Source organism: Aulonocara stuartgranti (assembly GCF_965226115.1).
Source record: "Aulonocara stuartgranti genome assembly, chromosome: 10".
Lineage (NCBI taxonomy): Eukaryota > Metazoa > Chordata > Actinopteri > Cichliformes > Cichlidae > Aulonocara > Aulonocara stuartgranti.
This window is the reverse complement of record NC_138946.1, coordinates 13,592,796-13,736,974: the sequence shown is the minus strand read 5'-3', so window position 1 is coordinate 13,736,974 and position 144,179 is coordinate 13,592,796. Positions and strand designations below refer to the sequence as shown.

Genomic DNA, 144,179 nt, shown 5'->3' with positions numbered 1-144,179 from the left:
GGGAGGAGTAGGTAAGTGAAGTGGAGAGAGTCAACTGAAGGATGGCGGGTGATTTGGGAGGGGTGGGAGAAAGAGGGGCAGACATTGCCAGCGACATTCAAAAGATAAAGAAAAACCTCCCACCATGAATAAATGATAAATAATTATTGAAAAATCCTAACTATAGTAACTACAGGGTGGGCCATTTATATGGATACACCGTAATAAAATGGGAATGGTTGGTGACATTAAAGTCCTGTTTGTGGCACATTAGTATATGTGAGAGGGCAAACTCCTCAAGATGGGTGGTGACCATGGTGGCCATTTAGAAGTCGGCCATCTTGGATACAACTTTTGTTTTTTCAATAGGAAGAGGGCCATGTGACACATCAAACTTATTTGTAATGTCACAAGAAAAACAATGGTGTGCTTGGTTTCGACGTAACTTTATTCTTTCATGAGTTATTTACAAGTTTCTGCCCACTTATAAACTGTGTTCAATGTGCTGCCCATTGTGTTGGGCTGTCAATGCAACCCTCTTCTCCCACTCTTCACACATTGATAGCAACATCGCAAGAGAAATGCCAGAACAGGCATCCAGTATCCATAGTTTCAGGTGCTGCACATCTCGTATCTTCACACCATAGACAATTGGCTTCAGATGACCCCAAAGATAAAAGTCTAAGGGGGTCAGATTGGGAGACCTTGGGGGCCGTTCAACTGACCCACGACGACCAATCCACTTTCCAGGAAACTGTTCATCTACACTGTAAAAACGATAACTAGTAATTGTTGATTTGATTAAAGTTTTCAAATTAAACTGACTTAGAAATAAAACTTTCCATTTACAACCTGAAAAAGCATGTCTGCCCAACAAATTTCTTCCATTGTTGTCCTAACTAAGATTTTCTAGAGAGCATAACAAAGATTATCATCTTTTGAGTAGATTTTTCGAGTCAAGTTGGGAACCAGTGGGAAACCCCGTAGATGACTGGCACACGTGGTCTGTGCCAAGTTTGAACTAGACCAAACGAGCCTGAGCAGACCTGAGCTGTGTGATAGATAGTGGTTTGTCAATGTGTTCTGGACTGAAAACCTGCTAAGAAAATTTGAAGACACGTGTCCAAAGTTGGATGGAAATTAAAATTTTTCGACCATTACAGATTTTACCTGGTCTGAAGTTGGAGTGTATTTTTTGAACAGGACAAGCTGACTATTTGCCCTAGCAGGTAAGCTAACGAGATCTATTATTAGGATTTTCTACAAGCGCCTAGGCTGCATCCTCCTCAGGACCCAGGAGGGTGGAATGAGTAAAACACTGAAAAAAAGCCAAACAATAACATATTTAAGTTATCTAAGTGACTTATATATCATGCTTAAGCTAGCGAAGGACCGCGTGGGGGGTTTGAAAATGATATACCAGCTAGCTACCATAGCCGGTGGTAACAGACATCTCCGAAAACATAGAAGCATGTTTGCAAATATGTGTTGTCTTAATAAACTGAGCAGATATTTGAAATTTACACAGCTACATTCTCGCCTGAAAATATCTTAAAAGTTTACTTTGTGACCCAGAAAGGGTAATGAGAGTAATATTAAAACTAAGTGGCTTCCGCCATTGTTGGAGACTAGAATCAGCTGGACTGCGCTATGAATTCTGGCATAGGGTGGGCCACGAAGGATACACCTGACCCATCCTTCAAAGCTGTGGAAAGTATGGTATTGTTTTGAGAGCCTTTTTGTTGGTGGAGTATTGATTTTATGTACAATTCCACGGGTAGACGCGATCTGTACGGTCCGACTTCGCACATGCGCAGTAAGGATCAGGGAGTCCGATCCGTAACTCATTTTTTTTTCTGTTATATTGAAATGTTTCATTATTGCAAACATTTTCTCTCAGGCGGAGAGAGGTTGTAGAGTGTCAGCCTATGGTGTCCAGTGTGTGTGTCCAGGAGAGATGACCTGCGCTGTTTTACTCTGAGGAGGTAAGACTGTCCTAATTTATTTATAATTTAATTATAAAGAAGAACCAAGTTGGCAGAACTTGTAAATCTTAGTTAAGTCAACAACAGTTGCAAAAGTTGAGAAAACTCAAAAATCTCTTGCATCATGTTGCCTTGAAAGTTTACACTTTCTCAACTTTTTCTTTTTTACAGTGTAGGAATGCTCGGACCTGGCACCCATAATGTGGTGGTGCACCATCTTGCTGGAAAAACTCAGGGAACATGCCAGCTTCAGTGCATAAAGAGGGAAACACATCATCATGTCGCAATTTCAAATATCCAGTGCCCTTGAGGTTTCCATTGATGAAGAATGGACCCACTATCGTTGTACCCCATATACCACACCAAACCATCACTTTTGTTGTTCCAACAGTCTTGGAGGGATCCATCCAATGTGGGTTAGTGCCAGACCAATAGCGGTGGTTTTGTTTGTTAACTTCACCATTCACATAAAAGTTTGCCTCATCACTGAACAAAATCTTCTGCGTGAACTGAGGGTCCTGTTCCAATTTTTGTTTTGCCCATTCTGCAAATTCTGTGCGCCGATCTGGGTCATCCTCGTTGAGATGCTGCAGTAGCTGGAGTTTGTAAGGGTGCCATTTGTGAGTAGCTAATATCCGCTGAAGGGATATTCGACTAATGCCACTCTCCAGTGACATGCGGCGAGTGCTACGCTGTGGGTTCTTGCCGAAAGAAGCTAGGACAGCCACTGATGTTTCTTCATTAGTGACAGTTTTCTTGCGTCCACATTTTGGCAAATCCAACACTGAACCAGTTTCACAAAACTTAGCAAGCAGTTTACTAACTGCAGCATGGGAGATGGGTGGTCTCGTAGGGTGTCTTACATTGAAATCTGCTGCAATGACCCAGTTACTGCATTCACCACATATCAACACAATTTCGATCCGCTCCTCACGTGTTAACCTCTTCGACATGTCAATAGCTGTGAACAAAGAGAAACTTGCAAATAATAAAGTTACGTCGAAACCAAGCACACCATTGTTTTTCTTGTGACATTACCAATAAGTTTGATGTGTCACATGGCCCTCTTCCTATTGAAAAAACAAAAGTTGTATCCAAGATGGCCGACTTCTAAATGGCCACCATGGTCACCACCAATCTTGAGGAGTTTGCCCCCTCACATATACTAATGTGCCACAAACAGGACTTTAATGTCACCAACCATTCCCATTTTATTACGGTGTATCCATATAAATGGCCCACCCTGTATAGTAAAAATGCTTAAGTGCTTAATTCTTGGATTTGGGTAGTAATTATTAACTTACTATCATTACCATGGTAATACTGAGCTACCACCTTATTTTCACAACAGACATTTTTACCACTCATGTTAGAAAAGCACAAAAAGGTATTGTCACTAGCATGTTTTGCCTTCAGTACTATTAGGACATATTTTGGCAACAGAAAATTGCTCAGTGGGACAATATTAAATGTTCGAAATTAAAAATCAACTAAATTTTGATGTACAGGGCATGTTTTTAATAATTAGCATACTAGATTCATGCATATGGCTGCCCGGTGCCTGAAACATAACATGAATTGTTCACTGTATGATGTTTGTTGGCATCCCAGGTCATATCATCTTTCAGGAGTTTTAAGTACAACATTGTTTAATTATCCTGCAGTCCAGTTAGATTATTTTCAGTTAGTAGCCGTGAAAAATGTGTCACACCATGCAGCGTATTAAGCGGTTTCTGATCCGCCTGCAGTTTGAAACTCTCAGTGTTTAAACCTTAACAAACACATCAATATGTGGACTGTTCACAGCCCCTTGTACACTTCTATCTCCTGTAGCACACCTGCAAATAACTGTCATCATCGTATCACGTGCCATGACATCTATTCAGCTCAATCTGTCCTCTAAAGTACTCCCTGTTCCTGCTCTAAGGAGACGATAATATTGGCCTCTGAGTTGACAGTGAAAACTGTTGGCTGCAGTGGTGAAAAAAATCTATGAATATAATCTCTAAGACAATGCAGCACAGTTAATCTTTCAACTGTGGCTGTCGGATCTGCATCAGATCTCAGGCTCTCTTTCTCTTTGTATGTCTGTTGGCTCATCCATGCACCCAGCCATTCTGGTACTCTGATAGTGTATAGGAATTTCTTTTACTTATGTATTAATCATATTATTTTATTGTATAATGCCTTGGTGCCACTGGATTTTAACAAGTCTCACACTCATACATTAAGACAAATGGTGGGGGTCTAGTAAGGAAGTTGGGGAGGAAGCAGACAACTCCACAGGAAGAATCTTTTGTCTCTTCGAGGACTCTGGGAGGTAGCAAGGGAGTTTGAACCTTAAGGCGTGAAACAGCTGTGTACTGCCTTTTGTTCCTGGAGAAGGTATTTAACTGAGGGCCATGTTAGGCTCAGTGAGACTCTGCTGACCGTCTGCCCCGTGGTCATGTAGGCTCTCCTTCTTGGTTTTCTGTTCTTTGTCTGTTTTGATTAAAGAATATTAGCTACCGCTCATCGCTCGTCTGCAGGCTTTATTTAAATGGAAAACTTCCACAACAATAGTCATGTTTAAATGCAGGGACCCATGAACGTGCATAGTTTGTCTTGCGGCTCATTTCCACATCAACATCAATACTGTTCACCTACACAGTAACAGCTGTGGTTTCCAAGAGCATTACAGGTATACCAGGTGCAGCTTCCCATGGATGCTGAATGCCACTAAATGAGAAAAATGTAATTCATTTATTTGTTTCTCTCTCTGTGTATGTGTCTGTGTTTGTATTTTATGTGTCATTTATGTTTTGTCTTTCCAGTTTTTTCAAGAGCATCACAAAAAAAATGGAAAATCTTATTTTATTACATATTATTTTAGTAAAGTTGGGAGATTGGGATGCAGCCAATGTCTTCAAAGAGTTTAAAACATTTTACTTACCAGTGCTGGAGAAACACCATAAGCCTAAAAATATTTTCTTTTTTTTCTCTCTCTTTTTAAATCTTTTCATTATTTTGCTGTGAGCCCAGCTGGAAAGAAGCACAAAATGAAAACTGTTTCCCAAACATGGTTACAGCTTTTTAGGTTTTATGTGTGTTTTTTTTTTTTTTTTCAAATTAACTTCCTTTGGTTGATATCTTAAGAAGCAACTGCCAGAAGAAGAAACAGATCTGCAAAGTCCATTCTTGGATTTCTAGATGAAACAGATGTTTTTACAAGCTTTTTTTCAAACACTTAAACAGACCCCTGCCTCACCATTTTTCAAGCCACTGAATAATTAATGCCTCTAGAATACCTTCTTGGGTTCTCTGCATTTTAAATGTGAGACATTTGTATTTATACAGTTGTTTTATTACAGTACGTACATGTACTGTAATACATGTATATGTAATATGTGATGTTACGGGGCGATCATGGCTCAAAGAGTTGGCAGTTCGTCTTGTAACCGGAAGGTTGCCGGTTCGAGCCCTGGCTCGGACAGTCTCGGCCGTTGTGTCCTTGGGCAAGACACTTCACTTGCTACCTACTAGAGATGGCCAGAGGGGCCGATTGCGCGATATGGAAGCTTTGCTTCTGTCAGTCTGCCCCAGGACAGCTGTGGCTACAACTGTAGCTTGCCTCCACCAGTGTATGACTGTGATAGTGAATGAATAGTGGAATTATAAAGCGCTTTGAGGGCCTCTATATAAATGCAATCCATTATTATTAATATGTGATATTACATATACAGTATGTGCTATCTTAAGGAGAGGGTAAAAAAGTGAATCCCTCATCTCACTTCTAGCGTAAATTAATATTCAGCTACAGTTGCATGCGGTAAGCATTACATGCTGACAAAAGTACAGAGAAATAGTATAGGGAAAGACAAGTTTTGTGAATAACTCTTGCATTTGGGCTTTTTGAATAATTCAGAAAATTGCAATGCTAAAAAGATTGACATGTGACCAATTAATCATCTCAGTGGACAAGCTGAGAATGACATTTGGGCTTTACAGATCTCCAAAGGACAAGTGGAAGGTCTTGGAAGCTGCTTTTGTTTTGCAGATACCATAAGCACAACCTGGACCTGCTACTTCATGTAACCATCAAAAACTTATTTCACATTATATCACATTTGTTTCTAAAAATAACTGTCCAAAAGCCTTTGATAACATACTGAAGTTTGAAAATGTTCTGGATTGGAGAAACCCTGAAAGATTAAAGCAAACACACACATACACAATTGCAATGCAAAATGGCACAAATTCGTTGACTCTGAAGATAAACTCATCTGTGTTTCTTTTACATGTCGCTCTTCTCCATTTGGCGTTTTCAAGGGGAACCAATTATGGTGTGCTAGCTGAATCTATTACATTACGCAGCTTTCAATATCAATGAAATATCAGGGCCTAGAGGAGAATGGATCGGACACTTTTAAATATCTATTCTGTTCTGCTGGTTCAGGTAATCTCAGGATAAAATGTAATAAAGAATAATTCAATCTCAATTTATTCTCTCTGTGAAATTCAATTCTCCAGTAATACTGGATGAACACAGTCACGTCCATATAAGAAAATTAAAAACTATGTAAGGTCTTGAGTTATTACAGTACCTTATGTGTCCTGACCATGAAGGCACTAATTTAAAAAGGAAGTAATCTTGGCTAAAAATAATTCATGAACTTTCTTATGCTAGGGCAGCTTAAAATGGCAAATGAGTGATTATTTCACTGCATGAAGGACCTTTGACAGAGCTATTACACAATCACACCTCATTCTAAATACGAGCATGATGGGCTGGAAAAAAAGACGAGATTTGAACCACATTAGTAATATTCTTACAAGAATTTGTGAGACATGAACTGTGTTACAGAGACTGACCACTATGTAGCAAATGTGTAGCACAGGACTGCTACGTTGCCGTTTTTGAGTGTTCTCAATATATATTTTGGACCTTTAGTTGTATTGGGAAAGTGGATCAAGTGGCAGAGAGACCCCCCCTCTGATCTTTCTTCCTCAAGTACTGAAATCACAATGTCCTTAAGCAGAACACAATCAAGGGAAATGGTTTTAAATTCTTTCTAGTGTCTCATGTTGTTAACTTTTCACCTTTTTCAGCTTGATATCTGCATTTCAGAGAAAAGAAATGTGTTCTCAGTCAAACCTAGCTAATAAATAACTGGATAAACTACAACAGTTCTCAGACAGCAGTGTTGACTGTGCACTCTGATACCACTGGGAGTCCAGGATTTATTTTACACTAAGCAGCATAAACATAGACATTATTTTGTATTCCCTTCATCTGTGTGTCTCACCCAAGGGTCTAAGCATTGATTTTAGCAGATCACTTTCTCTGGAAGAGAAATTGAGGATTTATTTAGAAAGACAAATAAACAGTGGATACAACCCCGCAAACATAGTGCAACAATGACTGATATTTTGAAATACTCGAAGGAATTTTAAAAAGTTTAAAGAATATTATAGTAATTTTTCTTGAAGCTTATTAAGATTCAGTCGAGTCAAAGAACTGAGCGAATTGTGATCCTGGAGGTGTAAACAATCATAACTAATGGTGGAAGAAAAGCAGTAGTAGATATGGTAGCTCCATAAGAGAAAAAAAATGCTTATTCATGCTGGAACGCCTGCATATCTGATGTGACTTTGAACAATCTGTGCAGACGGTGTTTATTTTTGGGACAGCCCAAAAGGACATTATAATCCAGGTCACAACACCATCGCACTTTCACTCTGTTTTCTAGCTCTGAGTCACAGCTAACCTGACTAATCAAAAGAGACATGAAAGTGTTGCTCCTTTTGAACCAGAATCATTAGCAGTAGCAGCCTCAGGGACTAAGTGCCATTGCTAACAGCGCCCTCTCTAATCACAAGGAAGGTAGCTGGAATAAACGCAAATCAACAGAAGTCTGACAGTGACATGAAATTTAACACTCGAGTTTCAATTCAAAGCCATTTGTGGTCTTCAGCTAGAAAAAATCTCAGACTCATATTTGACAAGGCATGCATCATTGGAAAATGCAGTAATTTATTTTTACATAGGCTGTGGTGACCACCACTTAAGGGTTGATTATACCTTCCATGTTCGTGAGTCTTCTTTAGGGTCAGAGTGACGTAATCACTCAGATTTTGGGTGTGTGGGTCTGTGTGGATATCCGTGTGCCTGCCTGTTTTGTGTGACCACACAATTTACATTAGAATACGCCAAATACTCGTGCATCTTAGGTGGTGGACTTCAAAGAAGTACAACAGTAATGACTTTTTGACCATCCTGTCCTCAGCTATCCATGTCCACAACAGAGTATAATGTGGGCTAGTGTAATTTTGAATGATCCATCTTTATTTAAAGGGTCATGTACAAGAATTAATTACACAACATATCATTCAAGGTTCAAGGTTCTTTATTTGTCACATGCATAGTTATACAAGTATAACACACAGTGAAATGTAGCCTGACACGCTCCTCGACATGTGCAAAAATGGGGGGGGGGCTGTAGAGGAAGAACATATATATATATATATATATATATATATATATATATATATGGTATATACATTGGGTGAATGTGCAGTAGTAGCAGCAAGCAGGTGAATTCTGTACATTAATAAGAATAGACATCTGACTATTTTACAGGATAGACAATATAAACATATTTAAAATTAAAGGAATTTGAAATGTACATTGTTCCTTGGTTTAGTGTCTGGAAGAGAGTCCTGTCTCAGTCAATTATAGATGATGTGAGCGGGCGGGTGTGTGTGTTTAGGGCATGGATGGCTTGGGGATAGAAGCTCCTCTTGAGTCTCTCTGTCCTTGCCCGGAAGATGCGGAACCTTCTACCAGATTGCAGAAGTTGGAACAGTTTGTTGCCAGGATGGGACGGGTCCTTCAGTATCTGCGCTGCTCTAGTCCGGCATCTCCTGGTGTAGGTGTCCTGAAGCGGGGGGAGAGCAATCCTCTCTTTCTATTAGATAAAAGCTTGGCCTTTTGGGGACTTTTACTCAAAAAAAATAGACCAAAGGTGCTACCAAAACTTCTGCATTGTGTCACGACTTGTTTCTAGAAGACTTTGATATCATTAAAACCAACAAAGAAAAAAAACATCTTCATCGTAAATGATCTGTGATCATCATTCAGCAGCTGAATGAAATGTGAAGCTGCCATATTTGTTGACCTTGCAAAATCTGTTTAATATTTTACTTTAATAACTCCAAAAACATTATTTTCTAAATAGCAAATCTATTTTCTCACTTTTTTTTATTTTGTCCAGATTTGGTATTTTTCACCTAATGTTAAAAAATTTGGAAAATTTATTAGACCTGTTTGATACTAAAAAACTACATACAACATTTAATATCAATTTCAGCTTAAAAGAAAACATTTCTCAAAAGAGGTCTATAAAATCTAATGATAAACAGCCATCGTGATTGTGATCCTGAACGTAATTGCTCAGATGTTTGTTTATATTAGTTGTGTTTTATTGTTTATAATTTTATGTGAAAAATCTTGATCATTTTATTGAAAATGTAATAAGAAAACATGTAAAATACTAGTGACTCATTTTATGAAACTATATGTAATATACTGTAATATATATCACATATACTTTACATGTAACTTTACATAGAAACTATTTTTTATTATAATCTAATTTCTTACAAGGCGTTTGTATAATTTGCTATTTCTCTTCCATTCCCCTTGTTATTGGTCTTTGAGATGGAAATTATTTTCTGACATTATGTTGACACACCACCTTCACTGGGTCAGATGAGTTTTTGTAATTATGTAAATCACCTCAGCTCGGACTGGGAGTTCAAGACGGTCAGAGAGTTTGAGACAAGGATCCTGAGGACTACTGTGGTTGAAGGTTATGTCAAAGTCTTTCTTTTTTTTTTTTTTGAGTATGCAACTTAGTACAGGTGTAAGAATTTAGCATAAAAATCACATATGGTTTTGTTCTGCTGTAAACAATTTGGTGGAGCCAAATGCTGTGCAAAACATTTTTTAATTAATAAAGAAGACCACTCACTCTAGAATTTGACAGGTCTTTTTAACCTTTTTACAGATTACTGTCATCTTACATTCTAAAAAAATGTGTCCACAAGGACTTTGTCAGGTAAGAGACACTACTAATATGTACAGCAAGAGAAGTAATGATAATATCTTATACAGGCAGATAAATTACTAAAGAAGACTCACAAGAAACTTGCTTGTTAAGACAGGTCAGTCAGACTGAGGTATATAGCAACTTTCAGTAGGCTCACTTTGTGAAACATTCTCCTTGCCTCTTACAAAACCACTAAAGGTGTCAGGCCCAGTATTTGGATATTTTTTTCTTATTTTTTGAAACATCTGCCAGACTGCTTGGGTACTGGCAGCTGCTGCTGATAACAGACAACAACCACCTGGTACGTTATAAGCAAGAAAGTCTACGTCTGAAGTTTATGACAGAACATCTGCAGTTATGATCAGCAGAGACTCGGTATATTGGTTACATCCACAATGTATACTACACACACAAGAGTAATTGATGATTGATGGATTTTTAAAGAGAAGAAAATGATTACAGAAACTTTTACGGCTTTTTGATTGCCTCATCAAGGTAATGAGAACAGTGCTTGACATTTCATCACGTCGCCTTCAAGTGGTCAAGTAAAATCACAGTTCTGTAGTGGCATTTACAGTTATGGTGGCTGTGAGTGCATAGCCTGTAACCTTCTCACTTCCAGCTTATCTTCCTCACTGTAGTTCTGAAGGATTTAAGGGTTAAAAGCGACATCCATCTTTTACCCAGGTCTGAATGCAGGAATGCAGGTCTACTGCATCTGACATTTGGTATTACCTGCCTTCTTCGATTTTTGCTTAGGTCTTCAGTTATTATAGTACCTTTTAAGTCAAATGTCCCACACCATAAAGATGACTGAAAATAATGAAACTTTTACATAATCCTGTCCATTTTCTGTAACAGTGGTGGTTATTGTAAAAATAATTGTAAAACTCATCAATTTGATTGAGTTGTGAACAAATTAAGTGAAATTCAATAAACAGTGGTTCTGGTTTACCTCATTATTTTAAACCTTAGTACAAAGAACAGTGTTTTGGGACTTACCTACATTTTCATAAACCACCAATAATGCTGCAAGCGTCACTGAAGGAAAGACGCTGTCTTAATGTTACATAATATATAGAAGTAAGTTTAAAATGATAAACCGTTAAGAGAAGTTTACATTTTACACTGTTATCAATATGTAGTCAAAGTGTCAAATGTAATTTTGTAGCACTTGTGGTGGTTAAATTTGATTAAGCCGAATGATTACAGGAGGTTTTGTATCTATCTAATTTAGAATTAAAGACCTTTGCACATTACACCCACGCGGTATATTTGTACTAATGTGCATTTATCCAGATAAAATAAGGCTTTTAGTGATATACTTTATCATTAACCATTACAGGATATGAGTCAGTGTTACAGCCCTAGCAGGTCTAGATTGTTTTGTTGTGTAGGCATTTAAAATATGCAGTTGATTCTACTCAGCGATCAGCGCTTTCAATAGAAAAGCTTAAGAGAGAAGTTGATCAATCAAAATGGCAAGTTTGGTCTTGTGAATGTCAGTGAGTGGTTGTGTTTTCCTGTGTGTAAAGGAGTTTGTTTTTGAATTACAGTACTGTGTTTTGAGCCAACCCTCATTTCTTTATATTTTGCTAGGAAAAAGGTGCAGTGATTTATTGAAATGCAAAAACTTATATGGAAATACAGTGTATAAGGTAAAAGCAGAAGTTAAAAACAGAGTTTGTTCAATTCTGACAAATTTGCTTGATTTATTTTTTGTAGTCTTTGGGAATATTTTCTTAGCTTTTTTAAGGACATTCAAAGCTCTTTTTTTGGATTCTGGCTGCCGTTTGTGACATTCTCTGTCAGGATGATCCCACAATGCTTTAATAATGCTGAGGTCGGGGGAGTTGTGTTCTTCTATTCAGGTGTACAAAGATCCCAAACACATTAGGAGTGTGCTTGGGTCATTGTTATGAAGCCGACACCTATCAGATGCTTTCCAGATGATATGGTAATAGTGAATCAAAATCCTAATGTACTTTTCTGCATTCATGATTTTCCCAATTTTGACCAGACCTCCAACACCACAGGTTGAAATGGAAACTAAACCATGACAGAGCTCCACATTGTTTTACAGATGGCTTTAGATGCTGACTATTAATAATTTTGAGTAAAATGCAACTGAAATATATGTATATAGATTAGTTCAGTTCTTGTGTAATTTGGCATCCCTCAGTCTTTTCAGATAGTTTCCCTTCCCACTTCTTGACAGCCACCCATCCTTGGAGATGTTTTCCAGTGAGACTTTGGTTAACAGTGAATGGAATAGCGGGATTTTTTTATTTTTTTTTATTTGCATATTTCTATTCAGCTGCTATAGATTTTTTTTTTTTTTTTGAAAGCCTGCCATTTCGTCTTTGTCCTCCACTTGTCCAGATTTTTTTTAAGAACACGTTTCACACAATGGGAAGATATACATATTTTAGGTAATAGCTCTTCAGCAAACATCTCTGTTGTGGAAAAATACTTTTTTTATTCCTATCAAGCAGTGATATCTTTGGCATTGGCATTTGACAGCAAAATACTCAAGGTACTTTTTTTCCCCACTGGTTCACATATTCACTGGTTCATTCCTTGAGTTAGTTGCCTTTTTAAGTGTGGATGCATCACAGGTCAGTTCAACAAATAAACAAATTATTCTTCTGAAAATGATCAGGTACAAGAACTGCACTGAAAAGAGTGAAAAAGCAGCCAGTGCTCAAATATCACTTTAAAAATGCCAAACGTCTTGCTCTTTGGAAACAAAATCTAAAGAAATGAAACTGCATGTCACACTGCTGCACGGCAAGCTGTGGTGTTCATGGACAGGGGTAGGTTGGCACGCAGTTCAGCCAGCAGAGTCACGTGAATAGCTCTACCTACTGTGACCTATGTGACCCACAACCCTCCATCGAGACTCTGTGTATGAGTGATGTGTTGCATGAGGGTGTAGGGGAAAGAGTGGGCCGGGATATGCAGAGGTGACCACCAGAAGGCGAGAGCCAGGAAACATCTTGCTCTGTAGGCACCCTCATTTCCCACATGCTGACACAGGGTGATGTAGTGTTCGCAATGACAATGTCCCAGAGCACCACCAAGTCGTGGACAGTGCCAACCTTCCCCACTACAGGCATCTATGGGCAGCAAAATGTCAACCATGTCACAGTTTTGTGGAGAAGCTGGCTACAGTGAGTCTTCGAGGCTGATGTTCCCCCATCTTCCAAATCCCACTGCAAATAAAAAACACAGCTTCTATGGAGGTCTCATTATTGGCATAATGTGATATTTTGAGACCTCTGGGTCTCTACATCAGTCCCCTGAGTGAAACTATGTAAAGTGCCTGTGTGCAGGCTAGAATTAGTTAACGTTATTCTCGGCCACCGCCTCAGAAATTATGCAATATGTGGTGATGCATTATTTACATGTGTAGATGTGCTCCAATTAAAGTCAGTTTCAAGAATGAGTTTAGGACTATGATAGAAGGGCTGCATGCTAATGAGAAAACCCAACATTCTGGATGCCCCTAAGTTTTACTAGAAAGAGACAGCGTAACCTAACACAAAACGGGCAGATAGAGAACTAACACAATGTACCATAAGGTCCATGCATTTAAATTGTTGCCAAAATTTAACAAAGAGACATCAATTTGGGACATCATTTTGAGAATGGCAAAGATATAAAAGAACTTGCCTTTCATCTGCAAATTACAGTGTTATTCTACAGTATAAATGCTTGTCAGGCCAGGAGAAGTAAAACAAGCCTCGCTGGCCATTTGACTGGCAGCTGGAATAAAGGCGCACACAAAATCTGAGACAGTCCAAGTGACCGTGACAAATGCAGAATCTGTAAAACAAGAAGAGCGGAGGTTTTTACAGTTGGTGTTTGAGTGGGGACGGTGAAAACACATTTGTGTTTCTGCCAGCAGAGACTTGAGTTCTCACACAGCCAGATGGCTGGTACTGGTGCTGTCTTCATTCTCCTATCTGGGGCAGCTAAAATAGATAATTACACACCTTGGTGCCAGTAACTGGCTGCTACACATCAACTGAAGTGGGTGAGTGTGACTGCTACCCATCAGTAGCACACTAAATGAGATATCTAGTTTATTACATTTAGCAACAATTAGTAAAGTGTTTTCAAGGTATGTTAGAAATTGCATCTGTACACTTTCATTGAGCCTTTGCATTGATCTGGCCAGTCTGCAGCTTTTAAAGATGTTTACTCCCAAAGACATATACACAGTTAATGTGTTGATAATGGTGGTGAAGAGCAATGTCTAACATATTAGTGGTAAATCTCCAATAGGTTTTCAGTTGGGTTTGAGATCTGAGCTGTTGTGACTTATGGATGTGGCCATTAATATACTGGAAGAGCTGACTTCCATAAGGAGCCATTCAATAAAACCGATAACTTAGAATAACTTTGCATTGATTTACAGAGACATGGTCCCAAAGCATAACATAGTTACAAAATCACCAGTCTAGCGATAAAGGTTTCAGTTTTTTCCCCTGTCTCCAGTCTGTACATTGTGTACAAATAATCTGAAATAACCTTAAATACTTAAAGATAATTATAGGGTGAAAATCTACAATAAGAACCAAGTACACAAACTAACACATTATTTCTCAACATGAAGAAAAAAAAACCTCCCTATATTACATTCAACAGAAAACTATAAATGCAATGGGTTGGAGCTGACTGAGCTGTAAACAGTGTGCAGTGTCAAAGCACTGCAGGTACACTGTTCAAATGGAAACAAAATGTCTATGAGATGAAACTTCAGGACATATATGTTATTTTTCTTCCTATAACAAAAGAGCTATTTCCCATTTTAAGCATGTTTGCTTGTGCTGGAAGAGTGCTGTTGGAAGTTTGGGTATACAGTGTAGGCTGCACTGCTAAATCAATCTGCAGGTCAGAAAGGTGTCTCTCGAAGCCTCCCTACTGTCTGCCTGGAAGACAATTGAGCCTCATAAATACCCTCCTACAAGTCCACCATCTCTGTTATGAATTTATGGTAAGGTTTCTTTTTAGGCCCAGAGTCCATCGGGCTAAAATGAGCTGTGGGTCAGGAGGTGCTGCATGTATTTTCCCAGTGGGAAAGGACACAGAACGTAATAAATGGCTTGTTAACCACAGGAGAAACCACATGGAAAGGAAAAGCCTGAGACTTAACAACAAAAATGGTGCAAAGGTCAGGAGGTCTGCAGCTACATTTCTCCTGTGGATAGCTAATAAATGAATAGCTAAGGAGAAATAGGTCAAGGGACATAAAAAACTCACATAGTCCTTTTGCATTCTGGCTAGCCTGGCCAATGCAAAATCATAAGGGAAGAAATGTTTTGATTTTCTAAATAGATAAATGAAATTCTTACTAATCTGCAGAAAACCCATTTCGACCAGCCAGTTTAAAAGCTGTGATTTTTAACCCCAGTTCATTTCAGTAATATCGAAGTGTGCCAGTTACCTTGAGAGGAAAAAGACATGTAATTCTTTAGTCCAATAACAGAACAGGTTAAGGTTTAGTTTCCCAGCCTCTCAGTTACAGAGCATTTGATAAATAACCAGTCGACCTGCTGCTCTGTCTCAGTTATGAGTGTGTCTCAGAGGTGAAGTCACCAGAGGAAGACAAAAGGCTGCCAGATAACTGTCATCAACACATCTGTCTTACCAGGTGTGACTCTTAATGCCATTTTATTTTGAGCCTAAGAGGGAAATAACACGGCTAATTGATAAGGTCTTTGGGTTCAAGCTGTTCTCATATCTTGATGGGCTTTTGCATTTAACCCTTTGGAGAAGGGGCAAGCCCTGCAAGCATGCTATTAATTAAAGCCTGTGTCTGTGACTTTAAAGATGATACATTACAGCAAGTGGAGTTACACTTTGATTAATAAGCTTCCAGATACACAAACTGACAATCGTTAATCATCATTATTTTACGGCATCTCAATTGGAGTTTAATATAACACTCCACTAGGAGCTTAGCCATTAGTCACAGTATTTGTAGATAAAATAAAATATGATGTAAAATTTAATTTCAGTTGTTTATCGTGCTTTGGGCATGTTCTCATTTGACAAAACAATTCTATTTTCATGTCCACATGAAGTTTTTATTGCAGAGCTAAAACCATTAGAGAAAAATACATGTGAAAATGGCTACATGATGAGTTTTTCTCAATGCAATATGTGTTCTTTTTTTTTTTTAATAATAACCTGCTTAGCTGAGTGGTTTATTATTGTGACAACTTGTTCATTAAATTTATTTAGTTAAAAAAAATCAGCTCTTGATTGATGGTTATCCAGTTGTTCCCATTATAGGTGACAGGTGTTCGCATTCAACAATTTTAACTCCCTGAAGGCAAAATCTGTTTTGTGCATGAATGAATAGAGAGACATGCCGCAGACCTGCTCCCCTTTTCCAAAAGTTATCGGTGACATTTTTAATTCATGTACCTTCGTTGCTTCTCCCTGAGGACAACTCTTTTTCTCTCTTTTATTGATATTTATGGTGTGATGCTGTCTGGGTGCGGGGACTGTGACAGCTCACTCTCCAAAGCAGCACTTGGATTGTTTGCTGCTGTGCGCAAAGCAATAACGTATTTGTCACCAAATGCCAAATGCAATACACTGCACTGTTCATCTTTTTGCGTTCCATTTTCTGTACAACAAAGTAAAAACATGTCCTACTTTCCCATGGCAGGTAAGAGATTATGTGGGGAAATCTAAAATATTTGGTAAAACTACAAGCCATTGCCCACAGGAACAAGTGGCTTAGTGTTTCATTCATGAATGTAAATGAAAACATATTAAACTTTTATCGTTACATGAGATTCAGAGAAATCTAGGACAATGCACCTACCGCAACACAGATATGGAAACAAACTGCTGTAACTAAAAAGATACATTAAAGAATAAGGTTGAGGATAGAATGCTAGCACTTAAGCTTTAGAAAGAAAACTGGACAGTGTATCGCTCTATTTTATGTCTGAAATTCTGTGATTATCTGAACTTCCATGTATTTAGTTATATAGATAACGTACTTACTGTGGAATTTGTGAATATTTTAAAAATGCCTTATTTTAGACTGAATGCAGCAAGTCATTTACTTACCAGTCAGTCAGTTAAGCTAGCAGCTGTATTGTGTGAATAGGCTTTGACTGCATGCATAATACTGAGTTCTTCTAGAATAAAAGTTACACTCTCACATGCATAAACACCAAAGTATACCCCGACACATTTAAATCTGAACAAACCCGGGTCCACCTAGCTAGCTAGGAGTAGCAGTAGCATTATAATCAGCAAATCACCATCGAGCTCATCTATTTACCAGGCTTCCATGGTAAACTATCTTAGCCATGTAAAATTGTGGATGGAAATAAACTTAGTTAACCTGAACAATTAAAAATGTATGTTATTTGGAGAACCCTCTTACATCGGTAAAATGGTGCATTCAGTTTTTTAGCTTCTCATTGTCACTCAGTTGCAAGGAACCTTGGTGTGATCAAGCTCCTTAATGTTGCTGTTGTGAGCTGCTACCATATAAATAAAACCAAACTGAGCTGAATTTACTTGATTTTAACTGTGCTTTTAGAACTTGATAAACAGATGATATAGACAAGCTTTTTTTCAGTTAAGTCTTTAAGTTGCTTCAATGTTGGCCTTGATCAATCTTGATCAGTGCCTGTAGGTTGTACAAATTAGAATAAAGAATCAATGAGATCACATCACACATGTACTGGTCTCCCTGCACTGGCTTCCAGTCCATTTCAGGATCCAGTTTAAAAATTGTATTACTTGGTCTTTATAGACTCGATAATTTGGTGCCACCTTAATTGAACCTGTACTGTGAGGTAGTCGGACTTGAACGTCAAGGAAGGTGGTAGGGAAGCAGACTATGCAGACATTTCGGATTTCCAGAGGTGAGCAATTTATTTACAGTGAACTCAGTTTAATGTGTAACTTAACAAAACTTCCCACCCAAAGTAACTCAATTAACAAAACTCAACTGTACATGAATCTGGTAACACAGCTTACCTCTCCTCTCTTAGCTGAATCTGGCTTTAAACAGGGCCATCAATTTCCCTTCAATTAGCCCAGGAAGTACCACTCACTTGAACTGAGGGATCTAAAACTCTACACAGATGATTAAAAAAAGACACAATCCTCACACTTCTAATTAGCACATTTACACAACTAAATGGCTGTATTAACGAAAAGAAAAAGATCCAACAAATCCCTTTAGACCTTGAAACAAACAAATGGAAGCGTTTTTATGGAAAAAGAAACCCCTACACTTGGTTCGACCTGCTGATGTCATGCGTGACATCATCAGAACTTAAAATGAGGAAATGCTAGGCGGGCATTTCCCCACACCTGACCCACATGAAGACTGAAAAGAAAGAACAAAGTAAGTATGAACAAATTACTTAATCTGTGATATAATAAAATATAAAGAAACATGTAACTGAGTGTTTGCCTTAATTTACAGACTGTTTGATTTGCCGGCATCAGAACGCTTACACAAACAAACCCGGGATAGTGAGTGCAGCAATGTGACCTGACAAATAGCAAATCATAGTCTCAGTCTCTTTGAGACTGAAGAAGTCACTTGGATGAGTGACGAAACGTTTCTCCCACTCAAAACGCTACGTCCAGATAAACAGAATCAACCTTTTGGGATTTACTTATCTGGATGACTGAGGATGCATCAAGGCAAAATATACTAAAATATACTAAAATGTTTTCAGGCTTGTGCATTTTGGTTCACTTTAGGAAAAGTCATAACATTTCAGGCAAAATGAATTAAATTTAGGTTATTTTTGTCAAATCTGTAAACAGGGCAAATTTGACCTGTTTATTTTTGTAAGGGTTAAACCACTGTTAAAAATGTACTTGTTGCTTGATTTCAGTAGGGTATTCTGACTTTTGTCGTGCAAACAGTCTTCTTTATTTCTACTATTGGTTATCAGATGATGATTTATTAAGCTTTATTGCATATTTTAGTGTACTTATTGGAGTTTTAGTGATTGTTAATTATATGTATATTTGACATAATTTTCAAAGCACTTTGGTCATCTGAGGTTGTTTCAGATGCTTTATTAAAATAAACTTTCACTTGAGTTTTCCTTGATTTTTCATAGACTACCAATTACGTTGGTAATTAAAACATCAAACAAAACAAAAACACAAAACTGTGAAAATAAGGACCATTAAGTAATAAACCACAGTTATTTAAAAAGGTAGATTTTATTGAAACCATTTGCTCTGGCATCTAAGAAAGGATTGTCATCTATCCAATACATATCTAAAAGCTCGGAAATTGTACATTGAATAATGCTAAGTCTTTTTTATAAATGGCTGTGTTACATGGGGCTATTACTGTTTGGCATAGTGCATTGGTGTCCTACGGTAGTTGGCAGAAACATTGGGAAAGATAGCTTGAAATGGAATCAGAACCATGAAAATAATATAATTTCAACAACCCAGGCATCTGGATTGGGGAGATCATGGGGTTAAGCCTTGTTATAATATTTCTCCCACAACACTGAAGCCTTGTCAACAGAAATGTCTGTTCCATTCATTCATATCTCTTTAGGGTACAGACCTAATCACTGAATACATTAAATGTGATTGGCTGAATTTGTGTAGATAAATCTAACTTCTTGTAGATCTCATTCCTGACTAAGCCAATTTAAACGGATGGATGAAAATGAGAGCTCAGCCATGCTATCGTAATAGTTTGCACTGTTATGTCCGATTTGTCACTCAGTGGTAGCAAGAAAGCATCACATGTCGGAGGTGCCTGGGGTTGGTTTGCCATTAAAAAGCTTCATTTTTATCAGCATTACACTGAGGGCAGTGAAACCACTGAATGGAATAAACCTAATTGGTATTTCCAAGGGTTTAATGGTGTGGCACTGTAGCTGTCCAGTCTTGTCTATTTTTAAATGAAAACACATTGTTCATTGTTAATACCGAAACAGCCTAGGAATGGTGAATGTCAAAAAAAGCAGGTTTTATTTTGTACTTGTAAACTTAACCAAGCCAAATGTGGTTAATGTGTGGAAAATGCCTCTTTGCTAATGCTTCAGTGTTATGTGGTAATAAGGGTTGGGAATTGATAAGATTTCGATTTCATGATCAATATCACTAATCGAATCAATTCCTTATCAATTCTCTTGTCAATTCTTATTGGGTTTTCATTGAGTTCTCATTGGCTCTACTTTTAGAGTCACCACCATCACTAGGCAGCATATTAAAGACATGACAAAGACAATGTATTACCAATATTGCACAGAACAATTTTTTTAAAATCAGTGTAGAAACAGAGGATTCAGTCTGACTGCTCACCAAAACTTTTGTTGCTCATTAAAGTTCAGGGTTTTAGCTGCTGGGCTGGGCTCGGTATGCACTCAGCTAACATCACAATGGGTTTTTGGCTAGCTTAGCATTAGCATGCAGATACTTGCAAATACCTGAAGTTGTGTTAGCAGCAAAATCCCATTCTTTCTGTCCCGAATGCAGTTTGCACTTTACCATTGCGGCTTCCTCCTGATGTACAATAAAAATAAAAGTAATGTTAATATCCACGCTGTAGACTAGTCAGCTATGTTCCTCTTTCAGGACAGCTGATTAGCAAGTAGAACCTATAAGCAGAATTGATAGGCAAGCAGACTAACAATCCAGAAGAATGAAACTATTGGGAACTAGTTTTTCTAGAGAACAGCACAGATTACAGAAACACGTTACACCCAACACTGCTTATATACTTACAACAGTTTTACTCAATGACATGCAAATCAGTTTATAACTTTTATGTAATGTATAATGTGTTTTTGTTTTTATCTTTGGTTGATATCATCTCTCCATTAAAATAAAATTACCATAAAAATTAGACTGTTTATGTCTGTGTGAGTAAACTTACAAATTCAGCAGGGAATCAAATTATTATTCTCTCCACTCTATAGTTAAGTCCATAAATATTTGGACAATGACAACTTTTTTCAAATTTTGGTTCTGTACATTACCACAATGAATTTTATTTGAAACAACTCAGATGCAGTTGAAGTGGAGACGTTCAGCTTTAATTCAGTGGATTAAACAAAAAGATTGCATAAAATTGTGAGGAACTAAAGCATTTTTAACACAATCTCTTCATTTCGGGGGTCAAAAGTAATTAGACAAATTAAGTAACTGAAACTAAAATGGTCTTTTCTAATACTTGATTGAAAACCATTTTCTGGAAATGACAACCTGAAGTCTTGAACTCATGGATATCACCAGATGCTGGGTTTCCTCTTTTTTAATGCTCTTCCAGGCCTTCACTGCAGCGGCTTTCAGTTGCTCTTTGTTTGTGGGCATTTCTGTCCGAAGTGTAGTCTTCAATAAGTAAAATGCGTGCTCAGCTGGGTCAGGATCAGTGACTGACTTGGCCATTCAGGAATATTACACTTTTTTGCTGTATGTGTTGGGTCATTGTCCATTTGTATTTGGGCGACCGTGGCTCAGGGGGTTGGGAATCGCATCTGTAACTGGAAGGTCGCCGGTTCGATCCCTGGGCTCTCTGTCCTGGTTGTTGTGTCCCTGGGCAAGACACTTCACCCTACTTGCCTACTTTCATGAGTAGGCAAGTAGGGTTGGCCAGAGGGGCCGATGGCGCGATATGGCATCCTTGCTTCTGTCAGTCTGCCCCAGGGCAGCTGTGGCTACAACTGTAGCTTGCCTCCACCAGTGTGTGAATGTGAGAGTGAATGAATAGTGGTATTGTAAAGCGCTTTGGGTGCCTTGAAAAGCGCTATATAAATGCAATCCATTATTATTATGAAATGCGCCCAATCAATTTGACTGCATTTAACTGCATTTGAGCAGATAGTATGTCTCTGAACACCCCAGAATTAATTCGGCTGCTTCTGTCCATCATCATTTTACATGTTTTTAGCAAAGTCCAATCTAGCTTTTTTTTATTCTGGAGGCTTATGAGTGACTTACACATCATTGCAGCAATTTCTCAGATGTTTTTTTCCTGTTTTTTCATCACTTAAGGCTGGCTTTTTTCAACTGCACGGAGAACTCGTTTGACTGCATGTTGTCTGTTCACAGCAAAATCTTCTAAATACAAGCACCACACCTTAAATCAATTCCAGGCCTTTTGTTTGCTTAAACCATGATGGCATAATGAAAGAATTGCCACACCTGCTCATGAAAGCATTAAGTCAATTGTTCAATTACTTTAGTCCCTTTAAAAAGAGGGCGGAACATGTTAAGGAGCTGAAACCTTTAAACACTTCATCCAATTCGAATGTGGATACCCTCAAATGAAGGCTGAGCATCTACACATTATGTCTATTTCTATTATATAACTATAACTGAAATATGTTTCAGTAAACAGGTAAAAAAAAAAACCTAACTGTAGCTCTCCCAAAGTTTTCCAGCAATTTGGGATTGGCTTACAATTCAGAAACTACTTAAACGGGCTCAAGTATCAGGTCATTTTAAAATCATTGACTCAGTACTTTTAGTAACTAAAAAAAGAGAAGTGGAAGCTGAAATTTCTGTTACATGGCTGACTGGCACAAAGGGCTGTCAGCAGGGCTGGACTGGGACAAAAAATCGGCCCGGGCATTTTGACTAGAGACCGGCCCACCAAAAATGTGACGTCATTCAGGGGTAAAACCGCAAAGGATTCTGGGAACTTGTGGCAAGAGGTACTAGCGCATGCAGGCTTTCAATTGAACTGAGTTACACAGCGATAAAAAGAGACACAAAAATGGCAAGAAGCTGTTGTATTATTAACTGCAATAGCCGGTGTTGTGCCAAAAAGTGATTGTCTGCCAAAAACTGATTTCCGGTATTTGCCAAAAACTGATTGCTCGTATTTAAATTGCTATAAGTAACTTGTTGGGCTATAATATGTGAAACATATGTCAAATGCATCCCTCATGGATGACATAAAGTCATCTCTCCATCTCAATCTCCATCTCCTGCTCTTTTATTTCTCTCTCTTGCTCCATCTCTCTCTGCTGCTCTTCTGTCTCCTCTGTCACAGACTTCTCCACCTTTGATGATAAATCAGCCTGGTGCAACATGTAAGGATTGGCACAATTTGTTAAGATTTTGAGGAGTTTGAGAAACTAACCTTAAGCATAAAATAAAATTTACTATCAGTAACTTCATAGCACCCACCCAGCAGTATATAAACTCCGTCATGCTAGCTAGAACGCAGTACCAGTTATTCTAAGCGACTGTAAAAAGTAAAACAAACTACAACTAAACTTGGTTTATATCTGACACAGATAGACAGCAGGTCATAACTTCTTACCTGAAGTTCAGTTCCTCTGCCACTATGACCGGCGGCCGCTTCCACAGATTTAGCAACATCAGCAAGTGGTGGAGGCCAGCAGGTGGATAAGGGAAAGGGGAGGCAAGAGGAGGAGAGACCCGAGGCGGCCGCCGGTCATAGTGGCAGTTTAGTTGTAGTTTGTCTCATAATATGTTTCACATATTATAACCCAACAAGTTACTTATAGCAATTTAAATACGAGCAATCAGTTTTTGGCCAATACCAGAAATCAGTTTTTGGCAGACAATCACTTTTTGGCACAACACCGGCTATTGCAGTTAATAATACAACAGCTTCTTGCCATTTTTTGTGTTTCTTTTTATCGCTGTGTAACTGAGTTCAATTGAAAGCCTGCATGCGCTAGTACCTCTTGCCACAAGTTCTCAGAATCCTTTGCGGTTTTACCCCTGAATGACGTCAGATTTTTGGTGGGCTGGTCTCTAGTCAAAATGCCCGGGCCGATTTTTTGTCCCAGTCCAGCCCTGCCTCTTTCTGCTCATTATAAAGCCTTTCACCATAATGGAGAGAAAAAAAGAACTTCTGCTGTGATTACAATTTGTAAGGATTTGAGTTGACATTAATTTTGTATTTCTTACCACTATACAACAGGTTAAAGAACTAATGAGCTCTCCGCATGAAAAAGTAACACATTTGTCTGCTTGAAGCTGTCTGCTCTGAGCTGCTGACCCTGATTTGATGCTTGGGGAGTTGAGTGTATCTTATTCTCAACAGCACTCACCTTGCCAACCTAACAACGACCCCTTACGCTCTCCACAGAGCCACACTAAGCTTTCAGGTTTCATACACGGTAATAACTGGGCTGCCATGTTGGCAGGCTCCAGTGTTCTCCATCCTTAAAATCACTGGTGGCCTTCTTGGCAGCAGTTAACAGGTCTGCACAAAGAGAACAGACTGTTTCCAGATTTCTCTTGTCAGGCTCTCTCTATTTTCTGTGTGGTGGCTATTCATCATTATTAGCTAGAATTCAATTTGATGTTGCTCTCACTGTTCCCATTATTGACAACATAGCCTATTTCAGACTTTGCAGCAACTATTTTGGATTATTTACAGCTAGGAGCTGTAGAAGGGTGCCAAATGGATCAGCTGCACTGATTTTTGTAAAGTGGAACATCCTCAATGATCATAAAGTCTTGAACTGAAATTTAAATTCAGCGATTTAAAAAAAAAGAAAAACAACTTTAATAATTAAGTGGTTGAACTGTTGTATATGGAATAGACGTTGGTAAGAGTTACCACAGCTCTTACGTGCTCTGTGAGAATCACAGCAGTATGAAAGCAACCTAACACGCTCAAAATCTATCAAATCTGGTGTCAGTGTATATGATCAGACCCTTTTTGAATGACGTGTAATCACAAAGTTTCACAAATCTGCCAGTAATAATATGATGACCATATTTGGTTTAAAATGATCCTATGTGTTCCTGATAGGTTTCCTCAGTTGTGGCTTTCACTGGAGATTATATTCTTAGATCTGTTGATAGCTATGTGGAAATTTCTTTCTGACCACTTGCACTTTGCATCTTCTGCATAAAGGCACAAAAAGTGTCATAAAAGCAAACCCCACAATTGGATTTTGTTGTGACAGAGAATGAAGTGAGTTAGTATCGTTTGTGCCCAAAAAAAAAGTCCTGTAACTTTATAATACCGTGTGAACCCACTGGTACTCACCATAGTTCAGCTCGTTCTTCCTCAGTTTCTTCAGGGTGCTGAAGTGGAACATAAGAAGTCACGGTTCTGGTTGCATTCATGCTGCACCTTCCTTGAAGATTGCCACTGCAGACTGTTCTGAAAACTCCTGTCTGGTTTCTGGTCCATAACTGGAAAAAATGTATGACTTAGGAATCCTCACCATGAAAGTTGGAGATAGTAGGCAAACATAATGAATCATAATTATGGAGCATTTGAGGAGTACTCTAAAGGTAGCTGTCATGCTAACAGTGTTCCACAAGGACATGGCCTTGAAGGCAAAACAAACCGAAAATCTTATGGTTTTTACCCCTCAACAGTAAAAGGCTGATGGGGTATTCTTGTCACCCTTTCAGATGGGTGGCATGTACACCCAAGTTTGCAAATGCGATAACTCTATAACCAGGTGAAGCAGGATTTTCAACTTCATCCCATAGCTGCAACTTCTAAAAATCTCATATGAATTTGTGGCTCAACCTCAAGGTCAAGGTTAATATGTAAAGTTTATTGAAAATCTTGTGACTGCAAAACCCAAGATGTAAATCACCTAGGATGTTGATATTGATACCATAGGTGCATCTAATAAGAATTTCAGACAAGTTTGAATCGCAGTAACCTCGACCTCAAGGTCAAGGTCGCATATTACTAACTCGAGAAAGGAGCAATGTGGGATTTTCAAATTCATCCCACAAGTACAGATACTAAGATACTAAATTCATCTAAATAATTGAAAAATAAACCGAGACCTGCAATTTTGAGCCTTTTTTGTGTCTTTAAGCTAACTTGCTTGTTAAGCTTAAGCTTGTTTCTCAACATTTTGCATTATGTGTATGTATTGTTTAGTTATATGATTGATAGGCAATATTTTTAGATTATAGTAACAAATAATAAAGGTTATATTTATAAAATATTGAGGTAAAATTAAAAACGTGGATTATCTATTATACATACATAATTCATTGAGCAACATATGACATTGCTTAGCTGTGTCATCCTGTATTTGTTTTCCAAACATGCCATGCATAGAACAATTAATTTCACTGCTTGTATTAATAAGCATCCTATATTAATACAACAGGGGGCTACATAAATAGTCACAGCATTGTAGCGTGGCTAACGGGGTCTGATCGCAGTGTGTAAAACCAACACAAAATTGATCACACAATAAAGCACATACACAATGATTATTATACCCATGTAGCTGTGTGCGTGAACAGACCTTGCTGTGTTAAAAGATGGTGATTTTGCACTAGCTTGATGAAGCATGTTTAAGACTCTATTCCCACAGGGCACTTTAATTAACATATTAAATATTACAAGATGGTGCAATATTAATGTCTCAGACATGGCGCCATCCCATTTTCTTTTCCTAGTGTATACAAAAACACTACATAACATGCATTTATGTTTGCTTACATGTTTGTGTTTATGTGCATAAAATATGCTTTCATGCGTTTGTGTATGTGGAATGCGTTTGAGGATTAATTTCATAGTTCGTACTAATGAAGTGTTGGAAGCATGTCTCTTCAGTTGCAGCCAACTGCCAAAAGCACCGCAGAAAAGACGAATGATTTTTGTTTGCTTTGGGGTTGCTGTTGTTTTTTCCATTTTGTTTTGGCACTTAAAATTTGGCATCCTGACTTGGGATTGAAAAATAGATGCTTCTGGAACTGATTCTGTGGAATAACAATACAGTCTACTATCCAAGACCTTCAAACGGCACTGATGACACATTTTTCTGATTGAGTTGTCATGAGTTGACTGGATTTATTGCTCTTGTATCAGCAGCAAAGATGCACAAGCTGTTGACAGCAGAAGCAGCCAAATATGAGTCAATATATCTAAATATATATCAGCTCAACAGAGACAAAAATAGATTCTGGTTTGGAATGTAACTGGAAAAAGATGACAGCATACTTTCACAGGGGCTCTTTTTCAGTTTTCCCAATACACTGATGTAATTATTTATTGGCTTACATTTTCTAAACTTCCTAAATTCTAGAGAGACTTTAAAGTGAAAATAAAATTCTGATGGTCCTTATTATTCACAAAGTGTTATGAAATTCTTTATTCACCCTTAGGCTTGTACTGTTTACAAACAGCTTTCCACTTGTGCCTCACAGAACTACGCATGAACTTGTGCTCAATTCAAAAGTGTTGATACGTGAAATGAAATCAGATAATTTTATTTAACTACTGTAATTAATCCATGTAATTTAGTTTAAAAAGGAAATTTAATCCATTAAATCTAGCAGTGCTATTTTGCATTATTTTATTTACATTTACCATGCAAAAAAAAAATCCGATGCCATGCCACCCACTGATGGATGCAACAGGAAAAATTCAACAGGATTTTTAATTGTTAACACAAGTAAGTATAGCAACTTAGAATTCTACTTCAAGTTTTAGAAAATCAATCTTCTGTTGTCTTTCTAGTTTTGAGTCCAGCTTGCTCAGACTTCAACACAGCTGAGGCTTTCCTGGATTCCACAGACATAATCACTGGGAAGTTTTGAGTGGGACAGGTTGACACACTGGGGAGGGGTATGTGACAGAGGAGGACAAACAGCTTATGTAAGACAAAAAAAATTCTCATGTATAATGAGCAGCAGGTGCATCACCTAAAGCCTAGGTAGCCAGGTAAACACACACCCACACACACAATACAGGGAGAAAAGACGCAGTAGGTTGGAGGGAGATGGGGAGATGGTGGGGTTGCACCTGAGGGGTGTACTATGAATCAATATGAATGGCTTAGTGAGCTATGTCAACCTTAAAGTGAGAGTTTTCTGTGTCATGAAAGTGGATCTCTTTTTATCTGGCTTAATCACCGTGGTAACTTGTGCTGAACACATAATCTGTTTGGAAGCAGGTTATGCTCCAGGTTTTTAAATTTTAAAACCAGCTGGAAACACTTTGTATTCACTGACTCTTTTATTTATAGCACATTTTAAGTATGATATAGATATACAGGGAGTGCAGAATTATTAGGCAAATGAGTATTTTGTCCACTTCATCCTCTTCATGCATGTTGTCTTACTCCAAGCTGTATAGGCTCGAAAGCCTACTACCAATTAAGCATATTAGGTGATGTGCATCTCTGTAATGAGAAGGGGTGTGGTCTAATGACATCAACACCCTATATCAGGTGTGCATAATTATTAGGCAACATCCTTTCCTTTGGCAAAATGGGTCACAAGAAGGACTTGACAGGCTCAGAAAAGTCAAAAATAGTCAGATATCTTGCAGAGGGATGCAGCAGTCTCAAAATTGCAGAGCTTCTGAAGCGTGATCATCGAACAATCAAGCGTTTCATTCAAAATAGTCAACAGGGTCGCAAGAAGCGTGTGGAAAAACCAAGGCGCAAAATAACTGCCCATGAACTGAGTAAAGTCAAGCGTGCAGCTGTCAAGATGCCACTTGCCACCAGTTTGGCCATATTTCAGAGCTGCAACATCACTGGAGTGCCCAAAAGCACAAGGTGTGCAATACTCAGAGACATGGCCAAGGTAAGAAAGGCTGAAAGACGACCACCACTGAACAAGACACACAAGCTGAAACGTCAAGACTGGGCCAAGAAATATCTCAAGACTGGTTTTTCTAAGGTTTTATGGACTGATGAAATGAGAGTGAGTCTTGATGGGCCAGATGGATGGGCCCGTGGCTGGATTGGTAAAGGGCCGAGAGCTCCAGTCCGGCTCAGACGCCAGCAAGGTGGAGGTGGAATACTGGTTTGGGCTGGTATCATCAAAGATGAGCTTGTGGGGCCTTTTCGGGTTGAGGATGGAGTCAAGCTCAACTCCCAGTCCTACTGCCAGTTTCTGGAAGACACCTTCTTCAAGCAGTGGTACAGGAAGAAGTCTGCATCCTTCAAGAAAAACATGATTTTCATGCAGGACAATGCTCCATCACACGCGTCCAAGTACTCCACAGCGTGGCTGGCAAGAAAGGGTATAAAAGAAGAAAAACTAATGACATGGCCTCCTTGTTCACCTGATCTGAACCCCATTGAGAACCTGTGGTCCATCATCAAATGTGAGATTTACAAGGAGGGAAAACAGTACACCTCTCTGAACAGTGTCTGGGAGGCTGTGGTTGCTGCTGCACGCAATGTTGATGGTGAACAGATCAAAACACTGACAGAATCCATGGATGGCAGGCTTTTGAGTGTCCTTGCAAAGAAAAGTGGCTATATTGGTCGCTGATTTGTTTTTGTTTTGCTTTTGAATGTCAGAAACGTATATTTGTGAATGTGGAGATGTTATATTGGTTTCACTGGTAAAGATAAATAATTGAAATGGGTATATATTTGTTTTTTGTTAAGTTGCCTAATAATTATGCACAGTAATAGTCACCTGCACACACAGATATCCCCCTAAAATAGCTAAAACTAAAAACTACTCCCAAAAACATTCAGCTTTGATATTAATGAGTTTTTTGGGTTCATTGAGAACATGGTTGTTGTTCAATAATAAAATTATTCCTCAAAAATACAACTTACCTAATAATTCTGCACTCCCTATATAATATAAAATAGGGTGATAGATTCTGTGCTAGAGATGCATGTTTTTTGAGTTGTCAAAGTGTGCCTTGCTAAAACCTTTGAATGAAATGCACACTGTGTGTTGTATTGACAAGGATGTGCAAATGATGTATTATGCATGCAAATTGTGTATTAATTTTGTGATGCAGAAAACGCATAAATGCTATTATACTTGATCATAATCATAAGTCTGTTATTTTACTGGAGTTACAGGTACTACAACACAGAACTCACCCCAAGTGTACCTGTTCATGTTCCTGTCAGTCAAAGCTATGCCCCCAGCTTCTCTGTAAGGCAATGGGACAGTAACCTTTAATGTTTAAATGTATCCAGTTTCAGAAAGTGCAACTTGAAATAACTTGAATTAAAATGTTAGTTTTACCACTCACTGCACTAAATCACTAGATTAGTTTTCTGCAACATTAATCTCTTGTCTTGTTTGCAAAAGTGTTGCATTTTACTGTTTTATCTTCATACATTTTTAATCACCATTTTATCATCATCATCTGTTAATGTCTATGACTTGGAGGCGGCACTAATTTTGTGGAGCGTACACACAAAGCCGACTTCACAGAGAAAGTTGAAAACCACTGTTTTTTGACTGGGACTACAGGATTTGCCGAGCTAGCTAAGCAAAGAAAGCTTAGTTGTGTTGAACTTCCTTTATAGAATACAACTCTGAAGGTGAGGGGGAACCACAACACAACCTCAGTGAAATGCTTTTATATCACTTGCATTTTGGATTTATTTATTTTTATTTTTTTTTTATCTTAAGCTCTAAACTGGAGCTAAGCTGCAGTTTAATTCTCACATTAAGCCACAGAAGAATGGAAAGAAAGTCAATCAGGAATTGCACCAGAGAAAAAGTTATGTGTCAAGTGCTGCGGGACACAATTTTTAAAAATCCATGTAGAAATATGGCGAGTGGAGCTCTGAGCTCATCTTACCTCAAGTGATGCTCAGTGCTCATCATGCTTGACTGTCATTTGCTGACTGTCAGAATGAGCAGGAACTCATGATAGCAGTTTTTGAACAGCACTCAAAATGCACAACCATGCAGTAAGTTTAAAAATTGCATCATTATGTTTTTATGCCTCACAAATGATCAATTCATGCAAGAGCTCACTAAGTGATAAAAATCAAACTCACCTATGCAACCGAGAGGTCAGTACTGGGTTGCTAAATAATAATAATGGATACTTTATTGATCCCCATGGGGAAATTACTTGTTTTTCTCTGCATTTGACCCATTCACTCAGTGAAGCAGTGGGCAGCCCACTAAGCAGGCGCCCGGGGAGCAGTGTGTAGGGATGGTACCTTGCTCAGGGGTACCTCAGGGTAGCCGTTAAGTGGATTCGAACCGCCGACCTTCCGATCATGGGGCGACCACTTTACCTATTGAGCTATCATGAATGCTGCAGCTATGACTTAGAAATGAGGAACTTCCACCCACAATGATGTGCGCTTGACCTTTTGCTTTTTCTGTCACTCCATGCTGTGACTGCAAAAGGCCTATTGAGTTCAGTGTTTGAAAGGGGATGCACAGTGCGAACTGAATGGTTATATTCACATTCAGTGTATGAAAATGAATGTGAATGCTTAAAAACTGCTTTCTTTGTAATTGACAGCAGGGGGTAACTCTTGTGGTTGCAAAAAAGATTGCACAGTAGTTTATTAGAAGCAATCCTATTTCTCACTTGTTCAGTGCCAGATTGTCAACATTTTAGTTTTTTTGTGGACTTAGCACACTTACATGTTTAAGATCCTCAAATAAATGTTTATATTAAGATAAAATGACCAAAACAAATATGTGGTTTTCAAATTCATCAATTAAAAGGAAAATGCTACCCAAACCTTTCTGGCCCTATATAAAAAAAATCACTTTCCTTCCTTGTTAAGCAATGAATTAACTGCAATTAACCACATTTGTTGAAAAGCTGTGTTCAAGCTCATTAACCACACACATATCTGATCACTGTTAAACCTACTGAATCAAGAAATCGCTTAAATGAAACCTGTCTAACTAAGTGAAGTATTCTAAAGGTTAACACATAACGCCATGATCTAAAGAAACTGAGGAATAGCTGAGTCATTGACATCTATCAGTCTGGAATGGATTACAAAGCTAGAAAGCTACAAAGAAACTACGTTATAGAGTCAATCAGGTAATGGACTGCAAGTATCAGAGGTGTGGACTCGAGTCACATGACTTGGACTCGAGTCAGACTCGAGTCATTAATTTTATGACTTTAGACTTGACTTGAAAAAATGTTCTAAGACTTGTGACTTGACTTGGACTTTTACACCAATGACTTGGGACTTGAATTGGACTTGAACCGGTTTACTTGAAAAGACTTGATATTTTACCCCAAATATAAAATTTAACACGCATATTATATGGAGATTGAAAATGTGACGTCATTCACGGGTAGAACCGCAAAGGATTCTGGGAACTCGTGGCAAGCGGTACTAGCGCACGCAGGCTTTCAATTAAAATCAGTCACACAGCGATAAAAAGAAACACAAAAATGTCAAGAAGCTGTTGTATTATTAACTGCAATAGCCGGTCGCATGACAGCCACGGAAAGCCGACGGGTAAAGAGATCGGTTGTTATCGGATTACGTCGTTGAAGAGAAATTGTTCGAGCCATGTTTCCGAAGTAACAAAGAGGCGACTGGATTGCAGCCATTCAAAGACCAATTATAACGTCCCAGAACCCTCCAGCTCACAGGTTAGTCTGCTCCAAGCATTTACACAAAGGTCAGTCTGCTGTTGTAGTTAATGCGTCATTTTTCTTAACATAATTGGTGATATAGGTTACAAGCAAGTCTGGCGCTGAACAGAAATTGTCGCGCTATGCTCCTTTGTTTATTGTGCATAAATAGTAAATTGTCCTGACACAATATTGTGTTTCGCTTCTGTTATTATGGTACATTGACAAAAACACATACTTTTATTCACAGGATAAAACAGGTTTTTTGTATCACTAATTGCCCAGTACGATTACAGCATACAATATTATTGTCACTGCTACATTTCTGTGATGGGTACCAGAAATTATTTCTACTACTAATTAATTACCGTTGAGCTCAAAGGTTATATTAATAAACGGTTAACGAATGTGTATTTATGAAGACAATTTGTGAGACTGGTAAACTTATGATACGTACGATGGTCTTTCGTTCTACACGGTGCATTTCAAGGTCCTGCACCCATCCGTCGGTAAACTGTACCTGGGCTTGTTGCAGTGACCGGAAGTTACTAAACTTCATGAGTGTATGCACTCACTCCAAGAACCGTATAATTATAAATATGCATATAAATATGCTAGGATGAGATAGCTGACTTCATCTAACTAGCAAATGTTTTCCAGGCTACGTTGGTGATACAGTTTTTTTTAATGTGTATGATATTTTTGTCATGCGATTTTAAAGCTGGTCCTACAACCGCATCCAAGAATAACATGCAGCGTATCTCAGAACTGTCGGTGAAAATTATTCTTGGAGCTAAGTTTAATTGAGCTGCATTTTAAAGAGGTGCAATTTCACAATTTGTGTATATTTTCTAAGTTCACTATTTTGTATGTGTTGAGAAAAACACAGATTTTAAAATTACATGGTCTAATATTTACATTTAGCATATAACTGCAACATTATTTTTTCGTTTTATTTTAAAGACTCGAAAGGACTTGAAATTCAAAGTTTCAGACTTGTGACTTGACTCGGACTTTTACACCAGTGACTTGAGACTCGACTCTGACTTGCCTGACATTACTTGAGACTTGACTTGAGACTTGAGGATAAAGACTTGAGACTTACTTGAGACTTGCAAAACAATGACTTGGTCCCACCTCTGGCAAGTATCACAGAAAGGTGTACAGATAAACCAAAAGAACTTGAGGGTTTTAAACTCACTGCTGTAGCCCCCTGTCCTGAGGAACCAGATGACCAAAAATACTATAATTTTTTAAAGTTTATTTTACTGTTCACTAGTTATTAAATCATTTGATACTATGTTTCACTGGAATAAAGGACAATTGCAGCTAACTTTGTACCACTAGTAAAGTTTAGATGAGGCAATGTCTTTTATCCATCCATCACACTTAGCTCACTCTTCATTACAATAGACTCATACAGCATCTGCATCACTGCAGACATTGATTGACTATCTGTCAATCTCATGTTGCCTCTTCAGGCTGCGCCCAACTGGGCTCCATGGGCTAAGACCTGGCTGCCAGGCACTCTCTCTTGAGTCCCTTCCCCAAAGCCTAGCTAATTCAATGTTTTTATATCATTTCTTTCATTTATGCGTTATCCCTCTCATCTATTACTACCAAATGTATACCACTAAGACACATAGCACTGACATGTAACAATTACAAAAACAGTTCTAAAAGCACCAACTTAAAATTTACTGATTTTAACAGATCAATGCTGACATCTAACTTCCTGTGCATTGATTTGAATAATTTAGTGATAAACACTTTTAATGGTTCTCATAAATGTACGCTGGGTTGTTGCAAATGAGGAAATGTCATTTCCATTACCAAATCCCAACCCCAGTCCATTAGCCTGCAGTTGCTCAGATTGATGTGTAAATTATAGGGTGAAGTGCTCAAGTGTTAAACATATCTGCAGCATTGGTGCTGTGTGAATGAAAACATGATTTATTCTTTTATGCTACTGAGCACTCATAACTGAAACAGTAGTTGAGTCAAAATGTAGTTCGAGTGGACTTGCAGGGGCGTGAACATCATCAGGCTAGTTACACCCTTTATGCATCAAATATCTACTGCAACTTATAAAAAGAACTGTCCCCCATCTTCTTGGAGTCACTAGGTGGGGGACAGTTGGGTGTGCCATCTGGTGATTGTGTTGTCCTGCTTGGGGACTTTAGACTTTAGCACTGAAAGACTGAACTGCTGCTTAGCAGACGAAGTTCTCTTTTCAGATGAAAAGAAAATTGCCTCTTTTTGGGAACTCATGGTCCTAGTCTGTGGTGATTTAAGGTGAGTATATTTTAGAGCACTTCTATCTGCTGACAACCTTTACGGAAATGCCTACTTTTTCCCCCACCAGGAATTAGCACCTACCCATGGTCCTAAAAGTACTATGAAATGGTTTGCTGACCATGTAATTACTGTGCTTAATTGGCCAGCTAATTCACCTCACATATAACCCACAGAGACTGTATGGAGTACTGTCAAGAGGAATTTTTATATTTAAAAAAAATAATCACCCAATGGAAAAACACAGACGACCTGTATTTGGGTTTCACTCTCTTCAGCAGCTTCAGCCTGCTTACTCCATGCCATCCTACATTGATACAACTGATGCAATTCATGGTAAAAGAACTCCAACCAAGTACTGAGTGTGTAAATGAACATGCTTTTCAGAAGTTGGACATTGCTGTATTGAAAATACTTGACTGATCTTAGAAAATATTCTAATAGCCTACCGTAAGAAGGTAGGAAAATCTCAGAAATATTATTCTTATTTTGTTACTTATTCAAATGACTTCCTTAGTCTTCCTCTTGGATGAGAAATTAAACGTTCCTCCCACCCATTCTGTTCATCCAGATGAACAGAATCAACTTTCTGGGATGAGCTATAAGACACAGTCATCTAAATTAATGTGGAAAAAACAAAACAAACAAAAGAAATCTTTGATATATTTCACTTATTTACAATGAACATAGATTATTTAAAGTTTAACCTTTTGAATTTAATTGTGAAAAATTTTCCCAATTTTCTATTTTTTTTAAGACACACTTGTAAATTGTAGCTAGAGAACAGCATGCTATGTTGTCGTTGTTTCAGTCGATTTACACGGTCAGCATTAACTTAACAGCTCTAAAATGTTATGTGTTATAGTTACTGTTACCAGTTGACATTCCGTGAGTTTGCGTTGTGACTTTCCTGGAATGACAAGACCTCAAAAAATCTTTGGCTTACTTCAGTTAACAGAGATATAGCATTATATGTCTATTTACTAATCTTGTCAGTGTGATTGCAGAACCATGGCACAGCTGAAGCTAGATCAGCCTTTTGTGCACAAAGACTTGTACCATTGTTTGCTCCACAATGCTTGGCAGTGTGCATCATTCAGCTGTGTTGCTGAGAAAATCATCCCGGCTAGTGGCAACAATGGCGATACACACGGCTGATCTGATTGCCGCACAGGAGCGCTCGCTTTCATCTGTAATGCTGGAAAACAGATCATGTAGCTGCAGCTCTTATCTTAAAGATGGATGCTGACAGCCAACACAGGCTTTGTGTGCTTATTCCTGCTTTCTCCCCTAATCTCTATTTTCTATTATGCACCTCTTGCTCATTGCTGCTGTTCTCTTCCTCATTACGTTTCTCTTCCACCTGTCTCTACACCTGCTTCATGTGTTAGCATGCCTTCTCTACCTGTAAAGTGCCTTTTCCTATCAGTAACAGCTAGTATTTAGTTATTTTGTTTCCTTATTTCCTCTTGTCCTTTCTGTCTTTATTCCTTCCCTCTATGCAGACATCCAGACTACTCATTTTTTCCATCCTCTAACCTCTCCCACTCTTTCCGCTCATTGCCTCGACCTCATCCTGCTCCCTTTCTCACCTTTCATCCTAATTCAATACCTTTCCCTCTCTCAACACTGTTTATCACCTCTCCCTTACACTTCTATTCACACCCCATCAACCCATTTCTTATTTTATCTGTCTCTTTATCGCAGACTTTGTCCAGCTCAAAGAGTCACATGCAGACCCCATTCCCTGATCTTGAGAAGATAGCTGATCCCACTGATGCTATTTTAGGACCTGTCATGCATATTCTCCACCCTCTTCCTTTCCATGGAGAACTGGCAGCCACAAAGAGAGACATGAAACATGCATTCTTCCCTCCCAGCCAGACATTTTCCTTCTGACTGTGACTTTGAAATCAGTATAATTAACTGTATTGTCCGGGGGATGAGCTAGTCTGGCAGAAATAGCAGATTTGTCTCCATATGCCTTTTGGAAATAGATTATTTAATTGTCTTGAAGTTTTGTCAGAGGACCTGAAGTAGGTAGAAGAGAAGTTTTTCGAGTTTTTTTAATGATTTTTTTAACATTGCATATCTACATCCTTCACTGAGTACATAAAGGTCACCATAATTCTCATTTCCTATAACTGATTAGTCTCTGATCAAACCCCAGTCGGCACTCTAAGAACTAAATCATCACTATAATAGACATCGGCTGCATGAAAGTCCCCATAGTGCAATTGGTTACTTTATAAAGATTGGGAATATTACTGAGGACAGAGACCTTTACATGATGAAGCACACAAATTGCTTCTATATGATAACTGAAAACACCATCCAATTTTTCAGTTCCATTTCATTTATATGGTACCAAATCACAACAGCAGTTGCCTCACGATGCTTTATATTATAAGGTAAAGACCCTACAATAATGATAATAATGTAAAATATAAACATAGTTGTGCTAAAACACTGTGCTAAAACATTGTTGTGCTAAACATTGTATGCGTGTGTGTGTATGTGTGTTGTTACTCACCTGTCATTTAAAGTCCTGACTTGCCCAACAGCAAGCATTGTCAGGTTTCTTGCTGATCACTGGCATGCTTGTTCAGCTCCTTCAGATGTCCTCATTAGCCTCATAGCACATGTTGTGTAGTGGGATGTGTACCTGGGTTATGGGTTTTTTGTTTTCTTTACAGCATTTTTGCTTGTCATAGTCATAAGAGCACAGGTGAGAGCATTAAATATGACTGTATTCTAGTTGAATCTGAAGAACTTTAGGTATGGTATGCAGTGAGCCCACTGTCATGGTTTTCCTGGTATACATGAAGGAACAAAACCATCAAGAACCATTTGCTTTCACCAGTAATTTTTCTACTTTGACATATCAAAATGTCAGGTGTAAAAACAGCTCAATTAACAGGGCAGCTGTGGTTCAGGTGGTAAAACAAACCATCTACCAGTCGCAAAGTAATTGAATTTATCCCTGGTTCCTACAAACCATGTGTCGAAGTATCATAGTGAACCCTGACTTGCCATCGGAGTGTGTGTGTGTGTTAGCTAAAAGTGCTAAGGTATCAATATAACCATATGTGTGTGATTGGATGACTAGGACTATAGGCGCTCAAACTGAATAAAATGTGCTACATAATTACCAGTCCATTCGTATTGGTGGTTAAGCTGATAATTTTTTCTTGACAACACCAGGATAAGTGATGTAATTTATCAAAATCATAAAAAAATCATCCTTTTGGGCTATATATAAATCTTTTCTGCAGCTTCTGGACAAAAACAACTTTATATACTACTCAGTAAATAGTGTTTAACAAATGGAGTGGAGTTAATTGAAATTTTCTCGGGACTATGGTACGATACTATATGTAGATTTGTGCTGTTTGGTGTCAAGTAGAAAAAAGAATGCAATGCACACAAGTAATGGATTTTTTTTTTTCAATCCATTGTGGGTCTTTAGAAATAGTGCATATTAATATTAATTTTACTCTTTGCCATTTGCCTCCAAATTAAATTATAGAGTAACTCCAGAGAGAAGTAGTTCCACGAGTTATTTTAGTTATCACACTGTAGAAAAAACAGTGTTACAGAACTCCAGACTGGGTTGTTATCAGCCTTTATTAATCCCATATACATGACCAGAGGCATCTTTCCATATCTTGTAGAGGAATCATTGAGCATCATTATCGTCTGTTGTAATCAGGGGTTAAAGTGGGCTGGAACATTTCAAAGACATTCTGTCACCTTCAGTTAATGACCAATTAAATCTGATAGGCAGGTTAATGCATATTACTACGGAATGAGTTAATTTTTCATGTGCTGCAGTCTAGCCTTGCTTCAGTGACAGTATGGAGATTCTTGTTCGGTAATATGAAAATACTGGATACTGGATCTATATGCGAAGTGTTGCTCAATTATGTCTTTGTGAGAAGTCCTGCAAAACTAACTAGACTATACAAATGTTCTGTTATTTAAAGGTTATATCAAGATGTTGTAATGTTAATATTAGCAGTATGACTGCAGGTTAAATTGATTAGTTCACAGTACTTTGGTGAAGTTTATAGTTATGATGGGCTGGTCGAGAGCAGCTGTGGTGTTCATGGTCAGTGTTAGTTTACATCAAGGGTAGCCAAAATCAGAATATATCAAAGGTGATGAGTGCAAATAAATTCACTCATTAAATTCTACCTTTTATACTAGTTTTAGTATAAAAGCCACAAAAGCTTGTGAAGCATCTGCTTATATTCATATTCTGTATAGTTTTTCATATTTATATCCTGTTCATATCCTGTACATAGCTTGTACTCACTACAGCCTGTACATACTTATAGTTATAGAATATTCACAACATACTTCATACCGTGTACATTATAACATACCATAATAGACCCATTTCTGTAATATACTCACATATCTATATTATTGCTAATATATATTGTAATATATCTATATCACTAAAGCACTTCTGGATGGATGCAAACTGCATTTCGTTGCCCTGTACCTGTGCATGTGCAATGACAATAAAGTTGAATTCTATTCTATTCTATTCTATTCTATTCTATATCTTGTTGAATTCAGCTAGCTAAACCCACAAAGAACAGTGACTAGCAGCCTGGGTCAAATGATCACAGCCTGTACACAAAGTAAAGCCTACCGGAGCTCACAAAGCAAGATATTATGTGACTTTCTAATCACTTTTTCCCACATTGCACCAGTGCACCAGATTTTATGATACCCCAAGCTGCTAAATCCCACTTTAACTCCTGGTTATAATGAGTGAGAAAGCAAGACAAATTATATGAGTGACAATATCAGGTGGTAAATACTACAGGAAGCTGGCAAATGGAGGTTTGTTCTGATGCCTAAATCTCACTAAATAGACTTCTCTTTAGCTTAGAGTGACAAAAAGTGAAAAGGAAAAAACAAATGAAGCAGGAATAACAAATGTTGCATGCAAAATTCTCACCTTGAACTCGTGTGCCACTGTCAGTAGTTCAACTATCACTAGGTAGAAAGAAAGCGTCACCTGCTAGGCCTCCTTGGCTGATAACATTCATAGCTCGTTTTCAGAGCTAGCATCCAAACGCCCTGCAAAAATGTACAGCAAATCGGGGTGATGCTAAAAAATACTTTTAGTGTGATGCCACTGAAATGCACATAAGGAGCTGCTGGCCACTCAAGTGCTCATCCATGAAGCTTTAATATCAAATGAATACTGAAGATTTGAATATATCACTGCTGCTTTTAATAATGCCACAGAAACTTACGAGAACCCAAACAAGTGAAAAGTGCTGAAAACGTTGAACTCTGTAAGATTTTGAGAATAAATGAAACTCATAGAACACTGTACAGAATGTCTGGTTTATTGGTTGTACTCATACATTTTTAAAATTACTATATGCTTCGTATCTAAAGACTCTCAGATGAACTGTACTGTCTCTAAAGGCAGACATAAGTAACGCCTTGAATACAGAGCAACTCTCACCAGCAGTGATTGTTTGACAATTCAATCTGATGAACTCTGAAAAGTAAATCTATAATTTATATAATAAAGACTTTCATAATGCCACGGTTACTAAAGCAGGATTTAACCTTTCAGGAGAATTTGTGGTGAAGTTTTATTCCATGAGCTATGTGCTCCTGATGAGAGTTGCTTTGTTTTGCCAGAGCTCAGTCAAACTGCAGTTTAGTTTTTATTTGATAATGTTATACACCGGTGGAGGAACAACAGACACTATCAACACAGTTGTGCTTATCTTTTTTCTTTTTTTCTTTTTTTTCTGTCAAATATCAGTTTTTAACATAATCTTTTTCACAAGAACAGACTAAGTCAAATCTGTTATAAGTTTTGTATACCAACATGCTCACAATGCTTCTGAACCATTTTTTCTTTTTTTTATTTTCATTTGTTGTTTTTCTCTGTGTGTGTGTGTGTGTGTGTGTGTGTGTGTGTGTGTGTGTGTGTGTGTGTGTGTGTGTGTGTCAGATCAACATACATCAAAACCGACGCCCCTTTTTGTTTCGTACAGTATCTGCCGGGTCTGCCATGTTGTATTAGAATATTATGATATTCTTTGCGATTAGCAGGCTTATAAAGGCAGGAGGAAAATAAAAAGACCTGCAGTCATGTACACAGGCTTCACTTCACACAGGCAAGAAAATCACAAACCATAATAGGTGCAATCCAAAATGATCTCAGTCAACAAACATATAATCAATTCATTCTCCCATCCTTTACATACGTCTGTCTGAAAACAAGATTGCAGTCATTCTTTATCAAAAAATTCACATTTCTACTGAACTGAAAATCACCTCTTGTGCTTCGAAGATGAAAACTGACCAGACAAATCTACAAAAACAACAAATGCTTGAATAATGACAGACACCTTATTTGTGACTGTGATCTACGTGTAAGTTAATTAACTTTCTTTCATTTAAAATACTGTGTTTCTGTATTACATTATATTTTTTTGTAAATTGTGCAACAACGTCTTTAGTCTACTCTAGAAGGCCACCAGGTGTCTTGGTATATGTCTCCCTCTTTGTCCGTTCAGCAACATTTCGAATCACAGCTTGTGAAAATCTGTGCTTGAAAATGCTCTTAGGTTTTCATGACAGTTGACCTTGTTGTTGAATCATCTCTAAGTAAGAAAAAAACGATGTTTTTAAACTGATGGGTAGAGTCAAGCAAACAGAATCCATAAAGTCACTTCAGCATAGCTGAATATGGACAGCAAAACCCAAACTATTGCACATATTAAAATATATTAAACATATTAAAAAATTACAAACGATATGCTAAAAACTAAAAGCTGGACCCTCACATTACACATAAACTATGTTTGCTCTTGTGTTTTAGTTTGATGATAATTGTACCAGCAATTAAAAACACACAATTTATGGGTTAAATGTGAATCAGTCTTAAGTATGCTACCTACTCTAAAAAATTTAAATCAGCCAGAGACAAAACTGTTTTTCTGTCTATATGTATGCATGTACGTTTGGTTCACACCAAGCAAACATATAGAAAGATTTATACATAAATTCTCTCACCTATGTACGCTGTGAACTGGCTTTGTACTCAGCTAATCTTGGACTGCCTTTCATTGATTAGCCAGACTATGACAAGAAGTTGTGATCTTCAGCTTTATCTTCTGGGTGTTTACGTCCACATGAAAAGAACAGTATCAGAAATTTAAGGTACGATCATAAACCTTCTAATCTCACCCCATACAACTCAAATGCTACAATACCTGATTTAAATTTGACATTTTTCCACCTTTAAGGTCATTTCCTTAGTTCCAGTACTGGTTTTAGATCACTCCTTTGACTCTCCTATCTGACCACTTGCAATGTATCCTGCTGTGAGTTCACAATGTGCCAACATCAAATCAATGTCATTAATCAAACACACAGTGTTGACGTCTTAGGTATGCTCTGTCACGGTTCTGGGTCCGTTGGACCCAGTATTTTGAGTTTATTATGTTTTGGTTCACTTTTGCATCATGGATTATTCTTTGTTTCTCTGGTACTTTGTGTTTCAGTTATCTTGGTGTTTTGGATTGTTTCTCATTCTCTTGTTGTGATGTTTATTATTATTATTATTATTATTATTATTATCATTATTAGAGTTTCATGTTTCTATTATCCATGTTTTAGGAATGGTGGTTTCATGTATAGTTCAGTTCCATGTTTCATTTTCTGTCTCTGTGTTGAGTCCATGTCTTTGAGTTGTGATTCATGTTTCCTGTTTTATTGTGAAAGACTTTGTCTTATGTTAGTGTGTGCAGCTTTGTTCCCCATGTCTCGTTAGCCCTGATCTCTCCCAGCTGTGTCTCCCTTCTGTGGCCCATTTCCTCATTACTACCCTGTGTATTTAAGCCCTGTGTTTTCCCATGCCCAGTGTCGCGTCGTACCCTCAGATTATGCCTGTGTGTTTTTGGTTTCGGTGTTCAGTCCTCACTTCATGTTTTGTTTTCTGGCCAGCAATAAAGCTGAGGTTTTTGAGTTGCATTCCGTTTTCCGAGTCCTGCATTTGGATCCTCCTCTCTGCCTGCCCGCACACAGAGCCCTGACATGCTCAGAACTATGCTCACCATTTTTTAACATTGATTGGGTTTTGTACTTTGTCCACTGGGGTTAGACGGCATTGAGTTTTAACAAGTTCCGCAGTGCTGCCAAAACGATGATCTATAAGCTCAGCCAAATTTAAATAGGGGATGGTTTGAGAATGGCAAGGTTGTGCTAAGGAGTTGTGGGATCGTATGTTTGAATGTATAATTTTTAATCTGTGTCACCCTTTTTGTCAGGCTTTTAATCCATTAGACATAGCGGCTTGATAGGTTTTATCCTAAAATTTACCCGAAAAGAAGCCACACTATCAACTCAAGTCCCAGTAGTTACCAGATGGTCACTGCCCCAGGTCCCAGTCACACAGTCACACGTTTCTAGGCCGTGTGAGTGGGACCTGAGACTACCATGACCCAAGACCTACTGGAGCAGTTTCTTGTGATCTTCGGACTGTATATTCTTGGGGATAAAATCCTCAGTTTTGCTTGGGACAAATGATAAGTCAAGAACATAAAATTCTTTGATGAAAAGCTTTTTGTTGTTGTTGTGTGGGTTTAGAACTACTGTCCTGCTGCATTTTCCTGCATCTGCTAAAGGGGATTTATACACTGTTCTTCTGAAATGGAAAAATGGATGTAAACACCCTCAAAGTACTTTTATAGTCACTGTTTCATTTCAAATCAAGCTCAGAGCCAAAACAGCAAAAACATATGACTATTCTAACACTCCATTGTATTCTGGTTGAAAATCAGCATCATAGTCATCAGTGATTGTGACACAGATGAGTGTGCTAGAGAAGTCCATTTATGACACTGTTGTTTGGAAAAAAAAAACAATATAAATATGAGATCTGTTATAGATATATCTTATATTTCCCTAATCCCTGATAGCCCAACGCTAAATGACAAAACAATAAAAACAATAATGGCTGTATTACATTATTGTCAGTCTACTGCACATTAAGAACAGAGTAGCAGCAATGCCTCATGGATTTGCATGTTATATACAGAGAGCATAATACATTTTTCTGGTTAGGTATGATTTATGGTGTTTATTTACATATGATATGTAGCCTGGATTAACATATTTCAACTTCAACGAAAAAGATCAATGACTTCAAAATGAAAATGTAATATTCCAGTAATGTAGAAAAATAAATTATATTACTTGTATTGACATGAGGAGAATGATTAGTTTATATCTAGCACCTATTGCAACCACTTACTCTATACTATAATGAGCTTTAGCAGACATATGGTTATGACTATCCCTGGCACTCTTACTGCCACTTAACTTCTCTCACAGGAAATACATTATATGGGCAGAATAAGTGCTCGACGGTGTATTAAATTAAAGGGCATTTGATAGAAAAATAAGTGTAATAAAACATTTTAAATCATCCTTCTTTTTAACATATCAGGGATTGTTTTAAATTAACTGATCTTTGACAAGTATACATTATGCATATTTTACTCTTAGTTGTGTGTGCTTTTTTTCTTGCTTTGCAAAAAGCTGTGATTGTTTATAGATCGCACTCCTCTGCACTTTTATAACCCTCAATGATAAATACAAGTCCAGCCAAGTTTGTGTAATATAATTATTTTCATTTTCACCTCTGTTTTAATATATATATATATATATATATATATATATATATATATATATATATATATATATATATATATATATATATATATATTTTTTTTTTTTTTTAATCAAAAGGTCAATCTGAAATTTCAACAATATAAAGAAACTCATTTAGATGTATAGCTTCCTAATGCTAACATCTTTTATCACAGCTACCCAACTATTCAGAAAAACTGTGATTTTATTGAATGCCTTGACCAACACATGTACCAATTTATCAGCTACTTCCTCATGAAGGAAAATACCTTCATGACAAAAATGGAATAATTCTGTCTCATAATCAGAAGCCTTCTCATCGATGTGAATCCCTATCCCACCACTTTTAATACATATCTACAAAAACAGTGATATATATATAGTTATCAACTCTTCTTTTACATTTGCAGTTAGTATTGTAATAATAATGAACTAACCTGGCAATGAAAAAGTAAACGGCAGCTTTAAGTGACCAATAACAATATGAAATCTAAAGACAAATGCCTTATAATTGCACCATCAGTGAACGTTTCTGTGCTTTTGCCATTGGCAGTAACTTTTTATTCAGCAAGGACTTTGAAGGAATAACAATCATCTTCCAGGGGATATTAACTCATGCTTTTAAATTGTGTTGCTTTAATATAGCAGTTGACTGTCTACACTGCAATAGATCCCGCAGACCCTGACAGAGCCAAGTAGTAGGTAAATGAATACATGAATAATGACTAATTTTGACTGAATAGAAGAGCAGCTTGTCTTTGTCAGTAACCCAAGAGCTTCATTAGTAATTGTAAACAAGAGTTACATCTATCAGCTCTATCAACAGACTCTATCATCAATAACTATTGATTAGCTTGTCAACAGTCAGTATAGAAGGCATCTGTCTGTGTTCACTGGGTAAGCAAATACAGCAGTCCCCTTTTATCCTTTCCATATTTATTGTGCCATATTAAGCGTAGTTTAAATGACACTGTGCTTGATTGCTCTGTGTGTCAGTATGTGAATAAAAGTTTGACTGCTTTGTTCATTTTGGAATGTAATTATGCTGCAGTGAATATGATTTTCAGTACATGGGGAAAATGTGTATGTGTGTGCTATATTTTTATTGAACTTCACTGAATCTCTGGTACCTTCACTCTTCTGCTTCCCCTTCACACAGTAATGTGGGTATTGCTCTACATCTAACCAACATTGTGAAGATCTATGCAAAAGTTACTTGCTGATAAAACTGTGCTTACACCAGCTCGGAAGTCTCCAGAAGTTGTTTAAAAGTAATTAACCCAGCTTTTCATGCCATCCTGTCATGAGACATTTTTGCGTGCATTTATAGTGAGAGCACTGTTTGAACAGTATGAAGTGTTTTTGGGTCCCAATGTGGACTTATGTGTGACCTCTAGGCCACCCGGGTGCAAACAGACACAAAACACGCACACTCACATAAACACACACATCTAAGGAGCTTGGAAAGAAAACCTTTGACCTCTCATCCAAGAAGCTTCTTCAGTTTGACACTTCTCGCTTTTCTTTCAACCTCCTTAGATTACCATGACCTGGATGACTGAGAACCTTCACAGACATAAACACATACAATCACATACTAGACCAGTGCTTATCTGCTTTGACTAAAACCGTGGCTCTTGCGATGGTTTTTCAGTGAATGATGACCGATTACAGCATGTGCAGTCCAGCAGCCATCAATAGCCCCAAGTGTAGCCATCAGCAAGCCTTCTGGTGGTTGATCATTTCATGGACATTGTCTTTATCCACTTGTATTGGTCCTCTGGGATAAATTATTCAAAGTTCTGAAGGCATTCAGTAAGTTACAGCACACCTACAGTACATACAGTAGGCCTAATCTACATGAACACACATACAAAGCCTACTACCATACATACGTCAATAATAGAACAGTCTCTTTTTTCTTTATCATTCCTTCTAGCTTCTGTTTAGACTCTCAGCGCACTGGCATAAAAGTAAGGTTTCTTTCAGAAACTTGATTTAAATAAGTTTAGTGTTCTCTCCCCTTTGTTGCAAAATTTATGATCAAAAAACGCTTGAACTGATTCTTGGCCTCATGTGTTTGCTCCTTCAGCTGTGTTTCCTGCCTCAGAGACGATATTTTCTCAGCAGGTCAGCCTGCCACATGTACTTCCTCTCAGGGAACCTCTCTGGGATCTTAATCTTGCGGAAGTCTTGAATGCACTTTTCCAACTCCTCCTCAACTGTGAGCTTCTCTTTTGTGGGCCTTTTCTTGCAGCTGCTGGTATCACGGGAGCTGGCTGTAAGAGTGCGCAGCAAGTCACTCTTGCGTCGTTGTTCAGACTGCTGGACCATGGTGACAGGGCCCTTTTTCAGCGGCCTGTCCAGGGTTTGGACATTGGCACGGGGATGCGACTGGCGACTTACTGGGCCACAGATGACTGTTCCCTGGGGAGAGCTGGCCTCTGACTGGCTCTCAGAGCTAGAGGTGGAGAGCTCATTAAAGGAGGTGCCGCTCTCACCCTCGCCGTCACCTTTGTGGTTCTTGCAGCAGCAGTCACATGGAGGGGACGACCAACGTGATGGACCACCTGGAGAGAGAGGGAAGCAGAGCGGGAGCCAATATTAGATGCTACTTTTTCCACCTTTTCTTTTCTTTTAAGACCAATCATTGTGAAGAGAAAAATGAGACAGTGGCACAAAGAGTGGCACAAATTACAGAGACAGGAGAAGAAAGGAAAAGTAACAAGCGCTACAGACAGACAAAGACGAAAAGTCAGCTAATGCCAAATGGCAATCACATTAGGACAGAGTGACATGACATCGGGGACAGCTGGCTGGCCTCCAGTCATAGAAGTGAGTTGGCTGACTATGTGACAAGCTTGTATTGTTCAGAGAACTACCCTCATAGATTCACACTGTCATATGAAACAAGTGGAGGAGCTAAAGCCTTTTGAAAACAGACAATGAAGGTCCAGATTTATACGTTGTAGCCTACATGTATTCATACTAAAACAGTAGGAAGAAGAGCCAGGACAATAAACAATCATCTACACTGCAAATATGTGTGTAACCGAGGAAGAAAAAAAACAATGTGAGCAATGGTCAGTTTTAAGACAAACAAATAGCAGATTGCACAAGTTTGATTCCCCTGAAATGTGTAGTCTTATTTGCCATCATACTGTATTAATCTCTTTAACAATGAAACCAAAGGACAATGCACAGTTGTGGTTAGTTTAAACAGTGAAAACCACAATTAAACCAAATTTATGTAGCACATTGGAATCAATGTGAGCCAATCTACATCAATAAAGTGCAACTTGTATGTAGACACATTGTATTCTGGTTATATTCCTATATAAAAAGGAGATTTTACAACACCAGTTTAGCTCAGCGGGTTAGCAGGTGCCCATCTGCTGTGTGGCCAGAGACCAGCAGCCTGGGTTTGAGTCTGACCTGTGGCTCTTTACTGCACGTCTTCTTTACTGTCACTATCCAATAGTGACCAAAAATAATATTAACCTCCTAAGACCCAAACTCTTCCATGGCATGCGTTTTTAATTTCTCTTTGATATTTAGGCTGATTGGAACCTGATGAATGTAAAAATAAAGTTATACCAGATTTTTTTTTTCCTAATTTTTGTTTCTAAGAAAAATGAGAGCCACATATGAGGATATTCATTTAAAATTTCAATAGAACAGTTGCAGTATAATTTTCTCGTAAGTGGATATCAGGCCCTTGTAGAGCAAGATTTAGTATTTTGGTCTAAATAACCCAAAATGTAATGTCCACTAATGTGGACGCCAGGTCCTAGGAGGTTAAAAAAATAGGTTCTAAGAATCTATAAAGAAAATTCTACTTTAAGTCAAAGTTTTGGCCTGACCCTGAATGCAAGCAGTGATTTTGAAGGTGAATTTCTGTGTGTATATAGATGGCAGCAGACAACAGATTTTTGGTGATTTATGATACTTGTTTGTTCCATTATCTCCAGCGGACTGCATGTAATGGCAAACTGCAGACAGTTATCAGACTGACACCATTTTATTGCCATTTTATAATTGTCTTGATGCACATAGACACTTTGAAGCCAGGAACTGACAGTGAGTACTCTCAGACCTGGTCCTTATCTTTGAAGTAACCATGTCAACCCTGACTGACAACCAACAAGCCATGTCTCATTTCCATCATGAGACATGATGTTATTGTACTCGGTCATAATAATTTTTGTTGTGGTTTGGTCTACATCCACTTTTTTCCCTTGTGTGACTGTAGCATGAAAGACCCCATATTTAGTATTTCCTCTTTCGCCTTTTTGTGCATTTGAAAGCTCCACAAAGTGACAGGGCCAAAACGTGTAACTTCTCACTTTCTGTCATTGTTTCTGTTGTACAAAGACAAATCTTCATGCACTTCATGAACTAAAATCCAAGTTGACTTTTATTATTATTATTAGTTGTCGTCGTACTAGTAGTAGTAATAGTAGTAATAGTAGTAATAGTCACCCCACATTTTCCAACTGTTGGAAAATTGTTAGTTAGCGACGCTAGCCACTTTGTATATGGCTAACATTACCTTTAGCTTTGATGGATTCCTGTGAAGAATGCTGCAAAGCTAAGGAGCTATCAGAAACTGTAGAAACTTTAAGATAATTTAACAATGAATATTGACTGGATGTGGGTTATTGTATTTTCCTGCTTTGTTTTGATTTACTCTAATTTAAGCTGATGTTGTTTGAAACACGTATTAAGAAAATTGTGGAGTTTATTAGTGTTAATGGGGTTAAGCGAGCGGTCTCACATAATTGATCGACTCCAGAATGGAAGCAGTTGCTCAATCTAACCTCTGCGAGAGCGTACAATAACCTGAAACACTCAGGAACCAGCGCAGTGCCACACCTCTCCCTGCAGGAAGCAGCCATTTATTTTTCATGCTAACCTCCTGAATAATTGAACGGGTATCTGTTGCTGATGGACTTCTCTCTGTTTAGCGAAGCGAGAGATCAAAACCCCCGAGGCTAACACACACATGCCCCCACCTCCCTTTCTGATTTTGAGCCCCACCCCTCACCTCCCCTCAGCTCCACACACAAGCTCTGACAGGACTCAGCTTTCCACGCATCTTCTGCTCATCACATTCAATAATACCATTGTTTCTTTTCATGCTGCTGAGCATTTCACTTCAAACAAGATTGTAGAAGACTATAAATAACTCTGCTTAAAATAAATGCCCCCCTGCTTTTAATTCCCTTTATACTCAGCAGCATGCTTGGCTCGTTTCTAGACAGCAGAATGGAAAACAATTGATCCATCCAAGATTTGTTCCTTCTATTGTTCCTCATAAATAGTCACAACTCATCATAACTACATTTTTATGAGTATAGTTAGAATAGAAATTTATAGTAGAAGTTATATTTTGCTGTGTATGTTGTAAACAGCTTTGACACTGAATCCAAAGCGCACACCCACTGCTGCCTGCTGTATATTAAACAAAATTCACCTTTCAAAGTCCTTGACAGAAATGGAACACAACACTCTACCAGCAGTGAATCTCTTTAATTACCACTGGCATTTAGAGATTTAAACTTCCATGCACACATTCACAGAAAAGATAGAACATGTGATATTTCATTTCAACTTGCAGTTTTACAGGTATAAACACAATTAGAATGAGATCAGAAGAAATAAAAAAGATGCACTCCTGGCTGCAACGTAGAGGATTTAACCCCATGATAGCCATCTCGTCCCAGCTTTTTTACTGGACACATGAGTTAATTTATGTCACTCTGAGTGAAAGGCTCCCCCCAATCAATGAGATGCAGGCTTGTAATTGGTGACATGAAAAATGGTCTTATACCCTGGAGAATTGTCGAATCTGCTAGTAGCCAATCTGCCTGTCCACATAAATTTAACACAATGGGTACCACTGTTACAACAAATCAGTAAAACAGCGTGTCGTGTGTGTGTTTGTGTGTGTCCCTGTGGCTTTGCGTCTGTGCATTTGATATATGACATTCTGTTTAATCTTTGGCATTTGGTAATTATATCCAGGTCTATTTAGCTTTTTATCCTGTAAGTCTTGACATTGACATGCTGCTTTAATTCACAGGTACTGTGAGTAGCTATTAGCCTCGCGAACATTAAAGACTACAAGGAGGAATCTGATTTGTCACTTTGACTAGCTGAATTTCCTGTCAAAGCTTTTACTTCAGAGAGAAATTGGTTGACCAAAAAAGCTAATTGAAGACACTGCTTATAAGAGCTTACAAGAACAATCCAAACCCTGGTCATCAAAATTAAGGAAATAAATTCACGGTATGTCTCTTATCGTCACGTGAGCACTGTAATTACATGTAATTACATTACTTTCTCCTTTTTTGCACTTGCTCCTAGCCATTGATTTGTATTACATATGTAAACTACATCTTTGCATCACACTATAAAAACTTGCCAGTGTAACTGATCCAAGCCCATTGTCACAACCCTGTGAGGTCAGACTTCATTCATATAGAACTGGGTTAATATTTCTGTTCATTCTCTGTTAATACCACCATCATTTATGTTTTGGGTTTTTTTTCCAATGAGTATTGCACTGATTTCCATGTTTTCTCTGATCTGCAAATAAGAGCAATCTCATTTACCTTAAGTGTGATATCTCAGATGCCCTCAGTCCAATTTTGCATCACCATAGATGCATTTTGACAGTGTGTTTTACAGCTTCAAAATTTACACTGATGGAAGCGTTATAATTAAAGGTCAAGGTTTTAGTGTTTGAAAGGCTAGAGCTGCTACACAAACTGATTTTAATTATACTGGGTAGGAGTGATTCATCTTGTTGCTGAGTGTCCCAAAGGATGCTTGCATCCATCACTCAGGTTAAAATTTGTAATTAAAAGTTTGCTTGTTGTTTTTTGCCTGAGGTTATCTGAACCGTAAGATAAATATCCCTGCATCATCTACCTAATGAGCAATGACCATGTAGAGTGAGTCTTTAAGCCAATGGTGTGACCTATTGTAATGTGATGACACCTGTGCTGTATAACGGGTGACCTTGCATGAGTTGTATTCAACTCTAACCTAATTTCATCATACAAAACGGCCAGGTACAATTATTGTCACCTTAGATGAGTTAAGTTAGTGAGACGTTCTCTCCATGGTTACATGAAACTCTTCTAAATGAGCCTCGCTGTCAAAACCTAACCAGAGATTCATGTATTCCCACCTATCCCAGCTGTTACAGGACAGACCAGTCTATTTCAGGGTCAGCTGACCCAACATTCATATCTTTAGATTGTGAGAGGAAACTAGACAAAAGTTGTCAAGTCCACACAGAAAGGCCAGCTGGTGGATTTGTGCTATAGACCTGGAGGTGACAGTGCTACCCACATACCACCAAAGGAGAGAAGAACAGAAAACATCTTCCATTCAGTTTTTTTTCAATCCACATGAAAATAAAAGCAGAAAATTATACTTTTAACTTTGTTGAGGAAATAATAAAATAGGTTAGGCCTATAAATTAGACTCACTAACAGGACAGAAAGAAAACTACTGACTTTATTTGTACCAAAATAATACAAATTATCATGTGCATTTTCAACACTTCTCTCACCATAAAATATTTGAAGTCGTTTCAGAGTCGTGGTGCTGGGCACATCTTAAGGCTGATTTATAAAATCCACTCTTTACACTCAATTAATTCATGTAGCTGTGGTTTTCACAGAAGATAGACACAGAAATAGAATATGCAGTACAATGTGTAGTATTAGAGTCCAGCTGCACAGTTAGATCAAAAAACAAAAAAAATTTAATTAAATTAAAAACAGGTCAGAGAGGTGGCCATGTTACCCAGTATAAACTCATATCCTGGGTTGAGTTCGTGAATTAGAAGTGCCTCGAGAAAAGGGCCTTGATCGCCAAACAGCTCCAGTGACAGACAGTAAAACTGTTGTGTTATTGAGCCTCTTCTGATTGTGTTAAACTAATAAATCGAAAGCGGAGAAATTTCTGTTATTTCCTCAAAGGTACCTTGGGTTAAAAAGAAATTTGTTTTCAGTAACGCCGACTCAGATATAAGTCACAAAATATTATCTTTAAACCATGCACTCCTTCAGTCAGTTGAAGCATGTGTAATCCATGAGACAAGTAAATATGTATGTAAATGCTATCTATATTATCCTGTGCAGTATACGTATGGCATTGTGTGAACTAATGTAAGCCTCATGCATACATTGCTTCAGGGCTGAGTGCATGATGGTGTGTGCTTCTGTTAGTGCAGATAGAATTCCGTACTTTGTGTGTTAATGCTAATAAGTAACATGCAATATATGATATACTGACTGTGTGTGTGTGTGTGTGTGTGTGTGTGTGTGTGTGTGTGTGTGTGTGTGTGTGTGTGTGTGTGTGTGTGTGTATCTGAGGGAGAGAGGTATACATCAACAGTTCGCATGCCCACCTTTGGTCATCCCTCAGTGTGTAAGCGATATTGGCCTTGGAACTAATATCTGTACACTGTTGGGCAGAAAAGGGGATTCTGGTGTCAGGGCGGGCTCCCATTCAAGTCATCAGAGGTGTCAGGCTGTCAGCTATGCCTCTGGCCAGAGTCACTCAGAACACACACTGCTTCGGGTGTGTGTCTGCAGGAGACGTATTCTATGTGAAGCAGATGATTTATGTGATCTCGTGTTGTTTCTTTTCCGGGCAGGTGGGCAGGAGGTCGGACCAAAGTCTAATGACTGTCACATGGTATTACATGCACACACAAACACACAGTGCTTCCTGACAGGTGCCTGATGTATTAATCTCAGCAGGGCCCTCCACAACTTGTGTTAGCCCTGGCCAGTAAAAAGACTGAGCTTGTCACAGCACACACAGCACATATAAAATGAAATTAATGTTCTTATTACTAATCCATACATTATCTATAATTTATTTCCAACAGCTATTATTTAAAAAGGCTTGCTCATTTTCTTTGTCAAGCAGAATTACAACGTGTTTTCTAATGTGGTTTTGTCGAAGGGTCCAGTAATTATGTTTTAACAGTTAGGGTGGTCATGCAAGCATACAGTACTGTGCAACAATCTTTTTTAATTCATATTTGGCTTTTTAACCATTATTGCTTGAAAAAAAAATTCTTTAAGTCGTCTTCAGGATTAGTTCTCCAGGCTTCTTAAAGGACATTCAAAGCGCTTCTTTGAATGTTGGCTGCCCTTTTTTTCTGTTTTAAGTCAAGATGACCTCATACTGCTTCAATAATGTTGAAATCTGGGGCTTTGTAGAGTAAAGTCTATGACTGATAGTATTCCAATGTGTGTTTTTCTACCCAGGTATGCTTTAACTGCAAAGGCAGTCTGTTCAGGATCATTGTCATGCTGAGAAATGAAGCTGGTGCCAATCAAATGCTCTACAGATAGTATTGCATGGTGGATCAAAATCTGACAGTACTTTTCTGTGTTAATAATTCCATCAATTTTGACAAGATCCCCAATATCACTGGCTGAAATACAGCTACAAACCACAACATCTCTCAGTTTCTCTGTCAGGTCTTTCCTGGATTATCACTAAAAAAAAAAAAAAGAAAGAAAAAAAAATTCTGAAAATGGTACAAAGTACAAGGACTAAACTAAAGATGTAGTCGATTTCCCAAGAAGCGCATTGGAAGCCCTTTATAAAGCCTGGAAAACTACTTCTGAAAACCACTTTAAAAAATTACAAAAAACTCTGGCTCCTTGGAAGCAAAATATGAGGAAATAAGGGGTGACTCAAGACTTTGGCACACTACTGCAGTATAAGCTGAGATATTCTAAAATAGAACATTACCATATATGCCTAATCATTTTTCATGTAATTTGTCTTTACTGAGAAAATCTTAGTTGGCATTTTGCACACCGCACTCAGTGACAGGTGGTGCTTCATCACCCTGATGAAGAGAATAGCAGTCCAAAAACACATAAACATACTTTAAAATGTCTCTAACAGCCCATGCAGCAGCATTCAGTGCCATTGTTTCCAAATATGCGTGACATGTTCAAACAGCCTCGGATATTTACCCAAATATGCTGGTTTGAGAAAATTTGAAAAATACAAATCTGCTCTTCTTAAACAGAGCTCCAAGCACACAAGGCAGAGGCTGCTGGAGTATTTGGTGGTCATAAAAACATGAAAGGACTTTTTAATGACTCTTGAATGAGCAGATAGAGACATGCTGCACATTCATTTTGGAGCCTTTGGAGCCAAAAAGCCTTCTCTTTTAATTTGTTTTCTTGTTGTATTTCCATTTTTCTCTGCACTTCCTTCCCTTCTCTCCTTCTCTTGCCATGCCTCCCTCCTTTACTCTCTCTCCTAAAGCCTGTATCGATGGGTTGGCGCATCAGTGGAAGTGTATGGACGATTGCCCTCTGATTGATTTCTGTCATATAGCCTCTCAGCACTGGGAGGCTGTTCACTGGAGATAAATGATGTTGGCACAACAAAAGCAAATAAACCTCTTCTATCTATCACTCCCTCACTCTGTCAGTTTTTTCTGCCTCCCACCTCCCCTCTGCTGTCTGCATCACTCTGTTTCTGTGTCATGCTCCCTACCTGGGTCTCTCTCTCTCTCTCTCTCTGTCCTCCCTTTGCTTTATTAGTTCCCCCGCCTTCTTCTATCAGTCTTTCTGTCTCAGAATAAGGCTTCTTCTATTTCCATAAGTTGTTTCTAGTATTTTGTTTATTCTCTCTAATTATAGTGCTTCGCACCACATCTTGGCATATCAGCTGCCCCTTGACAAAAGGTTTTCTGTCAGATACCTGTATGGTTCCTCAAGTTTTCTAATGGAGCGCTTCAGTGAAGTGTTACAGCCAAGTTACTTAACAAACAACAAACAAATGATTAAATCTTTGTGGAATTATAACAGCAGAAAATACATGAGCAGCTCAAAATGAAAACTCACTCATTCGAGTTGAAACACATTAATCACAGTCATTTTGACTGAGATTGTAATTTTACACGTTATGTCTTTAAGGGGTATTTTAACAAGGAACTGCCCCAACAAGTTCTTTTGGTGTACCCACCTCCACTCCTCCTCTTACATCTCTTCTAATTCTGTTTGGTTAAAGTTTTCAGAAATGCCTGAATGCTTCTAGTTGAATTCTCTTGAGAAATGGGAGTCAGAATGCATCATGCTCACACCCATTAATCTTTTGTGATGGATGTTCCTCTGTATGAAAGTTGAGCGCTGGTACAAAATGGAAGCGACGTCAAAGACTGACAGTGACGGCTTGCGAGTCGCTTGGAACGGCCCTGTGCTCTAATCGTCTCTGAGATCATTTTAATTTTGCAAACTAAACTTTTTTTTACTTTAACTGAGACCAAAATATAGTCAGCCGAGGCAGTTTTTGGTGAAGAACATTATGCCAAATAGCAAGTAGGAGTAATGCAATAATGAACTGTGTAATATAGCACTGTAATGTGCTATATTACACACACTCATTGTGTATGTGTGTTTTTTTTAATATGATGCATGGATTCAGCCTGTAATTCGATCACAAACTCAGCCGTTTACTTTCACTCAGTGTCAGATAATTTCCTCACAAGAGCACTCAAATAAGCTGAAATAATCCCACAAAGTTGATTCAGTTCATCTGGATGCAGCGTTTTCCATGAGAGAAATGTTCCATCACTCATCCAAGTCACTTATTCAGTCTCAGCTGACTGCCAGTTTCCCCAGACTGCATATCGACTGCATAACGAAACTAGCACCACTGCCTAACAATGAGTCACAAGATCAGTTTCGTGATTATTAATATGCAAATTATTATGACTACTGATAAGTGGCCATGAGTGCTATTCACAGAGAGTCGGGGAAGTGCTCTAATGGCAGCATGGTACAATGGTGAATCGCTTCCTCAGTTCAAATAAGTTGTTCCCTTCTTCCATGCATGATCTCCGTGACTCCCGTCCAGGTTGTGCAGGTTCTCATCAGTGAAAAAGTGGCTACTGGCGTGTAAGTAGACTGTGGGTCTCTAGCTGGACAAGGTGGCTCTTATATGTTGTACCACCCATTAGCATTGTTTGTTTTCCCAGGTGTATAATTTACAGCAATCCTCTTGGCATTTAACTGCATACGCTATATTGCTCTGTTTGTGCCAGGGATCTTGATCCTTGGTGTTGATCCATTTTTGACATATTGTGTTTTGGGATTTTGAGGCCACCAAGATGTTGTTTTTTGTAAATATGTGTCTCATTCCTTTCCTATGAAAAACACTCGGTACATGAACCAAATACACTGAGCCAAATAAATTATTGATCATGCATCAAGACAACACACCATAAGAGGGGGGGAAGCTCACAGCTGAAGATAATTACGTGTCGGCATCCTAACTTAAAGGCAAAGAAATCTTAAACTGCTGTAAGTGCTTTAAAACTTGCACAACTTAGTGACAATAACTGGTGAAGTGTCACCTTCAATCCATGCTGATACTTTGTGTTTGCGTGTTTTGATTTCTCACTATTTACATGTCTTTTCAGAATTGTAAAATAAATGCAACCTATAAGTTAAATGTACCATTCAGAATAAAAATGTTAAATACCAAATGTTTACTTATGAGTAGTATGCAGACACTTGTATTAGATGTTTTCTTTTCTAAAGCTCTACTGGGAAAGTTTGGCTTAACGCAAGCTTCACCAGGCATGCTGAGTTTTAAAATAAATGCCTTTTCCTTTCAGCTAGCCCTCGAGTTCATGTTTCTCTACAATTGAATTGGTTGGAATTTCAGTCTGTCATGGTCACTGATTTTGGTCTCAGGGTTTTCACTTTAGGTTTTTTGCACTGATCAATGTTAAATGTTTTCTGTTTGGTGTCTCTGTTATTCTAATGTTGTAAGTATTTGAATTACTATTTTGATTTCGTTATCATTAAAGTATCTTGAGCTAAAGTTGTATTTATGTATTTGTGTTCGTGGAGATTGAATTCCTGTTAAGAAGATTTGCTTTTCTTGTGTTAGTTTTTATCCTTGGCTCTTTCATTCAGCTTCAGTTCCCACTTTGTGTTTGCTATTTGTGTTTCGTTCTGGCTGCATCTCTTCACTTGGCTTAAGTACTCTGGTCTCCGTTTCCTCTGCATTTACGTTTTGATTTAGCTATTATGGATCACTTTTTGTTGCACCTCCAGCATCCTGTATTTGGGGTCTTAACTAAACACTAAATGCAAATATATGAGACTGTGCATAACCGTGCGGTATTCATGCAAGACAGTTTATTTTGGCACAAAGTTTCAAGACTGCAATTCGGACTGCAGGCTTAGGATGCTGCATATCGTTCTCTCTTTTTTTTTTCTTTTTTTTTTGTTCGTGCCATTGGTCCACCCGATGAAAACGGATCATATATTTTAGTGCACAATGTCACAAGGATAAGTTACAAGTGTCTGTATCAGAAGGCTTACACTGCCACGCTCCCAAGAACATCAGCAATCAGGAGACAAGTGGTTTGAACTGCTGATAATTTATTATATAGTTTAAAACTGAATTACTAATGTTTCTCAACCCAGTATTACTGCAATCCCTGGGAAAGTAGAGATTATATAACTGAGGCGATCCAAGCAAAAACAAAGCTAAGAGAAAGTAAGAGTTTGCTCTTCCTTTGAGCATCAAACTGATCTGAGGCACCATAGAGAATCAATCAGAAAAGAGGGAAAATGAGACTCTGGCTGCACTCTTTGCGATTTTCTGGGGATGTGAGTCTATTTTCTGGTTCAGAGTTGGTATCACTGTTATATAGTGTATGTTATTTTAGCTCAAAAGCTCAGACAAATGCGTTTTTGGATCCACAAGTCAGTCGGCTTTTCATCGTTAGTAGAGAAGCTTCTGGTGCTCTCATGGCTTCCCAAGAAAGTTCAGTCCCTTAGAAACTAAGTAAGTAATTGTTTTCCCAATCACCTTTAGGTGACAAACATAATCCCTGGCTAAAATATTTACAATACTGATTTTTTACAGTGTTTATTTTTTTTCGCTGGGTAATTGCTGTCAACGTGTTTTACTATTACATCTAACTTAATTTATAAGTTTTACAAGAAGCACATATTTAAATGAAGAGTTTCTGTCTGGTTAGATGTTTTAAAAATATGTGCACAAGATTTTTTTTTTCTTGGCTCCATGCGGAGGTCAATAGAACAACAATTACAGTTGGCAGTGATTCAGCATCTTGCTCAAGGACAGTTCAGCGTGATAGATGCTGGTCAAGTCAGGAGTCCGGACCTGCAGCAGCCTGCTTTACATCTCTGTCTGGCTATTAGCTGTGGGAAGAAGCTTGGTTGGTCAGATATTGATTAAACTCTTCCTGGCCCCAGGAATGAGCTCTTGGTAAAGATGTCAGCTGTCAAATGAAAATTCAGCATATTCTGAATTAAAGAGGCATTTTTCCTTAACTGTGCTGTTTGTTCAAAGAATATTTGCAAGGTTAGCACAGTAGATAATTGGAATGAAGCGTTTCTCCTCCATCCCCGTCTTTCTCATAATGCAGCATTATTAGTCCCTTGCAAAGCAGTGTGAGCTGATGCATTTGACTATCCTCTTAAACAGGCCTCTTCTTTAATGCCAGCATTTTCTCACCCCTTCATTTTAAGACTCTGTCTCTTTGTGAGTGCGTTTCTGCACTCGTGTTTGTTTTGTGTGTCTGCTGGGTGGAAACGCTCATCTTACCGAGCAGGTGTTACATTTGGCTTCTGAGAGTGACACTACATGCTGACAGGAGTTTCCATTTCTTGCAGCACCCCTGAAGGGTTTTTGTGTCCCTCATTCTTCCCGCTTATTTCCTCACTCTCTTTCTCTTAGAGTGTCTGTAAATTCCATATTATAAAATGCAGTGTGTCTATTGTTAGACTGCAGTCATCGAAAAGTACATATATAACACAAAGCCAGAGCATTCTACAGATGAGAAAAAAAACTTACAGGATTCATTCTTCTAGATTACAAAAGGTATTTCTGCAAATTGATTAAACTTCTTGTTGTACTTACTTTTTCTCCTTTCAGTTTCATCTCAAATGTAGAAAAATTGGAGTATTTGCAGAATGAAGGAGAATGAGAAATTGAAATCTGACATAAACTAGTGGTGCCCTGTACTAACATGCTCTAGAACTAATTGTAGCAATGGGCACTTGAGTAATTTGAAATACTTCAGAGTAGCTGTGCTGACGCAGGCACAGTGAAACTTTCCTCTTGAAGACCAGTCCTACTGATTACTAATCAAGCCTCCTCCTCCTCCTCCTCCTCTCCAAATGTTCAAAAAGGTTCAATTTGAGAGATTTCTTTTTTTAAACAGACACCAGCCTATGCTAGCATTCATTAATAACCGCCACATCCAGACTGCCCTCTTAAACTTTCATCATGATGCAAACTAATGATCCCTCTCTGAGACTCTGTGTCTCCCAGCTCATGCTGAATGCCAGGCCATCAGTGCTCATACACTTACTGTTTATATTTACAACTTTAATTAGCCTGCCTACATTAATAAATATGAAAAAGGGCAAACTCAAAGCACAGACTGTAAGTCAGTAGCTTCTACTAATTCTACGTTACATTCTACCTTGCCTTCCAATTATGGCTACATACAGCACACATATCAAAGTAATGTACGTAGTGTTAGCCACTCAGACTTTCGCTGACATAACAGGCTTTTGCATGCATGTCACAAGTAAAAAAAAAAAAACAATTAAAACTTTAAAGTACTGACAGAGCTGAATAACATTGTCCAGTAACAACACAGTTGTCTGCTGGGAAACCTAATCTCCTAATCCATTTTTTTCTGGTTCTGATCTGATACCAATACCCTGGCTGTAGGTATCTGTGGATATGGAGTGCAGTACCAGCCTTAATTAATAATCTTTGTTTCTCACTCTGAGGAAGATATTCACTAGGCTGGACTTAAAGGCGTTAGTATCTTTGTAGCACAAAATGGAATAAGTAAATAAATCCAACAATATAAATTCACTGCATTTTTTGGTATTCGCTAATGAAATAAGTAATGAAAGCATACCCAGGATAAACATGGTGAAAAAAATTAATGTGTCGGTGTCATTCATCCGATTTATTTCTACTGATCTTATTTTGGATCAAGGTGAGATTCATTAAGCAGCAAACTGCTGTCATTTACACAGTAGTTTCACCTTTTTTTCCCTCACACACAGGTGTGCAGCTAATAGGATACAGCTGAAGTGAGATATTTAATCACACTGACAACAGTGTGCTTTCTTAGCATAAGCATAATAAAAGCCTACAAATGAGCATCAAACTGAAAGAACGCTCTTCTAGCTTTTATATCAGGACAGCCCAAACACTATGAGAAATGAAGAGACAGAAAGCATTGTTGTTCTATGTTAGTTCACTTTGATCACAGTTTGTAGTGAAGTAAAAACATTTGCCAACATATAAGTAGAATCTTTCTGAAATAGCCTTCCACCAAACTACTGTCCCTCTGCTGCTTGCTTCTTCTATTGTATGTTAGCTCTGCTGCTTGTTGCTGGTAGGATATAGTAAACTCAAACAACATAATGTTGAACTGAATGGATCAGGTGATAAACTGTCACTGATATCCAATCCTACTTTTTAGGTCAGTATCAGATCAATACCCCATTCAAATCACAGATCACTGCATTCCTAGTACTGACATATTATTTGACACATAACATCCACCGAAACATTGATGCCGATCAGTGGATCCACCCATAGCACCAGCTCGTGGCAGCTGGCACCTTGAATGAATCAGTGTTTTTAAAATATGTATTGCATTTCTCATACATAATGAATTATTTTGGTTACTTATGTGCAGATACAGTTAAAGGAGTAAATAAATACACAATTATTATTAAATACTTTTGACCCATTTGCTGATTTTCCACAAATCTAGCCTTCATTCATGTACTGCCATGCTTTTAAAAATAACAACTTAAAACACAACATTGACACAAAGGGTAAAAATGTCTCTCGGAGTTAGAAAATGACTTATAAGACAAAAAACGGTGGCAGTAATGACTGCAGCAGTTTATGCAAATCAGGATCTTATTTATATGATTTGAAAAAAGCTAAGCTAATTCCCAGTGACTGCAAACATCCACATGAATGTGTAAATAAAGTCACAGGTGACTAATGGGAGCCTATGAAAAAATAGAGTGGTTTTTAATCTGAATCCATCCAAGCAGAGCAGCATGAAGCAGCGGAAAATGTTGCAAGCATGCAGTAGGCATTAAGAGGAAATGCAGCACATGCAGATGATGACACATGGCATTAACAATAAGTCAAACTAATCATCTGAGAGGAAGGTAAAGTACAAATGTTTGACAGACAAAGGGGTGCAAAACAATGATGCAGACAATGCAAAAGTCATCATTATCTGGTCCTTGATATCCTTGGGAAAAGATGATTTTTCTACAGCTAAAAAGTCACAGAATTAGCAAATGTTGGATGTTTATTAAATATTTAGATAAAGTACACTGCTGGCAATTGTTTACTCTGAATACACAGCTACAGGCAAACGTTTGTGGCAATAAGTGTACACGGGATAGTGCAGCCAGTGAACCAAAATGCCGTGGCACAGTGCAGATCTGTGCAGATGATATCTGTACCAACAAACTAGCTGTAATCTGCAAACAATTGTTTTGGCATTATCGCCTCCCAGGAGGAGACCCGCAGTCCACTATATCTGTCCCTCTGTCATACACAGTCTCATTATCAATCTACGACACAGACAAGGCTTTTAAAATGTAATTGCTTATAGATTGCTCAATGTTTCTGTTGTAATACTGACATTATCTCGACTCTGGCATTGTTTCAGTTGCATCTGGATGACTGCAAACTCGAGGTTAAATGGCACTTTGTTTAATTTTAACTCCTCTATTAGCAACATCATTTGCACAGGTGGACATTCATTTTTCATCTTTCTAAAGATGACTATTATTTTTCCATCATTACCAACATCAACTATTTCATTTTCTCTTCTTTTCCTTTTCTCACATAAGTCATCAGTCTTGTTCAGCTATCATCCACTTTCTTCATCCATCTTCAATCAGTTTCCTCCTTTGTCTCGCAAATCTGTCATCTAACCCCTCTCATGCCTTTCTGCCAACAAAATTAAATGTCTGTGCATACTTCGTCCTCTGTTTTTTTTCGAAGATTTTTTTAAAAGCTGAAAATCATAAAAAGTTTAGCAAGAATCATGGCTTCCATTTCTGACATTTCTCTTTATGTTTTCATCAACAAGACTGCTCAGGAGGCTAAAGACAGTGCGCAGCAGTAACATCCCAGGAGACTGGCTCTTTTTGAGCAGCAATAATAATAAAAAGTATTGTAAATTAAACTACCATCTTGGGTTTTTTTTTTATTTTTAAGTCATGAAAGTCATGAAGGTTCCCAGCAGTTAAACTGGTGAATTGTGTTTTTTATTTCTCCAAACCCAGTTCCAAAAATGCTGTATGATTCTCTGTAAATGTAAATAAAAAAGAATTAAATGATCATTAAATGTATTTTATATCATAATAGAACATAAAAACAATATACAATGTTTTAACAAATAAAAGTCATTTAGAGCTTGATGGCACCAACATATTTCAAAATAGTTAAGACAGGGCCATGATTACCACAGTGTAGCACCCCCTCTTTTAAACAGTAGTCTGTATATGTCTGGGAACTGAGGTGACCAGCTGCTGGACTTATGGAAAAGAAATGTTGTACCGTTCTTGTCTGATATAGGAATCTATAGAGTTCAAGATCTGGACTGCAGGCAGTCGTCATCTGGACAGGAGCAGATGTTGCTCTAAATCCTCTATACACTTTTCAGCATTGATGTGCAACCTGTCAATTCCATACACTAACACATCCCAATCAGATTTGCGCTGGGCATTAACAACAAGCTGGATAGACCCTGTCCTCTTTAGTCCAGAGGAACTAGTGTCCATGTTTTCCAAAAATAATTTCACATTGCAATTTCCGTCTGACAACAGAACAGTTTTTCACTTCAGTCCTTTCTGAAAGAGCTTTGGCCCAGAGAAGCTTTGGCATCCAATATTGACTTTTGACCTTGATCCTGGTGCACAGAGATTTCTCCAGATTTGATGATGTTCTGTACTGTAGATGATAACATATTCAAACTCAAACTGAGGAAGATTATTCTGAAACAATTTCACAATATATAGATGTTTTTGGGGGTTTTTTACTGATTAGTGAACCTTTGCCCAGCTTGACTTCTGAAAAACTCTGCCTCTCTAAGAAGCTCTTTTTGTATCCAATCATGTTACTGACCTGTTGCCAATTAACATACATAGTTGTAAAATGAGTTTAGCAGTTCACATGACTGGCACTAATTTCCCCTGTGCGGTCTGCAGACGGGCATTTGAAGTCTTTGGGCAATGAATGTGTTGCATGTGTGAACAGTAGATGAATGAAACAAATACGCGAAATGATGGACGGTCAAATCTGAAATAGATTTTTTCAAAATCAGTTCAGAAAATGAATCGCAGCAACACCTCTGCCCCATCTCTGAATTACAAATAATTCAAAGATCAGACAAGAGTTTAAAACAAACATGAGCAATTCTGGATTCAGACAGAATCAATGTAGATGTCTGTGGCGGACGGTTGGAGTGATGAAAGGGCTGACTCAAAAGTAGAAACATCAAAAGATTTAAGAAAGACTGTTGGCTCTGAAAGGTATACAGACTGATCAATATAGCCGTGGTGTTTAATCCTCTCGCATCCTGGCAGGGTTCTCTGTATTTGGCCTCTTTATCTCTCATTCCATCATCATCTCTTTTTACTCGATCTGTTTTACTCTTTCTAAGCGGGTTGCCACATGCCGCACGATTGTCTTTCTTTACTGGGAGGAAAAGCTGAGATAGGAAACAGATGCGATGAGCTCTGGAGAGATTTGGTATGAGGCCAGCCAGGATCATTTTCAACTGAGGCATTTAGGCAGGGTGTTAGCACTACATCACTTCATATTGTGAATATCTCTCTTTTGTGCTTTCGCTCCTTGCAGGTGGCTGTGAGACGGCAAGCTTTCGAGAGTTTACCATCTTATCCCCACGAACTCTCTGAAAACAAAACACTACTCGAGAATTGCTTTTCCCCCTTTACACACCACTTCAAGCATCCATTTCACATTAAGAGCCTCCGTCTGGAGCACCATCTGTAAACGGCTCATCGCTGTTGTCCCATTTCACCTGGAGTATTCCCGGCAGGGATGATTTAAAGAAAACAGCACAGGATAGGGTGTGCAAGAAAACGAGTGTTTGGTGGACCAAAAGGAATTTTTCCCTCATGGGGACATGACAGTCTTTAGCGTAACCTACTGTAAATCTCAGCATGTTGATGTTATCACTGCACGTAGCTTTTATCTTATCATTCTGTTTCCTTCTTGCTTCTCTGTCAGTCATTCATTATGTTGAGAATGTGCTGGCATTTTATCAAAGCAGGAGGCATCAGTGTTCCCTGTGTGAGGCCACTCTTTAAAAAAAAAAAAAGTAAACACAGTTTCTACTGTAGCACCACTCATAAAGAGAAATTAGAGAAAAATGGAAGTGGAACAGCCTGGGCAAGCAAAAACCAGTTCACAAAAGTGGCTGTAACCAGTTTATGCACGTATTGGCTTGTCTGAAAGAGCACTTTTTATCCGCTTGTGCAAATGTGTGTAAACAAATGGGTATACATCATTATTTGAAATATTTAGGTGTACAGGCCAGATCTGATGATGTTATTATCAGTAGGATAGTGACAAAGCTGGACTGCTGTTTACCAACCATGCCAGTTCAAAGGCTGTACAGCCTTCAAGGCAACAGCTTTGAAATAGAGTTGGAACTGGAGCATTTTTTGGAGAACCGAAAGCCCTGGACAGCTTCCCAGGGGCCTCATTAGGGACTATGTATGATGGGTAGTTGGAGTAAGTAGGGCACAGCTACCGAAAGCACAGACAGCACAAAATCACACATGTATGTTTCTCTTTTTACCCACACACATTCATACAAGTACGTTCAGGCACACAGCAGGTGCCGGGAGAGAGCCTGACAGAGCACAGAAGTAATTGGCAGTAAAATGATATGTCAGGTCTTCTGTGTGCAGAAAGTGTCAGGCAAATCGCAGAAACAAATTTAGACAGATGAAAAGATAAACAAACTGTGTGATTGACACTTCTTGACAGAAAGATGAGCGAACTGAAGTGAGTGTTTGCAGTCCTCTGATTTTTTTTCTCAGTTTAGTTTAATAATTTCAAGTGCTTAGTTTTTTGTTTCCTTCATGAGTTTGTATTATGTGTATACATTTAAGTGTCTTTGAGTGTGTGGTGGATCATTAGCTGCAACAGCTTTGGCTTATTGTGACTTTTAGAGCATCTCCAGAGTTGATCTCATGTTAAGTGTCATTAAGCCACTCGTCTTTTCACACAGCTGGGGTGAGCCTGAATGTGTATATCTCAATGTGTGACTGAGAGTGAGCATGTTTGTGAGCTGCAGTGTGTGTGTAAGTGTGTGTGTGTGTGGGTGGGTGGGTGTGTGTGGGTGTGTGAATATAGTGGAAGCAGGCTGTGTTCCGTCATCCTACATTTAGCTCTTCTACAGCTCACTGGCAGAGCTCCATATGGTGTCTTTCAGTTTCTACCTCATACACCCATCACATTGTGTGATTTATGCTTTTTTAATAGGTAGCCCACCATACATACACACAAACGGGACCCAAAGCAGTCACACTTCGCAGTCACGCACGTCTCTCTGAAAGTAGACATTTAGTCAAAACTGCTGAATGAGGCATGTACGTGATTTTCAATACATGAGCAAGCCTTTTATTTTCAGTAAACCACATAGAATATGATATGGTAGAGAAAGAGATACTGAACAATTACAATACATTTATTATGATGATGTTGCAGATTTTTAAGTTAATGGTAAAAAGCAAGTTCATTTATAACATGAATTTTAGAACTTTATCAGTTTTAGTCTAATTGATCTGTCTGCCTGTGCTCGACATGCAGCTGGGACTGCTCAGCACATGCAGCTGAGACACCAGCAGCACAGAGGTTTTTTACGCCTTTGAGCTACTCAGTCATCTGGCATCCATTTAGAGCTGCAGCATAACAACAGACACAGAGGCATTGTTTATGCAAATGCATTCTAATGCATATATACTGGGTGCCACCAGTTATTTCTGACACACAGTAGCGCTTGTTTGCCATCGAATCCTTGGTTAACTCCACCTGTTCAATACCATAAATTGTCTAGTAACAAGTCCAGATGGCCAAATTGCATTCCTTTCCTCCAAACCACAAGTAAAAGCATTTACAGTATATCATACTAGCTCTCACATTTTGGCAGAGGTAGCGTACTCTTAGGAAGCTCGGCATTTAAAGCAACGCTTTCTGTGCTGAAAAAAAAAATGTAAGTTTTAACATATAACATAGTCATTATAGATATTTTAGCTTTCAGACTGTGGCTACCATTTTTGACAGGTGCTTATTGAATTATCTCATTTCGTCGTGTCCTTTTCTTCTAAATGCCTTTTGATTGGTTTAGGCAGGGAAATTAAAGCTATTGTTTCAACACATTCAAACTCCCAGCCTGTAACATGGGGATACTTATTCGGGTCATTTTGACACACAAGACACACTATTGGCCTAATTTTTTATACTACAGCATAGTGCTCCAAAATAACATCTTTGTAGGTGAGGAAGTACAAAAAAATCAAATAAAAAATGTCCACAAAGGAAGCAACAGAGATGTCAGTCACAAGGATCACAGGAGTGTCACCTGAAGAGATGGGAGTTTGTGAACCATGTAGGGTTTTTAAGTTTAATTTCCAGTCACTGTTTAAGCACTGAAACTAAACAATGAACCATGATGACAATAACAAGAAAAACACAGAAAAAAATTTCTCTATCTATCTCAAATTTTGAAGACTGGTTTAAACTTTGAAAAGAAAAAAGTAAAGAGTGTCTAAAAACATAGAATCAAGGAGTCCTGATCAAGCGGCTACACATGACAAATTAACTGTTTATTCATGGCAGTTCACCCAACTTCTAATATTTGCACATTAAATGTGTGGTTCATGGTGCAGATGTCAAAGTTGTGTTGGCGATACTTCCACATCTAGCTGGTGCTACTAAAGGAGAGTTTGTCACAAACAGAGAAATGTTATTTCAAGTGGCTGGTAATATCAAACGCAGCTAATATCAGCAGACAAAAACTTTGTTTCTGTGACATTGTATCTCAGTAGCGATGTAGTTAGCGTACAGTTCATGTGTTTCCCAGAGACAGTTAGAAAAAAAAAGAACGTTAGGCTAATGTGTGACACTCTCAGAGACGGAGAATGATGAAAGAAAGAGAGGAAATGAGAGAAGGATGGGGAATTATTTTTAAAGTTAAGGACTGCTCAGCGAGTGGAAATTTAAAACTTAAATGCCTCAATTTATTTCAGAAATTTGGAAAGGATCAGAAAGGATCCAAAATATAAGGCAAGTTAGTGCAGGTTAGTAGTAGTTACTGGTTAGTTCGTAGTACTGTTGTGAAGTTTACAGTGTTGCAAAAAAGTCTTGTGCACAGCAGCCGGTGGTGTTCATAGGTTTCAAAGTTAGGTTGCACTAAGGGCAGCAGTTTAATCATTTAAAATGATGATGCTGATTAGATTCACTTACAAGTTTGACCTTTTATGACAGCTTTATTTTGTCTTGGGCTTGGAAATCAGCCATAATAGGCTATCAAAACATCTGTTCATACGTTGGCACTTAGCTGGCTAAAGCAGCAGCACAGGTCAGCTGATCTGCAGACTGTACTTAAAGAAAAATCTGCTAGAATTCACAATACAAATTATTGTGACTCATTTCCAATTGATTCTTCTCCCCACGCTGCACTTGTTAGGGTTTCCCAACCTGCCGAATCCCACTTTAACCTCTGATAATAGGCTCTATTTCACTTATCATTTAACACCCTTTGTACTCATGCTGTGCTGTCTTAGTCTGTTATTGTTGCTTTTTCGTTGACCTTTTCTTCTACCCACAGTCAAAGTAACTTTGTAAAACCTTTTTTCATTTCTACCTGCTTGTTCTATCAGTCTTGCTTTTCAGTCCAGACTTACGTGTTAATGTTACAACGTCATATGGCTCTTCAGGTTTTATTCACTGGATTATTGGCAGTAAATGGGCCAAAGAATTATGACGAAATAATTCTGAACAGTCATATGATGATTATAAATGATGTTGCCTGTTTTGGTGGCTTTCATGTAAACCACAATGGCAAAAGCACATCAGAAAACAGAGACCTGGGGCAATGTGGCAGCTGGAAGAAAGTGGTCAGATTAAAAAAAGAGAAAAGGGTTTGGTCATAAATATCTAAACCAATAGATGTCCTTTTAATTCCTCCTTGAAGGATCAAACACATGTTTAATACGCAACCAATCCCAGCCTGAAGTAAAGCCAGTACATGCAGTGGCATTTCAAAATTACGCTTCAACCATTATCCCCTACTGAGTTGGACTCTCTTTTCTTACGATTATTACACATTTAACCATCGCATTAACTACAAGGCTGTTTCACACCATAAGTTAATGCACACTCTGCTTCTTCTGTTTGTGTAATTTCCTACAAACTGAGAGTAGCACACAAAAAATACACTCCACGACAGACACTGGATGGTTTCAAGATTAAAAAACTCACCAGGATAATTTTCCAAATGGACGTACCTACAGAGTTTCGGAGGCTAACACCAAAAGCGTATCAACAATTGCAGCATGGGTCTTAATTGTAAGAAGCAAGTCCTGGTGGATTTCGTTTTTGTTTTTTTTCCTTTTTTGCATTTGTGCTTGAAGAATTTCGTGTGTCAGATCCCTTAGGCAATACTTCTGACTCAGCAAGACACAGGGAACAACATCTTTCTGTGCTCACTCTTATGTCTCTTTCCCAGCTATGCTCTGGTGACCATATGTCACTTTTCATGTACAATTGGATTTTAAGGACTCTTACACAGCTCTCCTCCTGTCCCGCCACTCTCCATCCATCCAGCTGTCCTCCTGAGATACACCACATGCCTAATCTCCTAATTGGTAGGTAGTATTGGCCATTGCCTGAGCAATGACAGGGTGGAATCGATAAGGAGCACAATGCTAAACGACTTGTCCTGCTGTTTCTCTCGTTCTCTATTTCTCACTCTCTGCCCGTTTTGCTGTTATCCTCTCTGTTTAAATTCACAGTATCCAAGGCAACAGCCATTCAATCTCAACGCTGCGGCGAAATAAACACTCCTTTAATTTGTCTTTATTACTGCCCCATTGTTCTTTTCTTCATCTCTTTCCCCATATTTCGCACGTACTTGAAATGGAATAGTGAGCAGGGTTTGCAAAATGTCTTTCCATGCTCCATCAGCTTAGAGGTAATCAATTGAAACCTGGTTCTCAATCAATGCCACTAATTCCCTCACACCACCACCCCCTCCTCCAAGTCCCCGCCGCTCTCAAATGATGCATTATTCACTGAATGACATAGTGTGGCCTGTTTGATGAACAGTCCTTTAATGGACTTTGATGACCGATGTAAATGGATGGAGCATCGTGCTCGAGAAGAGATTGGATGAGAGAAAGGGGTCATACGGTACACTATTTAGCAAAACAAGGATACATCTATTAATATTTTTTTTGACACCAGAGGTGGAGAGAGGCAAAGTTACAGACAAAAGAAAGACAACTGTGACTGTGTTGGTAGAAGAGTTGCTTATCAGTTCTACTCCTACCCTATCCTTCTTTTTACTGTGTAATAAGCAAATTAACACCATAATTGGTATCAACAACTTGACTCTCATCATCTAACAGTCTAACAGACAGAATCTAACAGACTCCTCGGGCAGCACCATACTATGGATACACATTTATGTCTTTGCAACACGGCACTTTTCATGCACCATTTGAATAAAGGGACCTCTATTCCAAGCTGTGTGAATACAATGCACTTCTTGGACCACTGTAATGTCTGAGCTTCTCAAATATGTGCATGCATACAGAGCGGAAAATGAATAAATTCCCCTGGGTGAAACATGTAGGTTTGAAAATCTTATTTGAAGCCAGCAGTGAACGGTCCCACCAGATTATTTTCCTAAGCGGAGCCTGAAAATGGTAACAATCAGTGATTTCTAGCGCAGGGCAGAACTTCATAAAGCTCTGTCATGGTTGACCAAATACCAGTAAACAAAGAAAAAAACAGATGATGGATGTTCTCTCTCACGGCACAAAATGAAAAACCCGCACAAGTTCATGTAAAGAAAAAGAGGATAATAAAGAAAGCGAAATTCGGTTTATAAAATGTTTTTATCTTATGATCAGCATCTGTTGGGGTAATCTGTCTATGACAGACCAAATCGCCTTCCATAACTTGTAATGTCTAACCCATGATTTTTTTTTGTTCTGTTTGCTGTTTCTTTTGATTCAATCCATACTTGATTGCTGGCCAGAGTCTTTCTGTGTGGATGTCTTGACCATCACAGAACAGAGGTGGTGGCCTACAACACTAATATTTAGCCAACACTAACCCGTCCTTGAGATCCCATTCCCCACTCACACCTTAACCCTGGTGACGGTAATGACTCAAACGAATGCAGGTTAATGACTCATGGGGGAAACAAGGTTCTACATTGATCCTACACAGCCTACAGACATGCTGTAGCTGTTTGCTATCACCAGGCAGCAGTGCCACAAATAACCAGTCTGTGGGCAACTCTTGCTCGTGCTGTTGTTGTTTCTTGCCAGCAATTGAAATAGCTAATGAAAAGTGTCGTCTGTGCTTCTCATTCTATATTTTTGTTTTATCTTTCATTAAAATTTTCTTTTTCAAAATTCTCTAGTTTTTGGTGAACTTATTACACACAGCATTATCCATTCCAAGCTACTCACTGTTGTTTTTTAGAGCACTGCACTCAAGCACATTTGCATAGGTTAAAAATCCATCAGCTTAAGCTCTGCAAAGTGAAATACCTACGCAAATCGACACGTAAGTCATAAATTTACCATAACATGGTCACAGAGCAGGCCAAAAACCATAGGGACTATTTCCAAAGTGAAAACCCCACAAAGGGTTAAATACCTGAGAATCCTGAATTGTTTTTAGAACTGAAGAAGCTTTCTCGATCAGAGATGAAATGTCTTCAAAAACTAAAAAACAAAAACAAACGCAAGTCTAATTGGTTGAACTGAAGTACCCAAAAACCTTTGTCTTTGGATTTTCATGCAACTCAAAACTGATGGTAAGTGTGCATATTAGCATTAATTATGGCCTGCCTCTCTTTGATCTGTGGTCAGTCCTGTGATGGACTGGCAACGTCACTTCTGTCAACTGGGATAGGCTCCAGTTTCAAAATATATAGATGAATAGATGTCATAAATAATATGAAATGTGACATGGACAAGCTGGAACTTCTGAGCTGTGAAATAAAAACACAAATTTTGTCTTTGTGTGTGTGTGTTATAAAAACAAACATCCAGAGGTGAAATGGTTCCCCACTTTAAAATCAGCATCCCGAATAGCGTCATCTTGCTAGAACATATAAGCTAAAATGACTGTACTTACCCATTAGGAGTAGTTTCCTTTTCTTGCTTCCCAAATTACAATAGCATGTCTAAAATCTCTGTGAGCTAAGAATAGCAGCTTTTTATTTCAAACAGGCTGCTAAAATTCCTCCTTGTGTGCAGCCTCTAATTAGGACATTTTCTGAGCCTAATAATCTGTGAATATTCCTGAAAAGCTCTTACTGTTATCTAGACCAATTAAAATATGAAATACAAAACAACCTTGAAAGACCCCTTAGGTAGTCTCGTCTTGTGCTCGTCAGGCTTTCTGTCAAAAGCTAAAAGAAGAGGATATTTACATCTTGGAAACATTCATTATACGAACACTGAGCCAGTACTTCTGTGGTAAAGATTGTGGATGATGGGTTAATCACTTCAGCTGGATCAGCTCAGAATCACCCTGTAGCAGTTGTAACCTACAACAGCCCTTTCTCCCTTTTCAAAGCAATGCCACTTTTAAACAGCGGCATGTGGGGGGATTTTGTAGCAGAAGCACTTCAGATATTTTTCAGTCTGACAGTGTCACGTTCGGTCATTAAAGCTTGTTTTAATTGAGCTCTAATCACCTTGTCAAAGCTTATAAATGTTGTGTTGTTATGAGTGTATTGTCACAACCTTTTTTTCTGCATTTTATGGCCAGCAAAAATAGATGGTGTCAAATAGGTGCTACATTAAACTTTAAGAGTTAAAGTCATATTTGATCCACTTGTCCCACTCCATAGAGTGGATGCAAATAAAAAATATGCTTTACTTTTGGATTTGTGGACTGCTTTCAATGCTCTATCTCTAATAACATCTGTAGGTTGTTTCCAGAGAGCCCTAATCTAGACCAGGCATTATAGAAAGGGATTTGAGTGTTACAATGTAGAATAGGTAAACAGGCCGAGACTGCCGACTACACACAATCAGGCCTTCCGGGCTGATGGATGAAATGGCTTACAGAGGACACAAGCTCTGTGACATTGATGGACAGTCTGATATTGCCTCCCTAATCTTTCCTCCACTCACACACACTCACATACACATTTCTCTGTGTCCCTCTCATTTGTCTTCCTAACTTTTTCTTTTTGCTTTTCTCACTTCTGCCCTGACTCATACTTTTTGGCTCGGGCTCTCTCCCGTTTCTCTTTTCTTCCTTTATTATCTCTCACTTGCCCATTCCTTGTCTCATCATGCCCTTATGGGCTCTCATCTTATCTTATTCCATTGTTTTCTGACTGCTCTGCACCTCGATCGCTTGCTCTACCCCTTTATTTGGCTCTGTTCCTGCTGCTGCCTCTGTCCTTGTGTGCACACACCGACATGCAGATTCCTGTAATCATTCCACGACATCAAACAGCCACTACTTTGCATGAAGGACACGGCTGAAAGACATCTGCCAGCAAACTACAACTCCCCAAAATATTGACACAAGCACATACTACATGCGTCGATTAAAAAGTGTATAAAAACAACATAAATATATTTTATAATAGAGTGAATAATTTAGTAGCATATGACGTGGATCTATCCATCTATCCATCCATCCATCCATCCATCCATCCTTCCTTCCTTCCTTCCTTCCTTTCCCGGGCCACCTCCTCCAGCTCATCTGAAGGGGATAATGAGGCATTCCTAGGCCAGCTGAGAGACATAATGTCCTGGGTCTTCCCCAGGGGTTCCTCCCAGTAGGACATGCCTGGAACACCTCACCTCGGGAGGCATCCAGGAAAGATGCCCAAATCACCTCCACTTCTTTAGCGGTGTGGAGGAGTAGCAGCCCCTCCCAGATGACCGCATGCATAAGGAAGAGTCCACTGTCTCTCCAAACACTTCCATTCTAAATCTCATTCTTTCTGTCACACAGCTCGTGGTTATAGGTGAGGATTGGAATGTAGATTGTCCAGTACATCGACAGCTTTGCATTTACACTCGTCTCTCTTCACCACAACAGATCAGTACAGCATCAATCACCTGTTTCTCACATCACTGGAAACTAAGATCCCGAGATGCTTAAGCTCCTCCACTTGAGGTTTCAAAATCATGAAGGAAAAAAAAAGCCAGTAACTGTGAATAATCCATGAGCCGATCATAACTGAAGTGGGTTGTATTGGTAGTGATCCTTATAGCTCTACATCAGTGGGGCACTTCACAAAATCAATTCGCCACTTCTTCAACTCATCATTCTCAGGAAATTTAAATGAGACTGTGCACTTCTGCGAACTCTGTCATCCCTGCTGTAGTTACTAACTGGATGCTATTAAAGATATAGATGTAGTAAGTTTTGGAGGCAGCAGGAGAACCGCTGACACTAATTGGCTCCAGTATTTCTTACATCATTGTGATAAGAAAGCTCAGTCACAGTGTGACATAGTGCTGTGAGTCATACATGTCCAAAATATCCAAGAATTTCCAAGTTCTCCAAAACATAATAACTACACTAATAAGTTTATTATCATTTAGTAATTTAAGCTAAGCTTTGTGAGTCAGTAAGATTAGACAAAAATACCATCCAACATTTAAAGAAATCTGCTAGAAATCTGAAGCAGAGGAAGCAAAGCATCCATTAAATACAATTTTGGCTCCAGGTGAGATCTGTTGACCTCAACGCTGAGTGCAGCCTCCAGATGCTCTTCTGTTTTAGTAATAACTTAATGTGTCCACTGACCGCATCTAATATTACAGAGGTTTAACTTGGGTTCACTTATTGTTTTCCGTGTTTTTCCTGACGTGTTGTGTGTACTTACTGGCACTCCTCATGACAAGAAGGAATAACTTCTATCTTTCAATAAAATACAACACTGCATTATGTCTTGGGATAAATAAATACACAGGAAGGCCTAATCACTTTCACAGTTCCACACTGTGCCATTTTCCCGTCATTACAAATACATCTAATTAAACCACAGCCTGAGGTATTCCTTTGCCACATTTCTAAAGGGAATTACCTCTTCTTCGTGTTGATATTTTTGTGTTTTGCTTTTGTTTTTCATTTTACCTGTGACCTCATTTGCTCTCTGGCCTGGTTGTGCAGAAAATGGGAGTTTTCACACTGCATGGTTTGGAGAAGTGGAAAATAGCGCGGCACTCTCATCCAACCTGACTACAGCCCAGTGTTTGATTAAAGCAATCAATCGAGAGCAATAGTTAGAGAGAGAGAGAAAGGAGAGGGGCCCATGTGTAGATTGCGGGTCAGACAAAGCAGAACAGACAAGGACTCTGAAGCACACTCTACTTCACTCTTGTACTCATCTGGAGAACGTGTAGGACGAATATCAAAAAGAACACTGAATTGTCCTGGAGGGGAGATAAAAGAACAACAAGAACACACAAATCCCTATTGGACCACAGTTTCTTTCCCTGACTTATGTTGTGGTTTGTTGGTGAGTGTGGGTGGTTTTGGTTTGACGTTAGCTTGCTCCAGTGCTCTCTGTTGACAAATCTTTAGTTCTCAGTAGTGCATTATTGCCCCCCTCCAATAACAGCTCAAAAGTGAAACCCAGGTCAGGTAAATTGTTTGTGACTTGAAAGCACATCCAGTATCAGTGGGCTATGATTGTGAGATGTAATCATCTAAAGAGTGTGTGTCTTTTTTTTTTAAAGGGCGACTAGAATTAATGAATAACTGATGTGCAGTTTAGAATGCTTGCAGAGTACAGATTTCATAAGTCATATCCTTCCTCACATCACAGCAACAACTGTTGCCAAAGTCCAGTTAATAGGACTGCATATTAATGTGGATATTACACAACACTTTCATCAAAGGCTCTCATTGGGTATCAGCAAAGCCAGACGAAAATAAATCAAGTAACTTGTTGGAAATGAACTGATCTGACCAAATGACTTTGTCGAAACATAATGATGTAACCCGAGTTTTGGAGGTGAGATATGTTGCACATGTCTGGTGGAAATACTCTGTCTGGGAGCAGCCCCAGAATCAGAATGACTGAATAATGATCTCAGAGACAGAGAGATTGATCCAGTCTTCCATCACTGTAATGAGAGACTATAAGACATCCCAAACACTCTTTTCGGGCTCCCTTAAGAACTGGCAGCAGACATTGAACAATTTTCTTTTGCTGACAGAGATTTTTAAGGCCCCAGCAGAGGCTTTGACGAAGGTCCCTTCACATTAAACAACAAGCCACAACATTATTTCTCCAAATCCTTTGAGAAAGGTACATACAGTTACTGATGAGGCAAGGGATTGGGCTTTCAAATCCAACATCTGGATCAACGGGGGACATAGATTTCCCAGGGTGACCACATATAAACATATAGATGTTGGATTGCTAAAGAACACTGAGGCAAATTTGGAACACAAGTATGGATGATGACAGCACGGAGATGATTTAAAAGAAGTCACTGCATCCTTTTTGTTATGCTTTTTGTGGGGGGGGCTTGTTTTCTTTTTTCTTATTCAATATGTTCACCAAAAACTTAACTTAGTGGTACGACAAGTTACTTTTTGATAATAACTGTTTAAAACAGCAGAAATAATTTTCCATATAGTACTGTAAAAAAAAGTCTTGAGCCATCCCCAAGGAGCTTGACTTCTTGGAATTTTTTACACTGGTCTCGAGCAATAGTTTTCCGAGTTTTTGTGTTGGACATTGGCAGCTTTGACACTCATTTTTAAGTGAAGTCCTACCATTTTCAGAGCATTTTTTTTTTGTTTAGCCGCTTGACATTTGATCTTTGAATCATTCAAGGGCTAAACAATAGTACCTAATTAAAGGGATCAATTGGTGTTGTGTCTTCACATACGTATACCTATTTTTACGAACTTTGCCATCTTTCACAAAAACATGTCATTTTGCTACCATTATTTCTTTAGCTTGCCATATTTCAGCATGGACGGCAATCTCTGAGGAAACGGTACAAGTAAAGGATAAAAGAAGCAGTAGTAGGTGTAAAACCTACAGCAGGTGAAAAGAATCTGAAAGTAGTTTTCTTGAGAAAAAGGAAAAGGTCTAGCAAGATCTGACACAGCATCTGAGAGATACATCTGATCAGTTGATCCAACTACTATTCACTGAAGCGTCATCGAAAATGGAAAAGAAAAAAGGGAGAAAAGGCTGATGTAAGCCAAATTAAATAAAAAAAATCAGTGGAAACAGGTCTTATGGAGCGATGAATCCAAATTGTGGTTCAAATCATAAAACAAGGTAAAGTCTCTATCGTGGTTTGGAGCTTACATATAAAATGAACAAAAACAAAATGTTGCATCGAGCCCTCTAAATTTCACCATAAAATATTCTTTCTGCATGAAAATTATTTTTATATGTTTTATAGCTTTCATTTCCACCCATCAACTGTGGTTCATGAATTATCATTTCAGTTAAATTACTCAAAAAAATCTGTTTGGGATGCGGGGTTGGCATTTTGCGAGCAAAAGGCATAATCCATGTAGCATTATGCTGGGTTTGTTTGATATGCAAATTGCTGTGAAGTTCAAGGGATCAATCTGGCATCAAAGACATGTCCAGCATGCTCATTTTAGAGACAGACGAAGCTGCATGAGACATCGCTCTACTTTCTTTCCCCTTCACAATCACTACCTTTCAGTAGATGATCTCCACTGGCCTCTGTCTCTCTCACATGTTATGTCATGTTCACTGTTGTCGTGTCTGCTGTCATCACATTCACCTAAGTAACTTTTGAACTATGCTAGATGTTCTGGGTATTTGCATGAATGCTTTTGCTATGATGGGAGTTGCACCAATCAACAAAAAGTACAGCAAACGATCAATTTACACACAAAATAGATGTGAAAAGCCCAAACAACTATTGTAATGAAAGCAAACACTACACTAAGCATCACCGACATTTCAAGTATGGTGTAAATATATGAAATATACTTTTTTCAAATTGCAGGCAAATGTCCACTTCGGCTCAAGGACAAACTGATTAGACTCCGATGCTCAAAGATCAAATGTAACTGCGATGTCACAAAACATGCCTTTGGCTGTAACTCAAGAATTCACACTAATTATGATGAAATTCCACACACACATCTAACTCAGTAAAATGATGAAGTGATGACATTTCATATTCAAAAGGGAAAAGGTCAAGTCTGGATATGAATACAAGCTGCCACATTTTCAATTTCACACAGCTGTGATGCGATGATTCTAAATGTTGTATGAGCAGATTTCTCACTGTTTCACATCCTGCTTGTGGTAAAATAAAATGTTGTATATTGTGGCAAGTTTAGACCTAGGTTCATGCAATGTTCATGTCAAGGATCATCACTGGCTCCACTGATGCAAAGACCTCACCGAAGCTTTTGCTGTGTGGTAGTTTCTAAAGGCACGTCGAGTCATAAGCATGACCAACAGCACGTTCTTTATTATCCTCTCTGTTACAGGCTTGTGCACCATGAATTACTTGCTCAGGGTCATGCTGTGAACACCAGTTTATACTGTAAAGTCTTGTAACGTCTCCCCACCCATAGTGTTTGAAAAAATTTGTTCCCTGCAAATTTATCCTTTTTCCCAAAAGGTAATTCGCTCCTAAGGGTTGTCATTTTGACACAAAGGAGGCAATTTAGTTGCAGATGGTGCTTAAGGTGTTTACAGTACAGCACTTCCAGGGAGGGCTCTGAGAGTGGTACAAGGTGACTACTTTAGCTGGGATTGTGGCCAAATTTATATCAGGCACAACTTTTGTTTTTTTATAGCCAGTCACAGAACTTCAGATGGAGCCTCCCTCTTCTCTCCTTATTTTAACCTTCATCGTTCCCTCTACTCAATTTCTTCATTTATCTTCCATACTGTCCCATTTCTACTCCTCTCCATCACTCTAGTAAGCCTATGCATCACCTACACCTGATTCCCGAGTACTGCAATAGATTATTTATTCAGAGAGAACTCTATAAATCATGTCATCCTGACCAGCATGTGATGCCTACTGAAGGGGAGAGAGAAATGAGTGCATGTGAGAGAATTTGCTCCCTCAAGAATATTGTGACACAAGCGCTGTTAGCTTTCTTTCAGAGAAAACCCTGAATGCTGAAAAGAAGAAGGCCAAACATGCAAGTTGTGCTGTCTGTACTGAATACTGATGAAACTTTAAAGAGGACGTACAGTGTTTTAATGCAGAGCTGTATTTAAATGTTTATAACATATATATTTTAGATATGCAAACAAAATGTGCATGATTACGATGATAAAGCAGATGCTGTAAAAGGTTGGAGATGAGGCCAGAGTAATAGAAAAGGAGGAATTTTGATATTGATAAAAGATGCAAGTATATAAAAACAAGTTGCAACATCACACAGAACACAACATGTTAAGGTTTCTCACATTGGCTACATTGTTACATGCATGTTTTTTTAAATTTATTTTAATTTAAAACCTTCTAATTGAAGATTTAAGGCTGACTTTTTACGCAGTAAAATTACACAAAAGCGATTAATCACTAGGTATTGGATTCATTTCCCTCGTATCTTTTTGACACTTGAATTTAGCTCGAAACTAATCAGGTTAAATCATTCACACAGTCTTTCTTCTGAAACCGATGTAAACGAGAACGTGAGTGAGTGTACATGTGGTTGACAGTAAAGACTAATAACTTATCACCCAGCTGAACTGATCTATAGGTGGTAATTTGGCAAAAACATGGGAAACATGAAAAAAAGAAAAACACTGTGCTTGCTATTCTGAGTATAAACAATGCAGAAATATGTTAAATGGCAATAAAACTTTTGTTAGCTTTTTATACCATTCACACCAAATGCAGTTTCAAAGACAAACTCTTAAGCAACAAAATATAACTTTTCTCAAAAAGGGCTGTGACAATTTGAAAATATTTACATCTCCCGGTGAGTGCTTCTTTAAACTTTTGGAACAAGCACACTAAAGATGTCAAACACTGAGCCAGGTGATGGTTGATGACAGAGCAGCTCCATCTGATTGGTGTCACGCACCTTGAGATTTTTGTCAGTGCAGCGGCAGTGTCAGTGTGGCTATATAGGTTAGCAGATGCGAGATAACGAAGAGCTCCCTCTCTCATCACCTGTCTGCGCAGACAGGGATGCTAAAACAGACTCTAAGAGAAACAGCGAAGTAGAGAAAGTGAGAAATGGGAAAATTGGGTAGAAGCAGCGATAAGGTGGCTGTCTTTCAAAGAGAGTTAATGATAAAAGGACACAGGCAGTGAGAGAGATGGAAAAGAGAGTGACTTTGCGAGCCAAATGAGAACATGGCCATATATATAATTGCAGCCATTACCATCATTAGTCTTGTACTCAGATTCACTTGGCTCACACTCTGGCCTCACTCTTGCCAGCCTGCACAATGCCCCTAAAATAGCTCAGTGTTTTAAATTATGCATGGTGATAGAAATAGGCAAACTGCAGCAGGACATTTCCCTTTCTTTCTCACTAGCATATTGCTCCTTTATAAAAGTTAGAAAGCAGTAAAGAGAAATGTTCTACGGGGACAGATATTTTGTTATTCAAAAAGGCTTGATTCGGCACACTATGATATGCTTATATGATTTTGATTTATTACAGGTACAGGAGGTCAAGATACCCTTCACTTGCTGCTTTGGTGCGCTCTGACAAGTGACAAATGGAGTGAAAAAATAATTTGCGTATACAATAAGATAAAATGTGGAAATCTCTGATATACCAGTACCATCCATATGTTTGATGGCTGTGTATTTTCTAGTAAAGCCTCACCCATGCAGAATTTCTACTGTCATACCGACAAATGATTGAAGCTTAAAATTTGCTATAATGGTAAGGGTAACATCACAGGTAACCTCAAAATGAGCCACCTAAAAGGCCTTTTTAAAAGGATTTTTAATGTAGTTCTAATCTGTTTATACATTCAGTGACATAATTGTATATACATATATATAGAGAGAGAGAGAGAAAGAGAGAAAGACAGAGAGAGTTGTACAGACATCTTTGACACTTTTAGCTCCCATTTCACCAATTATTAATTTTTGTATTTTGGTTGTTTGGCACTGTGTGATTGGAAAGTGGGGGGTTACAATTTTTTTGCTGAAATAACTGCCTGCCTCATAAGAGAGATGAGAGCTACTCAGAACACCAAGCCTTCGGGCCATCAAACTGACAGAGAACATTGGTAAAAGCAACTTTAATAGTCCAAAGAGGAATTCTAGGATGGAAGAGTTGCCTCACTAACATCTCAGAATAAGGCAGAAACATTACTTGTACAATTCTAACAAGCATGAAATTAGACCTGGTGATATTGCAACATGGATCAAAGTCTTATGGTACATTCTGCATTCATAACTGAATGAAATGCAGCCCCAAACCATCACAGAGCCTCCACCATGTTTTACAGATGGCTGTAGACAGTGTTGTATCTATCTCCTGACCTCCTATGTATGTGCTGACAACGATTTCACCCAGAAATTTCCTATTTGTATTCATCACTCTGTAAGTTTTCACTGATTTTCAGTCCTGTTCTTGTGTAGTTTGGCATACATCAGCCTTCTCCTGTTTTCCTTCCTTAAGAATGGCTTCTTGACAGCCACTCTTTCTGGATTTTTTCCTGTTTCTTAAGGACATGACTTTCAGACACTTCTTTGTCTGTCTTTGTCCTTGTTTTGTTAATGGACACACAGTACTCCATTCTGAGATATGACAAGTTTTCACCTAATAAGTCTTTTCTCTGAAATCTATACAGATGGGGGGTTTTTTTCTAAACTGAATGCTGTTTTCCTATCATTTTGGTTTTTGTCAACTGTTGCATATGACTCACCCTCTTTTCTTTGCTATGGGTTTCCCCCAGGACTGTTGGAACATTTTTAATCTTGCATCTTGTAAGCCCATCATGTCATTCTTCAAGTCACTGCAGCTTGCTATGTGCTGACACAAATGAGGGGTTTTAGGCTCCAATTTAGGCGCAAAGTTGGACTGACATTATATTGAATGCACTAATTAAAAATTATTGAAATGAAGTTATTAATATCAGAGTTACTAATTCCTCCTAGTGTTTTATTAACTGGTCACAGATGACTAAAAAGAGCAGGTTATGCATGTTTTTGTTTATATTGTATTTTCCATGACATCAGCCTTCGCTGTGCAGCAGAGTGACTTTTAAACACCAGTTATTAAGAATGCAAATAATGTTAGGTTCACTTTATAAGGTACACAGAGCAGCAGTAGAGAGCACACACACACACACACACACAAAATAATGTTAATAATGCTACCATAAAAAGCATTAGAGGGCAGGGATTGAATCATTAACTTTGCAATTAGTGAAAACCCCACTTTACCACCTGAGCCACTGGTAGAGTGGCACTGGAAAAAGGAGTCCAGCAAAAATAACGGTAGTGGTTTGAAGACAAAGCATAGGTATTAGGTTTGTAAGATACAATGCTACCAGTGTACAGATACAAATAAAACCTTTGTGGAACCTTTCAAGTTTCCTGTATGTCTGCAATGATTGTCTAAAGAAGTTAAAAAGAATCCATGCTAGCATGAAATGTTTACACAAAAGAAGAAGAAGGACACTAAATAAACTATGAAATAAAGCATTGCACACATGTGCCAAAACATTCTACAGCTTAATAATAAATGCAACTAATCATCTAAAATTCTTTAAATGAGTCATGGCCAAGGTAGCAGCCATGCAAAGCTATGCTTAACAGCTTTAGGGTTAAAACCAGCATTAAGATTAATCATTAACTTTTTTTTTTCAGCAACAGTTAATCATCCACTGAATCAAATGCCTTAGAAATATCCACAAAAAATTCAGAATAGTGTTGTCTCCTGTCCAAGGCAGCAATGAGGTAATTTATAACAGGTGTGGCAACAGTTGTGCCACAGTCTGTGCCCAAGTTTAAAGGCAGACTGAAAATCGCCTGAGACATCATCATCACGTAAAATGTTTTTAAATGTAAAGAGATTTGAGGATCTTAGCTAGGGTTGAAAGTTTGGAGATTTGGGTAATACATTAATGGATTGCCAGCTTTAAGTAACGGGTAAACACAGGCTGCTTTCCACATTTTAGATATAGAAATAGAAATAGAACTAGAAATAGAACTGGACTGAAGCTTCAGATAAATAATGTGAGTGTTTGGCTCTCCTATAACATCTGCAGATCTTTAAATGATAAGAATCCAGAAAATATGGGCCTCCAGACATGTTATCAAAGTGTTTCAATCTGAAAAACATTTGCATTTAAACAAATCTGCCATGAGCATTTATCTTCAAGCCATCAATTATAGATCTAGCACAAATGAACCTCCCATTAAATTTACTGTAGCAAGTTTATTAAGTCAGATAGTGTTTGCATATAACGGTGACACACTTTTCATGAGTAGTGCCAAAAAACCTGTAAATTTTATACAGTTCACTTTTCAGTACAACACAAATTCTTCAGTGCCATGTGAGTTTTGATGTTTTGTTTATTCTCATCACGGCCAAGTGTGAAGCGGCAGGGATGAGCATTAGCACCTTCAAGTCTGAAGCCAATGGTCCACAGTCAGAAAAGGGTGAAGTGCCTACTCCACGTTGGGAAAGAGTTGCTGTTCGAAATGGAGGACATCCAGTACTCCAGGGTTTTGTTCACAAGTGAGTAAATGACACAGAATGGTGGATCATCTAGAGCAGGGATGGGAAATTCATTTTTCCAAGCGACTGATGAGACACTAGTTATGGAGAGCCGCATCAATAAGCTTATAAAGTGACTAATATAAAGTGAATATTTAGCAGAATTAAGTTCAGCTTATTGGTGCAGCCCTTCACAGCAGTTCCAGTTTCTAATGTGGCCCCTTTGGAAAATCAGTTGCCCACTCCCAATCTAGAATAACATGGATGTTCATTTACAGGTCTATGTTCCAGTCCTCATCTATGGTAACGAAGTGTGGGTAGTCACCGAAAGAATGAGATCACAGGTAGAAGTGCTGGAAATGAGCATCCTTTGTAAAAAAATCTGGGTGTTTATTCAGAGATTGGGTGAGGGGCATTAAGAAGGGGCTCAGCATAAAGTGCCTACTCCTCCACATCAAAAGGAGCCAGTAGAGGTGGTTCAATTGCCCAGAGTATGGTTACACTATTTCATATTCCTTCCTAAGGTAATGCTGTAACATAATAAAAGGTTGACTACAGAAATTCGTTGGGATTTTTTAACCTCTCGGGTAAGAAATCTAAAGCATGTGTGTAACACTGTAAAATGTGTCATGCAACTTTTTAAAAGATAATTTACCAAATTCTTAGTTGTAGCATATTATATCAAGATATATCCAGCTATTTTCTATACCCCCTCACCAGCTGAGTTCTGATTTGGCCAAAAACTGTACATCTCTTGTCAATCCTGTTGGTATCAAGATTATGAGATTATAACTGCAGACAGCTTTTAAAAAGCTAACTAAAATAAAATTTGACATCATGCTGTGCAAAATGGCAACATGTATTCACAGTACAGTCATCTACATCCGTAGTTGGAAGTTGTATACATACATGTTCTCAAAGTTATGAATGAACTATGAACCACTGAATTCAGTTTCATCGCTGAAAATCTGCACCTGTTTTACTGCATCCTGGATTCTAACAGATGTCTAAACATTTTTTTTAATACTTTAATTATAAAGTTTAATATCTGTGCTTCGTTGGGTCTGTTTGATCTGCTAAATGAATTCTGCCTTCAACCTAAAAACCAATGCTATTGTTTTCTTTCTTCAAAAACGAGGCCCATCACTTATGGAGATGATATTTGAGGACAATACATGTAGATAAGAACCAGCTGCTGATAAGAGAGGGCAGTGAAAAGATGAAAGCTATTCTTCAAACAGATGCTTGGCCAAGTATTCACGTATCACATTTTTAACAACACACTGGTTTATTGCCACCTTAATTAGAATTTCATGTCGTTTACTTTCACAGGTGAGGGCACAGTGGGTCTTTATATTCTGTAAATTGGATGAACCATTCTAATTGTCAGAATTAATGCAGTTTCATGCAGAAAGGGAATTGCCATTATAATCTTCTTTTCACACTGCTTTCTTCCTTTCATTTACTGTGTGCTTAACTCACTAATGTTCAATGAAAAAGCCAAGTAAACAGCATTTGAACAATCTTAATTTTGTTTGCTGTCATTTCAGCAGTGCAGTACATTGCCCCACAGTACTTTCTGACCACAGTGACAACTCCTAGCATCATTTCATCTTGGCATCTAATAGAATTTAATATATTGCTGCACATTCCAAATGTTCTAATTATTTTCATTACCTCTACTTTACTTCTCCATTAATTAAAAAAAACACACATAATTCTAATTCTAATTTTCCACTAGAATTCATCCTGTTTAACTCTGGATAGATTTACTTTAAGTGAAATTTGCGCGCGTGTGTGTGTGTGTGTGTGTGTGTGTGTGTGTGTGTGTGTGTGTGTGTGTGTGTGTGTGTGTGTGTGTGTGTGTGTGTGTGTGCGCGCGTGCATACCTTGCAGGCCTAGGACATTCATCAGATGTGTCCAAGACCCAGCTCTATGATGAAAACATTGACAAAATTGAATGCTTCAATGTGAAAATTGATTCTTGTGAGACACGTGCAACTGGCTATATTTTTATTTTTTTATTGCAGTAAAACGGAATGTTTGTGTATGTTTGTGTGTGTGTGTGTGTGTGTGTGTGTGTGTGTGTGTGTGTGTGTGTGTGTGTGTGTGTGTGTGTGAGGTGAGAGAGAGAGAGAGAGAGAGAGAGAGAGAAATTTAGAGCAAGAGAGAGCAAATGAGAGAGTCAGAACCCCCCACTCACAGGGCATAAGACCAAGTAACCTGCCACTGTGGACTTGTGTCCTCAGAGTTGTCTTCTTGGTTACCTCTCCACTGCCCTGCCAATAGCTAGACCCTAGGCTCATCTCCATCCCACCACACCTGGGGTGTGGCTTTAAATGCAGGCTGTGCTGCTGGGAAAGTATCCTCCTTGACCCCAATATACTGCCCTCAAGAAGCTATCAGTGGATCTGTGGGAAGCTAGGTTGCACCGATAATGGTAAGTGTTCAGATGTCACAGCTGCAGGTTTGCTAGGGGGCAACTCACTGAGGCATGCAGGTTTTGAAGTCGCTTTGTGCCTCCTTCTGCTTTTTCTTAGACAATTTATTCGGTTTAGGCTCACTGTCTAGCACTGTCTTTTTTTCAGTTTCTTTTTTTCCTCCTCGGGTATCTTTTTCTTGCTTGTTTTTTTTACCTTTTTATTTGTTCTTATTCTTTTGGCCCTGATCTATATGTATTAGTCATTGCTAATTACCTATCAATAGAAGGCTTTCTTAAGGGTTATTTTAGAAGGCACTTGACCCATTTAATTTTTTGTTTTCTGGAAATGCAATTAAGAAGGAGAGAAATGAAACAACAGCTAAGCATAATAAGAACACCATTCAACCAGCTGCCACTGCCAAACTACAGTAGACATCAATGTTTATGTAATTGGAACAGTGCTCCTTTGTAATTGGGTTGCTTTTCTCGCAATATTATAGGGAAATTGGAAAAGTGACTAACATACAAAGGGAAAGTAATTGTACTGTTCATACAGTAATTATCTTTCTATGTAATGCACACAAGCTCACAAACAGAAGCTGACAGGCAGGAGCAGACTGAGACAATAACAGGCTGGGAATTTGATTCCATCCAAGGCCACCACATTACTAATTTTGAGGGCCAAATTGTTAATATCAGGAACCAGATTAGATATTTGGCAGTTATTTTCATCTGGGGTAGAGTTATCCTAATTAATAAAAATAAAAAAAGAGGACTGACCAACTCTACACAAGCTTACATGTTTTAAGTAGTTGTGTTTCATCAGAGCAGGCAAGCCAGCAAGCTGTGGTTGGCTACTGGCTCTGGAAGCAAGATCATCTCTGCTTACTTCAATTCTACTCAAATCTGTAGGATATCTTGAGTGTGCCCATGACCTATTAACAGTGGCTTAAACTTGCTGAGAGCAGCCAGCAGCTTTTTCTGGTTGCTCGCATATGCATGACCTCCAATCAGTTAAAGGAAGATGGGAGACCAGCATGCTAGACAAGCTGCTACTGGCTTTGCTGTCGCTGATCTGAGAACAGTAAATTTCTGCAGATTTGAGAAACAAAAGTTAACAAGCTTCTGGTTTTCACAATCTTAAAAAAATCTATTTTCTCTTTTTAACTACCTTGGCTATCAAGTCTCATTTAAGAAACCTTTAATAATTCCTTTGGCAGGTTAGCAAGGAAAGCCTTGGTGATGGAGAGCAGACATCAACACTTGTTATATCCAGTTGAATAAAACAGCCAAGTTAAACAGGTGCAGGTTCCAACAGCACTTTATAATTAACAATTTAAAAAAATCACTTGCTTGATAGAATGCAATTTATATATTCTTACAGTATATAAAATGTTACCACTAGATGTCAGTAGACTACAGATTGCAATGAAATAAAGTCTGTTTTCTTACTTGTCCCACTTAAAATGAATAAGTGTGTAAAAGGTCAGTCCACTGTTTATGTCAACTGTAAATGTGTCCATATTTATTTACTAGGAGGAAGCTGTAAAATTTTGTGAAAGTAGTCCAATACAGATCGATGAGGTGGTGAAGCTCTTTTCTGATTGATGACGGTGATACTGAGGTAAGTTCTTGAGGATGTCCTTAACTTGTCAGTATGTGTGGCTGTTTTTGCTGCTGTTAGTCAGTATTAGTGAACTTCTCAGTGAAGTAGATCTATTATTGTTGGATTCAGCCATCAGAAGAGAATGAGGTTTTATCCAGCTCAGTCGTGTTGTATCTGGAGATGATGCTGGAGATTAAAGAGAATACAATCATTTTTGCTTGCCTTTCTATAAAAGTTACCACACACCACTGGTTTTAAAAATCCTCCACCATCAGTGAGTGTACAGGAAATCTGAGTGTACCTTTCCTATAATCTAGTATGCTGGTGGCAGGACAGATGGCACAAATAATAAAACAAAAAATCAGTGTTTAGAAATTTTACTTAGTATATAACAGTGTAATAGTAAAGGTTTGTTAAACACATTAATAGTTGGGTTATGTTTGAGGATCTTTGCCCCAATTTTATGCAGCTAAGTTCAATCATGTGTATGTGTATTTTGTGCCTTTAAGAGTCTCTGCAGGTCCTCTTTCTGATTGGAGGAACTGTTTTGGGCTGACTTTGACCTGGCAGCTGCTGACTAGCCCCCAATATCAACTGGGTTTTTCAAAAACCTTGTCTCCAGGAGTTGTTCCTCTGGCAGCAGCAGCAGGATTTGTATATAGTATTGTAAATAGACTGTAAATAGCACTGAAGCAGACTGGGTAAACCGCCTATTTAATTTTTGTAGGTTTTCTCTTTATTATTAAATTAGGGAGTTAGAGATAGTGCTTGTCTTTTGTTCGGTTTTGTTTCATGTAGGTTTTAAGTACTAAGTGGTTAAGTAAACTTCTTTCGAATAGCTTGTCTTGTTTATTATTTTGGCCTTTGTTCACAATAGAGTTTATGCTTTCAGTTTTGGTGTTATTGGTAGCAATAAACCTCAACTTTAACAGCTGATTGGCTGTTGGGTCTGGATTTGTGGGCCAGGGCAGGGACACCCTTTTTAACCCTTATGATACGCTCCTATACCCCTAGACCAGGACATAACATAAAGTGGGGGCTTGTCCGCTGTGTTTTTCTACCCATCTTTGTTTTTTGGTTCATTCTTTTTGCTCATTGTATTTTGTAGGTTGTCTGTAGACTTTTGTTGGCAGTTTTCTTGGGGTGAGACAAGTAGCCTAGCCACATGGCATTCAATGGATGAATTTCATACTTGAACATTGGTATATCTCACCTAGCCTGGGTATTTGTTCATTTTATAATTAACTATTACATTTTGTTTCCTGAATTACAAGTAGTGGAATGAACTAGTCCCAGGTTATATGTCAGACTTGTTAGACCTTCATGCCCCAGATCATTTATTTGGCCAGTTGAAAAGCAACATTTTTTTTGTCCTTGGATCCAGACTGGCAATTAAGGCTGACTGGTCTTTCTCAGTTAAAGCTGAAACTGTAGAACTGCTTCCACTTCTAGAACCTGTCATCTGCCTCACTAACAGTGCTCATAACTCTACTATAATCATAGCTCTTCCAATTGTTATTTACACATTAGGCCAAATTTGAAAAAGAAAATTATTGGCAACTGTATTAATGACCCCTATAGATGAACTTGCCTAATCAACTTAATTGGTTCTTACTGATTAAACCCTTTTTAGCATTGACATTTTGGTCAGTGTTTTTTGTGATTAAACATGGTAGGCTGACTTGATTTGATTTTATATACATAACCTCTAGATGCCACTTGACAATAAAACATAACCATGTGTTATAATAAGCTGCTTTCTCAAATTATATTTTTTATATTCAAGGACGTATGTGTACTTAAACCTTTAAAATAAGCAGTCATAAGCGTCTGTAGCATAGAATCATAAAAGTGTTTGAGAATTTTAGAGTAAGGCATTCAGGCAGACATTAATGGGGTGAAAGAACAGTTGAAATATGAGAAAATAAACAACAGTAGCTGAAGTTCTTGCCCTGTGCTGTATCTGGTGTCTCCCCTCATCTCTTGTGCTTCATCCCTGTTCTCCATAGATGAAAGGTGCTTCTGACTCCTTGTCATGCATTAGCATTCAGACTCCCACCTTCCCCCTTATCTGCTGTCAAAACAGCCACCTCTAACTTCCACAGAGAAACACTTTGACCACACATCAATGACAAGCCTTCTTATCAATGGCCTAAACAAGCTTGGTGCACGTCAAAATCACAGACAGCGGGAGCTGCAAGAAAAAGGAATGGGGAATGTGCCTCTGCAGAGTGAGCCAGACAAACACAGAGTGAAAGAAAGAGCAGTGAGCGTGTCTGACATTTCTAGCGCTGGTATTTTGCTGTATGAGGCCTAGAGGGAGTGGAATTGAAGAAGCACACCCACCCACTCACCCTGCCATCCCCCTTCCCCTTGTTTTCCTCCATGCAGCCACATATCTATCCTCAAAATTTGTTTGGGGCATCTTTGCAATGACTTGCTTGAACCAATAAAACATGCAGGGGGTGAGGACTTGTCATAGAGTGGCTCAGCAACACAGAGCATGTAGGAGAGCGAGAGAGAGACAGAGAGATGGAATAACATAAAGAGACAAGGCAAGTGATGGAAGGACAATTTCAAGGGCTAAGGGCTTGTCACGATGAAGCACACATCTTGTGTCGCTGCAGGGGGCAGTAAGAGGGCTATAAAATTTGCATGTCTGCCACTGGAATGGTGTGTGGGAAAAATCAGAGAAATAGTTTGGACGCCGGAGAATGTCAGTGACTTCATTTTGGAGAATACTACAGTTACTCATGCCTCCATACTTTTAAGAATATGTCTTTTTGTTTTTTGATGACCTTGACTTTTGTTGTTGTATTAAACGCCTATGACACCTATGTCCTGCAAGTAATTACTTTAAAAAAGCAATTAGTGACATAAGAGTTTGGGCTTCAACAATGCGTCCTTTTCACTCCTGTTGCAGTTTTCAAGTGTGCTTATGCTGAAGATCCGCACAAATCCATTTCTCCCTGCACTTGCAGCAGCAAAATGAATAGCTAGAAGAAATAATGGGTGATGGAGAGATGAAGAGAATTAAATAAGGAAAAAGAGAAGCTGTCTATTCATAACAAGGGATCAACACTAGCTCAAAATCCAAGTTTATTTGAATTTAAGTGTTTAAAGCTTTTTTTTTTCTTTGCTATACTTGTATATAAAGCATGTTACAGCAGCACATAGTGAGAGCCAACAAAATTTGCAATCTAATGGTTTAAGCAGAGTTCTAACCTCAATTTTTTTTTAGTTCATCTCTGTTCAAATCTTTCGACAGACTAACATGAACTGGGAACATACACTTTATTTTTAGACAACAAGTCCGATCAGTCTACTTATAAAAGTACACCGATTATAATTTCACAATCCCTTTTTAGTTATTTTATCTTCTACAATGAAGAAAAACAGTACTGCTGTTTTAGTAACTGTGATGATGTATCTGCATCTCTGTCAGTGTTCAAATCATTCATTAAGACAGAACAACAAATACTTAGCAATGGTTTTTGGTTACAATTTTACTATTCTTTTTTAGGTCATATTAGGACACATTAGTTGCAATGAGGAGCTTTAAAGTAAAATCAGTTAAATCAAAGAAAATATATACAAACAGTTGGTTTAATCATGTACATGGTCATCAGAATAATTCATGGATTCATATTTTTTCATCAGCATTGCTTAGTCAGCTTGTTTAGCTAATGCTTAAATGTCTGACTCTATGATCTCAGCAAAATGCTGACAGTGATCAATGAGTACAACATGAAATTGCCCTAGCTTATAAACCTTTGTCACCCCTCCTTCTCTTCACTTTTACCCTCTTTTCCCTCTGCTTTTCTATATATGTTGCATCAGCACAGTAAATATGCTGTTGGCAAGACGGAGTTTAAAGGTCATATACAGTCTTTGCAGAGAACGGGGGCTGAGGGCTAAATGGCATTCTCAGTCTGGGCACTGTGTATGGCCAGAGGGGGGGGTCACAAGGTCTGATGAAAACAAATCCATCACTTTGCTGTCCAGGCAACAGGCCACAGAACTGACTAAAGGGGTGTAGGAGAGCCTTGGGTTACACAGGCGGACAGAGGGATGGATGGAAATGAAAGGTTTGTGTGCATTGTGTTGTGATGTGATGCGATAATAAGCAAAGCTGAGCCAACAGGTCAGTGACGGTAGTGGTAGAAGTAGGATAAGAATATTGCATTATTTTCTGCTTAGGATGTTAAAAGTATAATATTTATATATCTGGGACTGTTCCTGGAATCACTCGCCCAGTTTAGGGGTCACTGCCCTAAGTGCTCCAATTACTATATACTGTACAACAACTACAATTTAGTAATCCACAGCAGTTTTAGATTGATCACTGTAACAGATATCGAAACAACTGTAAAGTGCCTACATTCACTTACAATTAGGATTCTCTGCACATCTTCCAGAAAAATGCAGCTGAATCAGTTGCTTCTCAGCTCAAGGAAAGCAAACTTCTAAAGGTCAAAACAGGGTGGATCATGCTGAATAATTCACAGCCTTTACTTGAACAAAGAAGCTATGTTTTTGACACTACTTCATCAGAGTAATCCCATTATATTCACTTTAGCCCAGAATTCCTTTGCCCACTTGTTGATTTGTTATTTTTTGCATATGTGTCACACTTACGTTTCAAATCATCTAAAAAAAATTCAACATTGGACAAAGATAATCAGAATAAATACAAAATGAAGTTTTTAAATAATGATTTTATTTAGTAAGGGGAAAAAGCTAACCATACCTACATGGCCCTATGCAAAACATTTTTAGCCCTTCTAAACCTACTAGAACTGCAATCAGGCATTTGTGGTAACAGTCTTTCATATGACTGTGGAGGAATTTCTCCCACTCAAAACTGTAGGCTTTTCAAGCATGTTCAAGTTCATGCTAAAGCATCTTAGTAAGATTTAAACCCACACTTTGACTAGGCTGCTCCAAACCCTTCATTTTGTTTTTTTTAGCCATTCAGAGGTGAACCTGCTGGTGTGTGTCACTGGATCATTCTCCTGCTGCACAACCCAATTGCACTACACACAGACAGACATTACAGACGTTTTCCTTCAGGAATTTCTATTAGAGAATTCATGATTCCATCACTGACAGCAAATTGTCCTGGTCCCAAATCACCAAAGCGGCCCCAGACCATGACACTACCACCACCGTATTTGACAGTTGGAACGATGTATTAGCTTTACACCAGATCTAACAGAACTCAAGCCTTCCAAAAAGTTAAAGCTTTTTCTCATCAGTCTGCAATATTTTCCCAAAAGTTGTTTTGGGTGGTTTTTCTTGTTTGTTTTTTGGGGTTTTTTTATGAACATGGTTATGAAAATATATTATGAGTCGCTATATATGTTATGAGACGCTATTCAACTCATTCAAAAGTGGAAGATGTTAGAGGGTTAATAATAGTACAGTTTGGGTTTGGGGTCTTTTTAACTAAAATAAAAATAGTTTTCAATAGTTTCTAACACTTTTTATTACACTGAATTTGCCATAGAAAAGCAATTACACAAGTCATTGTAATGCATTTTTGCAGTGGGTTTTCAGGTCTGTTTGGGTCTTATTGAGCCTAGCATTAAACTCCCATTAATTCTTTATAATTATAGTGGCCATGACTGGTCAACAGAGATATATATTTTATACATGTGGACTAACAACACACTACAAGATGCATCTCGAGAGATTCTTTGATAATAGAGTGATGACCTTGCTGGGGGATGCCGCTGAGCTTCCTTATAGCCTTGTGATCATCAAGGTTCCACAATGTCTTCATTAAAGAATATGACTCATTCAATTTACACCTTTTTACCACCTCCTTTGAAACCCTTTAATAATGTATGAATGCCTTCAGTGTATTCAGACATTAGTTAACTCCAGTTATCTTTTCAAAGGGTTAAGATGGGAGCTGGAGCTTCCCCTGCCAGTGGCGGACTCCCTTAGACGTCGGTGCGTTGGTGGTTCTTTGTGTCCGGGGATGGGCGTCCAGGTACACACCGGCTCACTCCTTGGCGGCCGCTTATCGGGGCCTGGAGCCTGGGGCTTGCTCGGGCCACTTTGGAGGTGGGGTGCCCCCGGCCTCTCGGCCTGGGGCTCGGTCACTCAGGCACGGCTGGCTGCCGGCGGAGCTCACGGGCGCGTCACTGCAACTCCCCCTGGCTTCTGCTCCGCGGCTGCTGAGTGAGCCCTCATTTGGGACTCTCCTCAGCTCTTTCTGGGACAGTGGCGCGGCTGCCCCTCTGTTGGTCTTCCTTGGTCTCTTGTGTTCTGGGGGCCTCTGGATGTCTGGAGTTTTGATCTCCTCCATACCTGCTTCATGCCCTGGAGGACGGGGCTGTGGCCCCCCCACACCCTCTAGCAGATCATTACATGAAGGAACCTTTTAAAAAACAAAAAACAAGAGCGTCCATGCTCACAGGTGTACACACGGGGGATCACACCCACAAACTACACCCTTTTTGGCTCCTACCTCAAAGCACACTGTGTTCTGTTGATCTTATGTGCTGCACAATAATGTTTAATATTTAGTATTTACTGTCATATTCCCATATATCATTGTGATGTTGTTTATTCTATTACTCTTGTTCTCTTCTGCTTGTTTTCTTTTTTCTTTCTCAGCAGGTGACCCAGGTGATTGATATATGCATTTTTTTTTCTTTTTTTCTTCTTTTTTTTCTTTTTCTGCTCATTCTGTTGGTTTTTGGTTTTTGCCCTTCTCCCCCGTCCCTCTTCTCAGCTGTTTCTCTTTCCCTCTTTCTTTCTCCCCTTCTTTCCCCTAGTCAAGTCTGTCCCATGTTCAGTAAGTGAAAATAAAATAAACAATAAAAGGTGAATCAAATGGATCATTATGGCAAGGCTGGGATGGTCAATTTGGTAAAGTAAATCCGTTGGGCATCTTTCTTTGCCTTTAGACAACAATTCTGATGGCAAAAGAGCCAAACGGGACAGGCGAAAAAAAAAAAAAAAAAAAAAGATGGGAGCTGGAGCCAACCCTAACTGGAAGTTAAACCATGGGCATGTCACCAGTCAATCATAGGCCAGAAACATGGTAGAAGATAATGCTATGTCCCATTCACATTCATTTTGTTTGGACCATGAGGAAGAAACTGGGTTCTTGCATAGGATTTCTGTATGTTTACCAAACACAAAAAGATGAGAACATGTAGCAGTAAAATATAGATGTGGCATTTGTTAGTTGATGAATTTTTATACTTTGTGTTAAGATATTGTGCATATTGTGATTTTATATCAGTATTAAGGATGACCAGGCCAAATTATTCTGTTGATGCACCTTCACTTTCAAACACAGTAACACCTGCCATCAACAGAACTTAGCCACTCTTAGCAGAAAATAGCTTCATTCAGACAGCTGATTGGACAAGAGTGCTGACTCCATCAAGTCTCAAGAAGTTTAGCCAGACAGTGTAATTGCTAATCGTTCAAGCTTGAGACACATCTAACAAGGCGTGCTGGACCCCCTTGGATTGGCTACATAACATTCACTGGGACTCTCTGACTGCGCTGAAAGAGATAGGCTGTCCACTGAGACCAAAATAATGCACATCGTGCCTCTAATGGGCTAATGGGTGAGTGTGGAAAAGATTGGAAAACAGTCTCCACTCTGACTATTGCAGTTAAAGGAAAACCCCTAGAAACGTATGTGGTGATTACAAAATGGAAGAAGAAAAAGAAAGAAAACATGGAACTGGAAGGAGAACAAAACAGTGGGAAAACAGTGGGAACCAGATCAAGTGAAGTAATCAAAAGATTAAGAAGGTAAAAAGAAAGTGAGATGTGCAGCAGTATTAGAGACAGTATAGTAGTCATAAGGAAGTGAGCGATAAGTACAAAAAGGGAAAGAGATAGAAAGCTGGACAGTAATTATAAAGATAGAAAACGAGTGAGGCAGACAGAGAAGAAGAAAGATAGTGAAAAGGTCTGAGATATGGTGTTTGGGGAAGACAGAAACTGTTAAAGCACTAAGAGGCTGGGCGGAAAAGCAATTTAGAGCTCTAATCAGATTGCTATTGAATGTGCAGGAATTAGACTTTGCCCCAAAGCTGTCTTGGATATGACCAGACACACTTAGACTCCAACACCAAGTACAGTTGGGCTGTTGTCAACCAGACAACAAAGTGGCAAAGAATGCCCAAGAAACCAGCCGTGTGTGTGTGTGTGTGTGTGTGTGTGTGTGTGTGTGTGTGTGTGTGTAGTATGTTATTTTTGGGGCTGGGATTGCCATTTGACTCTGTGTCTTGATGGTGCGTGTGTGTCTATGCTTGCCTGCATGCCAATAGGTTTTGTATTTCTTTCTGTCTCTTGTAAGATGAGACTGCAGTTTAGTAGATTAGTGAACTGTGTGAATGAGTTTAGCACATTTATATTGGTTGTGGTGAAATAGACATGCAAGCTCTTTTTTTTGGGGGGGGGGGGGGGGGGGGGTTGTTGTTCAGAGCAATGTTTTTAAATGTGCAGAAAGAACTAACATGGACTTCAATCTATCTCTAACTCAGTGGTATTAAAATTGCAAAAAGGAATAAAATAAAGCAATAATTGTGATAATATGTTGCCATTTAACTGATGTGGCACTTGGAACACTAGATATTAAAAATTACAAAGAAAGTAAACTGGCTGTATTTTGCTGGGTTCTCTTCTGGCTCTTTGTTTTCCAATAGCCACACAATTTCTAGGCTGACAGTCCTTCCCATCATGTCCTATCTGTCTGAACTTCAGTCCAGGACAGGCCGCTTAGCAAAGCGGGATTTTTTTTCAACATAATTCGCTGTCAGGCCAAATTGGTGCAGTGGTCTGAACTTGAGCATCGTGGTCGATGGAGAAGGGGTATAATGAGCAACACAGAGTAAAAAGGCGAAGAAAGTTAAGCAGAGAGGATGAGGGGATAATAGAAAGCCAAACAAAGGTTTCTTTTTCAACTGGGGGTGCTTAAGGACATCCAAAAAAGAAAAGAGTGTGAAAGATAGCCAAAGACTAAGAGTGGCAGTGGAGAGGAGAGGAGAGGCAGATGGAGAGATGAGAAGCAAAACAAAAAAAAGAGGAGATAATAGGAAAAGTTAATAGAGGTGTGAAAACAAATGCTGAATAGCCACAAGTGATTTTTCAGCTTTGTTGATTCTTATTAACAGGCTCAACTGTTTAGTCCTGAATCACTGAGGACTTTTGGAGATGCTGCCTCTCAGCTATTCTACTTTCTTTCCACACTGCTGCTGATAAAGTGACATTCTTCTAAGTTATTGTGCTTGTGTACATAGGTGTGTAATTGTGTGTGTGTGTGTGTGTGGGTGGGTGGGTGTGGGTGGGTGTGTGTGTGTGTGTGTGTGTGTGTGTGTGTGTGTGTGTGTGTGTGTGGGTGGGTGGGTGGGTGGGTGTGTGTGTGTGTGTGTGTGTGTGTGTGTGTGGGTGGGTGGGTGTGGGTGGGTGTGGAATGAAGAGGTGGCGTGCCATTCCGCAGCATGTGAGTGAATGTGGAAACAAAAATACATCCAACTGATGAGATACAGTACATTCTGCCTCCCTCCCGCCTCTCTCCTCTCTTTCTCTGTATATTTCCCATCATCTCTTTCTCTGTGGTCTCTCCCTCTCCTCCATAACTTCTTTTATCTGTTTGTAACCTGACTACTTTGATGTGTGCGAGATTTTGAGAGAAAAAAAAAGTCTTCAGCTCCTTCTAAAAGCCCCAAACAGGGAAAGAAACGTTTGAAGAGAGAAGGCAAACTTGCCTAATGGTGTGTGGGTGGGTGGAAAGCACAGATCCTGGCTATACGTAAAAGCTAAATGATTTTTATCCTGTAATATAAAAGAAATTAAACCAACAACGTAATTACATTGTTCATCTGAGCTATAAGTTTTCATAACAGACTTTCAGAATGTAACTGCAAATGCCTCATAATATACAACAGGGGCATATGTCCGCATATGGCCATCACCACTACAGGCTCAGACACAGAAAGTTGCAGCAGGTTTATAAGAGGAAACTGCATTTGAATGTCTCCCACCACCGCAAGAGACTGAATATTAAACACTGTGTAGAAAAACAGAGCGAGATAAATGAGCTATGCCCCAATTCCAGAGAAATTTCATATGGTTATGTTCGACACAACCCACTTCCCAGAAGACTCAAATGAATGGCATTTTCAGATCCAAAGAAGTGTGATAGAGGAATAAACATGAAACTTACTTCACCAAAGGTAGTGCCATATTTAATTGTTATGGCCCTGGGCCTTGGAGGGAGTGAGACTGCCTTTTTTTGTTGTTGTTCATGCAAATCCAAGTGTGCTAGGACTCGTGGATGATTGGTTACTTGGAGACTTGTTCCGGCCCTCTTCTATGCAGATTGCAGTGTGACAGTCTACGCAGACAATTGGCTGCCCGGGGATCCTGTGATACTCCAAGAGGCAATCAGTGGCTGATCATGCTCACCTGCGGCTACAAAAGGCTGGAGGTCCTTCACTCAGTGGCTGCTGCTTAGCTGTGAACATGCAGTTTGCCCTTTGTGCCTCCCTCTTCGAACTTTGTTTGTTGGACTTGTTCATAGTACGGAACTTTCTGTGTTAACCTTGGTGCATGCTTGAACTTAGCCTGATTAGAGTTTTTTAACGCTAGCTTGCTTTGATTAGAATTTTGTGGTGCTAACTCGCCTTAGTTATCCCTTAGCTTTTACGTTTAAGGTTAGCCACTTCACTAAAAACTTGATCTGGACTGTTAAAATGCAGAGAGGGTTTTTAATCAGTTTCAGCTGTTTTGGTCTCAATGAAGTTAACAGCAGGTGCACTAGAGGGCCAACAATGAGACAACCTCCAAAACAGGAATGATTTTAGAATTGGAGGCCACTGATATTTTATTTCCTTAACTTTTCTGACAGTTTTTTCTTTGTTAGTTTTGCATTTTGCATAAATAATTTTAAAAAAAAACAACAACTTTAGAGTGGGGATATTTATTTATTGACCTGAGAAAAGCCTTTGATACAATTGACCATAACATATTGTTCCAAAAAAATGGAAATTAATGGTATGAGAGGGGTATAAAACAAAAAAAGTTATCTTGATAATAGACCGGCAGTTTGTACAAATTGGTCAATCAAAATCTGTGTGCTTGAATATTACTTGTGGTATCCCACAAGGTCTAGTATTGGGTCCCATACTGTTTACTATGTATATAAGTGACATCTGTACAGTGACAAACATAGTATGGTTTGTTGTTTTTGTACATGATACAAACGTTTTTTGTTCTGGGGAACACTTAAAACAGCTCTTTGATGTTGACAAAAAAGTAAATAATAAACTTAAATTTTGGTTGGATTAAAAAAACGTTATGAATTAAACAGTAACAATATTGCACAATTTAAGAACAAATATGAGCAATACATAATTGATGTATAATTTGTTTTGTCTGTTTTGTTGGGGGTTTTTTTTTGTTTGTTTTTATCTGTGCTATTGTATAAAATGGGAATATCATTATGTTAGAGATATGAGAGAGTATTTGTCTGTGGGTGCATGTGTATTGTTACCATTTTGTAGGCAAACTAAAGGTCAGGACTGGATAAGCCACTGCTTCTTCGTGCTCCCTTTTAATCACCTTTTGTTTTTGATTTACAGACCATTTTCAGTCTCCTCTGTTTTGTTGAAAATTTAATCATTCGAAATCAAAGGAGTAAAGAAAGAAAGTCAGTAACTCGTTCTGGTGTTTTTTGTGTTTGTCCAGGTCATATATGTCTAGATTCTTTAAATCGTCAAGCTCCACAAAGAACACACTGAGGTGTTTGTCCCTCTGGGTGCACTGTGTGAGTGCACTGTGCACACCGGTTTAGGTCAGCTTAGTATGTCATCATCCTGTCCCGTTTACCTTAGTGGACATCTGCTATGAGGTGGCATTAGAGGGCACTGAAGTGTCACTGATAAATGTGAAGCAGAATGTGCATCCCTGTCCATCAGCTGGGTACTCTGAGCCCTACAAACGCATGCTTGTAAATCATCTTGGCAACTTACTCCAGTGACTACCTGTGGCCTGAAAGAGGCTGTAATCCACTGATATCAAAAGGACTTGGGATGTGTAATTGTGACATGGAGAGCAAAACAGATTTGTCAAAGTCAGTCCTCAATATGTCTCATTCTTTCAATAAGGAAAATACGCCATCAAGGTGCTTGTTGTAAAGATACTAAATTATGCAACAAAACCTTAAACCATATTAGATCATGACATCAAAATTCATTTGCATTTATAACATGTTTTCATCATCCTCTATGCGAGCACATACTTGTTTCACAGTTAATGCTAGACATGAAAAGATATATATAAATAACAACCCTGAGCTAAATAAAATAAAATAAAATAAATGCACTGGTATTAAATTTGTGTTTACTAAAGGTTTTTTTTGACTTTTTTTAACATCCACCCTGCCTTTAGGGGCTAATTTTTATTTGTTTTTTTCCAGATATATTCATTCATTTAACCTGCTAGTACATGTGCATTACTGGGACTGTTCGTGTCATTGGTAAACTGGTCAAAATAATCACACTGAGGAAGGGGGGGGGGAGAATGGTAGATGTTATTTGTATACTAAAAGTTAGTAATTTTAGCCCCTATTAGGTGTTTGCCAGGCAATAATAAATCAAGTATATAGTTCAATAGTTATATAAAACAGTTTTTGTATCTAAATTTGATTTTACTGTAACAAAAATGATACTATTTTTTATAACATGTTAACAGATGTATAATTGCTAAAACCAGGCTGTTTTACCCTATTCTGGGGTGGTTTCTTGGCAACATGATGATACTATAATTTATGACATAGTTAAGAACCTTCAGTGGCCTATAATGGACCTGTGTGTCTTCCTCCTAATGGTCTAGGAAAAGTTTGCAGACAAAGAAATAAACAATCATACAGACAGAGCGTATTATAGCAAGATATCTAACTTACTTTCACTTTTGCACTATTCTACAGAAGATAGCACAGCCTAAGATACTGCTAATATTTGTTTTTTCTTTATTCACCCAATTTCCTTTCTTGTCTTTTTTACTCCCTTATCTAAAAGCTTACCTTACAAGGGGCATTGCATCCCTCCTTCTTCTTCTTCCTTTACCATATATACTTAAATCAGTTTGGTAATACTTTTACTTTTAACCACCTGACTTTAAAAGCATTAGCATTATCTTAAGTGCAGTACTTTGTACTGTACTTCAAATTCCCAGTTGCTCCCCTGTTAGTGATTAAGAACATACGGCTGATGGGTATGGGTAGATTGATGGAGTATCGCTGTTTTATAGAATATCCAGAAACTCATGTATTGCCACCATCTCTCAGAAGTCACACAATTCTCAGAAAGCACTGCAAAGACAAGGATACGTGCCACAAGCTATAAGCTCCACACTCTAATCTAGCAAACATTGTACTTCAAACGTTTCTTCTATGCATTAAGTACAAAGAAAATACATTCCATGACATGCCAAATATCAAATTAAAACCGCAAAGCTCCCAGCAGTCTTTCAAGTCCATGCCTTTGACATTTTATACTTCAGAGTTCCTAATAAAATAAAGTTGAAATGAAAAGGCTTTTTGTTGTCTGAATAAAAGCAAAGGTGCATAGTCTTGGGCAGTAGGACATAATCTTGTCATGTCAATTAACAGCATGAGAAACACAGAAGCTACTTTCACATAAAAATTTTAATTTGCCTCACTGTGTACATCTTTTTTTTAAAATAAATTCTTTTAACCATTTAACCTTTTTCTTTCACCTTATCGATAGCAGCCCAGTTGGCATTTACAACACAATTTGGTTTACCTAAAGGTTAGGTGGATGGTTACATGCAGAATGTTCGTGAGCACAAGACACAGTGTCCAATTGCTTCAGTGAAGCTGCTCTGTAGTGAGTTGTTGTTCTGAAAACTCCCCTGAGGTGATGATATGAATATAAATTGTGCTGCTATAAAGAGCATGCTTGAGGAGGAATATTAAGATTAATTTCCTGGATAAGGTAAAGTTGCTGATTATAAAGCGGCAACAACCTCACTCACACTTCACTGTTATTAAGGGAGGATTCGCCCTCCAGCCACAGAGGGTATTGGTGGCATTTTGCTTAAAAGAAATTCAAACGCACTCACTCTATCTGCCATTGTGTGCCTCCCTCCTTCTCACAGAAAGCGGCCTCTAATTAATTCATTAATAGCATGCAATTGTAAAGTTGCTTCAAACCAAAGTTCTCTATTATTATTATCTGTGTCTCTGCGACACTATATTTTCTTTCAAGGAAATGACTGAGCATTAGCCAAATAGTTATGCATTGCATATACATTATATATGAATTATAGGTCTATGTGTTCGTTTGTAGACATGTGTCTGTATGTGTGATGTCACACATACAGACACATGTCTACAAATATGTGTCTGTATGTTAGAGCTGGGCGATATGAGATTTTTTCATATCACGATATGTTTTTTTCATTTCAGGCGATAACGATATCTATCACGATATGAGCCAAATAACTATATTTGTAAGATTTAAATGTGCCGTTGCTCACAAGTAAAATGTGAAATAATCAGCAGCTTGTTTTTATTTAAATATTTATTTCCCATAATAAGTTCAACAGGGTAGATGTACTTAAGGAACATGAGACTTTTTCAGATAAATAAAGGCAAATATTGCAAACTACACAAAAGGCAGCCGCTAAAGCGTTTAAGTTTCAAAATAGAATAAACGAAACAGACTAAATTGTCAATTCCACTTAGAAACAAAATATTAATTCTAAAAATAAATCTTAGTTTGTTTTACAGAAGAACAGACAAAACTGACTAACTTTTGTCAATATCAAATAAACTGAGAACTAAAAGGAAATTCTCAATCTCTCCTTGTTGTATAGCTTAGCTTTTCAAACAGTTTTAACAGTTACTTTAGTCTGACAAAAGCCGAATGACGAATTAGCGCTTCCAGTCAGAGACTGAGGCTACGTCCACACGTACACGGGTATTTGTGAAAACGGAGATTTTCCGTTTTCGTTTTAAAAAATAATCCCGTCCGCACATAAAGGGAGAAATGAAGGAAAACGCTGCTATGAACATGCCAAAGCAGCAGGTGGCGCTAGATTCCTAACCGTGCAGAAATGTTGGCCAATCAGAAGTCTAGAAGCCTCGGTGGGAAAAAGTAAACAAAGCTGGGGCATAGAAGCAGAACCGAGTCGTATGTGTGGAGGGACAGTAACTGTGTGTATATGTAAGCATTTAAACACTGCAGAGAGTAGAATTAACAGTAACAGTATTGTAGAAATTCATTTCACCGAAACAATAACGTGGCGCACAGTGTGACGCATGCACCGGTTTATTGTATTTCCAGACTTGCTTTCGGCACAATTTACAGTGCACGTTACTCTGTTTTTTGTCAGACTTGAAATAGCCGAAATACCTTCAAACTACGGAACTTCTATGGCTCTTCCGTTCGACAATCTCTCCGGCATTGGAACTAGAGATGGACCGATCCGATATTACGTATCGGTATCGGTCCGATACTGACCTAAATTACTGGATCGGATATCGGAGAAAAATAAAAAATGTAATCCTATCCATTAAATATCACGAAAGCACCTCACAAAACTTGCAACACGCCGTAACTCACCTCAGAACGTTAGCACGTCGGAGCAGTATGCATCACGTGATAGAGCGGCTGTGGCATGCGGGACCTGTCGGTGGTCTGGATAGCATTTGGAGCTTCGCTAGCAACCCGGCATTTCATCTCCGACAAAGTTATCCCGAGAGAAGTAAAGCAAGTGTGTAAGTCCATCTCTGAATGTTTGTAAAGCATTCCTGCGTTAAGCTTAACAAACGACTGCCTCTCCTGCTGCTACTTCAATCATGAAACTGCTTAACGATCAGCTGATCGGCTTTTCTGTCGCGAGTCCGTGTCTCTAGTTTGCTTTTGGCCCACTTTGCACCAGAAAGAGGAAACCAGCGGCTGAACAACAGCAGCACGTTTAAGCTCGATAAGCTGTTGTTAGAATTTATTTAATATTACTTTCTACTCGAGGATCTTTTTCTACGTAGCTGACGGCTGGTAACTGTGCAGGGGCGGATCTAGCAAAGTTTAGCCAGGGGGGCCGATAGGGCATTAACAGGGAAAAGTGGGCACAAAGACATACTTTTCTTTCTTATTCTCATTTAAAATGTCTAGCTTTTAATAAATAATTATCTGACTGCCAAAGTTTTAATTTGATGCAAAATGAATAGAAGTCCATTACTGTATATAGTAACTGTTAAGTCTAATATATATATATATATATACCCTAGTAAGCTATAGTGCTTTTTCCTTTGGGAAGGTACCATCTGTGCAGTCTGCAATTTTGTTGAAGAAAGATGTTGAATCTATTTAATATTTCTTGAAAAATAATTGATTTCTGTGCATTTTTTTTCACACTGCATCAAATTAAGGTTGATTACGTCGATTAAGCATCATGAGGTGGAGCGTGAGGGGTGGTTCCCTATTTTTTATTTATTTATTTTTGTTGTTGCTGGGAGTTGGAACCCTATTAGTTAGGTTGCTTAATATTTATGCTAAGTACTCTTTAAAATACCAGAATAGGGAGGATGGTGTAGGTTTAAGTTTATTAGATTGATCAGTATTGCTGAACTATGAAATATTTTTTTTTGCATACAGGTATAACAGAATAGCTTTAGTGTAGTTGTTGTTTTAAACTTGAGTATGAACTTATACAAAATGCAGCAAGATATTTAAAAAACAGTTTTGTTGATTAAAAAACACTATATTGGATTCATATCGGTATCGGCAGATATCCAAAGTTATGATATCGGTATCGGTATTGGACATAAAAAAGTGGTATCGTGCCATCTCTAATTGGAACCATCATCTGTTTTCTCTTCGGTCACACTCGGTTGATTTTTCTAGTCGGCACACTCATTTCCTCCATTACGCGCTGGCTCCATTACCCGCTGGCTGCTTCCCAAACAAACACACGTGCGGCTTGGCACTTGTGCTGTACGTAACAAGCCACGCAACGTGACGCTGCGGCTGTGATTGGTTCGGCTCTGCGCTACTTAATTTGGATTGGCTGACCTTTTTTTTTTCTTTTTTTTTTTTTTAGAGGACAAGAGCGGCGAGGTCTATCGCGATAGCTTAATTTCTCTATCGAGTAAAAGTTATATCGCGATACATATCGTTATCGTTCTATCGCCCAGCTCTACTGTATGTGTGACATACATGTCTGCATTCATGATATATTAGAATAGGGATGCAACGATACCAATTTTTTCAAACCGATACGATACCGATACTTGGATCTGAGTACTTGCCGATACAGAGTACAAAAACCGATACTTCTACCACCCACACACACACACACACACACACGCAATGAATTGGAAGACAGGTTTTATTTTATTCTCTGCCGATAATAAATAATATCTTAATAAAAATGACCACAAAAAAATTTCAAGTGAAAAATAAGCACTTCTGTTAAATTATTGCAAACAAAATAACGAAAGTATTTGGCATTGACAAACGAACTCCCCATCTGCCCGTGGATCATCAGTCCACTGTGCCGTTAAACCAAAGACTGACATCGCGCACACACTGCTTGTCTTTACCTCTTTAGAAAGTTTTGGCACCATTATCTCCCTGATGTGTGGGCAGCTGGGAATTTCATATCGCAGCTCGAGTATGCTGAGAAGAATCCTATGTTTTCCACAACTGGCATTAGCTGGTCATCCAGAGCGATAAACTGAGTCAGAGCCTCTGTTATTTTAACTGCCCGTGGATTTTGTCTTGACATTTTTCATCGCTTTTCCAAAACCTGAGTTAAAGTTGGCTGTTCCGGTCCACACTGCTGACATTTTGTTTAGCCTAGCTACAGCAGCCTCCAGTTTCTCTTTTTTTATCTGGAGCTGCCAGTCTGACTCGTCTAACCCTGTGCCTCTTTAGCGCGGGATGTCCCCCTAGTGGCGAATCTAAAAAACTACAACAAAAATGACAAGCCACCCTCTGATTAATGAAATAAGTTAGTATCGGTTCATGGTATCGGTTAACTTTTACGAGTATGAGTACACGCACATTTTACAGTATCGGCCCCGATACCCGATACCAGTATCGGTATCGGTGCATCCCTATATCAGAATCAAGATATATCATGATTCTGATATATCAAACAGAATCATGATATATCTTATGAAGAAGAAATGACGAATCTGTTACCTATGTACACATCGAACAGTCTGCTGAGACCGTAGATCTTTTTTTTTAGTGTTAAGGTTTCCAGTCAATGGTTATGGTACTAATTCTTAGAGGAACTCAACCTGTTCTGCTCGAATTATATGCTGTTCTGTAACACCGTCACTGTGGTGGTGCTGCTGTATACAGAGAGTTAATTAGAACTTAGTTCATGAAAAAAGCAGCTGTAATTTACTACTAGTGAACAAAAACAGCATAGTTGCAGTTTACAAAACAAGCCAGTGAGCCAAAGTCACTTGAAATCTCTTTTAAATACAAATCTGAATTTTAATACTAATAATTTAAATACTAAAAAGGGAAGGAGCTTCACTTTAAATATTATTGGTGTGAAATCATTGTAGAAATCATTCTCTAAATATCTCTTATTTAAGAGGACCTAATGACATGAACACACGCAATGGTGAACGCACGCAAAGCTACTGGTCCGGACGGGATTCCCGGCCGCGTCCTCAGGTCATGCGCGGCTCAGCTGGCTGGAGTGTTCACGCACATCTTCAACCTTTCCCTCTCTCTGTCTGTAGTCCCAGCCTGCTTCAAAATGGCCACCATCGTCCCTGTACCCAAATCCTCCACCATCTCCTCATTGAATGACTGGCGACCTGTAGCCCTGACCCCCATCGTAAGCAAATGCTTCGAGAAGCTGGTCAGGGACTTCATCTGCTCTGCACTACCCGACTCACTGGACCCTCTACAGTTTGCATACCGCCACAACAGGTCCACTGATGATGCCATAGCCCTGACACTACACACTGCCCTGTCACACCTGGAGAAGAGAGACACATATGTGAGGATGCTGTTTGTAGATTACAGCTCAGCATTCAATACCATCGTTCCCTCGAAGCTGGACAGGAAACTGCAGGATCTAGGACTGAGCAGCTCCCTCTGCAGCTGGATCCTTAGCTTCCTGTCTGACAGACGCCAGGTGGTCAGACTGGGCAGCATCACCTCATCCCCCATCACACTGAACACTGGTGCTCCACAGGGGTGTGTACTGAGCCATCTCCTGTACTCACTCTACACCTACGACTGCACAGCCACTAACAGCTCCAACATCATTGTGAAGTTTGCGGACGACACTACAGTGGTGGGTCTTATCACCAACGGTGATGAGACGGCTTACAGGGAGGAGGTCAGCGCCCTGACCCACTGGTGTCAAGACAACCATCTCACCCTCAACGTCGCAAAGACAAAGGAGTTGATAGTGGACTTCCGGAGGTGCAGAGAAGTACACACCCCCATCACCATCAACGGCGCTGCTGTGGAGAGAGTGAGCAGCTTCCGGTTCCTTGGCGTACATCTGGCTGAGGATCTTACGTGGTCAGTACACACAAACAAAACAGTGAAGAAGGCCCAGCAGCGCCTCTTCTTTCTCAGGAGACTGAAAAGATTCGGCATGAGCCCCCGCATCCTCAGGACCTTCTATCACTGTGCCATTGAGAGCATCCTCACTGGATGCATCACCACCTGGTATGGCAACAGCACCGCCTACAACTGCAAAGCTCTCCAGCGAGTAGTGCGGTGCTCTGAACGGATAATTGGAGGTGAGCTTCCCTCCCTCCAAGACATCTACAGGAAGCGGTGCCTGAGGAAAGCGGGGAGGATCATCAAGGACTCCAGTCACCCCAGCCATAAACTGTTCAGACTGCTTCCATCAGGAAGGAGGTTCTGCAGCATCCGGTCCCGTACCAGCAGACTGAGAGACAGCTTTTTCCATCAGGCCATCAGACTGCTGAACACGTCATAGACACCTCAGCTTCACTACTGGAACTTCAACATTATGCACTCCACACTGTATATAAATGCCACTTGTTTTGCACATATTCAACTCTGTATATTTTATATATTTTATTATTATTATTATTATTATTATTATTATTTTATTTTATTTTTTTACTATTTAATTTGTAAAAATGTGTATACACACACACACACACACACACACACACACACACACACACACACACACACACACACGTAGGAAAATATTTAGTATACACATCCAGAAATGCATACACTATTATATATTGTACATATATTTATTAGTTTCAGGTTGGCCATTCTTGTATTTTGCTCGTTTGTGTTGTTGTGTTTGCACATCTCTGTTGCTTGTGGGGCTCGCACACAAGAATTTCACTCGCATGTGCTGTGCCAGTGTGCCTGCACATGTGATGTGACAATAAAAAGTGATTTGATTTGATTTGATTTGACATTTAAGTTTTTTACTGAGTGTTCATCCTTTGTGTCGGTTTTAAGGTGATGAGGAGCGCTGGTTAAATACCATGTTTCTAAGATTTTTAGGTTGGAGAATTTAGAAGCAGGATACATGCAAAGGCTGACACAGTGCACATTTGTCAGAACTACTTTTTCTTAAATCGTGGTGAGAGAAAGACAGTGGAGTTAGATGGCACTGCAAAAGACAGCTTCATTTTGAGTTAACTATCCCTCACCTAGTGTTGATAATGGTAGACTCTCTCATAAGAGAGCACTCTGGACAAGATGTTCGGGTAACTGTACAAAATATCTTGGTCATGTCTTTTTTGGCACTAGACTCTAGTGTGTCCTAATTGTCATCAAATGCAATCATCCAGTCACTCCTCTAATGTCAGGCAGATGGTCAGCACTTACCCAATCATGTACTAACATGCAAATTAGTGTGTCTGTTGTTGGAAGCGGCTGGTGTAATTTTGTGCTTTTATGCAAATCAAGTTTGCATAGAAATCATAAATTGAACCAATCTTTTAGTTCAGATATTATACAATCACTAAATACAGAGGTGAATACAGCTTGCATCTTTCTTGATAACATAAGGCGAAAGGCTACAGCAAACAGCGCATTAGGGACACTGTGGGACTAAGAACAAAACCCACATACAACCTCTTTAACTCATGAAACAAGCGAGACAAGCGGAGAAATAAATAGCCTACTTAATCACTTGCAAATTCCATGTGAGGAAACATGCTGAAAATGGAAATATAACCATGCAGTCAGACGGCATAATTGCATTCTGTTTTGCCCTTAACAATTTACTCAACACGGCAGCATCTTTCAGGATGAAGCATTACACCATATTCAAGATAAAATATTGCACTATTTCTTTATGTTTGTCCGGTACAATATCCACTCACAGTCCGATATCTGTCTCTTTCCCTTTTTTTTATTCACATAAATAATGGAGGATCTGGTGTGACTATGATGAAAGTTATATAATTGCTGCCAAGTGAAGATTAAAAATAAGAAATCTTGGATTGTGCTCCTGCTTTGATATTATCAGATCACATTTTGAAGCTGTCATTGTGTCAACACAAAGCTCATACTTTTAATCATGGTGAGCTCATGAAAAAGTCATAACAAATAACATTAGGGGAATTAAAAACATGACAAACAAGCGGGAACTCCATCAACAGCTCCTTCTACCCGCACTCTTACTTATGCACCAGGCAATCTTCTTCCTGTTCATTTCAGCTCTGGGCCCCAGGCTGGGTGTTGCAGAAATCAGGATGAAACATCCATGCTATATATCTTTTCCACTGTATAGTATGCTGTGAAGCTAGTGGTCCCCAGAGCACGCTGGAACACACATAAATTGAATTCAACAGAGAATTCCATTTGGGACCAGACATTTCCTGGAGCCATCAGCACTGGTATCATAATGTACAAAAGACACCCAGTATGTTTCAGCCAGAACAATCATGACTTCAAAGGCCCCCACCCTGAAAGAGACTGTGAAGAATCTTTTTGTTTTTTAGGCAAACCTCAAGGTCATTTCTCTCTCAGAGATTCTACACTGAGAGTTACTTTTGGGTGCTTTTAGACTGCTTTAAAAAGAACACTGGTGAAAACAAGACTCATTTGCTCTTTCATCTCGTCTTTTCATAGTGTCCCACTTGTTCTTTGATCATGTGATGTGCCCTCTGACAATAAGAGGAGAAACAATCTAAATCTGCAAAAAGTCCTTAAGAGTAGTGTGTTGATGAATGTTAGTTTTTCTTTCAAACTTGGTGAAGCTTCAGGAAATCTGAGTTTCAGATCACATCTCAAAACTCTAAAGGTCACATTTGTCCAGTTACATGACAGATTGCATTTGCCAACACAACGGGCTACACACCACAGCAGCAAGATGTTTTGAAAGGTTTTATTTTGTTAAATAATTTAGATTATTGTATAATTTTAGATTATTTTATTATTTAATTTTCGTCTAGTACAGAAAAGTATTTTGCACAGACTAGTAATATTTGGTTAGGATATTGGTTCACAAGCTGGTCTCAGGGAAGTTCTCAGTTTTCTGAGCACATCACTGGTTCATCCCTAGTTAGTTGCATTTTTTAGAATATATCATTAATACAAATATGCTGCTTTGTACAGTTTAGCCATTAAAAACTACTTATACATTTTTTACACTTGGTAGCAGTTTGTAATCTAATCACTCTCACTTTGATCTGAAATAATACTTGTGAAAATAAATCAGATGCAATACTTTTTTTTTTTTTACCTGGGGCTATTTTCATTTATTATTCAAATAATAAATACCAAAGATTCCACAGATTTAGTTTGGGAATTTTTCCAATTTAGGGAAGCTGTTTAAGTCGAACTTAATGGTTTCTTAAAAACATTAAAAGAGCGAGTTTCTGCTGAGGAATACAGATACCCAAAACCAAGTTATTGGTAGTGATCAGAATCAGGAAAAAGCTGCACCATTCACATCTTTAAATATTATACAATATCTTATTAACACTTAAATAATAATCATTTGATTGTCACTCACCAAATCTTTAAATTTGAGGTTATAGCTAATTTTAATACTTATTTTTGTTGTTATTGTTGTTATTTGGTAACAATTCTTATACACATTTTCACATACCTTTGCACCATAAGTGCAACTACCTCATGGCTATGACCTTTTTTCTTTAAAATTGGAAAGTGTAATATGTGTGCACTATTTGGGAAAATGTTCCACTCATTCACCAGTTCACTGGCCGCTCAGGCACCAGCAGCGGTCAGCTATGCTGTGGTGTTTGCCTGACCTAGACTAACTGGTACCCGTTTGGTATTCACTATCCATATGAAGGCCACTTCAGCACATGGGAAGAAGATCAATCCATAAACTGCGTGATCTTCTCAACCACTGGCCAGAACCACCCCACTCATATGTTCATTATGCAGACAATAAGAAAATGGGTTGAGTGTAATAAAGTTATTACCTGCCACTGCAGTTATTTGTTTGTGTGTCTGTATTTCTGCATGCATTTCTGTATTTCTGAGCATCTGTGTGCGTGTGTATGTTTGTGTCTGTGTGTTTATGCATACATGAGGGCCATTTCTGCTGCCAGCATGAGCTGTGGAGTCTCTGAGTCTCCAGAGGCACTGGCAGCCAATAGCTTGCCTGTCAAAGCGCTGCCTTATCTGATGATCCATGAGCGCGTGAAGCAGCAGTGAAAGCCAGCCCATGAAGTGGAAATATCACTTAATAATACCAGATCAGATAACCTCTTTCATAACACATGACCTTACAATTTATGGTGCATATAACGCCGTGGAATCGCGAGAAACATTTCCTGGGCAAACAGAGATTATTGGCTGGCTTAGACGAATGTTTGCACCAGCTGAAGAAACTAAGGGGTAGCAGTGACTGATTGACTCGCTCATTCACTGTTGAGAGGCCTTTCAGAAAGACTTATATGGGAACTGCCCAACTGGAGTTTGTTAGACGCAAAAGCCAAAGACAGTTGGGAGAACACTGTTCCAGAGTTTTTTTCCTCCTGGGCAAGCTGCCCTGCATTGTTGATGGAGGTTGCTGCAGTTGTGTGCACAGCCCATAAGGAAGACTGCAGACATTAGTAAGGGCTTTTTTTTACGATTTCAATATTGCTGTTTTTATGCTTGAAAAAAAAAAAGAATGATCAATCAATGAAAATGCAAAAGAAGTGGTCTTTGCAGCAAGAATATGAAGGAAACACCAGTTTTTAAGTATACAGGTTAATTGTTGACATGCTGTTATTTGTTAGTGCATTAAAATGAAATAAAACAACCGTTTCCATTTCAAACAAACACAGATCCTGAAATGTGGGGTGTGACAGACTTAAATTCACTAAAAGCTGGAAGAAACAGACTCAACGACGTTACAACAGAGTGGACAACAACAGCGTGCGGCAATTTAAAATAAACCAGACATGAACTTTGATTATTGCTGCACCAGAACCTCCGGTGAGTCTATCAGTGTGAAAGTTACTCCTAGCTGAATTCAAAAACAGAGCCATCACATCCTGCCGCAGAGGCTTCCAGTACCTCGCCTCTCCAAAATGAAGTCGTTCTGACTCGCATTCATCACACCATAACCAAGTTGATCACAGGAAGTCCTCCGCTCAGCGTGAATGCACAAAGTCATCACTTCAGTTGACTGGTGGCTGCACGCAATATATGAGAAGCATCCATTCACATTAGCACCCCACCCACTCATACCACATCACTCACATTCTCTCTCGGCTACTCCATACTGATAATGGATTCCTGTCTTACCGTAAGCATTTGAGTGTGTGTGTGTGTGTGTGTGTGTGTGTGTGTGTGTGTGTGTGTGTGTGTGTGTGTGTGTGTGTGTGTGCGCGCGCAGGTGGGTGGACAGGCACGCATTACTTATCTTGTGGGGACCTACTGTAAATTCCTAATAGAATGTCATTGTGGAAAAGCTTAGTGAAAGGTTAAGGTTAAGTTAAGATTAAGGTAATGCTAGAGTTGAACAAGTTGTAGTTACAGTAATGTTAGTAAGTCTGCAGGAAGTGAATGAGAGTCAGTGTATTGCCCTTTGAAGCTATGAAAACATGCTGTCTCAGCAGCAGTATATGTGTCTAGAAAACATAATGTGCTCCATTTTGTTGATACTTTTGGATAGCGGTGTCTTCATTTCAATATCTGAATGTCATATATGGTCATATATATACATGCTGAACATAAAACTGGAGAGTCAATATAAACTGACATGCCAGAAATGTGACTGACACGATCTCCTTTCAGCTGTTTACTTTATGTTACAGAGAGACACATGCAATTACACAGGCTGACAATTTCCTTTTAAGAATGAGGGTTACAATATGAGACACATCTATCTGTGTAAGCAGGAGGACCAAAATACATCACTGTCACTGAAACAGAATGGGAGGGATGGGTATGCAAAAGCAAACCGTTCAAAACCGCTTGGATTTAAAAGCAAACTTCACAAAGAAAACCAACTGAAGGCTAAATGTTAACTAGGGAAAAAAGAGGGAACACCAAAACTGGGAGATTTTAAAAAACCCAAGTTGCTCCAAGGCCACCTGATGCTTTTAATACACGTTATAATCAAGGCTGAGATACGTCTATATCCTTGCTGGTTAGTCAATTGCATCTTCAATTTGTAATGTGTGCCTCCAAAGCAATGATTATAAAATAGTTTGAATGAAGCAACATTCATTTTACCAGTTTTCTTTTAGCCTCCATCAATGATCTGATGATTTAAGTGTCCAAAAAATGAGATTAAATTCCAATTGTTAAAAAGAAATCAAATATTGCTTTTTTTTTCTCATTACTTTCACTTAATAAAACAAAAAAAACCCAAAATGCAAAAAATGATTTAGCATCACCAAGCTTTAAAATACTTGTGCACAGACATTTATTACCCTTCCATTGTGTTTCTATCTTCCTTGTCTCTCATCCTGCTCTCTCCTCTAATTTATCCGTACTTCTGATTGGCTGCAGAAGCCTCAGTGCTACACATATAAAGCCAGAAAAGACAGAGCATGCAGTTAGCAGTTGACGCCTCAGTCCCTCCATCACCTCTAACAGCACTGGTATCCTTCTGCTGCTTCTCCGGTTTCTATTTATGAATTACGAGCTGAGTTGGGAGTTACTGGCAGTTTTTTAGTTTGATTAGTTTATCTTACTAATATTAGTTTAGGGGAGAAGATGGACTCTATTGTGTGGCTGGCTCATGGTCTTCTTTTGTTTGTTTTCCCCCCCATCTCCCTTGTTTGTGTTTGTGCTTTGTAAGCAATCAAGCTTTCATTATTAAATGTTTGTTGAACTGAAGCAGTTTAGGGATGGATTTAGGGACCGTGACAACAGAAACGTCTAAAAAATGCAGCATAACGGGAATTATTTTCTTTCTCACTCTCTTGTTTTTTTAACTATCAGAACATGATGCCTACATTAACAAAAGTGCAACTCAACAGTCCAGACAGATATTCAGAGATTCAGTTGCGTTGTGCTAGGAGCAAATGCAGCTTCGAAATGCAAGCGTCAGTCAGAGATGAATATCAGACTCAATTCCACCATCAAGCCAGGGTCTTTCTGTGTGTAGTTTGCATGTTCTCCCCCTTTTTGCGTGAGTTCTCCCTGGGTACTCTGGCTTTCTCCAACAGTCCAAAGACATGCAGTTAATTGGAAACACTAAATTGTTAATGTGAGTGTCACCTTGAGGTGACTGCTGAAGCCACATTATGATTGGACTGTGAGCGTCTGCGCACATCCACCTGATAGAAGACCTAAAAAATTATAGCGGGATTAAATACCCCCATCTGACCTGGAAACACATCAGGATTACCCAGGAAGACCTGAAGGACATGGGCGGGGAAAAGGGCATATGGACTACATGCATAGTTTGCTTCAACTGCACTGATTTAAACTGATGAATCTGTTGAGATGCAAGATGGGTCTTGTCCCGTACCAGTTCTGTAAGCAGTGTGTGTGTTTCTGTGTGGATTTAAGATCTAAATCATCTAAACGTCACTATTCATGATTTAAGTCACTGTTGCCTCTGCCATGTGAAAAGTTAAAGATAAAAGGCAGACTGGGGTCAATTTTTTTCAGGATTGTATTATTGCTTTCAGTAGGAGCGTCAGCTGGGGGAAGTTGTAGGACGGAAACAAGAAGAAACAGACAAATGCTTTTTTTGTCATGAAGTATGCTCTAATTGTGGGTAATAGAGCCCTGGAGATCACACATTATACATCACCATATTGTAAGATCACTTCATGTGTTCATGTCATTTTTCAGTGGACGGTGTCTTAGTATGCATGCAAGCTATAGTATAACAGGAACAACTGAAACAAAGTTTCAAAAGAGGCCTATGGATTTCTTAAAAACTTTGACCTTTTCCTTGACTTTCTCTTCACACACCTGGGCAACACTTGCTCACAATTGAGAGCAGGAAGATGGACCCAGCCTCCCTTACAACCAACTCAGTCCTACCCACCCTTTTTGATCTGACCTTTGAAAGTTTTCTTTAGTATTTATGCTACATGTGATTAATGTAAGAGGCGCAAGAGACCAAGAAGTGCATCTTTTCATCCTTAACGTAACTGGGCTACTGTATTGTCATTCCTGTTGGTTGTTGTTAGTCTCTACCTATATTTCTTTGGTGGTAGTAAGCATTAGAAAGGGTTTGAGAATCTACTGAAGAAATAAAGAAATAAAAAGCTTGAGTCAGTGGGAGAGGAGCAGAAAATAAAACACCGCAGAATGAAAAGGACCAACGGGACTGTTGTTTTCTCTGCCCCTGATTTTATTCCTCGGGCACTTGGAACGAAAAAGTGAAGCAAAGAGCAATAATGATAAGGACAGAGAATAGAAAGAAATGGCAGCAATTCTTCCAGAAAGAGAGGATGAAATCACAGCTAAACCCATTTCTTGCAGGATGAAGGGGGCTAAGGAGAAGCAAATACAGACGGGAATATAGTCAGCAAACAACAAAGGTCTCAAGCACCTACCAAACACTCCCATCGTGGGTGGGGGAAATGCAGGGAGGGAAATAGAGAGACGAAGGCTAATAAGCGAAATGACTACACAATGAGACAGAAGCTCAACCCTGAATTTAAAAAAAAAACATCTGTCGGCAGCTGCAACACTGGCAGCTATATCACTCTGTTCACTTCAGGTCTAATGTTTGGAATCAGTAAAACAAGCAGTTGCAGATTGTTTACGGAAGAGAGGAGGCTGTGCTCTCACCACAACACCACAATGTTTTAAATGCTCGGGAGAAAACTGAAACCTATCTGATCTGTATGACTGGCTCAGAATCAAATCCTTAAAGCAGCAGGAAATATGGAAGAGGAAGGTGAGACCTGAGAAGACAAACAAAAAACAGAGAAAAATATGCTTGTGCCCTATATGCTCAACGCCCACTTGTAGATTTCATTCCAAAGCATATTTCTGTGTTGCCACTGAGCCATATCTAAGCATCCATTGATAGTTTGCAATAACGTTAGCTGTAAAACTGCTAAAAACAGAAAACTTTGTAATGCAGCAGACATATACTGAAACCATTACTGGAAAGTTAGCTGTGCTCTGATTAGCCATCATGTGTTTGTTTCTCTGCTGTCCCTTTTTCTGTTTTGCTTCCCCTTTTTAAAAAATGTATTTAGTTCAAGTTATCAGTGTTTGGAAGGAGGGCATTGCATGTAGCTGTACATCACAGATTACTAGTTACGCAGTTTTGAATGTAATGAGCAAGCATTTTAATGTGGACTACATTTTCATCACAGTCCACATCGGACCGATTTGAAAAGGGAAAACGTTAATGAATTCCAAGGAACGACAGTGCCGGCAGCCTGGCCTCGTTCACTGGTTGCAAAGCGATTGGACTGGCAGACAAAAAGTGGTTGAAATTTTGAAAAAGGAAAATAGAAAAGAACTTGTCAAAAACAGTGCTACATTTTGTGCTTACTACAAAATGAATTGAACTGTGCTAATGTGAATGAATCCCCCTCTTCATGGTGTTGCATTCAAGTTCATTATAGTAACTTTGCTAACCCACGTTGTCCGCAAATATAAATGAAGGTATTCCTGCAGAACAAAAGCATGCAGTGCAACAAGATGACTGGTTTAGTCTACAAATATTGTACACATTTTTTTATAAGAGGTAATTAGAATATTTTTAGATGTATCCCATCTCGGTAGCTGTAACTGATTACAAATGCATTTTTTTGTAATTTAATCATCAAAAGAGTTGCTTATATAATATACATAGAATATTCTGTTGCACTGAAAACTTTATTAACAAATATCCAGATGGCCCATGTGGTGTGCTTAACAGCACAGAATTACGATGCCCTAAGTGTTACAGTGAGAACACAAACCACCTGACCAGTAAACAGGAGCTGGAAATCAAAAATCCAAACAAGGCAAAGTCCTCCAAAGGCCTTGAGAAGGTATTAACACTAGCATACTACCCAAAATCACACACACGATAAAAAACAAAACATTTTTAAAGAGATTGTAAGTTCAAAAGTAAATTGAATAGTTATTTTAAATATTCATTTTTGGATTAATGGTTGCCAATTTCATATAAATATTTTTCTTTAGCGTTTGTCTGTTTTTGAGTCTAATTTTGATTGGTTGGTTTGAGCATTGTGGCACATCTCTCCAGCCGCACAATGTTTTTTAGCTGAAAAAAGAAACAAAGCATAGCTGATCACGTATTCATCGTGTATTCATCCGTGAAAGAGAAGTGAGGCTTGGTGAAGTTAAGAAGTAGAACAAAGAAGAGCGTCTGCAAAGGGCGAATGATGTCTGATAACAGAAGGCAGAGTGACATTTGTTTTCGAGTGTCACACGAAAACAGGGGAGTGAACTCTGAAAAGGCTAGTGTCCCCTGTTACACCTCACACACACACACACACACACACACACACACTCACAAGAAAATATAACACACACACACTCCTAATCAGGATGAATGAGATTTGCGCTTCAACAAGGACATGTCATTATATTATGAGACAACTACATTATTGCTCTGATCCTACCATTTTAACAGCTTAGTGTGTGCGTGTGTATGTGTATTTCTGTCTGTGCGCGTGTTTGTGTGTGTGTGCATGACAGTCTTAATTATTAAAATGGGATCATTGCACCTAAATGTCAGCCTGTAACAGTTTTAATTGACTAAATGAGTTTCTGAAGTGATGGATGTAGATAATTGTCTTGCTCCATTTGCTTGTTTCTCATCCCAGCACACACAAGCATGTTCATGTACAAATGAGCCTGCTGCAGTCCTGAGATCATATCAGTCCCTGGTATGGCTGGCACTTGCATGCAGACACAAAGACAGGTCTGCAGATTGGACTTTTGTTAGCGTTGGTGCCTTGGTTGTGTTGACTTTTGTAAAGGCGCACACTGCTTACTAATCCCTCTAAAGCTTTGGCCAGGTTAATCTAGTAGTAAACAATGTGTCTCTGGGCCAGAATGCTGTCTGATCTTATCTATATAGTCTGTGCGAGTGTGTACTTGCATGCATTTGTGCATATGTGCTGTGGGATGTTTGCACTTTGATGCGGTTGCTGTTGTCCCACAAAACCAATTTATCAACAGACCTCCTGTCTGCAGACCATAATCACACAGGTTCACAGACAGCAAATCATCTTCTACACACAGGTAATACTGGCTTGTGCAGTTAGGAGACCATTACACAGGTTGTATGTGTACATAGGGCTCTCAGTAGCAAACCATTACTTTTTCAAACAAACAGCCAGGGACCTGTTTTGGACTGCCACGGACTGGGCAGTCTACTGTGAACAGCTCTCAGTAATTCATTATAGCATGAATAGTAAACAAGACTGTGGGCTAGATGGGATTACAGTGGACGCTTTGGTTTTCTAAAAATCCTCCTAACTATCAGTCGAAAAACACCTGTTCATTTTCACTGGACTTTGATCAGGCAAAGCTAACCAAAAACCCAAGAAGTGATTATTCAGTGGTCTTTTTGTTTTTATTCACACATATACAGTGGAAGCCCGACTTAAGAATACCGCATTAAACGAAAAATTCAAGTTACGAACGCACTGAACGGCAATATTGTAGCCCGTGTTACGGCAAAATGCCCATGTTACAAAATCCACTGGCTCTGATTGGCCGAGCCCACAATGCCCACAAAGCCTTCCAAATCATGTGACAACCCCTTGGCTTTCGTAATTGCGCTTTGCTGTTCCACTTGAATGACGTATTGTTATTCTAGTTATCAATTAGCCTATTGTTCAGCATCGCCTCACTCAAAAGGCGCGATGGGTGCTTCGACTTCGACGATTTTCGACTTATGAAAGACCCTCGGGAACGAATTAATTTCGTAAGTCGGGGTTATATATATATATATATATCTATATATATATATAGATATATATATACGAATGTATACATGTTAGTTCTAGTTAGGTCCCACACAGATGAGACAAATAGGCTGCAGCCTATGAAGGCATGTGCATGTAAACAAGCTGAAAGTTCTGCTTTCTAGAGAAGAGAGAGAGAGGTGCAACTGTGTTCAGGTATGAACTCTGATCTCAGTGTGATATATTTACCCTGTAAATCCCCCTCAGTCTTAAAAGGGAGCTACAGATGAAAGCAAAGAAAACAGATTACAGCAGAAATGTTAGGCGATGAGGTGGCTTAAGGTTCAGCATGGTATGTCTAATAATTTGTGTGCATGGTAGGTGTTACTTTGTAATGAAGCATTGCACAAAATTCATTCTGGCTGAAATTAATAGGCAGTAGGTACGCTACACAACAGTGAAAAGATTGCCGGTATCTGTTGATACACTAAGTGTGTTTAAGTGAGCGGTCTGATTTATAATCTTTTCTCTAATGAGAGCCATTTTTCATCTGTGAGCTGTTTATATAAAGTTAACCTTCGAGCGTGTGCGAGGGGAGGAGGGATCATGTGTGCATGCATGCCATGCATATGCTTACAGCATGTGTGTGTGTTTTAATGGACAGGGAGCTTCACAGATACTTAGGAATGAAATGGCGATGACAGTATGCTCTAGCAAGCAGCTGAGTACCCTGACATGACAAAGAGGGATTACTAATGAGACACAGTGTAGAAGTTTGGAATAATCCTTAACAGTGGTACTGCCTGCTAAAAGTGTTTAACTGCTTAAATATAGTATATACTCCTTTAAGACATTCACAACTGTAAAAGTGCCCAGACACTCTTCTCTGGAAGCTCCATGACTTATGGTTTCAGGTATCTGTTTAAGATGTAACTGTAATGGCTTGAGATTAATTATTTCTCCTCTTTTGGGCTCTAGCACATTCAGGATAACGACATTTGACAATTATTTGCATCTTTTCTCTCAGTGGTAAAGGAAGGAAATTTGAAACAAAGCCTTTTCTAAGACCAAGACACATTCGGCTGGTATCACAAGTTACCTTTGCAATTTCTGCCAGAGATAATTTCCTCTGGAGTTACTACACCAGTGCCTCTAGCTATCTTAATACACATAAAGACTTCATTGCTGCTTCTAAATGAAATGGCACTGTCATTCTGCCCCAGGAAGATATAAAGCACCGAGGAATGAAATTACAAGGGTATGACCATATGCTCAAACGGGATGTGGACCACTGCTGTGTGAGCGACAATGTGTGATTCTAATGAGGCACAACAGAATAAGAAATGGTTCCAAACATGATCAAACTGTGAGGTTTCTTTGTGAAGTTTTCTTCCTGATGGAGCTGAATGCAGGTGCTGATGAATTAAAAAGATGAAGCACCTTGGACGGGACTCAGAAAGTGCCACATTACAACCCCCTTCATTTAACTCCAACTTATGAAGGTAAATGTTTGTTTAAATCCATCAATAATTAATCAATAATAATCAGGCCCCATCTTAAATACCTCATTGTACCATATCACACAAATAGAGCTCTTTGCTCTTAGACTGATAGCTTACTTGTGGTTCCAAGGATATTTAAAAGTAGAATGAGAAGCAGAGTCTGCAGCCTTCTAGATGCCTCCTATGAGGAACCAGCTCCAAGTCTGTATTCAGTTTTAAGATTAGGCCAGAAACTTTCCTTTTTAATAAAACATATAGTTAGTGGTGGCTCAGATTACCTGCAATAGATCTTGTCTGATATGGGCTTCCTAGGATGCACTGAGTGTTTCTACTTCACTCTGCTTTTAATCATTAGTTATCATTAATCTTTGGCTTTCTTCCACAGTGTGTCTTTTGTCTCACTTCCATCACCCCAACTAGTTACAGCAGATGGCTGCCCCCTTTCTCACATCCCTTTCTGTGCCTCGTTCTGCTTAGAGGTTTCTTCCTGTTAAAGGGGGTTTTTCCTTCCCACCATAGCCAAATGCTTGCTCAAATGGGATCGTCTGATTCTTGAGGTTTTCTCTGAATAAAGAAACTTCTTTAAGTTTTTTTAAAATTCAAGGAACTTAAAGGCAAAAAATTGACAAGATCAATAACATGACTGTTTCAAAACAACAACTTAAAGGGAATCCGTAAAGGGGGGATTAGAGGGAAGTGTAAGAATAAAACTATCATTTAATGACAAACATGATCCACTAAGAGCAGTTTCAGAGATTAGCATCCATCTCATTGTATCCTTATACTTCTTCTATCCACAGTCACCAATAGATGCACATTTCCTAGCCATAAAGCTGCAATCGATGTATTCATATCAATCTTAGCACCTGTTTTAGTTGAACTTGCAGAACACTGAATACTTCTAGACTGACTGAACTGGCAGCTCGTCAGCATCCTCAAAGATCAGGATCGCGACTGTTGGTCTGCTTTCAGAGGCAGAAACAGCTGTAGTGGATGGTTTGCTGCCTAGCTAGAAAATAGTGGTGGGTTTTGATAATCGATTCATTGATTAAAATCGATTCTGGCTTGGATAACGTGATATCGATTCATTAAAATCCTGAATCGATTTTTTTATATAAATGTATTTTGCCCAAAATTCCAGAATCTCAGGTGGAACGTCACAAAATTTTGACAACCACCAAACATTTAAAACAGTAAATGAGAGCAGGTACACGGCTTCTGCACAAAGACGTAAACGCAAAGCACGGACCTGCAGATCAGAATCAGTGAGATGTCGCCTTTCTCACCCGACGGCACGGACACGGTCGAGGCTGAAAGCCGACAGCTCGCTGATTCTGATGTTTCGGCGGGTCCGCGCTTTGTGTTTACACCCTTTTTGCGCTGATTCTAAAGCTGTTAGTTTTATCAATCTCCAAACAATATTGACCGAACCAGCAGCAAAAAAACATCGTCATAGACTCCCTCTTACTTTTGCTGTTTTATACTTGCTGTATACCCTTTACATTGCATTTACAGCCAATCTGGAATGGCACATAGCAGGGTTATTAAAGCATTGATGCATTGCAGGAGCCAGCTGGTGGGTTGAGTTTGTGAAGAGGCTCTCCAGCTGCAGTTTCTGTCATTATGGCAACGCTCCACACCTCGTCGCACCACAGTGCACTTATTTCAACACAACGGGAAAGAGCATCAGCATTATATCAGCTGTGCCACCGCCGCAGAGAGAATAGAGTGCCAGGAGTCACAGAGGAAAAGAAAATGGACTGATAGACGGCTAAGAGAGTAGGGAGTCACCGAGGACTTAGGAAAGCTTGTTGTTGATGCTCCACTGTTACTTTGTTTTGTTTGTGTATTTCTTCCTCTTTCTTTGTCTCCGAGCTTGGTAATTCCCCATATTCTCCAGTGGGAGGGGATCATGGAAAGTTACTCTAGCTACACCAAACATCTAAGGGAGAAGTTCAAAATGAGGCTATGCAAACAAGTACTTCTTTCTATATGATCTACTTGGCCTTTCCTTGTTTCCTTGTTGCCCTCTTGCTTTTATATGTGCCAAATTGATTAGAAACTGGCTAAATAAATGCAAAACAATACACAGTTTCAGGATTGGGTTACTTTTTAAGACATCTATCTATAACATATCCCATAACGTATTTTCTATCACTTTCAAAAGGTGAGTAAACTCTATTTCAAAAGTGAAAATTTAGTTCATTTTTTGTTTGCCCTAGACTACTTTTAGAGTTTACCTTTAAGTAACTCTTTTCTTTCTTATCTTGTCATTTTTTTTCCTTCTCTCCCTCTTGGAGCTCTATTGAGGCTTTAACTGAGACAGCTTTAAAAAAGAAAAAAACACACAGCTGTAGCAGTTAGAATAGCCAGTTCCCAGGTATAAGACAGTCTGTCTACATATACTGAGCCTTGAGAAACCCCCTTTTCTTTATATCTTGCTAAGATAATGGGAAATAGAGCAATTTATTAAAACTTGCAAAGATGTGTTGAAATTCATTATCAAAAACTGAGACTTACAGGTCTAACGTTCCAGATGGTATTGCAAGGTGGATCAAACTCCATATCCATCGGTTTTGACAAGATTCCCAACACCACTGGCTGAGATACAGCCCAAAACCATGATAGAGCCTCTACCTTGTTTTACCGATGAATGTTGACACTCACTGTTGTACCTCTCCTGTGACATGCTCTGTACATATTGATGAGAATTTGAACATTTGACTTTAAACAGTTGACCTGTTGCCACTGATTTTCAGTCCCATTCTTGTGTAATTTAGCATACTTCACTCTTTTCTGCCTGCTTCCCTTCATATTAAGAATGGTTTCTTGAAGCCAGCTTCACAATAAGATTTCAGCAAACAGTATAGATGACCAGGTGCATCTCCCCAGTCCTATGTCAGGTTTTTTTTCCCTATTTTACAATTTCCTAAAGACATGACATTTTGCTTTGCTTGTTTTTATTTCTGCAGCTTGACCTGCAATAGTCCCGTTTCCAGAAGCTCATTAAGGATACTCTGCCCACCGTGCATGCTGAGATATGTTAAGGTCTTGGCTAATAGCACTTTGGGAATCAGCTTGTTGGTATTTTATGCCTGTCAAACTGTATTATCTTTGGCATTTTTGTAGATTTGACAAAAGAGGAAAAAAAATGGAGCAAATTTTGTGTGTTTGCAACAAGCTGCTAGTAACGAAGTGCTCAACGCTGGTTCTTTTCTCAATTGAGCTTGGTGCCTTTTTATGTCTTTTATGTTTTGTTTGATTCATAGGTCACTGATAAGCAGCTTAAGAAACATAAAAGCATTCTTGTGAAAATGGTCAAATCAGCAATTTTCTGAAGTAATATATATGTATGTAGATAGAGAGAGCGAGAGCAAGCAGTATCAGCAGCAGTTATACAAGCAGAAATATTTGTAAGAAGAAAAGAAAAGTGTCCGTATCTGTATTTGTCCCTTCTTTCAGGCACTGAACTGTACCCCCCACCTGCTTCCTCTCCCATTCTGTCTCACTCTAAATAACGCAAACTTGAGGTGTGTGGTGGTGGACTCCCCTGTGGTGCTGAGGCCAGGGTAGCAGCTGTCTCTATCAAGACTCTCCTCAGAGCTGTCATGGCCTGTCTGCTCCTCGGCTAATCACTTCCTACAGGCCTGCAGCACGGGGGCCGCTGCTGCTAATGTCATCACTGACTGGTCTGGGAGAAGCTTGCAGGATTAGCATGATGTAGTTTCACATGGTGATGAGTGTGTCTTTCCGTGTATGTTAGAGCGGTAGAGTGCAGGTGGTTTTAGCTGGCGGCTCAACGGGTGTGCAAATGCCTCAGGTAGTGCAACATGGGTCACACATTATCACATACACACACACAAGCACAGACACCGTAATTGCTGCCACCTGCCAAATCACATTTGCCACACAAGGAGTTACTCGTCTGTGCGTAAAAAGCTAATGGCATAGTGTGTCACACGCCAGCATACATGGGCGCATGAAAGTGGCCATTTGTGATGACACATAATTCACTCACTGGCATGTTCCGCGGAGGTAAAAATAAAGCCTCGATGGAAAAACATCCTGATCCAACAAAATCATTTTTTTCTGAAGACTTTAAATATTTCTTTTTTTGCCACATGGTAGATGTTTTGCTTGAAGGTTCTGCTGTGGTCAACGTTAGCAATTCACTGAAGTAACTGTCACAAGAGATGATTATCAATCACTTCAGCCATGCAACAAATTGCTAAATACACTTTGCATTGTAAGGCTTCAGAGACTATTCAGAATTTGAATAGCCTGAAACAGAAAGAGATTGATAGGTACAATTAGAGGAGAAGAGGATACAGGGTGATGGATAACAAGCAAACGGAGGATTGGAAGAGATAAAGGAGGTTCAGCTTATGGCAAGAAAATACAATTTCCCTGAGTGAAGGCTGACAATGTTGGGAATAGAAGGTAAGTTACCTTTTCATCCACTGTTGCAGTGCCCCTAAGCAAAGCATCTGGAGTCACTGAAAAAGTACAGCCGATAGATTTGCTTCCTTAACATGTTTTTACAGGACAAATATCCAATCATTTTTTTAAATAGTGCAGATTAATACAAATGACATACTCATACAATTCACTTTTTCTACTTATAGCCATGATTTAAATACACAAAGGGATGGTCTCAGGGAAACGGCACATCTAGATCAGGATAAGAAGAAGAAAATGGTTGGATGCATGGATGCATGATTGGGTGGATGGAGTTCTAAACTGTCAACGATATGAACCAGTTTATGAAGTGGCAGGTGAAATATGTCTTAATTAATCTGTTTGAGATTCAAGTGTGTGGTGTCATGATGCCAGGATCCAAAGAGCTCTTGAAATATTTTGAATTAATTATGTTACCTTGAGGGAAATCAACTACAAGTGGTGTAGATTTCAAGCAACTGCCATTACATTCAGCACCAACAAATTCAACTCAGGAAGACAAGGATGCAGAAAGACGTCTCCAAGAACCCTAATATGCCATTACAGGATCTGCACATAACTTTAGTAATTTTTGGTGTCACACTGTATCTATCTACTGTCTGAGCTATCTTAGCAGCACAATTATTTTTCTTGCCAAAGCAACAGTAGACTTTGGTACAGTTTGGTGCAGGTCAAACAGAACTTTTCAGGAGATGCTGAAATGCTCTGTTTGGCCTAAAGTATGGTGGTGTAAATGTTATGGCTCAGGACAGCTTTGCTGCTTATCTGATGGAAATTTACAAGTTAGAGCTGCTGTCTGCGAACAAATATGCAAAATGTATTTCATATCTTTCCTAAAGGGGAACATATTAGTTTCCGACGTCAGGGCTTTTAGACAAAAACCTTCATTAAAACGCTTCATTAAAAGACCAGATTTCATGATCAAGTGTTTGTCCAAATGTGTCTAAAGATCAGTCATTTCTGTTGTGTATGGGTTTTTTTGTCCTCTGTGTGTGTTCTAAATATAAAATAACAAGATAGCTGACAATCAAGACTGTTTCTGTGCAAAGATTTATCCATGGAAAAAACGGAAGAAAAAACCTTGACACAGCATTGTCTTGTTTAGCCTGCTTTCCCTGAAGATACTCATTTGACTAAAACAAGCAATTAGGTTTTTGGTAACACTAGCTAGCTAATTGTAGGGTGCTTTGGTACACCACCCACTGGGAGGCCTAAGGGAAATGATTCACAGCTGGTAATGGTAACATAGATGTGTCAGGTAGATTGCCTACATGGCCAAAGCTCTTTAAACAACTGAACATTGCACCGACAGCAAATGCGCTTTTTGCAGAGCTCATCACAAAACAACAGGCCTCCGTGTCATGCCATAACAACTTCCACTTTTCAGGGAATACTTTTAACAACATTTTGAACCTAGCTGCAGAGATTTGGGCCATTCAGCCACATAAGCATTAGTAAGGCAGTGAAATTGGTAAGACCTGCAGCTGATGATGCCATTCATCCAAAAGATGTTAAGTGAGGTTAAAGGAAGGGCTAAATACACAGCAGACTTGTCTTTTGTTTTCCAGAACACTGTGGGAAAAATCTTTTTTTATGGAACTTGCTCAGTGCAGGGGTCATTACTAAGGTGAAACAAGAATAATAAAAAATAAACAGCCTAAGATGACAAGTAAGCAAAAGTAGGCACACATAACTTAACAGACTTAACAGTAGTGTACACTAAAAAGGCTGATAGAATACCTCAAATGAGGAATGAGAAATCTGGAGATAAAATAAACAATTACAGAGTCACACAGACAAAGATGTGAATAAGAAGCAAGACAGAAGGCGTGACGCTTCAGTGAGGCATATAAAGGCAACTGGTGCCGCCACAGCGCTCCTTACCCCTGCGGCGCATGTAGCAAAATGAAGCTGAGGAGAGGGACAGTGGGAACCGAGACAAGAGAGAAGAGTTGGGTATGACTGACTAGAGCAAAATGAGGTGACATGAAAAGAAAAAAGACCGAAGACAGACAATGAAGGAGCGGAAGAGTGTGTGTGTGTGTGTGTGTGTGTGTGTGTGTGTGTGTGTGTGTGTGTGTGTGTGCGCGTAGTGGGGGTGGGGGAGACAGGGGGGTTGATGAGCGAGCCAAAAATGTGACAGGCAGATAAGCATGGGACTGTCAGTGATTGCAGTGATTCCACAGCATTATACAAGCTCCGTAATGCCATGCTTACCTGTGTGCATATCTACTGTGAAGTGAAGTACAGGCCAAAGCACATCTGCCATTCTCCTTTGAGCATGTGGCCTCTAACAAGCTGAACATTTGTCAGCAAAGCCAGGAAGCATTTGTTGTTTGTCAGTAAGCAAGGAAAGGCAGCAGCAGTCCACAGATGTTGTATAAGCAATGTGCGTGTGTGTGTGTGTGTGTGTGTGTGTGTGTGTGTGTGTGTGTGTGTGTGTGTGTTCATCTGAGCAGCCCTCAACACCACTTTATTTAGCTTGTTAGTGCTACTTCTGAAGGTTATGAGAGCCAAGAGCCTTCGAGTCATTGTGCTTTATGCCGGCATTTAATGCAGAGCTCTGGACACAGTTCTGCAAATCGTTTTTCTGTTTGATTGTTCATTTGTTTTCTTTTGTTTTTGTTTTTGTTTTGTTTTTTTAATTACTCCAGTTTGCTCTGGGACCACACGTTCATTTGACTGATGTGATTAGCATTGGTTTTCCCCAAGGCCGCTGATGAATGCATGACTCTGTGTTTTTTGAAACCAGGGGCTCTGGCCCTCATCCCAGAGGTGGAAAAAAATGCAGTTAGGTCCATCAGTTTGCTTGTTTTTTTCCTTTTTTATTTTATTTTATTTTTTCAAATATATAATTTTCTACACCACTATACTGGATTCTGAGGTGACTGTAGCTCAGGAGGTAGAGCAGGTCATCTACTAATCAGAAGGTTGATGGTTTCATCCCTGGCTGTTCCAGTGTGCATGCCAAATATCCCTGGGCAAGATACTAACCACAAGATGTTCTCTGATGCATCCATAGGAGTATGAATGTTTGCAACTGTTAGATAGAAAGCACTTCAGCAGAAGCTGTTGTGGATGGGGTAAGTTACATAAAGCGTTTTGAGTGCTCAGGCAAAGTAGAAAAGTGCTACATAAGAATCAGTCCACTTACCATTCCAAATTAATCAACAAGTGACACAACATGCAGAAGATACTAGAATTTAATGACAAGCAGTTTTATGTGTGTGACATGAGGACACATGTACACAAGAGAGGACAATATTTGTTAGGAAGAAAGCCCCAAATAAACCTTTCACAGAGGGGGGCCAAATCAACAATTTGATATTTTTTTAAAAGAATTGATAACAGGAAGGCCAGATTAGACTTTGTCGAGAATATCTAAAACAACCTACAAGATCAGACAAGATTAAAAATAGCAGAATGAATTATGTGAGGAGAAAAAACTAAAAGGAAAGAAAGCTCATGTCAAACAGGCTGCCATTAGTGTTTGTTGATAAAGTGACTCCTCATACAAATAGAAGGATGAATTGTGAAGTGTACGGTGTTATACTGTCCTCAGATTCAGCCAAATGCTGCAACACTAACAGCGCAGCACTTTGCAGTACAAATGGATAATGACCCAAAGCATACTGTAAAAGCAACCCAAGGGTTTCTCAATGCAATGGCCAAGTCAGTCACCTGATCTCAACCCATTAAAGCATGTTTCTCAGTTAGTAAATACAAAACCAAGGGCAAAGACCCACAAACAAGTCTCAGCTGATGGTAAAGCCCTAGCAGAGTATCTCAAGGGACAAAACACAGTATCTTGTTATGTCCCTGGATTCTAAACATCAGGCACTCATTTAAAAATTTCTGAAAGATGTTAGTGTGTCCAGTTACTTTCAAGCCTCTGAAAATGTTGGACTATGTGTACCAATTACTATAAACCCTAAACACTAAAAACAAAACTTTAGTTAAACCCCTTGAATTAAATATGAACGTCTGCATTTCAATCGCACCTTGAATGTTTGATTTAAAATTCTCCATAGTTCTGGACAAAGGCAAAACAGTCAGGTCCATAAGTTTGGGGGCAATGACAAGTTTGTTGATGCACAAAAAAAGATTATTGTAATATTTAATAAAGGCCTTATTTTATTGTATGAACATGTTAAAAAATAAGCGTTTTAGAATGTAATGTTATATGTAAAAATTTGTGCAGATTAGCTCATAAACTCTTTTCGCTTGCCAAACATCTGGAGGATTGGGCATTGAGATGAGACAACAAAGCCAGTGGTGCTAAAAAACTGGGTTAGATGCCTACCTTTTGAAATACAAAATCTTATGAATATAAAACAGTGTCCAATGCTTTATTGCAGTTCTTTAAAGTAGGAGAACGGTCTGCTATGTAATTACAAATGTTTTGGGAATGAGGATGGAATAGGAATTTAGAACATGGCTGCTGCTAAAAACTGCAACAGACAAGCTGATTTGCACTGTTTTCTTTTTCTGCTGGGATAAAAAGGATGCCAGTCAGAACTCTGCATAGAATATAATGTAATTATCGGCAAAATGAACACGTATTCACAAAATACTAAACCGAGAGATTGCAGCATTACGAGTGTTACCTGGGAGATAAGTCGGGTCACAACTCTTATTTTTTAGAACTGTAACCTTTTTTGACAACACTGAAACATATTCTCCTTTATTTTTTTACGTGACGATATCTGGCACAACACTGCTGTCAGCTTTAAAATGTTTTATTTGCATCTATATTCACAATGCTGTCCTCTGTACCTTGCTTATGTGACAAGACTTAAATTTAATATAAAACTGTTGATACATTCAGTTGCACATATAGACCAGCACAGTTTTAATTGAAATAGTCAATATGTGATTGAACTGCAGACTTTCAGCTTTAACTCAAAAAAGTTTCATAAAAGAAGTGCAATCATTTTTTAGGACTTGCAGCCATTTTTATACATAGTCCTTTTCAGACGCTCAGAAGTAATCTGAATTGAATGACAAGACGTTTTATGGCCAAATGAGGTCTCTTCCCTTATTATTTCATGGCAAAATTATGCATATAAAACATGTTGAGTTGATTCCAAGCGTTGAACTTGTAATTTGCAGTTTCAGCTTTTCTCTGACATCTCAAGATGAGATGCCCAGAGATGTCAATGCAAATAAAGGAGGCCATCATTAAACTGGAAACCCCAAATAGAGCTATGAGGGAGATAGGAAAAACTTTAAGAGTGGCAAAATCAACAATCTGGTGCATAGAAAGACCACAGAAGACAAGTAAAGTGCATGACTGCAGGACTATTTCTCCTTGACTGAAATAAAATCCTTTGAAATATCCATCCAATAACCAACAAACTGATTTTTTTATTTAAAACACTCTGTTTAGGTGTACAGTGGCAAAATTTAAAGAAAAATGTGCCATTTTCCAAAAAACCTATGAACCAAACATTGTTTCCACATTAAGAAACTGAATGGGATGGTAACTATGAGCAGTATAGGATCCCATAGTCTACATGTACTCATAATGCTATGATATAATTCCTGATCAAATGCAGTGAGGTAGTTGAGTGACTTGGTTTTATCTTATGTCAAATCAAATCTGAGGCCTTTTTATTTCCAGAATTGTTCTTGGTTTCTTAAAAATGCCCCCCTGCTACCATTTCAGGGGTTGTGTGACAAAAGCTTTGCCATCTAAGTAGTCAGGTACTGAAAACTTAAGCACATCCACAGTATCAGTATGACATTTGTCATCAATTATATACTCTCAGATTAAAAAATATGGATGTTTTTGTTGCCTCGTAAAATCTTATGAGAGCCAGTATAACAGTCATGATGACATCTTCTTTACTACCACTCTGCCAGCAGCTACTGAGCAGCAAAGATGGAAAAATGGAAGGAAAGCAGTAGCAAAAGCTATGAGGGAATGCAAGAAGTTGAAAAGATGGGCTGGATAAAAGCAGAGAGGAGGTGGAATAGCAAATTGTACCATGATAAGAAATGGCAAGCATTGATGAATCACTGCTCTCACAACTGCCTTGGCTCAGATGGTTGTGAAATGTTTAAAATCTGGTTGAATCGTTTGAAATATAAGAGCCCACTGAAGGCTGCAGCATGCTGTAATAGATTTGAACACGCCAGAATCGGAACACAGACTAGCCTGTCAATCATGTGTTAGCTGCGAAGCTTTCACTGCTTCCAGGGAGAAGTGGAAAACCTTTGCTTAACCTCAATTACAGGAAATGATCTCTAATGGGTTTCGCTCCACAAACTTCAACTGAGAATGCAAACCTGACTCTGCAGCTGTGCTTGCATTTAAAGAGGAAGATCCAGGCTACCTACAGGGCACAGAAATGTGGAATCCATGCAAGGAATTTATATATAATGGTTCTTTATCGTGGAAATCTTCCAGGCTGCTGGTCAACGAGCAAATCTGCTGGCAGAAGTCAGGTGTAAGAGCACTGCCATACAGACAATCGGATCTCACCACCCACTATAAAGTGACTGGCACGCTCACACCAGTCAAAAGAGTCCACAGCTAGGAAGGCCCACCCATCCCCAGAGCTAGATATTCCCCTCACGCCAGCTGACAACCCATGTGCGCCTTCTAGCGGCGTTCCAAGTTTGCGTGTGCGTGCACGCCTGCAAACGGTGACCTTTCGTTCACTAAAGCACCACTGTGACTTACGGTAGAAAACGTATTCTGTGTAGCTGGACCAGATCTTGTCCTCTGTGTGCTGGTTGACGAACGAAGCTGTGACTGACGAGTTGCAGGCCACCATTTGGAAACCACACTCCGACAGCATGTCAAAAGCTCTCTCCAGGTGCTTGAACTTGAGGTAAAACCGGGAGGTGTACCGATCCGGGGTCCTGTCCGGGTCCCTGCTCTCGTTCAGCGTCTCCCCAAACACTTCTTTGGCAAGGGCTACCCTGCCGCATATTAGTATCCGAGGTACCCTCCTGAACTTGGCGTCACTCTGACTCTCACGGCCCATGGTGCACGACCCTCGATACCCCACAGTGATGAACCCGCTCTTTCTGTCCGCGGGAACGAGAGAGGGTGGCGGGCACTGCCGGTGGTCGCTACCCTGGGACCCATCTTCATAGTCGCTGTGGAAGTAGTCGTCCGGGCTTTGCTTGATATCCTCAGGGGTCAGCAGCTTCACCAGGTCGGGCAGCTGGAAGTATTCAGCCTCTTTTCTGAGCCTCCCTTTTTCCGGGAAGTGGTCCGGGAGGACAACTTGCTTATCCCGGAGGTAGTCCAACACGTACCGGAATAAAAAGCCATCTCTGTCAATGAAATATCGACCCTTGGGGTCTCTTGCTAAGTCGTTAGATGCGTCTTTTTTAGAAGAAAATAGCTTACCGAGCAGCGAATTCGGGGTGCTTACCAAAGTTGAGTGACGCGTGTAATAAACCTGTCCCCCGACGTTTAATTCAACAACATCTGGGAAACTGTTCTGAACTGATGCCTGCTCTTTGGGATTAGTCCTGCAGTTTAGACTCAGCGCCATCGTTTCCGTCATGAACAGCTCCAAGCAGGCTACACACCTCTTTCAACCACAAGTCTCAAAAAAGAAAGAAAGAAAGAAAAAAGCGATGGGTCCGTGTCAAAAGTTGCCCGAGCTGAGCCCCCTGTTATTTTGACGCAGGACCTCCAACTTCATCTCACAGCGATCCGAATGAGCATTTTTCATGGCTGCATTGCCATTATCACCTACCAGTCTTTAACAGTTGTCGAAAATGGAGAGGAAGATGTCACTTCGTAGTCTCGACGGCAAAACTGAAAAGAGCAACTTGAATGGAGTAAAGAATCGTCGTTGTAAGAGAGGATGAGTGTATTCTGGCGCATCAAAAAGCTGACTGCATTAGTGGTTGTGGGACTCCCTTCGCCTCTGGGAAAAGAGCATTAGCCTACATGGAAAACCAGTGAGTGCTGGAAGAAGGCTATTTGACCGGATGGAGGGGGGGAAGCACTTGCCTTGCTTGCCTTTTTAGTTTTTGAAAGTAACATCCAATAGGAATATGTCCTTTTCCACAAACGCACGTAACCAGAAAAAAAGTCGAACAACTTATTTTAGAATCTAGCCAGAAATGAAAAAGGTGCAAATGCGACGCTGTCACTTTTCTCTTTTTGTTTTGTTGTTTTTTTTCTTTAACTTCCTTTCAAGAGCAGACGATTTTGAAGGTTGTAGAGACTGACAGGAGGAGGAAAAAAGCCTTTCAGTGACGAGAAACCTCGCAGAGATTGCAAACACAGTCCTCTAATCATTTTGTCTGTAGCTTGTCACAACATCCAGACATGTCGCCTGGTGCGCGCTGATTTAAAGTACCCTCCTATTCATTAAAAACACACACACACAATAAAACCCATATACGACTCTTTTTCTTTTCTTTTTTTATGTCCTGAAGAGGTGTTAAAACCTCCGTTTGGATTTCTTTTTCTTTCTTTAAAGCAGTAGAAAGGACCGAACCACTGTTGGCTGCATTACCGGGAACTGTCCGCGGTACTGAAACGAGCATCTCTCTCTCTCTCTCTCTCTCTCTCTCTTTCTCTCTCTCTCCCTCAGCCCCTTCCCCCCTCCCTCAGCACACACACCCTAACATACACTCTCCTCACTCTCCTTCGCATACACTTGTACCGCCTCCCTTCCCCTACAGAGTTGGGTGGTGTCTTCAGTGTTGCCCCTTCTCTCCTACATGTACCCGCATGCAAACGCAGGCATCTGTGTAAGTAAACCCCGCATGTGAGCAAAAATCATTTGTCCCTATTTGAATATACAGCACACTAAAGTTTGCTATATTAGCCTATGCCATTTGTAATACTAGCACCGCTGTATGCAAATGTGGGGAAACTGGTGCTGTCGTAGGTTAAGGAGCTGCAATGAAAAATATATTTTTTTTAAGATTTCCCAGCCGCTTACAGTGCATAGAGGAAGAAATGTTCCATCCATCGCTGTGCCATTATTATAACGAGAGCACAATGCTGTAATTTGACCCGCAGCTTGAATCCATTTGCATGGCATTTAGTTTAAATACATCATTACAGGACACGTTTATTTTTACCATAGTGCGTTACTGTCGTGCAACATATTTGCAGTTTCCACTTTAGAACTGTTTTACAAATTGAAATCCAAAGTCCAAATACCTACATTCAAAATTCAGATAAACGCTTGCGAAAAAAGAAAAAAAAAGCACATTTGAATTGAAGAATTGTGTGAGCCTTCAGCATTTGCTTTGTAAAATGAACAACAGCGCCTCCCTATGTTTTCCCTCCCAAGTTCCTTTTTCAGTGCCATGGACATATCCTCGCACAGAGAGGTGATGGAATTAGTGGGTGAAAGGTTTTTGGTTTACAGCTAGTGTAAATGAATGCATTTATGCATGCTGCGCTAGTTTTTCATTTGCATTTGCAAAGTTTCCGGACAGACATTCCAAGGCTTGGATTGTCACTTTTCTGTTTCTGGGGAAGTTTTACAAAGAGGGATCTTTTTTCTCTTTTTTTTTCCAATCAAATTTTTATGTCATGGGGACAAAAGTAGTCGGCACTATACATGACCATTATACAGAATTCAGTTACTGCATGGTGAAAGTGTTGCAGAACCAAAGAGGGACTTGTATATAAGAAGTCTGGGTGAGAATGATGTAGTCTGCTGGATCTCAGAAAGTCCAAATCATTTTTGTATTTTATTGATTGGTTGATTGAGTTACGACCTAATGCCTTCAGCAGCCTTTTATTTTCCTTTGGAGCTCATCTGTCCACTTTTAACCAACCCTGCTGTAAGAAAAACTGCATTTCCAGGCATATTGCTTACAGTTTTTCTCAGTCGCTTTGGTGCATTTCTCACAACAGAATTAAACATTGCACAACAGTTAGTTCAACCACCACAACATGTAGTCGTTTTGGCACAACCCTGTGGCGGTTTCACGTTCACTGCGTCCAAAGGCAAATGCCTTTGGACATGAAGCAGTTGAGTGAGTACAAATATCTAAAGAATGGTCACGTTTGACTTCCTATTCATCACTATCTCCTTTCTTTCATCATGAATGTCACAATTATTCATACTTGTACCGGCTGAATAGTCATTGTCCTTACAACTAATAGTCTTCATTGCATTGCTTGTGTCAGTGCACTCAAAATTGCTGAACAGCTTGTCAAACGATTCATACACCCATTTTGAAAACCCTATTTTGGAGGAGTTCCCATGAAAATCTCCATAAACTACATGTCTCGGGTGAACCTTATCTCACACTAATGAAAATTGGTGTGTGTCACTCCTACTTGCAACCAATGAAAAGCCTCTCCTACCCAGTCACAGGTGAACCGCGGCACAGCATCCCCCACTCCACAAGTACATATATACTGCAATGTAAACCAACAGACAGGATTGGCATGAGGTGCATACTGAATCTACAAAACAGCAGAACATGGAACGTCAGCCTCGTGGAAGAGGAGTGAGGATCGGTGGAGGACGAGGACAAAACCGGGTGAGAAGAGGCCAACCACATAGACACGTTCCTGACGAAATCAGGGCAACACTTGTGGATCATGTGATAAACCATGGCCTCACAATGGCCGAGGCTGGTCGAAGGGTGCAGCCAAATGTTGGGAGAACTACTGTAAGTTCTATCATCCAGACATTTCGTCGGGAAAACAGGTGAGCACACCGTAATCTAGTTACAGTATGCAGCACAAACTAATTTGCTCTGCACTTTCATAGTCATACAGGAGACTTGCATTAGGACATGACCTTACAGATCCTTACACATAGACGTACTGTAACTGAAGCGCAGACTTGGCCCAGGTGTGGCATAGTGTGCTGTGGTACAATACAGTAATGCTGTAAAGAAAGGAGTTTTGAATGATAGTCCTGTGACAATCACTGTAAGCATGTTTGCGCTTACATGTGTGTGTTTTCCCATCTGCATCTCAAAAAGGACTGCCAGACAACCTAGAGGAGGTGGAAGAGGTCCACTTATGACTCCGCAGCAAGAGGAAAGAATTTGTGCAATGGTGGCTGCAAACAACGCTTTGAGACTGAGAGAAATACAAAGAACTGTCGTAAACGATGACACCATCTTCGGAAATATTCAGTCAATATCAATTTCCACCATAGACAGAGTCCTCAGACGGAATGAAATGTCCATGAAGCAATTGTACAGAGTGCCATTTGAACGGAACAGTGATCGAGTGAAGGAGCTCCGTCACCAGTATGTACAGGTAACACATGTTCGCATATGTACCTCTGTTCACTGTAACAGTTTAGGCCATGTACTCAACCTACATTTATGCATGTTACTGTAATCCTATGTACAATTCCAACTGTACAATCTGTTCTGCCAAATGCACCATTACAGACCTGTCTGATTCTCATCCTTTGTAAAGCATATCCTGGAGTTGGAGGCCAGGGAACCCCTGCACATGTTTGTATATCTTGACGAAGCGGGATTCAATCTCGCAAAAGGCAGACGGCGTGGACGGAATCACATTGGAGAAAGAGCCACCATTGATGTCCCAGGCCAACGAGGAGGGAATATTACAATGTGTGCCGCAATCTCAGAGAATGGTGTTCACACCCATATTCCTCGTATTGGTGCATACAATTCACAACACCTGTTGGCTTTTCTGGATGCTCTTCATAGGGACCTGATCCCACAAAATGGAAGGGATGATCCTGGTGACAATCGGACAATGTATGTAGTGGTTTGGGATAATGTAAGCTTCCATCACTCTGCTGTAGTCAGGCAGTGGTTTGCAGCACACGACAGGATGCTTATGGAGTTTCTTCCTCCTTACAGTCCATTCCTGAATCCAATTGAGGAGTTTTTCTCTTCCTGGAGGTGGAAGGTATATGACAGGCATCCACATACCCAAATGACCCTGCTAGCAGCTATGGATGCAGCTTGTGATGACATCACAGCAGAGTCCTGCAGAGGGTGGATTCGACACTCCAGAAGATACTTTCCCCGATGCATCGATAGAGCTGACATACGCTGTGATGTTGATGCAAATATGTGGGCAGACAGACGGGAGCGTCTAGATATCAATGATTGATATGCAGCAGTGTCTGTTTTTCAGTTTGTTTTTTTTGAGTCGTAACTACTGCAGTGAGGTTTACTGTCTAGGTGAGTTTGTTTGCTGTAAAATGTTTGATTTACTGTATTTCCCCAGTTTGCACAATGCTGTGAACAGTTTCAATTAAATATTATCAAGAGTGCATATGGAGTGTCTTGATTGTCCTTTACAATTTATGGTTTTCAACATGCCATGCATGCGGTCCGGACTTGACATGTCATTGGGAAGCACCTACAAAGACATCCGTCACAATGGGAACATGTTCAGACCATGTGATTTTGTGACCAAAGGTGCTGGTCTAATGACTTGTAATTGTGACAGCCCTGACACTTTGTTTGGTATCAGTACTTGCTTTTGATGAATGTATTGTCTGTTTTGCTCAAGGGATTTGTTGTTGATGCATTGACAACTTATTTTGGACACCTGACTTTTCTTTTTGATGGAGTGACTCACTTTTGCAAGTTATCCACCATGTTTTGCAGTTTGCACTAATTGTTTTGAGAAGTGCCTTAGTAGTGGTGGAGAGTTCAATTCTGTTGTGAGAAATGCACCAAAGCGACTGAGAAAAACTGTAACTGTTGTGTCCGCCCTACCACTGAGAAAATGATGCCATTACTTTTCTATTTCAGTGCTAATTCTAATTTTCATCCATTTTAACTGTAGCTTAAAGCAACATAGCCACAGAGGCAATCAAATGCAGCAGATAAATTAAAAAAGTAAAGTCACTAAAACATTTATACTGGAATTGATTCTCTTTCATTTGGTATTAATGCACAATCTCATCCTGCATTCAGTGCTTTTAGTGCTATTAATGCCTTTCTACGGGATGCGGTGTCATGTGGGTTTTTTAAAAGCACTTTTAAACTTTTAATTTTGCTTTAACACAACACCCACACCTCACAGGTTTTGCACAAAAATTACTGGAAATGAAATTCTTAGAGAGAAAAAAGTGACTATTTGGGTTTTTTATTTTTATTTTTTGGTTTTATCGCTTGAGAATTAAGTCACCAGGTTTACTATCAATTTAGCTGTAAAGTCGCACAAAAATTCCTATAAAGTACAATCATGCAAACAGACACACATACACACATGTAGAAAGAGAGGAGGTGTGCCCAGCTGGGACATCAGCAGTCACCCAGAAGTAGGCCATGTCGGCTGCGTCTTCATAAATACATGTGGGCACTACAACACTCCCCACTGTGGTGCTATTTAAAGAGCAGACGATTGACCACCTGTAAGGAGTTGAACCTGCTTGTGCTGACAAAATTAATTTCACCTTAGCTTTCTTTGTCCCCAAAGAGCCCTGGATTCACTGGTGTAGTCTTCCGAAACACACAGCAAGACCGTCACCAGACACATTCATCTATGGTTTGTGCACCGTGCCTGCATTTCAGGTCACAATGTACAGTATCAACATAGGTTTGAATTATTTCAAATAATTTCTTTCATTTAAGTCCAGAAAATCAGTTTTTGGAAATTGTCTTTTGCAGGATTCTGAGTTATTCTGTTAGGGTTATAATGTCAAACTTACTGGGTTTTCATAAAACATGCTTGTGCAGTAGTTGCAATTTCCAAATTATGTCCTTGCTCTCCATGTTTTTAAAATCATTTTAGTTTCACATTAACAAATTAAAAATATACACAAACATTCACTCTGCGAGCACAGCGGCAACATTAATAATTTATGGTTTTTCAGAGAGAAACATTATATCACAGAGATTTTTAATTTTTCACTTGAAAAAGAAAGCGACTTGGTGAGCACTCCTCTTCCTTGATACAGATCAACTGGCAGCACAGTTATTTTCTTCCTGTGCAGTGCAGAGAAAACTATTAAAGGGAAATTTTCAGGCCAGTCACAGATGGTTGAAATAAACAGCATACTACTCCCACTTCCATCTCTCATTACAGCCACACCGAATGATGCCAGGCCTTAGATGGGAAATCTGCAAGTACAGCAGGCAGACATTCAATGCATAAATTCAGCCGACTCAGAGAGGATGAGTATTTACCAAGAGTTTCTATGAAAACCTTAGTTATCTCTCAACGTGTACTTTAACTTTTTTTTTTATTTATGTATAGACAGCTATTTATTATTTGCAAAATTTCACTAGGAAAAAACTCAAGCATGTTAGCACGGAATTCTGCAAGAGAGCAGTCATTTCAGTCAGATACACGAGGAAAGTGATTATTGGTGTTCTTTAAAACATTTTAGTGTTAGCATCATTTTTGAATTAATCGTTGCTACCAATAGGGAGCCATCAAGTTTATTGAATCACTGTGAAATTAAAGGGCCTGAGAGCAATGTGTGCAGTTTTGCTTGTATGACTAATGATGTGGGCAAATAAATCTGTGCAGTCACATTGTAATAGCCTGACTTCACTTTAATGACAAGTAAAATCAGGTTCTATGGCATATGTAATTTTTAGGGTTAACATTCAGTTTAAGGTTAGATTAAGAGTTAATCAGATTGTGGATAGGGTTAGAGTTAGGTTAAGTGGATTATACTATATGGAAGCTAATGTCCTCTGAGGTGAGACGTGGCTGTGTCTGTGTGTGCATGAATGATTTTCTTAAAAACTAAACCGATTAGTCATAAAAGTCTGACCACACACAGGTGAAGTGAATAGCAATGATTACCTCTTCATCATGGCAGCTGGTAGTTGGTGGGATGCATGAGGGAGCAAGTAAACCTTTTGTCCCCACGGGGCAAGCATAAGGATTTTGGCGAGTTTGACAAGGGCCAAATTGTATTGGCTGGACAATTGTCTCAGACCATGTACACCCGTATTCCCTGATGCTCGTGACATCTTTCAGCAGGATTTGTGCACTGCCACAAAGATAACATGCTTCAGGAATTGTTTGATGAGCACAACAATGAGTTTTAGCTAATATCGTGACCTCCAAATTCCCCAGATCTCAATTTACTTAAGCATCCATGGGACATGCTGGACAAACAACTCGAATCCATGGCATCCTGTAAGTTGCCCACCTCGTAACTTACAGGATGCCACAGCAGACCTCCAGGGGTCTAGTGAAGTCCATTCCTCATCAGGTCAGGGCTGTTTTGGCAGGAAAAGGAGGACCAACACAATATTAGGCAGGTGGTCATATTGATCCGTGTATGTATGTAAATGTGTGGGAAATGTGAAAAAATACAGCTGGTGGCTTCTATTTTGCATATGACCAGAAGGTGGAATGGCAGAAATTAAGAGCCTGCTAATTGCAAAAACCTTTTATTTTGATGTTGACAATCACCCTGTGGCGAAACACTGCATTAAACAGACTAAAACACTTTTGTCCCTATTAATAGTTCAGATTTTTAAAAAGTTGTTATACAGCTTATCAATACTAAATCATTTAAGTGGAAAACTCTTTTTTTCCTTTTGTTTGTTTAATTTAAAACCATGGTCCACAATTGTAACAGTCTGAAAAAGGGAAGGCTCTATTTTAGTTAATTGAATTATAAAGATCTTTGTTTCATTATTGTTTTTATTTATTCATACACAAAACCAAAAAACAATAACTTCCTGATACTCCGACTCAATTAGATGATCCATGCAGGCTGACTGAACTCTGTCCTGAAAGTGTTTACTCTCCAACACCTGCTGCTAGGACAGCAATGAGTCATCATTCTCAAATGTGCCTTTAAACATTGCTGAGCAATTTTTTGGCTTGTTTTAGAAGTACACTAATGGACTCATTATCGTTAAGGAATATTTTGTCTCTCTGATATCAATCTTCAAACATCAATTCAATGAAGTCCTTGTGGGAGTCGGTAACAAGTCCCGATGCCCCAGATTTGGTATCTAAACAAGATATTTTTAGCTGGTTCCAACAAACAGATCTAATGTGGGAGTCAGTTGCACTGAAGAAGTAGATTGAACTGTTTGACACAATCATCATATCTCATAATACAATGTCAGTAATGTGACCCACAAACAATCTTGAGCAGAGAGTAATCCTCTGTGGTTCAAAATGTCCAGACTGACAAATTGAGGGCATGTCTATGAATTTTGACAGTTTTATATCCTCTTGCCAATGGAGCAATATAATTTCAGCAACATGGGGGTTTTTTTTAGTATTATTCATTTCAGCAGGTTAAAAATGACTTTGGTCTTGGTTTGTGTCACTTTGTTGCTCTACTCTTGAAAACCTCTCCTTATCCACTCTCTGCACAAGGCCATGAAGCTATTCCCTGCTAAACTAGGCCCACTGCTCTCCCTGGAGACATGGCTAGTTACCAGGAAGCCCACTAAACATTAAGGGCTCTGGCAGCCAGAGCAGAGTGGCTTGGTGAGGGACAGACGAGCAACTTCTGGAGCCAGAATTAGAAGAGGACTGCAAGACACCACAGAGAGCTGGGAAGTTGAACGCCTCAGCTTGTCTTTTGGCCAGCAACATAGCAGCAGAGCTGTCATCCCACTCACTAACATTGACGCTGCAGGTGTCTTGTGTGTGTGTGTGTGTGTGTGTGTGTGTGTGTGTGTGTGTGTGTGTGTGTGTGTGTGTGTGCTGCACTACTTTTTGTACAGGAGAAGGCATCAAGGAAGCGGGTGGATCCTTGCAGCCAAGTCTAAACAGAGCATCAAAATCTAAGATCCAAAGATATTTTAGATGCAACCAACTGAGCCAAGGCTTTGTACGAGTGTATCTGCACAGAGATGACTGTAGGTCTTACTGCTAAATTAAGATCTGATCAAGAACATTTCTATAATAGTTTCCTGTGTTTGTTCTATACACCCAGTTGACACACATCCTGTGTGATGTTCAGTGTTTACATAATTGTTTTGGGTTTTAGCTTGAAATCTACTCAATGGGAACACACTTTGTTACAAACAACTTGCTAATACCAGGTTTAACCCCAATTCTGCCTTCAGAACTGCTTTGATTGTCCATGGCATCAATTCAACAAGATGCCTTGGTCCATATCAACATGATAGTATCACACAGTTGCTGGTGAGTGTGTAGATCGTTTGAGTACAGTCAAGAAATCACTTTGAGATGAGATGAGCTTCGAAGCAGCCATTAGAAAAAGAGCATGTTGTGGACATAAAGGGAGGGACGTGTTTAAGAACAATACTCAGATAAGCTGTGGCATAAATGGTGCACAGTTGCTACTGAGAGGCCCAGAGTGTGTTAAGAAAAGATCACAAGCCTGAATCATTGATACAAAGCAAGATGGATCCATGCTTTGGTTTTGCTGGCACCAAATTCTCATCTTACCACCTGAATGTCATATAAATCGAGACCATCTGACCAGGCAATGTTTTTCCAATCCTCTGTGACATCCATACAGAACAATGTTGGTGAGCCAGTGTGCATTATAGCACAGCTGTTCTTAGCTGACAGGAATGGCATCCAATGTGGCCCATCTGCTTCAAGGTTGTGCATTCAGAGATGTTCGTCTGCATACCTTTTGGTTGCTGAATTGCTTCCCATCAACTCGGAGCAGTGTGGCCATTTTCCTCTAATCTCTAACACGATGCATTTTCACTCAGAGAACTGCCACTCACTGGATATTTGCTCTGTTTCTTTTCTCTTGGACTGCTCACTGTGAGCCCTAGAGATGGTTTTGTAGGTAAACCCCAGTAGATCACCAGTTTCTGATACACTCAGACCTGCTCGTCTGGCACAAACAATGTTCAAAATGACTTAAATGATCTTTCATCCTTATTCTGATGCTTGGTTTGAGCTTCAGCGGGTTGTTTTTACCATGCCTAAGTGACTAAATGCATTGAGTTACTTCCAGGGGATTGGCTGTTTAGATATCAGGAGAGTATACACTGCATATTGTTCCAGCAAGAATTCACTTGTGTGGTTTCTTCTAGACCAGTGTTTACATTTTAATAATAATATTAATAACTTATATTATGAATATATAGGTATTATTGCATCTGCATTTCTTTGTTTATTTCATACATGTGCTATGAGATTAGTTTTTTTGTAGATACATTGTATTTCAAACTCTTAAATGATAGATGGTATTTATTATTGCATTCGGTGTCTCACAGATGCAAATGAGTATTTCCAATTTAGATTTTGATCCATAGTTTTAATTTAGGTGTCCTGCTGTTTTTCTAAGTATTTTAGGGGGTTTTTTTTGTTTGTTAGTTTTTTAGCTTTTTTGAAAGTTTGGTTTGTGCTGTCATTGCATAAATATATTTATGTTGAAGGCCTCGTTTTTTAGAGGTCTACGATCTTTTGCTGTATTCAAGGCTCCTATCTCATGTACTGTGGCTTCCACAGAGAACAAGATGAGATACAAAAGAATTACAAGACTGCGTCACAGTTTGGAGCGCAACACTTACCTTCCATTATTTGTGATTTTCACTCATTAGAATCGGTGTGTTTTCCTCTAACTGTTAAGGGGGACTGTGTTAGAATGTTACATAGTACACAAGTAGACAAGCTAACTATATGCTTCACAAAAAGTGATAAACAATCCATCCATCCATGAATTCACCATCCAACCACCTTCTAAAATTTTTACCTTGTCAGCGTATTCCCCAAGATGAACTAGAGCCAAACCAAGTTGGCCAAGAGGAGAGATACACTATGTTCAGGTCAGCGCTCTATCTAAGGCGCAGCTCATATATATATATATATATATATATATATATATATATATATATATATATATATATAATACAATGTATCTACAAAAAAACTAATCTCATATATATATATATATGAAATATTAACAACGATCAGATATTTAAACATGTCCAATAAATTTCTCAGTTACAATACCCTCCCAAGTTTTAACTTCAGGGATACTGTATCAGACAGATTTCTGTTTTCCTTTTCACAAGATGTGCTTAAGGCAGTCTGATCATAACTGACTGTAGAAATATAACTGAACTTATTAATTTATTAATAAGTTCGGTTTAGAATAAGTTTAGAATAAGGAGTATTGCTGTTAAAAATGAAAATAGTAGCCAGACCTTTCTCCTAAAGTTCTTTTTCACTTCTTGGAACAAATGTAGAAACTTTGCACATGAAGAGATAATCAAACTTCTATGCAGTGTTAACACCAGGAGGTTTTCAGTGTATCTTACAGTAGCTGGCGCTTGATTCAATTTGCACCATGTGGGACTCAGAAAGCAGTTGGCCAGGATCAAGTTGTGGGTGTAGTGAAAGGATGGGAGGGGGTGGAGGATCTGACAGCTCCACAGTGAAGGAAGAAATCTCTGTTCATTTGTTAAAGAAGAAAAAAAAATCCATTGAGTCAGACTGTGTGTAAGTGCATACTGACTCATCTTCCTATGTGGATTACATCAGACACAGATGAGCTTTAGTAAAATGTACAGAGCAGCCATGCAGTCAGGTTGATGCCATGTACTGTACATCCAAGGAAATTACAAAGGATATTCAGGAGAAAGTTACATACAGTAAAGTCCATATTTCTTAATACAGGCA

General features: G+C 39.0%; 2 protein-coding genes across 3 annotated transcripts; one reads left to right on the top strand and one right to left on the bottom strand.

Moving 5' to 3' along the window:
* Positions 1-44,414: 44,414 nt before the first annotated feature.
* kctd16b (potassium channel tetramerization domain containing 16b) lies at positions 44,415-132,593 on the bottom strand. Its single transcript, XM_082549561.1, has 2 exons — positions 131,373-132,593; positions 44,415-46,909 (listed from the first exon to the last, which is right to left on the bottom strand). The coding sequence occupies exons 1-2, from the start codon at positions 132,208-132,210 to the stop codon at positions 46,446-46,448; spliced, it is 1,302 nt and encodes a 433-aa protein (XP_082405687.1). The 5' UTR covers positions 132,211-132,593; the 3' UTR covers positions 44,415-46,445.
* A 2,347-nt stretch (positions 132,594-134,940) lies between these two features.
* On the top strand, positions 134,941-137,243 carry LOC309716205 (uncharacterized protein). Of its 2 annotated transcripts, XM_082549883.1 has the most exons (4): positions 134,941-135,342; positions 135,623-135,905; positions 136,071-136,378; positions 136,484-137,243. In XM_082549883.1, exons 1-4 carry the CDS (start codon positions 135,113-135,115, stop codon positions 136,737-136,739), a joined length of 1,077 nt encoding a protein of 358 aa, XP_082406009.1. In that variant the 5' UTR covers positions 134,941-135,112; the 3' UTR covers positions 136,740-137,243. The 2 variants fall into 2 exon arrangements, with proteins under 2 accessions (XP_082406009.1, XP_082406008.1); XM_082549882.1 differs by having other exon boundaries at positions 136,071-137,243.
* Positions 137,244-144,179: the final 6,936 nt, after the last annotated feature.

What these genes read in the sequence shown, in the direction of transcription:
- kctd16b (XM_082549561.1), bottom strand. Translation starts at nt 132,210, where the DNA reads ATGACGGAAACGATGGCGCTGAGTCTAAACTGCAGGACTAATCCCAAA. An exon ending in CACAGAATACGTTTTCTACC is followed by an intron (nt 46,910 to 131,372) that starts GTAAGTCACAGT and finishes CTCTCTCTCCAG; the next exon opens with GTGGTCCATCACGTTGGTCG.
- LOC309716205 (XM_082549882.1), top strand. Translation starts at nt 135,113, where the DNA reads ATGGAACGTCAGCCTCGTGGAAGAGGAGTGAGGATCGGTGGAGGACGA. An exon ending in ACATTTCGTCGGGAAAACAG is followed by an intron (nt 135,343 to 135,622) that starts GTGAGCACACCG and finishes CATCTCAAAAAG; the next exon opens with GACTGCCAGACAACCTAGAG. An exon ending in TCCGTCACCAGTATGTACAG is followed by an intron (nt 135,906 to 136,070) that starts GTAACACATGTT and finishes TCCTTTGTAAAG; the next exon opens with CATATCCTGGAGTTGGAGGC.